The sequence below is a fragment of the Pagrus pagrus genome (genome assembly GCF_965226575.1).
Source record: "Pagrus pagrus genome assembly, chromosome: 3".
NCBI classification, from domain to species: Eukaryota; Metazoa; Chordata; class Actinopteri; order Spariformes; family Sparidae; genus Pagrus; species Pagrus pagrus.
Window position 1 is genome coordinate 29136929 of NC_140187.1, and position 121896 is coordinate 29258824.

Below are 121896 nucleotides of genomic sequence, written 5' to 3' on the forward strand. Positions count from 1 at the left end.
GATCTGGATCGGTCTCAGGACATTTTACCAATTACGTAATCTGTTGAATGATGCGATGCAATATGGAGAAGTATCTGCATCCTGCAAACACTCGCACCAATGACTGCAAACTGCAACTCCTGGTGCCTATTTTTGACAAATACACACTAACAACTTGCTGTAACACGTTGTCAAAGGGTAAAGGTTATACAAAATGGAGGACCCAAGTGCAGACTCTTGCTGTGTCCAAATTCAGGGGCTGCATCCTTCGAAGTGCGGATTTGAAGGCCAATTACATCACAACGCTGCGCGAAGGCTGTCCAAATTCGAAGGCTCCTCCAAATGCAGCCCACAAATGCAGCCTGCTTCTCCCGCTTTTTGGAGGACGGACCGCTACTATCCTTCGCGGCCTCCCATATCCCAAGATCCTTTGCGCGTCGCTGCTCAGTCCCGAAAAAGAAGAGGGAAAACTGAACAATGGCGACATCAAGTGGCGCGGACTTGACATTTAAATGTAAGTGGGGTTTATACTGTGGGGTTTATACTTGGTTTTTACTCATTTGATCATCCATTGCCAGATATGTTAAACTTCAGCGGACTTTCAGTTAAAATACGTGGACGACTTAAAATGCGACATCAAGTGGTGTAGATCGGCACTTTCGCGGGCCTGGGCAGGGAACATCTGGTGACGCAACCAGGAAATGCTCCGAAGGCTAGACTGTCCCATTTAACAACGGTTGACGCGGCTTTTGAAAGGTAACTCCGAAGGACTCGCCTTCATAGGCAGCAAATGCCATGTCCTTCGAAGGATGCAGACCCTGAATTGGAACACAGCCAGAAGGCAGGATAAGGGGAAACAAAAGCAAGCTTTAATTTTCAAAGCCGAAATACCAAAACACGAGAAATATAGACAAACCCAAAACGAGACAGGAGGACAAAAACAAAGTTGCAACAAAGCTTAAACAAAGTTCAACCAAAAGCAAAGTACAAATCAAATGAAAAAACAAGGAACCGAAATCCAAACATACCAAATGGGGAGACACTGGAAGAGACACTGGAGGAACAATGGAGGAACAGGAGACAACGGGGAACATCACAGAGGAATAACCGAACGAACTGACTAACACATGAGGGAGAACAAAGACGATATACACAGACACTAACCAGGGGATCAGGAACAGGTGGAGTGAGGAGGGTAGAGGAACAGGTGAGGAAACAAGTGGAAAAGCACTGGGAGGGAAAAACACACAGGAGGAACTGAAAAGCAAGAAGGGACACATGAGGGCATAATCACAAAATAAAACAGGAAAAACAAGAAGACATTGAATAATGACAGTGGGCATACTATCAAAATAAAAGAAAAGAACAAAACACTGAATCTTAGGTAAGTGACTTTACTCATGTCAAGTAGGTGACATCAGTTATGTCATATACATAAGGCTAACTTAGGTAGGTTAACTTACTTAAGTTACATAAATTAAAAACCAATTTCCCTTGAATCTTGGTAAGAAATGGGACTAAAAAAACATAGGTTGTTCACTTTTCTCACTCTTTAAACTGTGGGGCCATTTTAAGAAGTGAAGCTAGAGGGGTAACTGTAGCGTCAAATTTGAAGCATAGAGCCATGAACCAGGTGCCTGTATTTGATGTGTTAGGAGTGAGAACAGCATGTCTCAAAGGAATGCATCAGATCTGCAGCTAAGGCGCAAAAGCCCCTGGGTGTTAAGGATACATGGAGTGTGCAGTGTAAAGTTTTCGCATTTGGGCAGGTTGGTAAGCCACCTGGGAGGGTTTCAGCACTAAATAGGTGGGATTTTGTCATTGAGATGTGGCAGACAGCTGAAAAGCAGCCATGGTACCACAGACATAGCACGTCTGCCTGCGTCCCTTCCCAGACAACACAAGATGAAGAAAAATCAAGAAACTGAATGAACCAAAGAATTGTACTTTGAGGGGAAATATTTGAAAGTAAAAATAAACCAATAAGTTCTTTGTTATAAAAAGAATAAAAAAAGGATAGTGGTTCAGTAATGGATAATAATGATTATACTGTTTTCCCAGACAAAGAGGAGAAGAGATAAAATAAACAAAACTCAGAGAGCAGCGACAGCACAAAACAATGTGGGAAAGTTTTAAAATGGAAAACTTTGAAGGTGAATAAAGGAGCTGGAAGTGATACAGAGGTTGTCATCCCACTCACCCGAGTAAGTGCTTTCATATTTAGACACTTCTGCAGGAAACATTTTATGTCTAAGCCTAATAATCAGTGCCAAGGAAGCAATCAAAGAGAAAGTAAAGGTGTCACCCAAATGCACTTTCATGTTGTTAGATAGTGCTTGGGTGCGAGATGTCATTTTCAGCCATAGACACGCCGCCTCCCGGTGACTAATAGTCTGACACCAACATACTTCTCATCACCTTAACACCTTCTGATTCCATTTTAAACAGGTAATGAGACTGTTTTTTAATTGTATGGGAGGGGAAGGGAATTCTGAATAAATCATTTCATTAAAATATTAAACACAATCTTGTGTTATTGCTGCATTTAACACACCATAACATGTACACACAATCCTGTAAGAACACCCAAAGGTCCATTTTGTAAGAAACGCTCCACTGCATCGTGCCGTATGTTGCTCGTGATTGTGCCTCAGCTTTCGACATGATTTTTGAGTGCAGGCGTTTTGTTTTCTGACATGAGAAGCACGGGAATAATTACTACCATAAAAGCGTGGAAATACTTTGTGCTCCTAACTACAGTGGCTAATGTGTAAACAACAACCCAAGCACTATCATTATTATTTTAAAATGAATAAGTGGAAATTTCTTCAGAGGGTCTGAGATATTAACGTCAAACCGAGCAGCAGCCGTGCCCATTTTCTACAAGACATTGTGTTTAATCAATGTTTATAATGGTTTTTCAAACTTGTCCATTAAATGGCGTCTTGTTTACTTTCTATGACAAGCCTTTGCTCTAATATTGAATGTTGAAAACTTGTATGTGAAATGATTCATTAGATGCGATTGTGTCGTGACAGCGCTGCTGTCTATCTGTATTACCACCACATCTCATCTCATCTATCAGTTTTATTATTTTGATGTCCGTCTTTAGAGAGCAGAAATTTGAGTGACATTCCAATAAATGTTTACCACACACACACACACACACACACATGCGCACACACACACACATACACACACACACACACACTGAGAGACAAAGAAGCAATCATAGTCTGAGTTGGAACGGAAGGTGTACAATAAAGTTTAATCAGGGTTAATCAAGTGTCGTTAGTGTCAAGGTGAACCTTTTCAAACCAGTTAAACAATTGCAAGCCAATGTTGAGCGAAAAAACTTTTCAGTCTTTATTGCTCAGGTTTAGTAGAAAACTGAGAATGTCAGGAGTGTGAAGCAAACAACAGCGGATAGCTAAAATTAGCAATCATATTAAATCTGATGTGTGCAGTGGTGGAGTGCAAGAATTCAGTGCTCATTATTCTATGCTTTTAATTATGCTGATATAATCACCATTGTTGGCATACATACAGTATATATGTTTTCTTAATAAGCACTGATAGAAAAAGCCCTTTGTGTCAGAATTATTTGTTCTATGCCTCTGTACTTCTTCCTGAATTCATTGTTTTCATGCATTTCAAAGAATATTAGTTTGGCTAGATTTAGAAAATAAAACTGCTGGGTTAGGTTTTTAGAAAAGGATCATGGTCTGGATTTAAATGAAATAAGTCAGCATTCACTTTTGGTTTTCACGTTGTGCAGGAGCAGCAATGGAAAATGAAAACCATCTCTGTTTGAAGATTTCATACAATGAATTACATTTTACACAAATGTCTAATGATGAAGTTATGACATTTGATATCATATGCACTGTGACATCATGATATTCTGTTAAAAAAGTGAGTTTTGATATAGTATAATGTCAAATACAGTTTTAAAAACACTTAAAATAGGTCAATAAAATAAATAATAGATAAATAGTCTTTTTTATTTCAGCCCGTCCCCACACTGGATATTATGCATTAGATGTAACACTTTGTCTGGTAAGTTTTTATCAAAAAACCAGCAGATTCAACACTATAAGTGCTTATATAACAAATAATGTTGTTTTTGTAGTGATCATTTAAGCCTATACACAGGCTCATACGGAATGCCATTAGAATGTGTTGCATCAAGCGAAACTCACCTGCGGGGGTGAGCTGTGTGCTCGAGTTAAAACAGGTCTCTGCGTTCACATGCATCCTTTGTTTTTTCAACCCAATCAGCAGCAAATAAAGCATCATCATAATAACACGGGCTAAAAGCACCATACGGTCCCCCCACCAGACGGTCAGGTGTGCGGGTCCTCGCTGCGAGGGAAAGGTCAGCTAGCCTTTATTAAGGTGTCATCTGGATTTTTTATCAGGATGGAGAGCACTAAAGGCAGCCACGGTGAAAAGATTGAGTTGGATGGAGGGGCCATCAGTGGGCGGGCTGAAAAAATTGCGCAAAAGACACATCTTGTGAAAAGGATGGCCCTGGTCAAGGCTGCACTAAGGACACCTTCTATGTGGTGTGGGTAATACAATAGATATGATAATGACTGATATTGCCCTGTTAATTTTCTCCAACTGAACATACTGAGTTATAACATGACCGCATCTCTCCAGTCTCAATCAAGGACATCCACTGTCTCTGGATGTGAGGTTGCTCTGCCGAAATTGGCTCTGCTCTAAAGGATGACAGCTGTTATTATTCTCTGTAAACCTGAGATGGCACAAAAGGAAACAGGTGCCACAGAATTTGTCATCTGTAACATGAAGCCAGGATTTTAAAAAAAAGAGAGGTAGAGAGAGAGAGAGAGAGAGAGAGAGAGAGAGAGAGAGAGAGAGGAAGAGCGAACAGTCTGCTCTGAAACTCCAAAACAAAAAAAGCCCATATTGTTAGAATAACCTCACACGAGCTCCCGTCTGAAATGCACACGCTTGAATACCCTAAGTCACCATGAAAGCTGTATTATATTGAAGAGCTGAATGAATTCAAATCACAGCAGAGCTTCAAGCCTTTTTACCCTGCAACAAGTGCTTACTGCTGCACTGCGGCTATCGCTTCCTTGTTAGAGAGGAATGGCACGAGCCCTTGAGGTGAGCACGAATCCACAAAAGCTGCTGCCTAAAAGGACACACTGTAATGAAAAGTTTCAAACTCACACATTTTCCCTCTTCTCTCTGTTTTTTTCTCTTTAACTCGCCGTATGTGTTGTTCAAGTGGGTGTAAAGAAAAAGGCGGAGAGATCACGCTCCCTTTTAATCCTTGACATTCTTCGAGAGGATATTGTCACAGAAGACTTCTCCATAACACAAACGTGTCTTCACCCCTATCATAGCAAGATACTGTCTTGTTATGACACATTTTTCTCATTATTGAGACGTATTGTCTCATCATGAAAAGAAACTTTTTATAAAATGGCATGCAGTATCTGAGGTTGTATCATGACAACAATGTAAGTTGATATGCGGCCATAGCAAGAAGGTCTTGTAGCTTTATCTACAGTCTACAAAGGTTTGTAGGCTCCTGGATGGACAGAGAAATTAAATGTAAGCTTTGTTTTGTGTAATTTAATGCAATTTATAATTAAAATAATAAGATAACTAAGCAATCATTTCAAGGCTTTGTATGCCTACATGTAAAGACTAAAAGGTGAAACTGTAATGGGGGTTGTTGACACCTCTACATTATTTTTAATGTTTCATCTGGACAAAAGATTTTCTTTTGTGAAATTGTTAAATATAGTGCACAGTGTAACTGTAAAGATGTGTTCAGGTTAGATGCGTTGGCCACTATATGGCGGTATCATGATACAGTAAAGTGATTCCGCCATAACTGACAGTCAATACGTCACACAGACTGTGTAACTGAAAAGGCAAAAAGCAGGAACTATGTATATACACTGCATTGTGGTGTCTGTTGCATCTGATTTTCTGCAGTTTGTGCTTATTTCGTTGCAAACAGCAAGCTGTAGGCTGCAAGGGTTAAAGGATAAGTTCAGCCATTTTTGAAAATTCAGCCATTATCTACTCACTCCCATGCCGATGGAAAGTCGGAATATGTTTAGTCATCCACAAAATATTTGTGGAGCAGAATGGTGTTGCGGCATCCTCCTAAACAACTGAAGTAGATGAGGACTCGTTTTTAAACGTAAAAAAACCAACAACAACAAAAGAACATAAAATGGCTCCATACAGCTCATCCAGCGTAATCCAAGTCTCCACAAGCCCTGAGATCCCAAAGATGTTATTTATACCCTCAATGCCCGTGTACCCATGTTGGACAGGGTGCAAGCTAAGGCCTTTAGCTTAGCAGCAACAGTGAAGATTTCAACTTTAGAATGCTTGTAAATAATGTCTTTTCAAGTCAGTGTGGGATCTCAGGGCTTCCAGAGACTTGGACTGCACCGGACAAACTGTATGGAGCCATTTTATAATGACTACATTTCTCTTTTTGGGTGAACTTATCCTTTAATTGTACAGTAGCTTGCTAACTAGCAGCCTAGCAATCATGCCAAATGTGTGTATGTTTGTTTAACAGCTCTGTCTCTGACTGATCTCAAGACTAAAGAGGAACTCCATTCTCCTCTCCAGACCCCTCATTATCTCTTCTTGGTACATTGCTGATTTGGATTCTTGAAACCTTCTCAAATGTGGCTCCAGAACAGACAAGGAGGGTCAGTTTAGTTGTTTTTTGTTTGTTTTATTCAAACAATATGAACAAGAGGTCATTGGGTCATTAGCTAATATGACAGAAACCACTTCCCTCCAATATCTATTGCACGCTAACAGAAGAAAAATAGATAGAAACTATCACAAACCACCATTGCAACTGTTAATTTTAGTCATACAGTCACTGTACAAGTAAATAAATAATCAATCTTCAATCTTGCAATGTGATATTAAAACAAATACAGTTTTATTTATAGCTATTAAAACAAGACAAGAGCAGCGAAACCGCAGTTGACACCTTGATCCTGTGATATTAAACTCACTGCACAAATAAGCTGTAAGCTAATACAGATAGGAGAGATTCTGTTTTTATTGAAAGTAATATATTATGTGACACTTCACATTAAGTCTTTTCACATTTAAAATTAAAGTTGGTGCTCGCATTGCTTTATTTAAAGTCGCACTGCTTTACAGTAATCCAGAGTAATACATACAGGTAGATAATAGAGGATAGACCTGACCCTGAGCTTATTTAAACTTGTTAGAATTATTTATTGTAACATTTAAAATGAATATCCAAGTTATTACTGGGTAAGCAGCTGTGGCTGCCGTAGCACTGCAACAGTGAGGATGCCTGATGAATAGGCTAATGACTGTGTGTTATAACCTTTACGTGATTACAGTATGCATTACCCAATAGAGCCTGTTAACCCTCATAAACCACATGATTCTGCAAATGACTTTTTTATAAACAGCACTCAGCGACGGTGTGTACGCCGTGCACTCTGCGAGCTATAAATGGAAAATACTGTATGTTGAAGTATTTAAGCTCCGTCGGGGGGGGGGGCGCTGAGCCTCCGTGAGGTTTGTGTCGAGCTCTTAAAGAGATGTGATCTGACCTTATGGCTCAGGATTGATCTGTGGTAAAAGGATTTTTTATAGTGATCTCAAATTTGACTGAGTCAGGCGGTCTGTATCATATTTTCAAAATGACATTGCTGTACTTCTGCGTTAATACATATTCTGTTGTCCTCTTATTTCATTATTTCGACATCGTATTGACTGGCTGATATTTAAAGCTTGTGAGTGGCTCAGCCATCGCTGTATGCCAAGAAGGGACTCAATCACAGGCTTCAGAGGGATATCAGGTTTGTGTTCAATCTCTCTCCTTCTCTATGCACCAATAATGTCGTCCATCTGCCTGTCTCAAGATAGTTCTCTAGTTGATACTAATATCGCAGATCCCTCTTATTTATTGAAATGTTCTTTAAAACCTTTCCAACTTCATGCAGTTTTGGTAAACCCAAAGCAAAATAAAATATTCATGTTGTAGTATTAAGCCAGAAATACAGTCCTCCAAAGTATGTATGTGGGATGCTGATGCTTCTTTGCATCACACTCAGGCAGGCCTTGGGAGTACTTTATAACCATGCCAAGGGAATCTGGCGCTCCAATAAATCAAATGTGTTGGCCAGTAATTATTGCCTCTGCTCTCTCGCAGGGATCGAGGGATTTCACTCGTGAACTTCCTCTCATTGGGCTTTGGAGCACTAGCCCCTGTGTGTTTTGAAAGACAAGTGAGCAGAGAGCCGAATGTCAGTTTAATTGGTGCGTTTGTGGCTGCCGTTGCACGCTCCTCACCAGCCGCAAATTAGTTCCAGGGTGCAACTCAAGGACAAAGGGCCTGACACATTGATATGTGCACACAGCCGTGATCAGTTACTGTGCGAGCAGCGTCTGAAGAGCGATGAGTGCTGGGGGAGCGGCTATCCAGTGATACCCTGTAAGGACAGTTTTAATGATCCTGAGTTGCATGTTTTTGCATTTCAGTACGGGCTCTGTTGTATAGTATATACGGCCGTTTACATTATGTAACTTAGCCTGTGGTTTAGTAATAACAGATAGTAATGATGCAAATAATGCCGTTTGCATCAATAGTGAATCCTAAGACCTCGGCCGAGGGCATCGTGGGATGCTGATGCTGCTCCAGAGAAATATCCTGGTTCAGTGTGTACAGTGCAGTCTGATACCTCAGTCTCTTTGTTCACTGTACTGCAGCACGATGATGTAGGTGCGCTTTCACACCCCAGACTTAGCTTTGACAGCTATGGCTGGAAAACCTGGTTCAAACATCGATGTGCATCCATTTTTGTCTATTCTCTTTGTGTTTCCTGGACCGCTGAAACACAGCAAGGTGGAAGAGACTGCTGGACATGGAGGGACTTAAATCCAAGAGCACACATCCGTGGGAAATATGAGAGAAATCCTGTTTCTGTGCAGAGCTGAATCTGATATCATCCATCAGCACGTCAAGAAGCATGTTTCCCAGGTGATTCCACATACTCGGCTGACATCAGTGGCTACAAAACATGTCAACATGTTTTCACTCCCAACTCGTCAAATATGGCAGCTTGGTCAGTGGCCTTAAACGTCAGACTGTGATGCTCTACCTACCCCTCTAGTGTCAGTTTAGCATCTGAAGGGCTCCACAGTCAGAATAGCAATAATATGTAATATGCAACATCCAGTTTATTTATCCAACCACCCCGACTCAGACTTTCCTTGCTCTTTATACAACTGCACCAGATGGGTGCTTCAAGAGAGTCTCCTTCAGGATTAATAAAGTATTTATCTATCTATCTATCTATCTATCTAAGAGGTAACGCTAGAGGGGTAGCTACAGCGTCCAACTTAGAAGTGTACAGCCGTAGCAGGCAGTCAAGTGTTGATTGCTTTCAAGGAAACAGATAAGATAATATGTGACTGATTTGGTGATTGTGTTTTGGGGTAAAATCCACGCTAAAGTCACTTCATCAATACCAGCCCAATGTTGACTTTTTATTAAAGAACTGGATGAAATGTTATCCAAGCCTCAACAATAAGGAGTGCCGGTAAAATGCTATGTCGGGCCAGAAAATCTAGCCACTCACTGCCCTGATCAGGCCAGTGGTAAAGACCACTAAAAAAAACATTGTTTTTTTCAGAGCTAAGGATGGAAGAATCACAGGAGTGAGCCATCTTGCTTGCGTCAAATCTCTGTTGAGAGTAGTGCGGCACCAGTCAGGCACTGGCAAGCAAAATGGTTGCAAGTATGGATGTTTATAGTCTACACACAGATTCCAGGGGGCACCTCCGCTGCATCCAGGGTTGAATGCCGTTCAAGACGATTGTGTTTGGTTAACACATGCAAACAAGTCAGAGCATTTTTTCCCTCGATCTCAGAATAAGAAGTGTGGATCAGATCTGGCGACGCAGGTGAGCTAAAGTGTAAGCGAGCATTTCTATTATCCTGGAAACAAGAGTTTAGCTGGCATGTTGGCATTAGAGGCTGAATACCAACTATGTATAGTGTAGTTTGCTGCAGGTTTGAGACCAACAATTAACTTTAGTCAAGTAAAAAAGCCTTCAGGTTATCTCTCACCTCACTGGCCACATCCTGTAAAACCTAAACTTTAATTTGATTTTATTTGCATATTTTTGTTATTGACTTCATTTGCTCATATTCTTTGGCTATGTTCTCTTTATATTCTTCCTTTAAAGGGTTGATGTGTGTGTGTATACCATGGCTGGATTGAGCTACCAGGGGGGCCTGGGGCAAAAATGAGCTGCTGGACCCCTATTAACCTTCATCTGTATATTAATTTGTTTTAATTTGTTAGTTCATGAATATGCACTCTAAAGTACAAAAGTGTGATGGAGGTCTTAATAGCAAGAAGTAAAAGTGGGGACCTGTATCGTGGAGTAAATTCCCAAACAAGTTTTCCATTAAATGAGCACAAAGCAGTGGTGCAAATGTAATAGAATTCACAGTGGTTATCCAGCCTGCATGTAACCTATATTAATGTCCTCTATCATCAAACAGAGGTATACTGTGACTTACACTATAAAGGAAGAGCCAAAAGGTGCCCCCACAGGTAAAACCTTTTGAATTGTTGCATCAGAAGGAATTTTTGAGAAAGGTTGGGATGTCCTCAGCATCACGCTGCACAAATTGATTTTTTTTTTAGCCTCATGGGACAATGGAACCAGCTACACTGCAAACACAACATAACTTCATGTCGCCTGCTGTAGATGTGGCGTATTATAACATACTAGCAAAACATTGCCTTTTAACACATCCCGTAGACACATTAGCTTTCATTTAGGTTCATGTTTCTGGTGTCCTGACAAATGGAGGACTTATAGTCACTCTGTTTTAGAATGAAATTAGGTTGATGAGGATGGTGTTTGTTAAACTGGAACCAGATGAATCTACAAGCTTGTCATTTGCTCTGGCAGACACGTCTGGCCGCCCTCCCGTTCAGACAGACTGCGGCTTGGTTTGTGACGGGCCAATCACGACCGTAAATCTTGAATTTTGAATCTTGGTGAGATATGATGACAGACAAGTTTCAATACTCTGGTATCTGGGACTGGTTGTAGGTCTATTTAATCGCGTCCAGTCTGCATTTCAGTCCAGCACAGCTCACCAGGCTCCCCAAACTTAAATCAAACTGTCAAACCAGGCAGTGCTGTTAAAATATGAATCACAATTCTCTAACTTAGTGCACTGTTAAGGGCGGGTGCAGACATAAATATAAAAATGATGTCTGAGTTTGGGTCGGGTTCAGTCATGTCAGTGGATATGGTGCATTCAAGTTCTTTTAGTGAAAATAAAGTGTAAAAAATGGGCTAAAGTGACTGTTCTGTTTGAAGTTTTATGTATGCTAGGATGTCCACGTGTCTAATGTCGTAATGCTCATTCATGTTCATCTACACTGTACATGTCTGTAACCAGAGTATACAGGCAAGCAGGAACTATGGTAACAACTGCATGACAGGGAAAAACTACATTAAGGGATAATTCAGGTCTTTTGATGAGTGGTTGTATGAGGTACCCTGGTCAGTGAATTACCTGCTGTAGATGACGAAGAGAAGCAGCAGGCAGCACCAGCAGGAAGCAGGGCATCGTACTGCTGTTAAAGGGTACGCTATGTTCAAAACATTTTTGGCGCTTTAAGTTGCCGTCAAACAGTCTTTTTCTAGTGCCATAGGAGAAAAGCAGTTTGACGGCAACGTAAAGCACCAAAACGGTGGTACTTATTTTAGGTGTCTAAAATACATCTTGCTGCTGGTTTGGTACACAGCAGTACAATGCCCGGCTTCCTGCCGGCGCTACGTGCTGCTCCTCCACCCAAACTATCACTTGAACTGCTTCGGGCTTTAGTCAGGTTTGAATGTGAAAGAAAAAAAAAAAAAAAAAACAGATCTCCAGTCGGGCTCTGTTACTCTCCCGGACTCGGTTTGGTTCAGATAGAAAATTGCAGCCCAAGACTCATTCTAGCTCTGACTGGTTGGAGTTTATCCAATTACATCTAGAGACATTTTGGTCTGCAGCTTGTGAGGGAGAGCGAGGAACTAATCGCATTTGCGAATAAGTCTGGCGACCTGGTGTTTGTGGGCCAGAGCCAAAACAATGAGCTAAGAGAGGCTAAAACAGTGAAGTTAAGGGGGAACTGCAAAAAGCTGGATAATCATTTGTTTTGGTTTGTACCTGTCAGTGACCGCTTTTGTATTATACAGTCTGTTGACATAAAGAATATTGATGAGTGCAGCTTTAAAGATACTGGATGTGGTAGAGATTCAGCTTTCCACAGCCTCAACAGAATGCTACAAAGAATAATAAAGCAGTGTCATGATACATTTGGAAGAAAACAGATCATTAAAGTATTTATATCATATTCCACCTACACTGTTTATCTGTATGTGTGAGGAACTTGATTTATGTAACCTATTTTCCCTTAAATATGTTTCCAGTTTATACAGTTTCTCTGATATCTTGTTTATTTATTGATGTAGTCTATATTCCCTCATGAAAAACACAACACTCATAATTTAGAGCAAGTTGTAGCGTACATTGTATTTCATTACGGTTAATATTTGTCCTAATAATGTGCTTGTTCATATTATATACCTGTTCATGTAATGACACCAGCTGGAGTTTGTTGTTTCCATACACCTCTACATCACCGGCATGATGCTGTGCTGTCGGTGCAGCCGTGAGGAGGCTGTGGAGAGCAGTTTACTGTAATGCCACGCTGCCTCTGCATGTCGCCCCGCTCTGATAATTGCGCCTTGCGTTGCAATCACTTCAGCCCCAGATCCCATCGGCGAGTGACACGGGTTGTTTTTCAAGCTGCTTCTTGGGACAGAGCTGGGCTGTAAATAGTGTAATGTTTCTCTCTCCGGGGAGCGCTGAAGCATTGTTGTATTCACTCTTGCAATCTGGGAGCATCACAACACTATTTTTCACTTGGAATAAAAAAAAAAAAAAAAGAAAAAGAGTGAACGCCAAGGTTCTTTTTCGTTTTTACAGTACTGTTATCCTGCAACAGGTTTTTCACCGGTGATGTGTCTCCTCTCAGGTAAAGCTGCATTCATTTGTTTTGCTGCAGTTGAACCGAGGATATAAGGAAGGCATGGCTGATTCCAACCCATTTTATTGAAGTGTGCAATAAATAAGTACCCAAGTGCTGCTTTCACCTCCCCGTCTGCTCCTCGGGATGAACCTCGCTCCCTCCCATCGCAGCCATTTAGGGAGGGTAGAAATGTTATTGCTCTGTCAGTTTTATCTCACATTTACGGAAGCTGCAAGATGTCACTATTGGTGCAGAGTCTCAGCGCGGTTCTGGGACACTGGAGTCGGGCCAGTGTTCTAAACTACGGCTGCTGGTGTCTGCTATGCTCAGACACATTCACTTTTCATAAAAGGCTCCCTCAAACTGCCTTGCATCACTGCATGAATAATCGCGTGTTCTGCACTTGGCTGGTGAAGATACTGCCGCATTACGTACCGTAAACACAACTTGACAAATATGAAATAAAAATTCGGCAACCCTAAGGCGGGAAACGTCTTGGCAGGTAAATAGGAAAACACAAAATACAGATATAGGCAATGATGCTGACGTAGCACCGAAGCAAAAAATACTTCCAAGGAACATTTAAAATGAACATCGGAAATTAAAAGACACCACTACAGAGCAAGTTCTCAATGGCTGACTGTGAGCTCCCGCCTGCAGGCCATGGGAGGATAATTAATGTCAAAACAGTGCAGTGGTACAAACACACTTTGGCTCCGCTCTCGGCCTGACATGGCTACAATGCACCAGCAGGCTTCAGAGCCCTTCCAGCGTTTTGGTGGAGACACATTCCAGCAGGCTGCACTGCAACGAGCCGCCTATGACTAGCCCTCTAATGAGGTTGGTGACTGTCAACAGCCTTCCCCAGTGCTTCTCCAGCCAGCCGGGGTGCTTGCTCTCTACCCACTGCCCTGCTCCCTCTGGGCCTGCCACACACTTTACACTGGCTGCACCGATTAATCAAATAAAGCCTTCTGCTGCTCACTTTTGCATTTTTTTAAAGACTGTAGCCCTTGAGAAGTGCTCTTGACATGTATAATAATTGGGAACTCTGCTGGCCTTGTTAGCAAGGCTAAAGTAGGGTGGCGAATATGTTCCAATGCTATAATTAAATACTTGCAGCAGCAGCCATGTGTACGCACGTGCAGATTACGGACACATGTTCACGACACATGTTGTTTTACAAGGCCGGCTGAGCTGTCTTTCATTACGGACCACATCCTGCAGCCTACGGCCTCCTAGTTGTGTGCATGCTTAACACTCAGAGCTCAGAGTTAGTGAGTATTTTTATTGAATTCCAATACATTTGTTCCAGACACGACCAGAAGGTTCGTACAGCATGCTATTTGTATAGATTTGAATTTAAAGTTGACATAAGTGTTACTTTCTTATTAAAAGTGTGTTAAATAGCTCTGCATTCCAACAGCAATCACTGTTTTAGTGTTTGGTCAGTGACCTAATGTCTCTGTTTTCCTCCTGCTCGTGCAGTAAAAGAGAAAATACATTTTCTGGTATCCCTGCCGACCTTATCCAATCAGGAAAGAGAACTCCATAAAGAGGCGGTCCTGTCTGCGTGGGCAGCACAGTGCCGAGAAAAACAAGAAAGGAGCAGTGCCAGTGTGGTCACATAGAGAGAAGGGAGGGGATTTGCTAACTGCAGAACAGAATTTATCCCGTCTCAGCCCCACAGCATCAGCTGAGCAACAACCAATTCAATGTTTTCCAATAATGTGAAGTGTGTGGTTACACCACCACAAACATTTTAGCTGCCAGTCACTACTGTACAGATTTTACCAATAACCTTCCAACCAAACAAGCTGTTTTCAATTAGTCCAAAGAACAGATGCTTTCATTCTCACATGGCCGAGGCATTCAAGTACGCTAAGTAAATCTGGTAAAGGCAGAATACAGTACATGTCTAGTTTAAAAAATGATTCACCAGTCCAATTGGGATTCAACCCAGATGCTGAAATGTTTTATTTTTGCTTTTTTTATATATATAGCTGGTGTCTTTCCAGGGAAGAGTCCACTGGGACCATAAGATAATATTTTTTTATGTTTTCTGCAGCAGAAACTGTGCTTTATTTGTTATACGCACCACCAGCACAATCTCAGACTGCACCAACAGAATATAAATAAATAAAAAAAGACATTATTGTGCTGACAATTGATCTCTTAAGTGCAATGCAAAACATATCAACCTAAAAAGTGATGATGATTGATCTCTAAGTGCAATGCAAAACACAGCACGGCAGACAAACGCAGTTAGAGACAAGCTGATGAACATAATGGAGCCATATATTTCTCTCAGGACTCGGTGGAGACAGAGCTAAGAGAGAGGGAATATTGGACTTACATTCGCCAGGTGGCCACAAACATGACTCCAAATGAACGCTAATGTTACTAACTGCTGGATGTGTAAATGAGCATCTGTTTACTCCCAAGGTCTCCATATCAACTTCAAAAGATGATGATATGTCAGTGTTGTGTTTAACAACTTCTACTTAAAAAGGAGTACAGCGCACCTGCATTTTCTTCTTAGGATCATTAAAGATAAGTGCTCAAATTCAATTTCCAACAATGTTCAAACCAAAAGAAATCCTCAAGCCTGTCGCTATAACTTGTGGGATAGAGCCAGAGAGTGGAAGAAGGGAAGATAATTAGCATCACCTCGTCTGTGAACATCTGTGCCAGTCATGTCACGTACTGTAGATTTTCATCAGCGATGGTGTTTGTTTAATGGTCTATTCACCCTGAATGGGTGACCACAGGATCATTTGTGTTTATTCACGTTACTCGCCAGCAGGCTGACTGAACTCAGCACTCATCAGAGACTCCGGTTCTCTCTCTTCTTTCTCTCCGCTCCTCTGTGTAATGTTACGTTCATGGACCGGAGTAACATTTCCCCTCCAGCTCCAGTCGTCAGTCAACATTACACTGCATAAACACACGACAATGGAGGTCAGTTAAAAAGTCATCTGGGAGCTCTCCACCCATTGGTAAACTGCTCCGAATCAGGGCAGAATCCGAGTGTTTATTCCTCCAGAAGTTCCAGCTCTGTCCTTTGATTTGTTTTGATTGAGAGACCTCTAGTAGCAGCACTTACATATTATTATTAACTTTCACACCATGTCCCCCATCTGTAAGTCTCAGCTTGAACATCGTTAGCTGTTGTACTATTAAATGCTTCAAAAATCCACATTAAAAATCAATAGTAGCCAGACATTTTATTTTCTATGGATACCTGTGATAACTGGTAACAGCATGCTGAATAAATCCATTGTGTATTTACTATCATTAAAGCATTCGCTTGAAATCAAATTTAATTCACCTCCACTGTATAAATCCCCCACTGGTTGTGACTGTTTGTCACAGAGGAACTGAGGACTACAAACCGTTTATTAACACATTGGATCGAAACATATCAACAACAAAACGATTAAATAACTGGGCATACACAAATAACTACATACAAATAACTCAAGCTCTGTCACTAAAAGGACAGCGGCAATAACTCCTTCAAGCAAACGGTTGATGGTCCACAAGCACAGTGTCAGAGTGAGGACAGCATGGGCTGTTGGTCTGTTCTGACCACTTTGGTGTTAAGAGCAGCACAGTCTCTAGAGACGAGAGTGGGGGCCGGAGACTCTGCTTTGAGGAGGCACAACTACAAATAGAGAGGAATGGATCCGCTGGAGGAGAGGACCGCATCGCAAACCACAGACATTTTGTGATGAGACCATCTGCGACGCCCGTCACATGTTGGTCTGTCACATGTTGACCTTCCGACCCAAGACCACTCAGTCTTCATTATATTATTGCATGAGTACTCAGTAATCGTGGGTCGGACCACACCCATCTTCTATCTTGAGCCTTCATTTTGAACTCAGACGGACAGACAGACATATAAACCCCTGACAAATACTCAAGATTGCTTCTATCTACAATATGTGTTGCTGCAATGTACGATGCTGTCATGGCTGGTAACAGTAGAGTTTCTATCATATACTGCCTATATACAGGCTTTCTGTAAAAGAACATGGAACCTGTGCGGTTAAAATGTTTATCATATGACTGTTGGTGGCCACAAGAGCTTTAAATGCCATAGTCTGATGGTCCTATTGTAAGAAGTGAAGTCTGTGTCTTGGTTGATAACCTGCATGCTCCAGTCAGCGTCAGAAAACTGGTCAATATGTGCAGAGGCGTGAATTGCATGTTTGGTCTCTCCCCGCAGAGCAGCCAATGCCAAATTGGGGGGCTGGCGGCAGATGGTGTGGGGTGTGAGATTAGACTGGCATTGACACATGGCAGGAGGCTGTGCTGGTGTGAAGTTGCTGTGGGTGAGAGTGGAGTTCAGAGATCTCCTCCATGGGAATTAGCACTAGCGTTGAGGAGGAGTAAATTTACATACGTGTCTGTATCAGCAGCTCAGCTTCAGACAGTGTTTCTCCAGCAGCTCCGGGGAAGAATGTTAAATGTGATTTTTTTTTTTCTCTTAAAAGAATCCAAACAGTCAGCACAGAGTACTGTATGCTTTTTTATGCTCCATTTCTCCCTCTGGACTGAACTGTGTGCCAGAAGTTTATATATAACAGGATGAATTACTAAGTAATCACTGACCAGCCCTATTTTGCATACGGCTGCGCTGGGAAAAATAGACTTTTTTATGTTATTGCTACCATAAAGTAGGATGATACTGCTGCTGGAGTTCATTAATAACAATCCCAGCCTATAACTCTTTAAGAATTATGATGTGTTTTATACATTCAGGAGCACATTGCAACAACTGTGTTTTTACTGGGGCAATTTAGGACAAGAACCTTGCTCAAGGGCATGAATATGAGTGGCTCTTTAGATTCATCTCCCCGGTGTTAAATCACTCGGCTATTGACCCTGTGTAATACCCCCTGCTGACACAGTAAAAAAAAAAAAAAAAAAAAAAAAAAGGACGTTAATTATATATTCAAGAGGAAATGGTGGGGGAAAATAATGGGATACCCCAATGGCAAGGGGATCTCAAAGTCAAGGGGAGCTTAAAAAGAATATTGAATTAAAAACATCACTCTTTTTTTTGATGGTGAGATTTTGATGGTACCCTCAACCCCAGGTGTTAAATTATGATGCTTGATCATTTTCAGGGATTTGACCAGATTGACACTGGGTGATATACTTTTGCACAGTGAGACCTGGATGTCAGACAGAACTGTAAAACAGCCGGTTCAGCAATGTGCATACATATTGAATTAAATCCAGTGGGCTTTGAGGGAAGCTGTTTGTCCAGGAGGGATGGTTCCTACTGTGTAGGAACACATACAGCCAGAGGAGGGCAGCTGAGACAACAGAAAGGAAAAGAAAATAGGTTTTGGTTAAAAGTTGTACTTCTCGGTACAACCAACAGAGGGAAGCAGAGCACAACTTTTACCAGCAGGCTCATGCTTGGAAAAAAAGGGACGACAGTTTGAAACCTTTGATGGTTTCAGTGGATGTTAGTCCATGAATCAATTTGTGTCAGGCTCTGACCAGAGACGGGACATCTGAGGTTATCTTTTCTCTACAATTCATCTTTAAAATCCCATTATCTTCTGAGGATTAAGATGACGTTTGACAAAGTAGACCGCCAAACATTAATCCCTAGGCTCATCACTGATCTTACCACTGATGCAAGGTCACACTGTGACACAAATTATTAGCACAGGGCGGATACAAATCTTCTAATCAAAGGCCGTTTCTTGTTAGAGCAATCAACTACTAGAACGCACCAGAGCACGTATGGAAGTCAAAGAGGGACAAAAAGAAGATTCCCTGATTGCAAGGAAAAGTAATTTTTTCTCTGTTTTTTAAAATGACTCCCATTCCAAAGCAAAGTTGAACAATAAAGTAATTTTAAAAAAGACATCATAAAACACTGAAATGATATGAATGAATAAAAAGATGTAGATAGATGTGCCTCATTAGTAGAGTTGTACTGGAGTTCAGTTTAATTTGATTGTAGACTTTTTTATTTTAAAATGTTTGTTTTTATTTGATAATGGCATTTTCCCCAATGACACCTTTATTTCACGTCATGGTTCAGGCCATTGACAGTGATGTCACAGCCCACTTTCACCTGTCACAAAGTCACATACAATATAGCTAGCTTGCTCCTCTTAGCTAGAACAAGAACAAGACCAAAGTTATTAGCCTGTGAATGAAAATGATTTTACTTAACAAGGCTGCACGTGCCATTAGGCTAGCTGTCTACCTAGCTAGGTGGGCTGTGGGTTCAGTTTACCACTCAGCCTCAAAGTGAAGAGACACAACACACCACATTTTGAGTAGCCTTATGATCTAAACTCACAGTCCTGGCTAGCAAGTTAGCCTGCAAGGTTGTTAGCATGTCTATCCTTGTTAAGCTAAGTAAGGACTTTCCGTGTCTTTCCTGTTTACTGTAGCCTACTGTGTTTAAAGCAGCTGCTGAAGGTCAACTCAGAATTACTTTGACATTGTTGTAGCTTGAGCTAACAGGAGCTAACAGGCTACATTTGGTAGCAGCTGTTGATCTTGCTAATATTAAGAGGCAGGAGAGTATGATTGGCTGAAAGTTTGAGAAGCGGGACTTAATGGTGTGTAGCATCTATACAAAGGCCAACTGATGATCAAAATTGTTCTACTGACTGATAGAAACCTGTTAGTCACCTCCCTCCACTTGTGGATGAAATAAAGATTCTCTTTATTAATTAGCCTAGTTAAAATTTAAAATGAAGCTATTATTGGAAAACTTAGTTCCATCAGCATTACAATACAATGGTTCGAACTGCTAATTTCTGTGATAAATATTCATTACGTGCACTGAAGTGGGAAATAAGTAGACGCAAACACGGCGATGGGGGTGGTGCTCTGTACAGAGTAGGGGGAAAAGGTTTTGTGGAGGGGGGACTTCATCAGATCTTCATCTGAACACAAAGAAGCGAGACAGAAACTCGATTACTGGGAAATGGAAGTCTCCTGTCGTGTGACAGTGACAGTGTGGGGGGGCTGCGACTCCAAGATGATACCATCACAGTCCTCCTTTATTTTGCTTGATGAGGATGAGATGCCGCCTCCCCAGAGCTACCCGAGGGCATGCTGATGTCATCTGCCTGTCAGACACAATGACAGGAAAGCCTCGCCGCTGCCTGCAACCCGCACGTAAATGAACGAGTGAGTGACTGTGCTGGTGGATTCATCAGGTCCGACAATGAAACTGGTCAAGGCAGTGATAATAGACAGAGGCATTAGCATTTTCCGGGATACTCGAGACTTGATATGCGCTATGATATATCCGGTGCTGGAGATAAACTCTGCACCGCCTCTGGTGAATCCATATTGCTTTTCATTAGTGCTGGAGTGATGCTGTTTGGGATTCACATTGCAATATCAGAAGCTGCTCTCCGGTGCATCTGGGGGTTGTTTTCGTGGTGGTGGTGGTGGTGGTGCTGTTCATCGCTCATGCTCCACCCTTGATCCTCAGAGACACAAAGGCTCCCGCGAGACAGAAAAGCAAAGCAACTTCTTCAGAGTATTTTTGGAGGCTCATGCAAATCATGCCGTGCTAAGTGTGTGTGTGTGTGTGTGTGTGTGTGTGTGTGTGTGTGTGTGTGTGTGTTTGCGAGGACTTTGTTGCACAGACAGATTTATCAGTGGGGCCTTTTGTGACCGTCCCCAGCCTCCAGCACCCAGAATGGAGACAAACACGTGGTCTATCCAGATTATACCTCATTTGAGACCTACAATAGCCGCGTTAGAGCATTTAAATGGAGCCCTGGGTCGTCAAACCGTCTCACCGCTGACAGGTCACAGATGCACAGATTGTTAGCTGACCCGCTGCTCGTTCAAGCAAACCGCGGGATAAGACACCCATGAATGCTTATGAGAGTAATTCTCCGTGATAAAAATAAATCTCAATCTCCAAAACTCAACCACTCACCCACCGCTGCCAGACTGCGTTTAATGAGATGCAGCCAGATTGCTAATTGACTTCCTGAATTCCATGTAGCTTGTATCTCCATGGCAACAAAACCACCCATCTCCTTTCATACTCTGAGGAAAAGTAGAGAAGTTTTCTTTTCTTTTTTTTTTTTCAAATCCTCCATTCACTGCCTTCTCCTTTCTTGTCTGAATACTGCGCTGACGATTACCGTTCAACTCTGCACTCATTCCAAACTATTAGCCGCTAATGTTATTAGAGGAATAATGAGGTTTAATCAATGCAGCACATGATTACGCAGATTGTATCTGTTAGGAGCATGAGTATTAATGACTCAGATGTACAAAGCGAGATTGTGAGAGGAAGAGACTGTGAGGTAAGGTCATTAAACCAGAGACTGCAGCCGAGGGGAGAGGGAGGAGGAGCGGGGCTTGTCGGAGCGCCTGGCTCCCCGCTGACACCAACATGGCCCTCTCTGTTCTCTGTCAAAGTGACATCAACCAGTCCCGAATCAGCGCTGCCGGCCTCCTGACGGCGCCTCTGTGAATCCCTCTCCCGCACTGACACACTGACCCCCACATAGATCAGATCGTGTGTCCGCATCAGACGGGTAACAAGATCCAGGATGTCTCGTGCTGCTGCGGGGACACAGGAAATAAGCGTTTGCAGGAACACGCTGTAAATTGCACAAGAACATGCTGCAGACACCGGTTCCTCCAAACAAACTCTTGATTTGTATTTTTGTTTGCTAAGCTTGGCTTCCTCTGCTCAAGTTGGATTCTGACCTCAGTGTAAACATGTATAATTTAACATTACATGTGGCGTTTCATGTAGAGTTTACCTCAGCTCTGGTGTCAGGAGCCTATGGAAGGTCTAAACATATACGCAGCTGGGTTTGTAGGAGATTCCCTCTTACATTAAAGGGCTGCTTCAACAATTCAATGTTGCGCTCCATATAGTCTGGGGACTGATACAGAATGAAATACAAGGAAGAATGATTGGAATTGAGGCAAAGGTCAAGATATCCTGACTTTTAGTGTTGGATCCTAAATTTTCCCAGACTGATAATTGACAGCATTTTGTCGTTAGATGTCCACATCTTTCAAACCCACATCTCCAGTTTGTAACTCAGGCTTTCTGTTTAACATCTGAGGTCTCAAGCCCAAACCAAGATAACCCTGGTGACATAACAATGACATCATCAGGGTCATTTTCTCAGACTTGACAAAGCTCCTTCAGAGTCACTGAAGACATTGTACAACTGCTTTTACCAGTGTTCACCTCAACAAGGAAAAGAATGAAAACCAAAAGGACAATGAGACAAACTGTAATTCAGCAGACTGTATGCATCTGTAGAATCACAGTGTTTTCTCCTGATTGGCCACCTGAAATTGCCACAAATGTTTGTTAGTTACCAGTTCTCTAAAGGAAAAAAGTAAGGTCAATCTGAGAATGGTCAGCCATTCAGTCAGTCAGCTAATTCATGAAAAGGTAAGCTAACATTACTGTAGGACTGTAAAGTACTCTGTATGTGGATGTACTGTTAACATCGCTTTCAGCCAGCTCTCTTTGGTGTTTATATGCTAACAGTAAGAATGTTTCAGCAATCCACTGCAAGTTGGGAGTCAATATTTTCCAGTCAGTGGTCCCAACTTCAAATCTAAATGCGCCCCAGTGCATTTGCTCGTGAAAACATGGGCATCTGCAGTAAACGGATATTTGTATGGCAAGTCTGTGAACTTAACAAACAACTGCAGCAGCTGATTTTTACAGCTGGGGCACTTAAAAACAGACAGGAGGAGCAGGTTTGTACCGCATGCTTCTATCAAGCATTAATCAGCTGAACGGAAATGAAAATGGCGACTGCAGATTTGTTGTTGCGGCACGTTTCACAACACAAATACTGCATAAACTAAAAAGTGGGGTTTTTTTGCAGTTTTTGTTGGCTGGATGCAAACCAACGGTACCCAAGAGAATAAAACACGACTAAAACCAAATTAGGTGTCAAAATGAACACTGTATTCAACAAGCTGAGAAGTAGTCCCTAGGGCTAGTAAACTGCTTTAATAGGTTTACAGAATGGACCCATGCTAATAGACATTGTAATTAAGATCCCTCCATGCTCCTCTGAAAGGAGTGCACAATGTCATTCTTAAATTTCCTTGACAACCCTTCGGCTGTTGGGAATTCTGGGAATAAAAAAAAAAAACGGGGTCATGGTCCAGAAAAGGTGGAGAAACACTGATGCAGTGTCTTCTAATTGCTAAAATTGTTTAGCCACCGGCTGAAAATGTCACTTGTCACGCTTAATAATGTCACGATGATACAGAGATCATCGTGTCGGGTCGTGTCGTGCAATATCAAATGCAAATGTCTCCGCATACCATACAGACAGCTGCTTGTAATTAAAGATGGGGGAGGAGGAAATGCTTGAGCAAAGTGAACGTCTGGCAACACGTTCCATATTTAATTTTTTTTTTTTTATCTTAGCAGATAATCAGAGGTTGTGTAAATCTTCACTCTGATTAATGCTCCAGATATTAAAGGAAGAGTGTGAAGACACAGAAGCAAATGTGAAGGCTTATTTCTATTGATTTCCATTGTTTCTTTTTAATCAGCTCCAGGGCTTAAGTCTTGATTAGATGGGGTTGTGGATCTAAAGTCATTGATTTGTTGCTGGACTCCTTTAAAGCCACTCTGTTGGTTATTACCAATCCCCCCTCTGCTCCCCTGCGGGCAGCGTTTGCCCCTCTTCCAAACATGTTGTCGCCCCCTCCGATGGCTTCTCAAGACATTTAATTGAAACAGACAGAATAACACCCCTGTTATCCCGTGGGCCAGATTCTATTACCTTCTTCTGCAGCTCCCCTGAGAGCAGAGTGCAGCCGCAAAGCAAGTGTAACACCGGTGCATCGTTCACACCTTCAAATCTCATATTGGGAGGATCGTACAGCCTGCAGTTCCGGTCAGAGCATGAGAGCTGTTTTCCTTTTGTAATAAAGCAGCTGTATGACATCTTCCTTATCAGAAACCTGATGATGTTGTTTATCCCCAGCATCCATTCACACATTAATGAATTAATATACAAACATCGCTGTGTGTAAATGTGTGTCCCGGAGATCTGATACGGCCATGCTTGTCAACCTATCTGCCCAAGTACAAGCGGAAAGGCAATTATTTGCATGATCACACAGTCATTGTGTTGCATCCAACCACACAGAAATTTAATTATCTAATGGTAAATTCTTTCACACGAGAGGAGCCCTGACTCGGCCCCGTCTTTTCTTGCTGCAGTGCCTCGTTGCTTTCACAGCACAGCATGGTCAGCTGCGTCTTGAAGTCTTGTGAACAAAAATAAGCTGCTACACAAGTCCAGTCAACAGGATAAAAGGTTGGCTGCTAACGTTTCTGCTAAACCACTCATACGTTCACATTTGAACGTATCATAGGCTACGTACCATAAACAACATATTGATATTTCCATAAAATGTGTCATATCACGCACACATGACATGTTTATGACCTGACTCATGTCCGGAGGTGGAGGTATGATGGTGGAGTAACAGACAACAAGGCTGGCAAGCCAGTGACCACTGTTCAAGATAGGATTTCAAGATTTGTAAGTGTGAAACCACTGTAAACATTTTAGAATTTCCAACCAAAATCCAATATTTTGATGAAAGTTAGGACATGGCCAGCTGTCTTAAGGGGAACAAAAGCGGGTGTTTTTAACGAGGCCTCGAGACGATTTCCAGCCTCGTTTGTGGCAGCCGAAATCATATTTCTTTACGGGAAGTCAGGACATCTCGACTTGTGTTTGTGGCAGCAAAACCAGATATTATGACAGGTCATCAGGACATGTCCAAACTAGTTTGTGGCTTCAAAACCGTGTGGATTTAACGAGATGTCGGGACAATTTCCAGCCTCGTTTATGGCGACCAAAATCTGATATTTTGACAGGAAAGCAGGACGTCTCCACCTGTGTCTGTGGCAACAAAACTGGATGTTTTTCACAAGACCTCGAGATGATTTCCAGTCATGTATATGGTGACCAAAATAGATATTTTAATGGGAAAGTCAGGACATCGCCAGCTGTGTTTATAATAAGACCTTGGGGGCCACCTATGGCGACCAAAATAGGTATTTTAAGCCAAAACATATTGAGCATAAGCACAGCCCTGTCACAAGATAAAAACTGAAGATTGAACCTAAAGAAACATAAAGTTGCATCAGACAGAAATGTTACATTTCTACATATTTGTGGTTTTAGAGAAAAGTACATTACCAATATGTATTGTGGTGATTGTGCTGGGTCTGGAAACTTAGCTCTTAGCTTGATGCATAAATGGCGTTAATGTTCAGTACACAGCTGTGAAGTGCACAACTCCTCCTCTGCTCATTTCTCTCTGATTTTCAACAATAAACGATAATGCATTTGATAATAGGTTTTGAGGGTTGATCCTACACTACAGCGGAATCAATTGTCTCGTCTCAGTGGTCACACAACACGAAGCTGCAACAGAAAACCAAACTCATGCACGCTCATAAACACACACATGCTCACATCTAATGATAACACTCTGTCTTTATCAAGTGTTCCCGCAGTTATATTACTGTAGGAAGAGAGGCAAAGCTTATTCCCCATTTCCTCCTTTGTTAAATGATTGACGGCCCTTTGGCACCAGTCTCCTATCTCAGCTCAAATTTCATAGCTGCAATATTTGGATTGCTATGGAAACAGCTTTCATACTGCGAGCCCCCACCTCCCTCTGCCTCCACCCAGACACAACGGTATCTCCCAGCCTTTATTGGGTGAGAGGATGCTCCTTGTCGCTCTCATAAAGAGTAAGTGATTCCACGAAGGCATATGATGAAGCTCTACAGGCAGAGCAATGCAGCGTCTCTGGGGAGAGTGCCTACGCACAGAGCAATCTGCCACAGGAAAACGCCCTCTCCCAACCTGCTGCTGATATTAATTACGAATCGAAAAGCTACGGCTGTGCCTCCGGCTCTTCCTGTGTGATGCCAGGAGGGGCTGCGAGACTGGCTCGACAGGAGCCACAGGGAGGCTACAGATGCTGCTCACACATTCTTATAGTCGACAGTAGGAGAGGCTCTTGCTTTATTCCTGTCTCGTCGCAGCAAGTGGACTGGTAAGAGCCGAGCCACTGGAAGCCTGAGCAGAAAAGCCTTCATGCAGTAAATCACAGCTGCCCTCCATGATCAGACAGCATGTGATCAGCCAAAGATTCTCCCGTGTCGAGTCCCATGATGTATTCCTGTGATATAGCCTACAGCACACTGTAAATAAAAAATTTTGCCCAGAACCATCATCTGTTGTACAACTGGCTCCTATAGGAGCCTCTTTATGTGTGCTATAGCACTATTCCATTCAGCCTTTTTATGCCTACAAGGTGAAAAACGATACATTAATAAATAAACTATATTTGCAAGAGCATGCGCCAAAGCACTGTGATCTGTTCTCTGTATTCCCATCTGCTATGCAGGGACTCAGTGGTATTATGATGTTATATTCAGTATCTCCTAATTACTACAACTATCATTTTGGACTACAAAACAGGGGGAATACATGTTTTTGAGAGTGAGATGATAAAATGAAAACCACTGCCATGTGTGCATTAGTTATTTGTTGCAAGAGCTTAGCCTAGCTTAACATAAAGGCTGGTAGCATGGGAAAACAGCTGGATCCAAAGTTAAACAAAATACGCCAACAAACTGTCTCTAAAAGGTCTTGCAAAAAACATTAAACCCTTGAGCCGGTGTTTGGATTGTCTGTTCTGGGCTTCTGTAGAAACATGATACGGTTCTTTCAAAGCCAGTGATGTCATTTGTTTTAAAGTTTCCAGTAAAAATACGACAATAAAAACGTATCATTATTTTATTCTATTTCTGCCAAAAGATCCCCAGAAATCCTACCCACTGCACGTTTGATTCACAACAGTTTAACCATCTGCTCAGTACTTCTGCACAAATGATCAGAGAGCACAGGTTTTGGTTGTACTGGCACAATGGTGCCACACCCGCAACTGAAGGAGATGACAAGATTTTGGGAACTTTTACAGATAAATCGAACCAGACACAAACTGTTAATTAGTAAACGTTGAATGTGTTGTTAGACTAAATTTGGGGAAATCTAGGCTCGCTGGTTCCCCCTGTTTCCAGTCTTTATGCTAAATTAGACTTCTGCCCTGACTTCAGCTCTGCGCTAAAGGCAAAGACAGCAATTGCGCAATTTTTCAATAAATGTTAAACTCGTCATAGCAGAGAAAAACACAGGTAGAACACGCGGCATTGGGTTTGTTGTATTCAGGTGTCCCAGTAAACCCCGACTGATTGTTAGTAAGCCAACAAAAACAGTCAACCGTACATTTTTATTTAGGTTCAGTTTCCAGTTTTATGTTGTGCTTATGATCTGGTTCTCGTAAAGCGTTAGGAAAAGATCATGTCGAGACTTGCGTGGTTCGTCGGCACAGACACAGCTGGAAATTGTCCCGATGTCTCGTTAAAAACATCCAGTGGATTCACACTAACAGATGTTAATACACAGTCTCAAACAGTTGTCTCTCACATGGCAGCCGTCGCCACCTTTCCCTCCTCATCCTGACATGAGCCTCTCATACAACTTTTACTTAAATCTAATTAACCATTTTTAAACCCTTAATTATTTGTGATATCTCTGCGTTTATGTGATTGAACAAGTATATAATTTAGTTGTTTTGGTTTTTTTTATCAGTGCAGCATACACAGTATGTAGTGTTTGTGGACCTGAGGGTGAACTCGCAGCTCGGAACACACTCTCACATTTGATAACACACTCCTTCAGAAGGAGATTTTCTCCCCAGTGGCTGCAGAGCTGACAAGCAGCACTTTAATCCCTCCTGACAACTTATTGTTTGTTTACATCATGTTGCGGCTGAGTTTTTTTTTTTTGCCTGCGCTACAGTATGTCGCTGTGTTTTCATTTTTATGGAAGAAGCCGAGAATTTATCTTTTTGTTCGGAGTGAGACTAACAGAGGAACATCATAACTCTTTACCTTGATGGCATTCATGAATATTTCACACATGGGTTCTGTGTGTTGCATTTAGTGTAGTATTCCCTCCTCACACTGCCTTCTGAAGAGAAACTGATGACTCTCCTGTGTGGCCTGCATTACATATAATGAAGCCACCAACCGTGCTACAAGAGGCGGGGGGAGGAGCAACTGAAGGAGCGGGTTGATTCACGTCATTAGACCACTAGAGCTCCACAAGCTCTTCGTTGTGATAAAAAACACATGTTCACTGTTTGTTTGTCTGAGTGTGAAATGACACTGCAAATGCAATTTCACATATTGGATCGTCACCATCTTGTTCACTTAAAATAAATACCAGCAACGGGGATAGAAGCGAATAAACAAAATGTTCCTAATGGGAATGAATGTACGTGCTTAATCTTTTGAAATGGCCTTTGAAATTCTGCTTTAGATAAATAAAACACTGCGCGGCATTGTTATGGGCTTTTCCGCGACACAATCCATCTTAATTTTTGATGAAAGCCTATGGGCTGACTGGTATAGAGCAGCAAACAGCACACAGCCTGCATATTTACTTCCAGCTCATTTATTCTCATTATGCAGCCCCGGAGACGTCAATGAGGGGATTTCTGCCCCACAGTGATATTCCATGATACAGAAGGAGAGAGAGAGAGGTGGGGGAACACATCAGGAAAAACAAGACGGAAGCGGGACGATGGGGGGTGCATTCATTCATGCACTGCCCGTGAACTTTGACACCTTTGACAACGTAGGGTCTGTTTTCGGAGCCTATACGTTGACGGCACCAGCTCATTCTTTTCCCCTCGCTCAGTCTCCTTTGGAAATCTCACATTCGCTGTCACGTAATGAGGCCCTGCCCCGTCTGGCTGGGGAGTTGCCATGATTTCATATCTGGGGTTTACCTCCCTGCAGTAATTATGGTTTTTATGGCCAAAAACATGGCACCTGAGAAATTATTAAGTCTGAACATTAATTATTTATAAAGGGAGGAAAAGCTGTGCATACAGGATATATTATAACATGCGTTACTAAAGTGTGGGTTATAATCCAATGCTAATCTATGCATAACAGTCTTATAGATTGGTGAAGGTCTTTTAATTTATAGTTTTTCTTTAGGATAATTATTTTTCTTCAAAAATACTTAAAATAGCACTTAACAAAAAAAATACATTAGCTCACTGATCAAAAATTTTAAAAAAATGTTTGAATGTAGTTTGCATTACAGCCCCTAAAAACCTTTATACTCTTTAGTATTTCTCTGCTTATGGCGACACCTGCAATAACATTAAGTGCAGTTTAATACTAAAGCACGCAAGAAAGCATAACAGTCCTTGAGTTTCTACTTTGTCAGAAACACAACAGAGGAGTAGAAGCAGCAGGTGTATTTCTTTACATTGCAACTAAACAAACTCACATTGTTGAATTAAAGGAACAACTGCGATCTTGATTTCAGGCTGTGTGCAGCTCGAGTGGTTTTCCACACAACAGCAGGGCACAGTCAAGTCGGTTACCTTACCGAAGGGCTGGATGTCAGTCTGTCGCCTGCAGCTCTTCACCCAACAGCTCACTCTGGCTGCTCTTTGTGGCCGCTGACTTGTTCACTACAGTACAACCCAGATTCTAAAAAAAAAGTCTGGACGCTGTGTAAAATATAAATTAAACAGAATGTGAAAAGCAAATCCTTTTTGTCATTCACTCAATTTAAAACTGTACATTGACAATATAGATATATAATGTTTTGCCTCATCATCTTCATTGTTTCATTGAATATATGCTTATTCTGAATTTGATGCCAACAATACTTACAAAAGTTGTTGAATGCTCCAGAAACACCTGTTCTGAACGTTCCACAGGTGAACAGGTTCATTGGTAACAGGTGCTAGTATCATGATTGGGTGTGAAAGGAGCATCCTGCAGAGGCTCAGTCTTTCACGAGCAAGGATGGGAAGAGGTTCACCACTTTGTCAAACACATGATTGTATAAGGGAGATTACTACAGCACATGGGCTCAGGAACACTTTGTGAAACAGTTGTCACTGAAGACAGTTCATTTGCAAATGATCGCAGTTCAGTTTCTGTTCATGTTTTACACAGCATCCCAACTTTTTTTAATCAGAGTTGTGTATAAGATCTGGAAAGTACCTTGTGAAGTTGTCAGATGAACAAAGAGGAATAGTAGCATAAAGTGAAAGTACCTAAAAGTACAACTGAAACCGCAGACGGTAAACACAGTTTGTGCCTGCAAATGATTGCAAACTGTTTTTTTCTTTTTACATTTTACACAGCAATTACCAAACTTTTTCAAAACCTGGGTTGTAGACAGATTTGATGAACAATTGTTAATCTCTGTGACTAATGGATTCCATTTCCCGTAACTACTTCACAATAAAAGAGGTCCCTTGTTTCACCAGTTGGACACTTTAAATGCAAAGCAACAGCAGGTTGCATAGCTCTGAGAGTGAACAGTAAACTGTGACACTAACAACAATGAGAACTTACAGGCTCTGCTGGACTGTCGGCCTCAGTTCTTGTGAATCTCTTGTGTAGGTGAAAGCAATTTAAATGCAGCAAGGGAACGGCGCCCTCCGACAACAATGAAAACTACTATGTGGTTAAGAAATAACAGAATTTAGATGCACTCAATCGCTATTGCTTGAATGCTGATTAGAAAAAACTATACTTACAAGTTTAACTTGTTTAAAAAACACCCTTAGGCATTATTTATTTAGAGGTCAACATTCCAAACACTTAAATATAGAAATGTCTGATGTCTTGAGGCTCATAAATGTCCAATCAGACTAGGAGGCCGATTGAGAAGATACGTTTTCAGAGCCATAAGTTTTCAGGATGAACCCGTCTGTAAAACAGGAACATAGTGCATCCATCTTTTGACCTGGGCCTCTGCAGGGTCAGTCGAGAAGTGTTCCTAAGCTACTGTATCACATTTACCGCTTATGGGTGAGGCAGTTCCTACTGACAAAAAGGAAGCAGATGTTCCACCAAATCTAATTTGACTTGATAAGAGCACTCACTATAACAGGGCACACCTCACAAAGGTATCTTGTTACACTTATTGCTCAGTCAAGCCATTGTGTAATCCATTCAGTGTGATTATGATACCCTAAATCGGGTTATTTGGATTCGAGTCAATCTGTTCATTTCCCTTCTTTGTGTAACAGAGAGGTCTTAGTCTTCCCTTTGCGGTGCCAGTTGGATGGAGATGAATCCGCTGTGGACAGAGCGAGAAGTGGAGCTGGCTCAGAACTCTGTGTTGTCTAACTCTGGTACCTCTAGCCTCTTGTGACCTGCATGCGTGAACCAGTTAGCCACTGGAGAGTCTCTGTTGTTTTTTTGTTTTTGGCAGAAAGAAAGAAAACTTTCTTACCTGGGCTGCAATATATTCAGCGCCATGTGAAGTCATGGATTCAGGGCGATAGCAATCATTGAGGACAGTGAGTTCATGCCCTTAGCAACTTGGAGGGAGTTTACATCCTACAATTACAAAGAACTAGCCTAGTTTCCTAAGAAATACACTTATATACGTCCATATTTGATGAAAATTTAGGGCTATTTAACAGACGAGAGTTCTCTGTTTTGATTTAAAGGATAAGTACCGTTTTTTACAACCTGGACCTTATTTCTGGCAAAAGATATGGTCATTTACTCACCCAGATAACTTTGGTGTCATTCGGCATCGTTCGGACGAAATTAGATCCAGTGTAGCGGCGATATATCCATATAATGGGAGAGACGGGGCATCGACACACAGCCTCTATATAACACATTATCTGCCACGAAACTAGTTCATTTCATCAATATTTTGTTATGAAATGCTAGCGCTATTAGCCTCTGAGTCCGGGCTCGTCTATTGTCAACATCCGGGGTCTGTAGGCTGATCTACTACCTCTGACCTGGAAGATGTCGTCTCTGAGCTGCGCGCGCACCCGCGACAGCGCGCCTTGTTTACCTGTAGCTGCTGCTGCTAGTTTGACCCCGGATGTTGATAACGGACGAGCCCGGACTCAGAGGCTAATAGCGCTAGCATATCGTAACAAAATATTGATGAAATTAACTAGTTTCGTGGCAGATAATGCGTTATATAGAGGCTGTGTGTCGATGCCCCGTCTCTCCCATTATATGGATATATCGCCGCTACACTGGATCTAATTTCGTCCGAACGACGCCGAATGACACCAAAGTTATCTGGGTGAGTAAATGACCATATCTTTTGCCAGAAATAAGGTCCAGGTTGTAAAAAACGGTACTTATCCTTTAACAAGGTGGAATGTAAGGGTGTGCTGAGATCAGTTGGATGAGCAAGTAGTTCGCCCAATTTTCTCATTAAAATTTGCTTCTTTAAATCGTCATTTGCCTAACAGCCTAAACTAACCCTAACCATGTAATCAGTTTAATTTATCTTAAATAATATTTATCCTCAGCTTAACCATACCTTAGTTGCCATGAATGGATACTGTGCAAAGCGATATTTTTCAGTGTCAGTGTCTATGTAATGTTAGACAGATTGAAGCTTAATCAAAATCCTTGCAAAGTTGGTAGTCATAGACATTTTCCAGTATTTTTAGACACCATAAATTTGAATTTGACTTATTGTATGCCAGCAAATATCACAAGTTTTCTTCTTCACTGAATCATTATGAAGTAAATGTTGATTGGACAAAATAATGGATATAGAAATAGGAAACCATTGGTGTTTACTTTGTATCTCTATAAACGTTGCTATCACCACCGGCACATGGTCACCTGGGAAAAGTTGTGTTGTTATTCGTGACTCTGAGGAAAATGGAAACGATCCAGTTGCCTTTACAACAGCGGCGCCAACAATAATACCACTTGGGAACGCCAGGGGGAAAGTTGTCTGTTGCCACTTTAATAAAGGATTAGGTATTTTCTCTACCAAAAGTTTGTTCTTGGCAGTGCGGAAAGAATCACTGTTTCTAAAATCCTGGCCAGTACATTCAAATTAAGAACACCAGTGGAGGCAAACTAACAGAAATGGCCAATAACTAACAGTGGAATAAATTACACCACATAGTCGGTCCGGGGGAAGGAAACGAGGCTAACAGGTTCCATAACCCATCACAGACCACAGCACCGGTGACAGCTGTCTCCTGACTCTGACATATGAGTGGAGGAGATGGATGTGAGCAGAGACAGGTAGAAGCTCGACACTATATCTAGAGAAAAAAAAGAAAAGAGTCATAATTCCTGCATTCTGTCATTAAATACAACATCTTTTAATTTTTTACCTTAAAGCCAATCACTTGGTAGCTTTGTTGCCTGACAACAAACCGATATAAATTCACCCACTGAGTCAGAGAAGACAGAAAGTGAGCATCTCCACATGACTGGAAGTGGTGAGCGGCCCCTCCCTCCTCGTCATTTCCAGGTCGGAGATCCACTCCATTTCAGTCTGTGGGTCTGAGGTTATTGGATAAATTGATTTCTAGCCGACCTTTACTGCCCCGCTCCTCTGATGCAAAGAGTTCTTAATGATCTTGTGCTGTCAGAGGTGCTGAAATCACACATCCCTGCAGAGACTATTAGACTACTATACACAGGCTGGCATTATAATGAATGGAGTGAACACTGTTGCTAGACAGCAGGTTCACACAACAGTATGAACACTTGTTTATGAAACACAACCCTATACAACAGTTGTGCGATAAATGCAACGTTTGGGACCAGAAAGGTGTTCAAACTTATGGTAAGGTTTGAAGCTGTACTGGTGCAATGAGATTTCATTTAGGTTGTTTTTATTGTTCATGGACATCTTAATGGTATCTTATACAACATCACCATAAGCTCTGGCCCTTAAAATGACCATAGAGAGGAAGACACCAGAGAATACATCAGCTGAGCTACTATAGGCCAATTTCACTTCTCACGGATACTGTATATTGTTACGGTGAAAGAAACTGAGTTCATAATAACACAGGGCTCTGTACTTCATATAACCTTTATTGGTTCACTATAGTCTATTTTAGTTATTTTTTAAAGGGTTTCATATAAAGCATTTTTAAATGTTTAAGTCATAATTTTCTTTTTTAAACTTTAAGTATTTTAGTTTTATTTGCATTGTTTTAATTGAAATATCATTTCTACTTAACTCACAACTCTTCAAGGGGCACTATGTAGTTTCTGAAGACAAATTCAAACTCAGATTTTTTATATTTACAATATAAATGAGGTTATAACACAAACTCAGAAATATTTATTTTTTCCAAAACTGAATAAACAAGCAGTTCTCAGAGGAAAATAAGGTCCCAGAACACTGTTTGAAGCTAGAAAGGTGGCAGGGTCCGCCACATACGAACAAAGTAAAACAGTATGAAATTGTGTTGTCCTTATACAACAGTACATACAGTATATTGTTTATTTCAAAAGATAAACTACTGGACACAAGATGTCTCACTTCACTGAAAAGAGAAGAGGTTTTAGGTTTCATCGCCACACTTATGTTGCATATTGGACCACAGTGGGGCTTTTTCACAGCAGACATTTTGACATCGTTATGTCACGGTAGGAAATCACAGGTGTCATTAATAAAACTGATGATGTCTGAATTCCATGCAGCTGCTTCAGGTTTCAAGGTCCTGGTACTGTTCATTCTGGCTCACTGTCACACTGTCTGTACTGGGACATGTGAGTAGAAAGCCAGTGGGCAGGGATACCAGAAAACGTATTTTCTATTTTACTGCGTGAGCACGGGGGGAGACACGGGTCACTGACCAAACACTATAACTGTGATTACCGTTGGGATACAGAGCTATTCAACATGTATTTTAATAACAAAAATAAATGCTTACAGCAGCTTTAATAGTTTAAACTGCTTAAATGTCTCCTGTTGCAACCATAGTTAAGGCCGCTACATTATTAATTAAGAAGTACAGCATTTGGGCCCGTCTGTTATTAGGACACCGCTTTGGTCAACTTTTATTTGAAGAATAATTTAATAACTTTAATAAAATCTAAATATATACAATATACACAAGTGATATATAAGTAATAGAAATTAAAAATATAAATGCAACCCATACAAATGAATGAATGAATGAATGAATTAGCTACTGCACCATATGAGATAATGAACATCATGGAGTATCAAGTTCACTACTGAGAGTCAACACACTGGACCTTCACTACATTGCAATGTCTCATCTATGCTACAACAACATCCTCAGCAGCAGCAGCAGCAGCAGCAGTAGTAGCGGGGCAGTAGTTTGGTGCGCCCCTCTCCTCTCCTCCACCTCCTCCCATTAAAACCTGCTCATTCTGAAGCTTGGGAATAATGCCGCTGTCACTGTTTTGGGGGCTGGGGGCGCTTTAACCCGGTCACAACGCGGGGAAGTTGCTCACGGTTTTTCTGCGTTGCCATGGGGTTTTTGTAGAAAACCTATTGACTGCGATAGGGTCCCTTCTTTTCTTTGAGTCTGTCTTTGTGGAGGAGGAGGAGGAAAAAACCGCTATTAGTTTTTCTTTTTTTCTTCCAGAGGGGAGGTGGTGGTGTAGGTGGTGGTGGGTGGGGGAGCGATAGTAGCATCCAGGGGAGGAGGGAGGCGCTCCGCCTCAGACCAACAGCGAGGCGAGCCGGCGTCACGTCAAAGCTCCCTCTGCCCCTCTTCCAGCGGTGGGAGAGAATTCAACTTTCTGAACGGCTGCCGCTGCATGAGTTGCACCTGAAGGTAAGTTTCCACAATTTTCTGCCTTTTCTTCTCGTATGAGAAAAAAAAACAACGTCTATTTTCACAGTTTCCCCCTGTTGAGTGTTGTTAGTTGTTGCACTTGTGACAAATGTAAGCTAGCTTTGAACGCGGAGCTGTCAGTTGGTAGCGTGATGTGAGCACGCACCTGCACCTGACTGCATGCACCTCGCGGCAGGTGGTTGAAAAATTGAATTTTTGTTAAAAAATTGTCTTAAAAATGGGGGAAATTATGTACAAGGGGATGTAGTCACGACTCCTGCTGTAATATCTTCAGTTTTTACATGAGTGGAATATTAACTGGACTCACTGTTTCAATCATAAGGGCTAACCTAGCTTGACCAGGTTTACCACCCTGCAGAGGCAGAATTACCCCACTTTGTAGCAGAAAATGTGATCATGGAGCTTTCAGGGCGTTTTAAATGAACTACATGTTGCAAGGGGCAGTGGAGTTGATAAGTGTGAATTGATGCCATTCTGAATAGTTATTTTTTCCCCTTATTTATATGAGTGCCTGTAATGCATGATAGTAATCTCTGACTGGAGATCACACTGTGCCATCCTTTCTTATTTGCCACCACAGTGCCCATCACATTGTAATGATCTCAGCCTGCTTATCACTGACTCCCATGCTGAATGCTCAACCGCAGAACTGAATCATACCTTGTCATCCAGTGTGCTGAATAGCATTATCTCACTCTCTATTGGCATAAATTTCATCCTGCATGTGATGTGTCAGACACAGGGATAGTTATGTTCAGTGGGGGCGAAAAAAAATGCATGAGCGCACATCTGTGCAGAAGCCCTGCTGATGGTTGAAGTACAGATTATGACAGAAACTGCATATGCCATTTCAGCATATCTATTTTTCTAGTGTGAACGGGTAAGTGCTGTAACAGCGTTGAAAGTCTGTAAAAGGTTGTGTTACTCTCTCAGTTTTTCCTGTTCAGTTGACTCCTCTGACGAAGCACTAACATGCATTTTCAGAGCAAAAACAAAACTGTTGTTTTCACAGACAAACAACATCCTCTTTCTTTAATTCTTCGCCACGCTTAAGGAAATTGGTTGTCATTACATGCATTTCTGTTGCACAAGTGCAAAATACGCATGGCAGAAGATCAGGATGACTGATGAGGCTTCGACGAGTGCGATTAAAATCACATTATGGTGACATTTAAATAAGATTGGTGTTGTGGTTGTTACCTATGGCTCTGGTAATTGATGAGGATGTGGATGGAACAGTTGTGCGTTAAGCTTTTGTGCTTAACGTGTTGCACTTATAGACCGGATATATCTCTCATGAATAACATAGTGATTCCCTCAATATGAATATTTACAGGCTATGCAAATTTATCACACAGGGTGAGGAAGTGCTGCAAATTCAAATGTTTGTTTCCTCGGTGTTGTTGTGCCGCGTCTCAGTACAGATTATGCCTTTGAGGGAATCCCAGGAAACAGAAGTGTTTCACAGTTTATCCATAATTTGATATTTGTATTCCTTTTGATGCTTCTCTTTCATTGTTCACAACACAATCAGCTTGGCCTATATTGTTTGTAACACAGTTTGTGGTTCATTTTGAAAACTAAAGATTGCGGTAAACACAGTCCCACTACCACTTCTAATAGAACTAGAAGTGATGCTTGTCCTTATACTGATTCTGTTGCTGCTTAACGTTAACCACAAAGACCTACTGAAGGTCAGACTGCCATTAGTGAATGTAATCATCTCAAGCTGCTCTTCAAGAAGAGCAGATCCTAATTATGCTGTCCCCTGCCCATCCTATCAGGACAAGCCATAAGCACATATGTTCTCCAGTTTTCATAGCCAGAATTACCCCACATCAGGTAAGTTGTCTGAATTTAATTTCTAGGCCAAAGACAAGAGCCTCTAATGGTACTTGTCATCACACGTGGTCCCCAGCCTCTCTGTATTCAGGGCAGTGGTGCTTTGTGTCCAGAAGTAGGTCGAATGCTTCTCACCAAACAATTTGAGCGAGAGCCAGTAATTGGACAAGCAAAGTGTCGACCATCTCCCAGCCGGTCCATGTCAGCCAGCCCTCTCACCACTTAATATGCAGCTCCGACCTGATGCATTTCATGGACCTTTTTCATCCTTTTAATCATTTAGATTACAAAATGCAGGAAACAGAACATCCTTTGTAGCTGCGGGCCAACTCATTCTTTATATGTTAATGTCTGGCATCCTCAGCCACAAACAAATGTTTGCTCATATGTTGAGAAACACTCTGTTCCGGTAACTCTTAAGTCAAGTCTTTTTTTTTTTAGAAATAATATTCCACACATGTATCAAGGCGATTTACAATCTGCACAGCATATGCACCCTTCATTCTTTGACCCTCGATTTGGCTGAGGAATGACTCCCTAAAAAACCCTGGATAGACATGAAACAGATGTCGTGTATAGAGAATAGACCAACATAGTAAAACTACAATCAAGATGACAAAATTCTAGATATATGTAAATATGAAGAATATGAATCTGTTAGGAAGTCAGGCATCTTCCAGGTGCTACCAAACAGACCTGAGGTACATGACCTCTGGACAGACTACCTAAACACACAAGAGCCAAAGCTCAAACACACAGATAGGAGAATAGAGAGAAACAGCCAGAGACAAGGAGAGAGGCTGAATCTCCTGGAGGAAGAAGATCAAAATCCAAAAACATCCAGGCACTGACAGCCATGGTAGACAGAGAGGTCTCGGGATGGCCGATGGTCGAACACATGAAGCAAGAAGGAGAAAATCAGGAGAGAAAGAGAGCGAGATGGACACACAGCTGTGATGCACATGTACTTGTGGGACAAAAAACAAATAGAGAGTCAGACAGATGCTGTGAGAAACATGGAATAGAAGTTCTTGGCTTACAGTAGAGTAGATTCATTGAGAATGAGACTGACCCATTGGAGGGATAATGATTACAGGTACAAAAAGAAGCAGCTAACTGAAGGATAAGGTAGGACGTTGAGTTTTGAGTTTGGATTCAAAGCCTCAGGTTTGTTGATTTCGCAGCCTGCAGCCTGTAGACTTCATTTTAACTCTGGGTACAGACAGGAGCCCTGTATTCTGACAGCTGAGGGATAGTGTTGAAGAAGATTTGACAGGTGTGCTCATTCAGAAACAAAGGCGGTCTTTGTAAAGAGCCCTGAGGTTCGCCATATTACATATCAGAAATGATTGTTGTTTTATTGTAAGAAACGCAGTGTTCTTTCAGATATGTAAGGCTCAAAATATTTGAGAGACAGGCCAGAGACGACAGTGGTTTTTTCCAGTCAGTGTAAGAGTTTACAGTGATCTGTAGCGTTCAAAGCCGTATCTGGTCCAGAGTAAGCCGAAGATTATTCACCACTTCAGTGGAGTGACAAGCTGTGAAAGCAGAATTTAAAGGTTCAAAAACATTACTATAAGATCTATGAGCAAAATGTTGCTGAGACACTAAGAGCTTTTGAAAGAATGGAGGGTTAGAGACTGATCGATAACTATGCTGGATCAAAGCACGGTTTTCTCAAGTCGACGTGAAACCACAGCAGTCTTGAAGCTAGTGGGGCAGTGCCTGTTGTAAGTGAAACATTAACAATATTCAGCATTGTAGCATTTGCTGAATTTCAATGAGGCATTACGCAGTGTGGTATCTGGCTCTTTGCTGCACAGAGATTGAAACTCAGTCACATAGAAGAGTGATAAAAACACCGCCGCTTACACCTTACTGTGTTGTTTTTTATCCTCAGCACAAGCATCACAAATACATTTGGAGGCAGGAAGTGTATTGAATATGTGATAGATGGAGACAGGCTGTGATTTTGTCTTTAGCTGTTCATATAGGTGTGTTTGCCTTGCAGCAGACATTTTGGACAGTATGTTTGTGAACTCTATTATCCTGTAAGGGAGAGGTAGGGGTTGAGAGTGTAATGGAGAGACACAGAGAGCCCTTTCTTTCTACCCACAGTGTACACACCTGGCCTTTAACAGAGCAGACTGAAAGATGTATGTATCAAGATTCAGTGCGACTGAGGCGCCCAGCCTCAGTGAAACATGAGAGAAAGTTGAGCCATGAAACACTGGAACCTGAATTCTCATTATTTGATGTGAAGTAGTTTAGTATCTGATACATTCCGTCTACAAATTTCAAACCACTCTGAAATGTCAATCTGTGTCTTGTCTGTGCCCAGTCTATAGTGGATGCATCTCTTATCAGCATCAGCAATGTGATTTCAGGCTATAATTCAGTCTTTCAGGTGGAATCTGGAGTATCAGATGGCTATTACAGATTGGAAAAAGCAGCCTAACAACTGTGAGCACGAGTGAATTGCTGTATCAGACTAATATCCATTTAAGATGCCCTGTTATCACCTTGTCTAGAATGAGCTGCTGGTGGTGATGTATAAAAATAATTTCTAGGGATTTCTAAGTATGCTGGTCCAGCGATACAAAGTGTAAACTTAAACTGTGATAATGACAAACATTATACTGATACCTGGCTGTGTTGACACGTAAGAGAGTGCTTCCCGGAGTGGCTGGCAGGGGCGAGGAGAAGGTGTGAAGCCTAGCAAGTACCCAGGCCCTAATTGAGGTTCAGCTCAGGCTCCAGCACTACAAGCAATTACAGTGACGACTCGTGCTCCCTGTGCTGCAGGCAGAGTTGAGAGTGCTGCAGCGTCGCCGTACCTGAGCCCTCCTCTTTCATGTTTGTCACCGATGACAGCTTGGAAGGCACATTCTAGCCAGTATGTTCTGGAAATGTGTTTGGTTACATGAAATATTCATTCCCTTGCCTGCTCTCTGGCAGTGTGCATATTTATTTGCCAGATTTTTTTATGATACCTGTGACCGGTTCAGAGGAGAGGCAGAGGAGTGTCGGAAATAATTCCCACCATGTAGCCTCCGATGGGGGATGGAGGAAGAGAGGAGATGCAAGGATAAGAGGTGCTGATCATCAGAATCAAGGTTTATTTCTTATTTAACAGGCCACTGCATCATTGGGGCCACTGGGGGAACATGATCAATGGCTTCTCGCGCTGCATGGACAATTAATCAGTAAAGTTAATACTGAAGGACAAACGGGCAGTGAGGTCAGTGTTATCTCATATGTTCAGTTCTTCTTTTCCCAGCAGGAGGGTATAAGAGGTCAGTAGCCAACACTGGTGATGTGCTCTGCACACGTCTAAGCCTGAAGGGATAGTTTGGCTTGTAATTGTCCTATCTCTATGAAGCCCAGATTGTTTTCTTAAATTTTTATCATAAAACATTTTATCCAGACATATTGTTATTTGCTGCCAGCAGTCTTGTGTTTACACGTCATCATTCAGAAAAAATACGACTCGTTATTGTTCTGTCCAAGCAACAACATTTACCAACATCTTTCACTGGTTGTGTTGTTATCCTTTCCTCCAGGCTGTTTGTGAATGTGCTTTTCATGGGAATTTTCCGTCCTTTATTGGATTCACTGCACAGACAGTGATGTGTACTGTTATTCTCCCTCTTATGGCTTTAGTGTAGTCATTTTTACGTTTAATTAATCAATTTACATTATGCTCACATGAAAACCATAACCAATAAAGAGAACCAATAAGGCAGTGTTTTATGGGAAGAATTTTAATCCCACTGTGCATTGCTGTCAGCTTCAAACTCATTTTCCGTATCATATTGTCCTGATTCTTGCATGCCCCCTCAGATTTATAACGCCGCTGTTGAATCACAGGGTACATATCTTCTAAATTCAATGTTTATGTTAAAAACCTTGGTGAAAAGGGCAACACAGCCATAAGATTCTCCAAGGAACAACAAACATGACAGCTATGTCGCAAAGAGTAAGAAGTTATTGCCCTTAAGTCACTGGGATACAGGGATGATTTCCATTTCAATTGCTGGCGCAATTTGGGATAACTCATGCATACAGAGGTAAGACGAACAAAGAACGTAGGAATAAAAGTGACAATTGTAGAGAATTGGACAGAGGAGCGCGGTATCACTGGCTTTGTGTCCCATGAAGGGTATTGTGTGGGGCTGCATGGATAAGGTTGCAAGGGGACCCCAGGGACATGAAAGTGAAGGGCACCAAGGATGAGGGAGGACACATTTGACAGGCAAGGGGACACAGAGGACGTACCGGGGCAGAAGTAAAACACGCCTCACACTACGTTGCTGTGATGCTGGTGCCATTTACCAGTTAATTTGATGGAATTGTCTCCATTTCCCACACCCTGAATTGCTTGCTTTGTCCAAATAGCGGTCAAAAAACCCCAAAACTCATTAAATTTACAAGTCATATGGATAAGAGCAGCAGATTCTCATATTTGATAAACTGGAACCAAATGTTTTGCATTTTACCCAATCAATGGTAATCCATTCTCTAAATTCTTATTGTTTAGTGGTGTGTCAGTTGACTAATTTAATTAAACAGAATTATTAGGGCTGCAACTAATGATTATTTTCATTATCTATTAATCTGCTGATATTTTAACATAAAAAGTTTGCGAAAAAAAATTGTGAAAACATACAAAACCCAAAGACTCTTTCATTTTCTATTCTTTATTAGCAGCGTTAGCCTATTTTCAAAAATAGAAATAAAGGATTTTGTTAAAAACAAGCTACAGCCAGAGTTTCAACCAGAAAGCGTTGTTTTGAGCTAAACAGTGATACTGCTAACATGTTGATGTATTCCAGGTATAGCCTAATGTTTACCATGCTCACCATCCTAATTCATTTAGTGCTAATTAGTACGAAGCACAACAACGACAGTCACCGCCATCATTTGAGCTACACTGCTAGCAAGACTAAATTAGGTTTGTAAGGAAGGAATAGGTTTTGGATATTGGCACTGAAGGTTGGGTAACATTCTGACATGACGTCGCAGGGAAAGCACAGGTGAAACAAATTAAGTTTCCCTGTAAGATATGACGGATATGACTGGGAGCCAACATGTACAATACAGTCTTAGACTGCAGTCATTTGTAATGTTGCTAATCACACATGTGCTTGACATGCTGAAATGTCTGCTGTGAAAAAAGGTCATTTGAAGTTCACCAAAACCTCATCATAGTTTACAACCTTTGGAAGCTCACATGATTTAAAATTTCACACAGTTTTCTTTGCATAGTCAGAAAAAAATCACTGTCTAAAATGTGATGTATACAGACCTGCACTTGATCATTTGTACGAGATAATGTACCCCCTAAGTGCTGTCTGACTAGAAGCAGGTGAGTAATATATGTCAATGTGACAGTGTACACAGTGAGGACAGCTGTGCTCGATGTCCAGAGGCTTCCTCTGGGACCTCATTACATAGTGTTGGGCTCCACTGGGTGCTGTAAGTGGACTGCTGGGAGCCCCATGCCAGCACAGCTCCATGTATGATGATTTGGTGTGAACATGTGAGCCCGGTGCCTGCTCTGCATAGTAAGAGACTGTTTACTGGCCCATTGAGGCCTGGAGTCAAGCACAGCACTATCCTCCAAATGGAAGATTAGAGAGCAGATCAAGCATGATTAGAATCGTGAAACAAAAGGGGATGTGCTGCTGAGTGGTCAATGGGCTAAGTGGGCTAACACATGAGCAAGAGGTGTAATCCTTTTTTGTTTTCTGTTGGAGCAGGTGCATCGATTCATTTGTTGCAAATTGTCAGTTGGGTTTGATTGTAGCTGGAGAGGCCGGGAACATGGATTTCATGATATTTTAATCCTTTTGGGGATACAGGATTTATTGTTCATTGTTTATTATTCACATATAAAACTTACACATATAAAAAAGAGACCGCCTGGCCCTTCAGCATGTTCTGCTATTGGCCATTAGGTACACCAATGCAGTATTTTGCTGCAAGTACAGCCTGTAGAAGTCCTTTTATGTACAATAGCTTTACTGTCTTCCTTCTAACTAAAATTATCAGTAGTTTTTAATGTTGTGATGGTTTGTAAGTCTTTGCAGTCATCCTTTAGGGTCTTCTGTAAAGAGCCAGAACGCAGCATGTTTGTTTCTTAATGTACTCACCCCCACACAGAGCAAATGTTGAGTGAAAGAATCTTGCCAAGCTGGTAGAAATCCAAATTAATTCATCAGCTTGGGGGAGCTCCGCTCTCCATTTTTACAAGTGTGACCCACAGACCACCAGCTATGAACTGCAGACCTTCTTGACCTCATTATTTTTACAGCTCCAGATTTTTTGAGTTGAAACCAAGACTTCTCGCAGAGCTCGTTTTTATGGCCTCGTATCGGATTGCGAACGATCTCACCTTGTAACATTTTCTGCGGTTTACAGTGGAGTTCTAATGAGTGTCGTGGGATGGATTTTGCCCACAAAATGAGAGCAGTCAAGATGTCTCATTCAGGTTAGATAGAACATTATGATGTTGAGGCTTAAAGAATATAGCTTGGTGCTAAATTGCTGAACATTTTAGACACAATTTGAGTCATTCAGACACACAAGAGGGCAGTGGTTGGGGTAAATACTGTTTAATTGCATTAGCTAATCAGTGTGATACAGCCTTTTCCTGGAAACAACTACGGTCCTAGAGAATGGCTAATTCTGAGTGTAGTGCTCATTAGGAAATACCATCAAGTTTTGCGTCTACTATAATTGGAATTACTTTCCTTTTGGAAAATAGCATGCAAACACTGTTATGTAGCAGCTTGGAACACGTGATAGTACAGAAGGTAGATTAAAAAAGCTTTTACCTCAATAGTTTTTGTGAAAGTTGTATCTGCATTTGTTTGTTTGAACCTTGTTTCTCTTTTGTTGTACATTAGAAAATAGATTATAATCTTAAAATGCTTAGTTTAACAGTTTTATTCACAAAGTTCTTCCAAGCAGTCTTGAAATAGCATCGGAGCTGTATTTCATTGCAGAAATATAGCCGCAGGGTCTTTTTACAGGCCATGATCCCAAGAGTGTGAACAGATTGTATTTTTGTGCATTGTGTGAACTACTGTGTATCTCCAGAGCAGAAAGACAAATACAGAAACTAGTACAGTAAACTAAATGCGCAACGGAAAAGAAAATATGTTAAAGGGAGCACTGTAGGAAAATAATGATGACATTGTTCTGTCACAGAGGCAATGTATGATTAACAGCCAAATGCTAATTTACTGTGTTGGAGAATTGTAGATACTGTATGTTGTGGAAAGTAGCAGATGTTTGTTTCAGATTAACCCGGTTGATATTAAGAGGAACAAATACTTTAAAGATAAAAATAGTGCCCTGCAGGCTTGTCTGCATATGTTCATCAAAGTACAATCCTCTGATCTTGGGATGCACATGTATTGCATCATGTATTATTCTTTAATTCTTAATTTATTTTAGGCAGACTTTTAACATTATTTTATGCTTGAAGAACATTAAAAAGGAGCTTGATAAAAATATCAATTAGACAAACAAAAAAAGGATGGTCAGCTATTTCATCAGCAGAGAAAATAACATTGCCTCTGGTTCCTATAAAACAGCAGGCATCTGTACACTATTGTGAGAATCTGGGTTAAATCTGGTTTCAGTTCATTGCATTCTTCAGTATTTCAGGATCTGGTCAGATTCAAGCAGATCCACATGAGTCTCAGCCAGAATTGTTGAGCTCTATCAAAAATTCTTGAGTCTGTATGAACAAACCCTGCACCATTTCAGTGTGAGAGCTTTGCCAATTTGAAATGGCTTAAAGGCTTGAAGCGATGGCTTTGAGAAACAAAAACAGATCAATAGCTGTGATCCTACTTTGATATCCTGGGCTTCAGCCTGGAAATGCTCCCATCAGTCTTCCTGTGACATGTAACACAGGCTTTTCTTGTCTGGATGGATGCTCACTTCTCTGTGGCTTTCCGCTGACCCTTCTGGTTTCCTGTGGTGTGTCATAAGCCACAGGCAGTGTGTCATCTTCCCGGCAAGGGCGTAAGGGTGGTCTTCAACTTCAGCACCATAACTCTTGGAGATACGGTACTGTAGGCAGTTTGTTGTCTTAAACATTGACATTTGCATTTAAATTGACTTCATGCCGCTGTGATTTATTTTCTTGGAGAGAGTGACAGAGTTTTGTCGGCAGCTTTGCTTCTAATTCTCTTGCATCTGCCAGAAGTATGATAACGGAGGCAGGATTATTATTCGGTGAAATTGTAGTCTAACTTTGTTTCATAGTGTGCTACAGCCACACACCAGCCATAGACCACTTGTATCTCACAAATTCTCTCAAAACGACATATTAAATTCTAGTCAGTCATGCGTGATGGATTTTCTCATGAATTAATTGAGGTTAACAAAGAAAAAGTTTCTTCACTTTGGAGAGAAAATTAAACTCAAAGAAAGTACAAGAAAGATGTTCCAATGAATTCTGAACATGTAAGTAGTAACAAGTAAAGTAAAGACCACACTAGAACACACCTCTGTTACTACATAGTATGGGTTTATTTTGACACGTCATTGCAGATTGACTTGTAATGCTGTCTGACATGTGTTCTCGCACATTCTTACATGTGCGTCTAGACTAAAATCGGCCTCAATAACACCCTGTAGCTCGAGTGTCACTAAAAGGGGAATAACACCTGTTTAGCGTCTATCTCTGTTTGAAAAATGAATTTGAATTTGAAGTTCTTTCAAGTCGTGCTGATGTCACTTCTGTGATTTATCCACCTTACAAAAATAGAGGAACAAGAGACTGCCAGCTCTGCAGGGGTCATGATAATTTCGGGGGCCATGGTGCTCATGGGATGACAGTTTGACACAGGATGTTGGCAGAGATCACCTCAGAAAGCACGTATAATTGACACCATTAGCCTTGAGGTCTGTCAGTTTTCTGACAGCTGATGAATTCACGTGTGCCTTCCCTCCACTATAGATAACAAATTCATACCTCCTGTTTTTAACCCATTTTACACCTCAGTAATCCCCTTCTAACAGCTACTTGCAGCAGCTGAGGCACAGTTTGCACCCTGTGTCATGGATTTGTGGTTATCCTTTTTCGAGTGTGAAGTGGGTGAAGCACCGGCCAACATACCCTGGAGAAAGTCTGTCCACAAGTCTGATTCTCCCAGGGTGCGTATCCTTGTCTTCCTGTTGAACTGGTGCTGTATAGGCCCTTTGGCTCTGCTGTGTGGTGTAACTCACCTGCTGGTGAAACATTTGGCTCATATCCCTGAGCAGTGAGCAGTCCCTGGTTCACCATTTCCAGCCAAAGCAAAGTTACAGATGGCTTCGCTTCCTCCTGGGGTTCACCAGTGGAAGAGGTGTGGAGAGTTTGAAGGTTACAGGCAGGTCTTCCTCTCTTGGTCCGTGTCGAATGTCATTACTAACACACGGAGGCCTCTTTAATACTCAAGCCCTTCTTTTTCTTAACCACCTGCAGTGTGATGGGGCTTTAGCTGGGGTCGAAAGTGTGCCAGAAGCAGTGCTATTAACCCTGTGCATTGTGCCTTTCTATGAAGGGCAGTCCACTGGCAGACACTTCCTCTGTTCATAATAGACCAGACTGCATTCCTTCCAGTGAGCACGGACATACTTTGCTGGCTCTCAAAGAACCTTCATGCATATTTTGTAACAGTGGACACTCTTTTCTTCCATACACCACCCTCATTTTTCAGCCCTTTTAGGAGAAAAGCTGCTCCTCCTTTGGGTTGGTTTCAGCTGCCTCAGTCATGAAGGAAACGACATCCTTCGTCTCTTCGCTACACGATCACAGTGTAAAGAACTATTCAAACTGAGCGAAAAACAATGAGACTTCTTTAGGGTGTGTGGGAGTGTGTCTTAACTTCACAAAGAGAGACTGATGCTCAGTTTGTTAAGTTGACAGAGGCATGTTAGCGTCACAGTGAAGAGAGGAGGATTTTCTGGCAATCACCGCTGTGGTATTTTGATCTGCAGCTTCAGGGAGATGTAAAGTACAACAGGGACGCTGTTTGTACTGCTTGAGTGATAACATTTTATACACACTGTTAGTGATGAAATGTTGCAGAAAAATCTGTACTACTAAAATATATTACTCAAATATGTTGCTGTTGTCACTCAAAAATGTTAAACACTTCCAAATTGAATTTTCTAACATCTTTTCATAACTTGAGGCTTTTTATGCGCTTAGTTAATTGCTTTGAATGATATAAGTCTAATTTACGACTGCACAGTGTGGTACATATTGCAATTATTTTGGCAGATAATTTGATATGATTCATGATTAGTGGGTAAGATCATTTTTGCGTCACAATTTAATTTTCATTGAAAAACCTATTAAAATTCTAATGATGTGACATTTGTTAGGGTCTGAACTAAACAAACATGTTTTATTACACATGGAGAACAAGATTGGTAGGCCAGGACATCTCTGCAGCACTACAGTACTTGCAACAGCAATGCTGTTTTGTGACACATTCTACCTTTATCCAAAAAGTGCAGCTTCTGTTGAGATATTGCAATTGGCCAGAATGTGATTTTGCTAATATTTTGATTAATTGTGCAACCCTAGTCTAATTTATACACATTGGTACTGTCTGGTGTTTGAGCAGTTATGTACATGCTTTTCTAACACAGATGGTAAAACAGCTGTGATTGAAAGAATTAGGAGTAAACGGATACAATAATCTACCAGATCTGGACCCTGCTATGTCATTCCGTGAATGCATGCTGACTACCCCAGAGGGATGGAAAAACACTAAATATGTGGTGTGAGAAATAGACATAGTCATCTAATATGTAGACAGTCTGCGAGGTGATTCATATTGTATGTAGCTGGAGGAGCGTACTGTTGCTGGGAGTGCACATATTGCCAGTAGAGTCACGTCTGTGTGCCTGTCCCTTTTCTGTGAATTGTGAAATGGGGGCCAATACTGATCAAGCCAACCATAAGCATTGCTCTAGGTGGGGGTATCCATTATGTTGCTCTGACTGAAAAGGCCTCACACTGGTTCCAACAGGAACCAGAAGGGGATTTGTTTTGCTCAATAAGTGGTGAAAATGGTATCAAAATGGTTTTTCCCCCCACACAGCAGCTGATTTATAAGTCTGCATGTCTCCAGTTTCCTGCTGCTGCGTTAAAGCAGGAGGTGGGGTCATTAAACTGATGACATAGCTCTGCCTCTCTGTCACTGTCAGTAAACAGCACCCAGTTTGAAGGCTGGGGTTGGCCACTGGAGACTGCTGCTTGGTTCATTTGTAGATGCATTTTCTTTGGACAGACTGCCTAATTTTCAACACACTTCTCATATCTTAACACGACTGAATATGTTGATTGACAATGACTCCCAAAACTACATATATCACAGGACCCACAAAGACCTGACCGTTGCACGACCAGTGACTGGTGTATCAGACCTTCTTTGTATTGTTGAAGTTAGGTTTACGTAACAAACCTACTTGGTTAAGTAGGGGAAAAGATTGTGGTTTGGGGTAAAAACATTCACACGAATGAAAGAAACAGAAAAAAAGAACAGGTTTGATCACAGCTGTACGTGCTTCGGTGCAAAAAGGCGATGTTGTTTTGAGCCATTTGGTTCTTTTCGTGTAAATGCAGCAAGACTACTATCTACAGAAGAGCATGTTGGAGGATCGCTTCCCATCTGACCAGAGCCAGGAGCTCTGGTGCCCAGAATGCAGAGCACAGCAAGTCCTCAGCCATCATCATTAGAGCTCTACATCCGTGGACACTAATGGCTGTCCCTGTTCTGCTGCCTCTGCACATTCAGAGGGCTCATCTGAGACTTGAGGGTGTGAACACGTGAATTAATTCAAGGGAGATGAATTCACTATTCTTGTTCCCGCTTTAGAGCAGGATGCAGGCTGCAAAAACCTTTGGTAGCAAAGAGCCACTACGAGTGCATAAGTGGTGACGTCCTCTTTCAACCACCCTTGAATCATCAAAGGAGGCTAATTGGGGAGTTTGTCCTCGTTTATCTTCATTTAAAGGCTGGCTAAGATGGCGTTGTTTACTCGTTTCAATATTGAGAAAGGGGGAGCTGGGAGGAGAGACAAACAGTGGTGGCAGTGTTAAACTGGGGGATGGGGCTGATAAAATTGATGTGCTGTGGATGTGCTATCCCTGGACTCCTAATTGTGTTTTAAGATTTCAAATAACCACGTAAGAATCTTAGAAAGGAAAAGAATTCTAGCATCAAAAGGTCGGGTAGTAACATCTGCATGCATATATTTCAGTAGAATGAAGATTTATCACCTCTATTTCTCAAGAAAGTGTTAAATGCAATATTTGAAAATCAATACAGGGCCATGACAGGGCACATTCATCAAGTTTGTTTATTTCTTCTGTCATGGTGAGAAGCTTTACTTGGCCATCTTTTTCCAATTACATGCAAAGGCGGACATAGACTAACCCCCTTTGTTGTTTCTGTGGTGGCAGTATAGATTTTCAGCCGTCCAAATGAACTCTTTACAGAAGAGCCTGCAGTCATTGTGCTTGGCCTTTTCCCTGGTTTAAGGCACAATCATTCCCTCCTCCAAATGTACACTTTACAAATCAATAAACCTTCACAATAATTCCACTCTGTGTGCCCCTGAGAGCTTCACTGTATATCACAAGCAGAATTAAATCAGTGTGGTTCCCTGTTGCCTTTACCACTGAACAGGCTGGTTAATTGATGTCATGGCAGAGACCGTATGTTTTGGTATGACCTTATACAGCATATTTATTTTATTCTATGTCAGCCGGTTAACCAAATAGGATGCAGAAAGGTTTTACTCTGTTTTCTGCTGGGTTTGTCTGGATTCCGCAGGGATATCAGATGGTGCACGATTTAGGATTTGATTTCTGGATCCAGTGCGATCCTTGTAAATAGGGCGTCATTGATGATGATTAGCCCAATGGCTGTGCTCTGTACTACCTGATGCTGATCAATACCCGTATTGCAGGCGATCGATCCCCCCATATGGAGCAGAGGCTGGTATCCAAAGTGCAGCTTTCTGGAATCTGACCGAAACTGGCCTGGAGGGACAAAGACTTATAATGATTTCCAGGGAAAAATATTCTAAAGACAATGGATCAGCTAAAATGTGTTTAATTTTGATTATAAGAGAGGAGTGGTATAGACAGTTACAGAGCAGGGTTTACAGCTGAAGAATAAACTCATTCTTCATGTTCTCATCAGAAACATGCTACTCTGCTAAATAACATCTGTTGTGATACACATCTGTCTTTGTTAAGCCAATATCTGCCAATAATATCAGCCCTGTGATATATCAGCCTGGCTCCAATTTTTGTTTTAAATCATATTAGCTTTGATTCCTGACAATAAAGGCTAATCTGATTAGTTTTATGGGAATGGCAAAATGAAAAGCACATAATTGTGTATGCTGGCAGAAGACTACAGTCACTTTTCCAAGGCTGTGTAATTGTTGCTTAATCTCCTTAAATGTCCTTCAACAAACTTGTCCTCTGCTAGTATTGCTTTTTACAAGTGCAGCCTCAGAGCAGTTGCCAAGATACAGATTAGATGTGTTTTTTAGACATGCTTAGATTTGTTATCAGGGTATGGAAATAAAGGTAGAGGGTTGTTCTACAGGAACATTATTCAATTCTTGATGTCACTTTAACAAGCCTTCCATACCACTGCTGCTCTCAAGTAACCAGGCTTCTATCTCCATAAATCTTAAAAAAAAAGAAAAAGTATCAGTCATGAATGTGTTTTCAGTAAAATAGGGGGAAAAAACACACAAATTTCATCCTAACATAAAAAAATGTATCAGCATTTTTTACAGTTTACAGTTGTGTGTTAGAGAAGTATATTGTTTCCAGTTCACTTGCATTTGATAAATTCTGTTTCTCAATAACTACATTCTGGATCAGCAGCTCAGCACTCAGGCACTGCAGGCAACTGGTGATAGAGAATCAAATTAAGAGGTGTACGCTGCTAAGATGCAGTGTACCAACCATTGTTCATCATCATTAGGCATGGCTGGGGAGTATGCATTATGGATGATGTAGTCATTCCAAATGTAACACATAAACTGTTAAAGGCTTTGAGATGAAAGCTAGGATGTCAGACAGTGAAGAGCCTCCCCCGGACTGACCACAGACCCTGCTGCGACCACAGCATGAGATAGAATCAGAGATCAATCACAGGCTTCGTTAATGGAGCCAACAGCAGAGAGGAATTCTGCTTGATTCTATCACCAGCTTACTAAAAAGCAGCAAGGTGGAATCAGATAAGCACTTCTGTCTTTATGATATCTTACATCTGTAGATATATGAAGAAGACAGAGTGCGAATTGAAGTGTAAATTGCAGCTATTTAGGGTCTGTTAAGGACTTTTCTCTGTCGCAGCTAGAAAAGTTCATAAATGAGGCACAGTCTGCTGTTATTGACTTGTTCTATTTGTCACCCAGTAACCTTCTATTGAGGCAAACGTTATTAACCTACTGTACAGTATTTCTAGCTCTATTCCATGTTTCAAACTTTGACAGACCCTTGTGGCAAAGAGACATCGCTGTTTGTTTAAAAGACAGCATAGGGTGAATATATTGCTGTAGTTTTATTTTATCAGTGGCATTTTATTTGTCTAATTATAAAAGTCAAGAATTGTGCACAATAACTGAATAAAAACAGCATGTTTTCTAGGAAAATTTACTGTCAAAAACTCTCTGTGCTGTCCCAACTTCAATAAGTCCAAAACAGAGCAATTCCTAAACCTCCCTTTAATAGAGTCTTTCAGGGAGGCACAGGAAGAGGAACAAATGCCTCTATTCAGTAGCGTCCAAAATGCTAATGCCTCCGGCTCTTAACACGTTTATAAGGGTTCCCATGTCACGACATGGCATAGTCCTCCCTAATGGGGGCTGTGGCTGGGGACTGCATGAAAAAGCCAGACACATTACAGAACATGACAAATATGACAACAAGACCGCTGGTTTCCTGGGGAACGGTTCTTCCGAATCCCCTTTTTTCCTTCTTGAAGATGCACGCAAGCATGTTATGTCACACCGAACACTGAGGTTTCTTCACAATGACTGCAGTCTGTTCGGAGCCGAGCTTGGACAGTGACATTTAAAATATCTATATAAAGTTACTGGTGTTGTGTGGTGTGACTATTAAAGCCCACACATCATGTCGTCATGGACTTTGTGGGCTTGTAGAGGTGAAAAAAAAGTGGCAATAATGTGACCGATAACACAGGTGCTGTCACTGGAACTGTTGGCCATTCCAGTGAGTAATATTGAATTCCAGTAACTATCTGCTCCTTTATGTAAATGATGGCAACACAAGGTTCTGTATTGGAGAAACTTTCTACAAGCAAATAAATGAAAGGCAGGCAGGGTTTAGTGATTGCCTGGGAAAGTAATTACTCCTTATCTGTATTGGTGCTGGCAGGCAGTATGCAGTGCCAGGCCGTAGCCTCCAGCCCTTTTGGATTGATGTTATGTCAACTGCTCAAAAGGTATTTCTTGAGTGACATTCTGGTCAACCTGTGGAGCATGTCAATGTTGTATTGACCACTTTGAATGATTAAAGTCCATCAGACTTGTTTCTTAACTCCATTATCAATATGTCATTTCATAATCAAGAGAATACAGTTGTTTCAAAGAGACACAACATTGGATTTACATGTTTGAACTATTTACGGGATGAGATGGAATCTCTCAAGACTTTACTATCAATAGTGCTATTGATGTTCTAATGGAGAATACATGCTAAAGGTTAGAGGTGTGGAAATTTCTTGATTATAAGATGCATCATGATGTGGAAGATTCTGCATCGAGTATAATCGAGAGTCTGCAGCTTATGTTGATTGTACGGCCACAGCTGGACAATAAAGTTACGTTGTGACGTTGCTCCCTTTCTCTGAATTGTGGGTGGACATTAGGCTAACGTTACCTATGTAGGAGGTGTGTCAGAGAGAGGCAGAGATTATCTACGAGTGATAATAAAAACTCACTGAGTATTTTTTTAAACAAACATCTCGTGGCACATGTCGGATTTTATGACCTTGCTGGGAAGCACGGACTAGATGAGACCCACGCTGAGCGTGACTTCTGCCTCACAGCAATTACTAAACACGTTAGCCATTTTTACCTGAAGCTAATGTCTGCAGCCATAAATAATAACTGTTACAGCAAGCCCAGCTAATCAGCCAAGATTTGAGGAGGCGCTGTCAACTTTCAGAGGTGCACGGCCTCATCTTAAAGCTGCCATGTGAAAACAATATTATTGTAGATTACAACAAACGTGTAAGGCACTGCAGATGGATAAATGTTGTGTTTTTGTAATGTTTATGGATTTGAAAAGATGCAGCTTTTATTTTGTACACTGCTGTCGTCTGATTACTGGAAGGACTTTCTGAATTAAACAGGAATTTAAATGATGAAAAAGTAGCCATGTGCAGTAACATAGATCATTTAGGATGCCATACACTGAGATGCATCGCGATGCATCGATAATCGTTTTGCATTTGAATCATTGACAGCTGAATCGTAATCTAATCAAATCGTGAGGCCAGTGAAGATTCCCACCTCTACTAAACATTAGTGTAAATGGACTGAGCAATGCACGGACAACAGAGTGACAGGCTGTCATCAATGCCGCTTTTTGACAGGAGTGAGTCTTTTTGCCATGTAATTTCCAGAGCAGCCACTGTTGGATCATTTATGTGGTTCAAAACCCTTAATTACACACACCAGTCCACATTTGTGCTCAGGTGTGTCAAATTTCCACTATCAGTTACATTCATTCAGTCACAGCTGGTTGCCACTTTGTTTGTAGTGCCACAGTAATCCCTTGCCTCATGTTACCTTAAATAAATATGAGTCCAATGGGAGTAAGGTACACAGATTTAAAATTTAGGTAAAACAGCACTGGTATCGGATCAGTACTGAGTAAAGGCAGATACCATGAGTTGAGGTATTGGAAAAGGGGTTGAGATAGAAAAGGTTGGATAAAGGCAATTTTAGATTTATATACTTTTTATTCCTCATTCTGAACATATTTTTTCACTTTCAAACCTAGAAATGATGAGTTATAAGCACTGAATGTAAGTCAATAGTGTGCAAGTTTCCCACCATGTCTAAAGACATTCAAAGCACTCTTTAGAACAATTCAGTCAAATATTTACGCAAAAGGACTTCTATTGTGCCGTGACAAAACCCATTGCTTAATCAATGCTACATCCTTTTTGATGACCCACCTTTGCTTTCAATGTCCCACAGTTCTTTTCTTACACAATACACCACATCCTCACCATCACATCATTGACACTGCTTTTAATGTGTTGACATGTACGACAAAAGAAATGATAAGATTGAAGTTGCTGGTACCTTCTAGTCCAAAAGAGCCCTTCAGTCTTGTGTTGTTTGCTCTTGGATGGGCTGTCGTGGAGCTCACAATGCTGTGTGTTCAATCATCAGTTAACCTGATTACCCAGACACCACATGGAGCTATGGGGAGGTCAGCTGCATGCCTGGCTCACCATCAGCCACACTGTTACTAGGATTTTGTCCAAACCGCGAAATAAATCCATATTCCAGCAGTGTTTGAAGTAACATTCATGATTCCAACACACCTCTCTTTTTCACGTCTATAGATACAGATAGCATGCCAGCACTAATGACTTTTAGCCATTGTCTTGCCTCGGCCTGTCTCATTGTAGGTTCGATTTTATGATGAAGCAAATTAGATTTAATCCCACTGAGTGCAGACTGCAGCATGGCAGCTAAATGCTGCTCTGTCAGTACTCGAACATACACTCAGAATCTGCGGACACCAGTCCCCTTTTGCTCTAACCACTTGATACCTCTTGAGACCTGAATTAACTCCCTCTGTGCTCATTTGAAATGTAGAGCTTTTACCTCTCAACCTCCCACAGCGTAGCCCCTTTTGCAGCATGTAATATTGAAAACTAAATGCATATTTTGCTTGGCTTTACTCGAGGCTGCATAGCTTTTTGTATGCTTTGGATTTAAAGAACCTGCTTGAACAAAATGAATGTTTACTAAATGGGGACTGCAGCCAATGTCACCACCCATTACTAATGTAATCTGGACAAATTTTATTGATTGGCCTACAGAGGGCTGCTGTAATCGTCTCCTCCATAGCTGTTAGTTATTGAGCTATGACACGCAGTGTAGATATGTCGAATGGCTGATGTTGTGTGATAACAGGATGCTAATGTTATTTGCATTTATAATGAGGGTAAAACATTGTAAACTTTGCTAATAATGGTGTCCTAGACAGTTATTCTTGCCCCAAATTATGATCTGAGTTATTTAACATTGAGGAAACGGTACTTTTTTTGTTTTTGTTTTCTTTAAAAAAAAAACAATCTGGTGGTTTATCTGTATATATTTTCAATATAACAACGGACCAATGGAACAAAAAACCATTGCAAAAAACATCTGTATTATATTTTCTGAATTGCTTTGGCCTTTTTTTGCATCCTGATTGTTCTCTTCATTTCTATCATGTGAACAAATGTTTAAAACAAAGCTTTATATGGTAATAGGGCAACTGAATATAAAAAAATAGTTGTCAAGCTTAGTCAGAAACCGGCATAACAATAAATGGGGAAAAATACAGCAGTTAGTTCTCCTCTATGTGACTTTGAGTACAACAAACAGCAGACCTCAACCCACACACAGAAGACACAAAGCTATATTCTGTCTTCAGGCAGAGCTTTTGATGTTAGCCTGACAAAAGCGCCAACTCCAAAAGCCCCATTCACTGGATTTTTTTAATGCCCCATGTGTCCTTTCAAGTAGTGAAAAGATAACTTTCTGGGTGTGCCTCGTGTTTCAGTTTGAGACAGGCATTTGTTTCATTTGTTCGAGCATCCTTTCAAGTGGCACTAGCTCTTAGAAACACTGAGAGCTTTAGACTCTTGATTTGGTGAGACAACCCACATCTGTCATGATGGTTTAATGTTGGGTAGATATTTCAGTACACATATGATGTCCTGTGGTAACAGTTCTCTTTTTATGAAATTCCACAGTAATATCATTCTACTTCAAAATTTGTGTACATAAACAATAAAATAATGATGGAAACCAGCAACATTTCTTTATTAGCCTGAATAGGAAAACTGTACCTATTGGCCCATAGTCACCAGGTGCTGCTTTATGCTCATTCATTAAATTCTTCAGGTACTTTGTAATTTATTGAGCTGTCCATGTCATTCATGAGGTTGTAGGCAAATGTCAGGTGCACTTCCTCAACAGGCCCCTCCAGACAGAGTGAGTAGTTTGTATTGATTTAAAGTTTTATAAGCCACTGCTACCCTGAGCCCCAAGTATCCTGTGCTGCATTTGATTTTCCTTGGACATATGTAGCATAAAAAGGTAACCAGACACTGATAAGCACAACCCTTCAAGTGGGGCCAGAAGGGATATTTGCATTGTAGCATGGTTCTTGGTGTACTTTATAGAATTGTGCCCGTGGGCTACTACACCTGACATGGGCTAATTGGCTATCAAGAGAGGCTCTGAGAATAATAGGGCTATGGGTTTCCCACCACTGCGTGCTTCCCAGGTTCCAAAGTAAAGACAACAAAGAAATGTGTGGTGCTGTTGCATGGCACATTCTCCAAAACAGAGACATTTTAAGGGTAAATATTGGAGAATCAAGGATTTCCCATGTTGCTAAGGCAAAGCAACATATTCGGCCCACACACACACTGAAGTAGACTAGCCAGTGTTCTTTTTATGTGCTCAGTGAATGGCCATGAGGATGAAGCTTGAAAAGTTGTGCAGCCAGCCTATTGACGAGCACGTCTGTGTAAAAACACACACAGACAAGGCCTTGCGCTCAACACCCCCAACCCTCCACACACATGCACTTTTAATTCGTCTCAAATATTGGTCTGCCTCCTCATCTCTTGCTGTGCGTCCATGTGAGACGGATCCCACCGACATTTTCCACCGCAGGATTAACTGTGTAGCGCGACGGGCTGCTCTGCCTCAGTGCTCCTAAAGGGCTGACCCCGACATGTGTGTGTGAAGGGGTGGCCAGCAGGCCACTCCTTAAAAGGCTATTAGATCCTTACAGCTTATTATGAGTGGGCGTGCAACTGAATTATCCATCCTGCTTTCCCTTGTCACAGGGCTATAGGTGATAAAAAGCTTGTTTTCCGGAAATAATTAATCCTACTTGTTGTCATAATAATATTGAGGAGAGCACATTGCTTGTGTCTGGTTTGTTTCCTGATGAACCCTTTTCTCTGACAGGTGGGCTGATACTGATGGAGATGATCATCTTCTCATTTAGCTTCCTGCCTGCAGAACCTTTTCTATTACATTACAACTGAGCCAACCTCTCCAGAGAAGGGGATTTGATTCAGGTTAGAGTGAGACTAGGTCTGTGCATGTGTGTGCCCATGTGTGTGTGCTGATCGTTCCAACCATTTGGAAGGCTGTGTGTCTATCCAGGGTGTATCTCAAAGCAGAGCCAAGTCTGGTTACCATGCCTACACATTTTAATAAGAGACACTGCATTTATCTTAATGAATTCATTTTCAAGCTTATGTTTGCCTCTGTAGTCTCTGTCAGCTGTGTACACACTCTAAATAGCTGTAGAGTAGAGGCCTTTTCCATTGCTAAAAGTGACCTGAGGGAAATAGCTTATTGATTCTTTTGGGAAACATGATTAAATTGAGGTCTAAGTGGACACTTCATCTGAACTTGTCTACAGAAGAGAAGATAAGAAAGTAGAAAGGAGCCAGTCTGCTTTTGTCCAGGTTCTGATCTAATATTTCCTCTTTGATGGAGCTGAATTCAGTGCTTCTTTCTACTTTTTCAGAAAGAGGTTTACACAATTATTTTGACTTAAAGTCTAAATAAAAAAACAAAATGGTGCTACACTGTTTTGGTTAAACATATAGGACCCTATTAAAACCACTCATGGCATCCTCAAGTCCATGGTGCAAGTACATCTAGGATGTGTCCATGTCCTTTTTGCTAGTTAAACTGGCCTCAAAGTGAGGCGCAAGATTCAAAAGGGTTGTATTTAGACTGTTATTGGTCAAAAGTGTGTTTTGCACTTATTACAAATGAAGTGTCCAAGCCCACCTGGCGCACCTGGCATATTGCTATTTAAAGTTCTTTCTCTGTCTCTCTATAACATTACTCCAAAAATGTGCTCTCAAGTATCGAAATTTGGCAACGATTGATTTAATGTAAATAAGTGTTCGGTAGCACCCTTGAAAGTCCTGAGTTCGGTACCCAACCCTAGCTAGAAGATAACTATGCACCAGCAATGTGCCTGACCACACCTCATTTTAAAACCTACATGGCGGTGGGTGCACAGGTGGTGCAAGTACACACAACAGTTTACACAACATGGACGCTGTGTTGGTCTCAAACTAGCAATGACACTTGCACTGCTCCGTGTGCTGCTTTGCACTGGGCATAAGATAGAGCCCATAATCTTGAAGCTCCTGTCACAGTGAAGATTTTTTTGAAGATTAAAATGATTCAAAAGCACTTTTCCTGCAACATTCTGAGCTTGGATTTTGAGGACATAATTTTACTGACATGCTGCCAATATCAATCGTTGCAGTTCAATCTATAACATTTAACATGATGAGTATATCCTTGTAAAAGTGGCGTTTGCTTGCTTACTGTAGGCGTTGTGCAGCCAGAGATGGAACAGACGTTGTTGTGCACATTGTGTTCAGTAGGTGTGCTAATCAGGACTAGAGATCCCCTGATCGCTGCCATGATCACTGAGTGCACCATCTGTGAGGCTCGGATGGCCGGCAGTCTGGCTGAGAGAGCTGGATGACAGTCTGATCCGGTCCTTGTCCTCACAGGTCGGCAGTCAGCTCTGCCTTCACTCCACTATGAGTGAGCTGTTTCACTAGTCTTGAAAGACCTGGAAGCATTTAACACTTGCTTTCAAACACTTTATAAGCTACACCACTATTACAATTTTAAACATTTTGTAGCTCAGATTGACCACAGAATGTGTGCCGTCCCACTCTGATGTTTTTGATGTCCTTGATTTATGTGTTGTTAGATAACTGTTGTTTGATCAGTTTGCCTGTAGTGTGCTGCGCTGAATAAATCAGCTGTCACCGCAGATCTGGAAATAATTGTGGGGACTGTTAAAGTGCCACGGATAATGGAGAATTACACATAAATGTGGGCAATTTCCTTGCTGGAATTTTGTCTGTTTTTCGTTTACAGTCACAGGTCAGAAACAGTACCAGTCACATCTCTGGCAGTAAACTGTGGGCTCCAGCTGAGTTCAAATAGAGTTTGTGATGGAATTCTCCGACCTGAAATAAACACATAAACACACACATGTAGCCTGCTGCAGTAAACAGCTGCACAATGCATCAACCCAGGACAACTTTTCATCAGTGCCTAAGTGATCTGTGTGAAGATAGGGACACCTGTTACCATGACAACTCGTAAGAAAACCATTGAGAAATGCATTGGTTTCCATACTGATCTAGAGTGCAGACAATACAGCACTCTGTATCAGCCAAAGGCAGGTCTGCTTCTTCTATCTGCAAGTGCCAGGTTAGAGGCTTATTGACCGTTTTTGACAGACTGACTAACAGACGACTTTTTGGTGAAATGGGCCGTATGCCCAAAGTTCAATTAAAAGCCTCACACTGTGTGTAGCCAGCATATTTGCCAAATGGTGGAAAAAGTGTAAATCAGTCTTTATGCCACCTCAGCAATCTGGCCGTCCTTGAGGGATATTGATGGCTCTGCCTTAACACATTTTCTAACATTTTCGTTTAATGCTTTAACATTTATCTCATCTGAACAGGTTGAAGGAGATTTTCAGGTGTCACTTGAGCACATGCTGTGGAAAAACAGCGCTACATTTTGGGATTTTAGTGGGGCCATGAACTCACTGAGTAGCCACCTGCATTTTTCTTTCTCGGCTCTCAAAGCTGAGAGTGGGGGAGCAACATGGCTTTAGTTTCAAATGAGCCTGGTGCTGTTTGTGCTTTCCTCTCATTCGACCTGCTCTTGCCCAACGGGGGCAGCGGGTCAAGAGAGCATTATTTTAATTCCACTGACACGATACGGCTGCAGCCCTCCATCTTGTAGTGGTCAGATAACATTTAGTGATTGCTGCTTGAGGCAGATAAGAGATGTGTCATAAATTAGAGACGCTGTAAACATTTGCCGTGAGAGCGCAGCAGATTATCTCATTTTAAATTGAATATCTGAATGAGTCCTAGCCAAGTGAAGTCAGAGTGTACGCTCCCAAACCATATCTGAATGGGAAATGAGGCAAATGACACATCAGGTGTTGGTGAAATATGGTGACAGTAGAAATAAGCAGGTTGATTTATGGGAGTTGTATGATCTGCTTATACTTTCTCCCTGACTTCTTTTATGGCATTTTAACAATCGGTTCAAAGTGTGAATAAACGTTTGCCTTCTTGCCTCTGTTGGTCATGTCCAAATCAGTGAATCAACTGGGCTGGAAGTGTGAATGAGCCTGAGTGGCCGGAGAGAAAGGGGAAGAGGCTTTCCCCGGGGCAGTGCCCAGGACAATGTCAGGTTTGTCTGGCCCGAGTGCATGAACACTAAGCTTTTCGGAACTGGCAGGCCGCCCCGGTACCTACCCATCTCCCCCGGCTTCCAGAGCTGTCCAGCCCCGGAGCACTAAGCATTTGTGCAAAGTTCATAAGGCTTCCCTCTGTTTGTGTGGCCATAATGGCAGCTCCATCCTGTTGTAGCTCAAAGAGTGCTTATGGGCTCTGAGGGCCTCGCGCTGGCGCTGCAGAGGCGTGTGAGTGTTCTCAGTTACTGACTTTGGCTGAATGCTCTCATTATGAAAAGACCAGTGTCCCCCCCACCGACAGCTCAGAATCTGAGCCTCCAGTATCAGCACTTTTTAATCATGTTCTCCTTCTGCTTTTTAAACCCAATTTGCCAAATGAAACCCTCAAGTTAGATAAAATTAAAAGCCGGTGTGTTCACTTCAATCCGTTCATTTGCTGAAATAATGAGTAAAGAAAGCTACGTCTGCAAGTTAAATCAAGATGATTTATATGAAACATAACAGAAAAGGCAGGCAATTTACTTGAAATGGTTGTAGTCCGTTGAAATCAATGCTTTTTTCCAGTAAAATGAATCAGTCTAAATTGTTCATAACAAGCTGCTAAATGACTTAACATATCCAACCAGTCATATATCCTCGGTACACAATCTCACCTCCACCATTTCCCGACTGTCAGCATTCGTGAGGCCCGAGTGATAATAACCTTATTTGTGGCTGCAAGTTCCATCTAAGCAGCCATGCTTTTGGTTGGTTTTTCACTGCGGTTACGACCCACATCAGCATAATTCAAGCATGACCCTCCTCCCCCCTTTCATTTTCTGCCTTTCTCCCGGTTAAAGCCCGAGTCTCAGACTAGGGTCCACACCATACATCATCCAGAGTGGGGGCGCTTCCTCCCTTCCCCCTCATGTGTCGTGGGAGAGGGACTGCGGGTTTTTTTGCCGGGCTGGTGGAAGGCTCTTATCGACAGTCTCAGCACTCTCTGTGCACTGAGCTTTCCCCTGACATGTCACCCAGCCTCCACTCAAGTCCATATGTATAGTCCTGAAGTCATGTCCCTGTTCACCAGCATGGAACAGCCAGGTCCACTGGAATCCAGTGGCATACTAAGAAAGAAATCAAACGTTTTCCTTCAAATATCTTTTTACAGTCAGAGGAGAGGCGTGAGCTTCAAAGCTCTGACAGCGCTGGACTAATGCTGGGCGACAATCTTCAGCAGTATTAGCAATTAAGGAGATTTTCACTGGCTGACAGAGGAAGATTGCAGCAGGAGTAAAACTTAACAGATTTTCACTCAGCAGGTGATCTGCGCTCCCCCCTACTACACTGTCCATATTTTTTCTTCAATTGATCATTGCAAATGAGTACTTTTCATTGAGCCTTCAGGTGCAGCATCTTTCATGACGTTGAAGGGAGGGGGGCGAGATGGAACTTGCATTCCTCCACTCTCCTTTGTACACACCCGGTGAATAGCCTTTAGATTGGGCTTTGTGGGAATGATTGTCAGTGGCTTAATGAGCGTCTTTGCCAAGCTAGAGGCTTTGGCAACATATGTGACTACAGTGCCTCTGTTCCTCTCTGTCTGTATGACACAACACACAACGGGCTCAGCACTCTCCATTTCTCTGCAAATCTGAGTTTACCTAACTCATGGTTTACTCTTCTTGTGGATGTTATTACCTGGATTGGAAAAGTTTCACCTCTCATGGGGACCAGAGCTAAGAATGAAGTAAAATCAAGTAAGTATCCCGCAATATCTAGGGATGTGTATAAAGCTGTGGCAGTAGATTTGGGTTAAGCATGTTTTGGTCTTCTCATGTGCAGGAGACACTCTGGGAAACATTCAGTAGATTTTCTTTCTAGAAAAGCCAAGACGGGAATCATCGGCTTATGATTCACATTGTGAATTAGTTGAATTGTCAGTTACATAAGGTTGTTTTGTGGCTTTTTGTAAGTGAAACAACAGCTGTGGTATATAGGAGAAGCATCCGCCAAAACAGTTTATTATGGGTAAATAATTATTCTCTTATTTTTAGTGAAAATGTTGTAATGTTTGCCTTGTTTGTATAAGACCACAACAGTCAGGGTCATTTTAGAGAGTTTTGATCAACCAAGCCAGAGCCAACTCAGCTCTGTGACTAAACAAAGTACTCTTCAGAACGTTACAAATCCAAGTACTTGTCACAGAAAAATCAACAGTTAATAACAATGAAAATGCTTTCTTCATAAGATGTCTGATACACATCTCAGTGGGGTGATATTTGTGATTTCATGTGACAAGTTACAAAGACAGTCTGTAGTATTTGCAGTCATACCTTTAGAACTGGGCCAATAAGATAAGATTTAATATTAAATGAGTGTCCAAAACAACAAATAATAGTTCCTTTAGTCAGTGTAAGTTATTATTCTGTTATTGACTAAATAAAGACACACTTGAGGTTTTAAATATTACAAAGGAGACCACAAAAAATGAATACATAATTAGACCAGCTGGCTTCTGTCTAGATTAAAGCTCATCTTTTGTTTCACAACATGAATCAGGGTTTAATGAGATTCTAAAAGAATCTGCAGTCATATGTTCAGGACAAGAAGCCTTTAACTTGATAAGGTTTAAAATGGATTAGGTGTATTTTACTGTACAACAGACAAAACATAAAATACAGCGTGTCAAGATCAATTCTTGAACCCTCACTAAATAAATCCAGACGGTATCTTCGTGCCCTGAATTACATTTAGCCTAAACAAATTTACATCAAATTGGCACTGAACAGTTACAGTGATGATCTCTCACTGAAGCCCTCCAAATTGTTTTATTTGCATTTATTATAGACTGAATGAATGATTGGAACGATGAAGAGATTACTTAGGTTAAAACTGTTAACATTGAACTTATATCTATTCTACAGGGTAAAATATTTATGTATATTTTTTTTCTTGAAATGATTTCCAGTAATTTATAATGTTGAACAAGTGGATGATTGTGTTTCGAGGCTCTAGTGTGGTGTGTGTTGTGAACCCAACTCGTTGAAGTGAAGTGAAAGCATCTTGCTTCTTGTTTTACTGCCTGAAGAGATGATGTTAAAGGCAGTACAAAGCGGCAGTAGAAAGCTTGTCTCATTTGGTAACAAAAACTGTGTTAAGATCAAAAAGTTTATTCAACTTTGCGGCCATTTAGGAGGCTGCATTCTTGACTCTTGTTGCGTTAAATAGAGAGGTACTTCTGTTTGTTAGCCTACCCACACTGATATAAATGGGTGAACAAAATAATAGTAACACCTGTTAGTATAACACATTACAATTCAACAGCACTACTAAGCTCTCTGAAACAGATTCAACCCAAACTGAACAGTATAACCTTCATTGCAGGACTGTTTGACTGCATTAGTTAAAGCTAGGTGTAATAAACTGGTACTGCAACTTGATAACTTTGAGTCATTGGCACTTATTTCTAGAAATGACTCTAAACAATAACCTTAACAATGCTGTTATCGAGAGATGGATCACATTTTGAAGAACTCGTTGGTAGATCATGTCTGTAGAGATCCTGCCTTGTCATATTGAAAATATCAAGCTCCTTCCAATCGATTCGTCTCAACACAAGCTCAGCTCAACCCCGTTAAGTGATGGAGAGCCACAGGAACTGGGCCACACATCCGACAGCTTTGTCAAACAGCTTAGCTAGAGCAACGCTGTCCAGATGCTCGGCTCGAGCACGGAACAGGAAATTCAAATGCGGAGAACCTCTCATTTCACAAGCTGAAATTATGATTTTGGCTGCATGTATATTGAACACCTGAAGGGATTAAAAATGGATGAAGCAGGAAAGGTATTTCTGTAAAAATGTAGGTCTGCTGCTGCTCCGTGTGTGCTGTAGGGACATCAGAAATCCTTGGTTGTTGGCAGAAATAAATTGCTTCGGGGTCTGATGGAGGTAAGGATTTGGGATATAAGAGCCATCGATCATGTCTTGCTGTGGCACAGTTTCGTCTGGGGAAATTGCCAGCATCAGTCAGACGAAGTGAATGAATGTGGAGAGGGGCATGCTGTGTTAGTTCTCACAAAATAATATTCCAGTCCCTGCAGTCAAACTTGTGAATTCATCTCTCTGCCGGCTACTCAGCGAGGATCACACACTAATGTGATTATTGTCCTGGGCAAGGGCCACTCCTGTGAGACTTCAAAGAGCACATCAGAGGAAAAAATGAAAAAAAAAACTGTAAGCTGTGATGCACACAGGTGCAGAGCACCTTCTGAAACATTTTCTCTGGCTTTAAACATATTAACAGGTTCAAAGTGAGGACTCTGACAGCATCTGTTATGTAGTTTTATTCTACACAGCACATGCGCTCACATACTGTACATGATTTATTATCATGCCATGTGACATGCCCTGATGATCAGTTTAAGTGGTTTTATTCAGCGTATAAATTATTCAAAAGATTAGAATTAAAAGTCATAATCCGAAGCAGGAATGGAGATGCTACTGTAGATTTATTCAGTTCAGTTTTCATTCCTGTTGAGCCTGAATATTTCAAGTAGAACTTCATATTTTACAGAGAGAAACAGCTTTCAGACACACAAAAGAGCAGCTAATTAGCAGCAGGGAAAAGCCTTCATGCTCTTTGCTATGACAAAAAGTGGAAAGCTTTTAGTAAAATGCACAACGCTGACAAGATGAAACCACTTGAGCTGTTTGTTCTCTCCTTTTTTGTAAATGAACTACATCATATATTCACTCGCTCCAGGATGTCCATTCGCAGCTGGTGACATGATCATCCTGCTGTAGTGCTGTATGTACTGTAGTTTCATGAGGCTCTGCAGGTTCACTGTAGATTATACTACACTCTCTCTCCCTGGTGAAGAGAGTTCATGTAGGGTTATGAGGGTTGTTTTTCATTAGTTCATGTAGAATGCAAAAACCCTGCAGTTCATCAGAGCAGCCGCTCTATATCTTTGTTTAATCGAGCATCATTCCTCCACACCTGAGAGCCTCTCCTCATTCCTCCATCCTCCTCCTCCTCCTGTCACTCCTCTGCCCGGCTGTAGTCTCCAGTCCCCTCGTCCTGCTAAAGCTACAGACCCCTGAAATATTAATGGTGCGATAATTGAACTGTCATGCCTTCTGAAGTGCGGTAAAATCGAGCCAAATCTCAATTAGACAAGCATATTATCTAATATTGCTCCCACTGCCTAATCTCATTTAGCATCCTGTTTCTGTTTTTTCTCATGCTATTAATATTTTAATAATAGATGAATTGCATGGCTAAGCATGTAGTAGAATACTGATCATGCAAATCATTGCCAAAGGTCAGAAAATAGTCTCATGCAAATTCTGAAGAGCAAAGTGGAAAAACAAAACCTCTGAACACAGAGGGAAATTAACGTCTTCAAATAAACGTTTAACATCTTCTACATCTTGTTTTTCAACTGAGATGTAGACAGAGCGTCACATTTGCAAACTAAATGAGCAAATGATTGGACAAAAAAGAACAAAATGAGGGGCCAAAAAACTGCATTACACATATCAGATGTAACGTGAGTCAGTTGGCGCTTAGTGTTAATCAGCTCGGCCGCTGTTTTAATTGTTCTTGAATGATCAAATGCGAATCAGTGTGGAGGCATTATCAGGACTGTGAGAGGGGCGTGTGGAGCTGCTGTCTTCCCGTCTCAGGTCTTTAGCAAAGAGAATATTTTAATCCAGCCTGACAAGACGAGGATCTGCTTAATCCTATTACAAGCTCTCACATTAAACTACAGTAGGCCCACACTTCTCTGCCTGTTGTCTTTGTGTGAGAAAGAAGCAGATGGTGCCAGCTCAAGAGCCTACTGTAGTGAACTCTGAATGGCTGCGCTTGGACCCCACCCCGTTACTAAACAACACATCCACAAGTGTGGAGAATGCTCAAGGAAAGACACTTGTTGTTTTTTTCCCTTTATTTTCCTTTATTTGTGTATTTATTTATGTTTCCTTTATATTTATTATTTTCTTTCCTTTTGTAAATGTGTGTCTGGGTCTGAGTTAAGGTGTAATGCTAGAGCAGATGGCTGAACTGTAAGAGTCAAGAAACACACAGACCTTGCCAACTTTACTGCAGAAGTGTGCCAAAGTCAGTGGAAGCTGCACATTGATCAGGGATACAATATACAGTTTAAGGAGAGCTGAGAGACTCTTGGACCAAAAACACTAACAAGAGAACTGAACAGAAATAGAGCTTGGTGATATAAAAAGTATAAAGTCTGGTCGCTGGTGAGAATTTTCTTTATAAGAAAATTGTAAATATACTGTTGACATGTCAACATGCCATTATTAACAACCTCAGAAACAAAGCTATTACTTGGCAATTACATGGCATTTTCTTTTTAAAATAAGCACAGGGGGGTTGGTTTGGCATCAAATCAGACCTAGTAGAGATGAGAGCTTTCTGAATACATTTCCTCAGAGGAAACCAACAGCTCTAAAATGCAAAGAACTGTGAAATACAAGGTAACTAACAAGATAATACTTCATGACTTATAGCCCCAGTAGTAATAACGATACACTCAGTAGACACGACTGTTACAAACAGGGCTAAGCTACAAAGGTCCCATATGAAAAGACACTAGCAGTCCACACCAACGGGAAATACCACAAACTTTATCCCCTGAAGCATCGGCATCCAGTAAAGCACTGGTTTTAAAACTCATGGTCAGGACTCCCAGGGGGGTCATGAGGTTACTTTCCAGGGGTCACCAGATGGGTGTGGCAAAAAAATAAAGTAACTTATTTTAGACTGGGGAGTAGTTTTTGCATTACATTTCCTGTACCACTGATGTTATTTGCATTAAGATATTTTTTTTTTTGTGTATGTTTGTGAGAGTCAAAGTGTGCATGCACGCGTTCTGATAGCAGGACAAGAGTAACACCCCTGAGACTATTGACTGTATGCTTTCACCTCTTTAATAGACACATGACATATATTTTTACTATTATAATGGAAAATGACATGGTGCAGATCGATGCCATCAAAAATTTGGGATTTAATAAAAAACAGACCCAAGATATTAGCGGTAAACATTGTACACTGCAGTATTTAAGTAAATGTTGTAGTTTAAGAATCTTTAAAGTCAACATGATAAAGTTTTTTCATTTATGTGATATGTATGGACTGCTTTAAAAGACATTATGATGATCAGTCAGGATTTGGGAAAGTTGAAAGTTTGGAATCTGTCTGGGTTTGCTTTTTATGTTGACAAAGACATTAATTATGATGAGAAAAATTAGGTTAAGATGTCTTTGCATCCAATTGGTCTACATTCAAAGTCATTTGGTGTTGTTGACAAGGAAAAAGTTGTCACAGAGTGCTCTACATCTGTCACTCAGAGGGAGCTTTAAAGTGTGGAGGCAGATTTTTCTTGGCCCACATCGCTTAATTTCCCTCTCTGTGCCCCCTCTGCCGCAGAGCTTCTGTCCCCTCTGAGCCTTGGATAAGTCAGGTTAGGGTTCATATTGGCCTTCCCACAGTGAGCAGCTTTTAACCTCCTGCCAGCTACATCAATCTCAGGCCAGTGTGATCGCTGCTGAGAGGGGCGGGGATTAAGAACAGCCCGCGGTCTGTAAATCAGGGGAGCCTGTGGGGGCCTCACTTTTGTTCATCATATAGGTCCAATAGGCACTGTACCCTATGACTTCAATGTAGACATCACTGCTCGCAGCAGTTAAACCCTTAGAGCGGACCTCCCTCAAGCAGATGGCCGACTTGGTTCTCAATAAATGTTTAACGAGGGGAGAACAAATTAAATCAGAAGGCCCATAATCAAGTGTGAATAAAGTGTAATCCATCTAAGGTGGTGTTAGGTTGGTAAAGGATTTTGACCAGCACAATAGGACAATGAGAACACAATGTCTTGTGGGGATTGTAACCCCCCTCACTCTGCTCTTAACCAGGCCAATCTTACCAACAAAGCACAAGCCAATTAGCACAAAGCCCTTACCTTTTGATTTTAATCTGAGTTTAGCAACATAAATCACCATGTCTGGGAACGGCTGAAACAAAGCAAAGCCAGAGGCATTTTCTAGATGACTTATGAGTCTGAGACACCAATCTTGAGTTGGAAATAAAGTCAATAGGCCTGAATTGTGATCGAGTGGGGCTGATGTGTATTATGTATAGCACACTCACAGAGTCTGGGGTCGCGTTGGTGATGCTGTAGGTGGGTGGGGTAGGGGTCATAAGTTGCTTCAGAAAGGCCAGCATTGAGTCACAGACGGAGTTAATACCATTAACATGAGACACGGTTGAAAAGTTCAGAGTGCACGTTTGTCTGAAAACAGACCTGCACCGAATGAGTGAAATCGACTCTTTTGTTCCCTGGTCAATTATTCAATTACATCTCTTGAGCAGGAGTTTGACCTCAGTGTTTCCTATTGAATTTGTAAAAGACAGAGAGAAGATTAGAAAATAGTCTGAGTTGGAGTCAAACACCAGTGAGCAGGGAACAGGGAGCTCTGCTCTAGTCACTGCACAGCTGGTTAAGCATGCGCTAGTTACAGTACGACTCATGTCTTGGGCACTACTTTGAATAACACACACGACTAATTCAGCCCTATTCGCACAGTATTGGGGACCTCATGTGATTTGGAAATTATCACCCCACAATTGTGTTTCATGAGGAGCATTTGTACCGGATAAGTGAAGTCTGTATTGAGTTAGATTTACTGACATTATCTCCAGGCTCTGACAACTTTCACAAGCTAATCATCTGTTCCTCAGCAGCCACATTATTAATATAGTTTAGAGATGATTTGGCCACTCTGCATGTGTTACAAACAAAAACACACATTTGGAGCTTGATAAGATCAAGTAACAGATTCTTTGTGGCTGTACTTGAATACGACAACCTTTTGCTGTTCCTAACCTTCTCTGTCATCACTTTTAAACATCATAAAGCCGATCTAACAGCACAGCTGTTGACTGCTGTTCAACATATTATGAGCCCCGATCAAATTTCTTACTTGTTCAGTTGTCTGAGAACAGAAAACAGATGTTTTAAAATGAAATACAACCCCAAATTACTGACATGCCAATTCACACTGGACTAATATTATCACATGACCTCTGTGTTTGGTGAAATATGGTAGGTATTATCGATGGAATTTTTACTATACAAATTCTGGACATGTCAGATTCACACAGGATTAAGATCACAGACGTCTTCTGCAATTATTACAAATTACTAGAAGTCTCCATGTAATACCAGTCCTGTGCAGATAGAGCATTGACATCAATAGAGAGGCAAAGTCCCTTCCTTGCCACTTTCCCTCATGGGATCTTGTTTAAGAAAAATACAGTAATCAATACAGTATTAACTACTGTATTTATATGCTATAAATTACAGATATGATGTTTGGCAATTTAAAAGATAATTCAAGTCAAAAAGGTTTGTTGTAAAGACAGTAAAAAAAATTTTTGCTCGTGATCCCTGCGTGCTCTTTAGAAACAAACAGAGGTGATTGTAATACAGCACTGATCCCCTAAGTTTGAAAAAAATCATCCCTCTCTATTGGAGTGACTCAGTCAATCAGTGAAGGTGCAGCACTGTCTTTTATAACTTAGTTCTGACTGAAATTTAAGATGAAATCATGGCTAAAATCAACCCAATCATGTACCCATCATGCATAAATGCAAACACTTGATCTCAGGAAATCTGGTTGTTATTGTTGTAGTGTTTTAATGATTTAATATCTTGTTGTTGTTGGGATTGCTGATTTTGTTGTTGTGTAGTGAATATGCATTGTCTTCTTTGTTTTCTATAGTGTTCATTTTCTTAGTAGAGCTCTTATCCCTGTATCCTTCCCAGGGAGTGCTGATGTAAATGAGTTTTTAGCAAACTATAGTACAGCTAAGAAGCTGTGTTCTGTCCCTGTCAAAAAACAAAAAAACAAAAATAAATGTAGGTATGTGTGTAACCGCTCAGCGAACTGCATCATCTTGAACAATAATAATCACCCATGCCAACATGGCCATCGCCGTGGCTCAGAGAAAGTGTGACCATATTGACAGCCGCAGTGAGCTAACTGTTAGATGTATGGTCTTACTAATGTATTTTTCTTCAGCAGTCTTATGATAAACCAACTTTCTTAACTTTCTCAAGTTCACTTGTCTCTTGCCAGTTACTTCTATTCATATTTTTTCTGGAATAAAGTCCCATGGTGGACTTGGCCTCTCTATCGGAGGCCCCCTCAACACTGATACAGTAATTACAGTTACTGGACTTAATCAGTGTGATGCTCCTTGCATGTTAAACAAGTTCTGTTTGTTATGAACACCAGAAACTCTCTGTATACTGATAGCCTCATGATTTCACATTTCTCTAAAGCTCTAATGTTTCTATATTATTTCTCTTTTTGTTATTACGGTGTGTGTTAGCTGCTTCAGTTAATTACCCCAGCATGACCCACCAAGCTGGGTCACAGCCAACACGAGCAAGACTAATGAACTGACACCCCAGAGGGTTTACAGAGCCCTGCTAGAGACACTAAGATTCCCATACATCGCTCTCTTCTATCCTCCTCCTCCTGCACTCTGGACCGATCATGTGCTCATTAGGGTCCAGACTCTGGTCTGTTAGCTGGAAAATGATCCAGCGCTCTGTACTCTGCAGCCTGTCAGTGTGTAAGTGCAGACGGCTTACTCTCTCTGACTGTTAACTATGTATGCTATTTATGCCTAACACCCCTCAGGCAGCGATATTTTCTGCAATAATAGATAAATGTGTAGCTGCATTGTTAATCTCTTTTAGTCATTGTTATCAGGAGCATGCAGGAACAGATTCAAACAGCATTGTGATTAAATCGGCTCAATAGGATCGGAACTTTGATGGTAATTTTGATTTAAATCTTGGCTTGCTTTTGGAGTAAAAGCCTTTTCTTTCTGTAATGCTGAACATCTGCCATGCATTAATAAATCCACAGGCGCTGTCATTTGTTTATTTATTTATTTCTGTTGTCGCATAAAAAATATGCTTTCTGCAACAGACTCCCACCGACATCATACTTCAAAACAATTTGAGTCCCAGGGGAAGGGGGTGATAGGAAGCTTTAATGTGACTATTTCTTTGTCACAGCAAAATTTAAACTAGCAGAGAACAGAGTCCCTGTTGATGCAAATGAAAAACGTGCGGTGTGCCTGGTTATGCCTGGCTGAGCAGAGAGCAGTCGGGCTCCCAGTCATGGGGGATTTGTTGTGTTTGGGGTTTGCCTTTTCTGTCTGCCAGTGCGTGGGTGGATTCATGGGGCCTTCTCCGTCTGTGCTGCTCTCACAGGTACCGCATCTTCAGTGCACCAGAGAAATGAACTGAGGACGCAGGAGAGAGAACACTCGTTTCTTGAGGACATCCAAGATTCACCGTGAAAACATGAGGTTGCAGAGGAGCCTGGGATTGGTCGCCGCACTGGGCGTGATCACCTGTATTTGTGCCTTTCATACGACTGCAGCCATCGACATCCCACTGGAGGGTGAGTGCTCATTTGTCTTTGTTTTAGTGAGTGTTAGAGTTAAAGGGGCGGTTCACTTGAATAACAAAAAACATAGTTTCTTCTATCAAATAAATGGAAAATGACTTTCTCACCAGACAAATAGGGCTATTGTTTCTGGGAAGACCACTTTTCTGTTAAGTTTTTAAATGCAATTTTTCAACGCTGTTAGCGACACAAACAAAAGTCCATTCACTTCTATTATGTTGCAGTCGAGGCATAACTCTCAGTTGAAAATACTTCAGACTCATCATAAAGAAACCAAACCTATCTGGTTAGATCAAAAGAAACCTTAAGAGACCTTCTGTTTGTTTGTATATTGGTTGGACCGACCCTTTAAATCTTTGCTTGTACACAGTAAAACTTTGCAACGTGGTTCAGCCGTCTTCAAAATGTGAGCTGACTGAATCAACTTGAATAATTTGTTCACTCCGCTCATTCGCTGAACTTGAGAAAAAAAAGAGATATTAATTTAACATGTCTTTGAGTACGTATACTGTACTTAGGGGTGGGTGAACCGGCCAAAAAATTAATATCATTATCTATTTAATCTCAATAACGATCCACAATCTAAATTGCAATCTTTTTCTCAAGTTTGAAATGCCCTGTAGACTATGATCAGACATGAAATAGCCTATGAATATCTACATTTGCACAATTAAAACAAAATATTCCATTAAATATTGTTTTGCATTGGAGACCTTTAGATTGTGGATGCGTTCAAGATCGATCACAATCTGAAATTGTCATATCAACCAACCCTACATGTACTTAATATCCATTAAAAGACACAGTAAGTTTCCATCATGTACTGAATGTTTCCTTTCAACTACAAGAGAAATAAAAGGGTTTCTAGAGAGTCTTAACCTGCAAACAATGAATGCTTGAAACTACATGCTGGGTAGTGAACACTGGTAATAGTACATACAGTTCTGAAACAGCTCTGAAAATTAAAATTTTAAAGTTGAATGAATTTGAAATTATTAACACAACTTTTATATGAGGTTAATGATAAAAGATTAGTTCCTTACACTAAATTGCTGTTTGATATTTTACACTGTAACATTTCAGGTCAGTTGATTGCTGATATAATAGGCACTTAACTGTACTTCAAAACACATTATGAGCCTCAAGACAGTCATTGAATAAGCAAGAAGATACAGTCAAGTGTATAAACAAGAAAAGGTTACGTACAAGGAGTCTCGTCTACAGACAACTTGTCCTTGGTTTAACTTGAAGTGCTTTTATCAGAGAAGCACTTCTGAATAATTTAGAAGAGAAGAAATCGCACCATAGAGAACTGTTACACTCATCAAGTATTCTGTGAATGGAATATATTTACAGCTATTATCTTGTTTGAATCAGGTTTCTTGTTTCCATTGTGTTGAGCTGCATGCATCCCAGTTTCCTTGGAAACACATATCAAACCTCTCCCTCTAAATTATTCAGAAGTATCTCTTAGGGGCTTGATAAAAAACAGTTCAAACAGGTTTTCTGAAAATGCAAGAGCATTTTGGGGCTCACTGATGTCAGAATATCTTTTTAATTCAGTCTTGTGTTTTGCATTCCTCATGTGTGTGTGTGTGTGTGTGTGTGTGTGTGTGTGTGTGTGTGTTTAAAAGGGTTCATACAGAGAATGCTTTTGATATGAAGGGATTATTCCCAAACTGCTGACTGTTTTTGTTTTGTTTATTCCCCCCGGCTGCCGTGGATTTTGTAGTTTTAGGTCATGTAAACAGTAAGTTCACTCTGCCATAATGTAGCTGGTATTAGTGACATCCTCGGTTCTGTTCTGTTAATCTCCTGGATCACTGTTGAGCACAGCAGCAGCTTTACTTACAGCCATATGTGTTTGGATCTGCATCTCATGTGTCATCAGTCATGACTCTGTAATGCTGCTTCTCTAGCTTCTAGGACTCATGGCATGTCGTCATTTCCTTTACACTTGGTCACACTGTTCTGTTAACATTCATTGTGTTTATGCAGTGCTTATCCCAGCTCAGTCATCATAAGATCATAACACACAAAATGGGAAAGAGTTTTATGCCAAAATAAGATGAATGATTCATTTAAGTGGCAAACCATCATCTCTGTTGACACAATTATACATGTTTTAGTTATTTTGAGTAAAGTTATTGTAAACTATTGTGACTTATAATGTTTTGGTATAAAACTCTGCATATAGAGACATAAAACAATTAACATCATTGTACAGTGGTTCCAAACCTGAAGGTCAAGATCCTCAAAGGGTCCCTAGACTAATCTAAGTGGTCACAAGATGATTTCTGACAGACAAAATGTATTTATTTGTAGTTATTTTTCCTCACTTATTTATTGTAGTGACATATTGGAGACTTTGACTACTTTAACCTTCTTAAAATCCTTTAATTTGAACAATCTGACAATTAAAAACTATGACACTTTATATTAAAGTACACATACAGTATCCAGTATACCATTAAGTAGTTAGCATGCTTATTGGTGGCATCTTGGCTCTTAGTTATTACAAAGCACTTAATGCCTTATATTGCATTACCATATGCTACAAGTACTTAGCCATTAACAAAGACTTTTCCCTAAATCACATCCTAATTACTGCTTGTTGACCGTAAGGAAGGAAGTCGTTGTACATGAATTACGATCATGCTTTTCTCAGAATCGGCCTTTAAATGGTTGTAATGAGAATTGTCATTCTCCCTTAATAACACTTAGTAAATATGGCCTCTTCTTATGTAACAAAGCACAAAACTCCAAGTGTTAATACTGTCCGAATCACTATAAATGAAATCTTTCTACCTCAGATTATGTTCCCAATTCTAAAGTGAAGTCTTGGGTTGATAAGTGTCAAACTACTAGTGAATTAGTTATGAGTGAGACTTCACTTTCGAATCTGGAACAGGTTCTGAGTAAGCCAGACTTATTTTAGTGTTGTTTGGACACTATTAATACTTGACCTTCGATTTTAACGTCAAGACTTTATTACATTTTTGATTGCAACTTTTATTTTTTCAGCACTGACAACAATGTTGTTAGACAATCACACCTGGATTTGTAAAGATCAACAGATCGTTGCTAGTTTAACAAACTGAGAGCATTGCTAATCCTGCTTTGATTTCAGTAATTGAAATTAAAAGCTAAGAACTGGAATCATCACAGCCCTTGTTATTAAAACCCCTTTCCAACCAGTGTTTCTTCCTGTTTAATGGTTAATGTTCTTTCCCAAACAGAGATTTGGTGTGTGGTGAATAATCTGACATAATCCATTACGATTGCCGTTCTAGCTAGATCAACATAATTAGCATGGCTAGTGATAGTATGGATATTAGCATGGATATAAGCGGGGGTAGCGATAGCCGTCACTCTAACATAAGTTCTTCTCGGCTTGAAAACTCAATAAAAAACAATTTGAAAAAAAAAAAAAAAGTTCTTCTCGGCTACAGAGTATATTCATGGCCAAACTGTAACCTGTACTGTGCATTTACTGCCACTAGAAGACTTCCCTACTAAACTTTCCGTCTGCTCCGATCACAAATACCTGTCTGCTCTGAGCACAGCGAATGCCGCTGTCTCTCTCGCGCTCAACCACAGACGCTACACACTGCCCATTCCTTAAAGGAGCCACGCTGTCTTTTCTACAGTCATATGTCATCCTTCCATTCTAGACACAGGTTGGAGTAAAAATGTATGTTGTTTGTCAAAACATATTTGGCGACGAATGTGGCTAATCACATTGTCAGTAAATTTGAAATACCATAAAAAAGGTCAAAGAACACTGGAATGGGGCTTTAATGGCCTAGAGGTTGTAGAATATGGCCATGCAGAATGAGGGATAAATAAGTGCTTTATTATTAGTAATAAAAAATCTATATATTACTAATATGCATGCTAATAAGCAACTAGTTAATGGTGAAAAGATGTAACCTAAAATAACGTGTTAATATAAAAAAAAATAACTGTTAAGTTGAAACCACAGATATATCATAGGGGCCATTTGACCCACAATGAGGGGTCACAAGAAGACATTGCTTTGTTTAAAGCCAAAACGTTTGGAAGCCACTCCCTTAGTACCATGTTACATTTGATATACTTCTGAATACAGATCTGTATTGAAGCCCGTGTTGTGTCTCTCACATTTTCATGCTTGTTTGTTTGTCGCCCAGTTGAGCAGCTGCCCACCATCACAGCTCAGTCGCCCAGCTCTCTCATTGCCTTCCCTTTTGACGAGAGCTTCCCCATGACGTGTGAAGCCAAAGGGAATCCCGGGCCAGAGTGAGTACAGAGCCTCGCTTCACATCGGATTGGAGGAGGAGAGAAGAGTTTGTTTGCAGCCAGACAGACACAGATAACAAACAACAACAGTTTACCGTCAACATGTGTTTGGGTGCTCTGGTTTGGAACTTTGAAAAATGAGCGTGCTGTAGTCGTAACTGAAGACTTGACATTTCCATTGCTTTTCTTTATGTAGATTCAGATGGACGAAGAATGGCCAGGAATTTGACCCTTTTCTAGACCCCCGGCTGATGAAAGAGGAGGATTCTGGGACCTTTGTGATACCCAATAATGGGAACCTCACAGAGTACCAGGGAATCTATCGCTGTTACGCCTCAAACAAACTGGGGACGGCCATATCGAAGGAGATTGAGTTCATTGTGCCCCGTGAGTAACATACATCTGTGAATGTGTGTATGTGGGGTGCTCTGTTACAGTTCTTTCAGAGTGATTCAGGGCCAGCAGCCATGTGTAATGACTGCACCTCTCTATTGAGAGCTTTTCATTGTATTGAACGTGGCAGAAAGTCATTGAGGCTCCCGAGTGCCCCACCCCTCGCAGCACCTCATCTACAGCTCTGTATTGGAGAAAACACTGAATGTGATCCAGCCTCTCCATCATTTCCTTTGCTACATTTTTTCATTTTGTTCCCAAGCACAGAACATACATTCTCAAAGAAAATTCACTCCAAAGGGCGACTTTGACTAAATTTGGCTGGGCTTCAAGCACTCAGCAGTGGTGACAAGCCACACACAATAGTAGTAGTGATGTCTGTTTTGTTTCTGCAGGCCAAGAACTGAAAAAAACACCCCCATAGAATTTAATCTGGTGAATGATACAGAGCTCAGAGATGCTTTGCCTCACACTACATTCAAGAATGATATTACTGCCATCTTGTGGAGAGGAAGAGATATGCAAAGTGTATTTTATTCATTCATGTCTGTCTTCATTCACTCACTGTAGGTTCTGTCTTTTTTCTAGATGTTCCAAAGTTTCCTAAAGAGACACTTGATCCTGTTGAGGTGGAGGAAGGCCAGCCCTTTGTTTTACAATGTAACCCACCGCAAGGAATACCTCCTCTGCAGATTTACTGGATGACTATCAGTAAGTGGTCCTTCATTAATTATGATCAGTTAATAGTGGTGTGTTTAGTTCAAAATGCTTAATGATACAGCTTTTGTTATCACCCATTATATGCTTTAATTAGGCATATTTAGACAGCAATAGTCTTGTAACTGATCTGAAATGGTAAGCCCCTTAAACCTCCCCGATCTAAATGTTTCCACAGATACAAAATAAGTTGATATGCCGAATTAGGCGGAAATGTGTATAAATGATTTTAAAATTCCTCATGCAGCATCTTCCTTAAAAGGAAGAGCATGAAGCCTTGAATATTTCACTCTTGGACAGCATATTGCTTAAATGAAGAGCTGGAAAAATGTTTCCATATATATGATACCAGATCTATCTGACATTATTAAATTCATACTGATGCATCGATGTCTAACCAGCGTTTTAGGTTTCAGGTTCAAGGTTGAGTGATTCATTTGTCATTTTATAACACGGGGTTGCATAACAAAATGAACTTTTGTACACAAACATAGAACACAAATACAATTAAAACTGCGAGCAGTGATGTACGGGCCCTCGCAGTCCACGCGTGTCGGGGCATGCTGCCGTCGGGGCTTGTTCATGCAACAACTTCCGTTGAGTAATGAAAAGTGAAGGCAGTCAAGGGAAAAACGGTTTTGTCTTGATAACAGCGCCACCTAGTGGTAATTTTTGGTGTGTGAGGTACAGGGGCCAGTGTGTACCACCCCAATGAATTTCATATCCATAAGTATTGTGGTGTGGGCACAGTGCCAAAAACAAAATGAATCTGCCGCCAGAGCGCCACCTAGTGTCGGAGCGGTAAGACCTTGGTCAGCCATCCTCAGGAGGGCATTTGCAATAAGTGTACCAAGTTTCATGTCAATCAGACAAACGGATGTGGAGATATAAATTACTTCAATTTAAAGAGCGCCACCTAGTGGTGGTCGTCCAAAATTTGGCACAGAGCCTTAGGGGCTCATGGGGAAGTATTATCCTGAGTTTCATGTCATTCGGACACACCAATGTGGAGATATGCAACACTTCCTGTTTTGACCGAAATCTGCAGGAAATTGTTATTTAATAACTTGAGTATTCTTTGGAATATCAAAATTCTTTTAATAACTTTTTGTCAGGAGGGTCCACAGATGCTGTGTGCAAAGTTTCGTGCAAATCGGTCGAACTGCCTGGGAGGAGTTCGAAAAAGTAGGTTTGCGACATTTTGCGAGCTAGCGAAAAAAAACGGTAGGCGGATATGGGCGTGGCCTATACCCAGAGATTCAGGAGGATTCACTGAACGTGTGGATATAAGGTTTTTGAATGTGCGACAAAGTATGTGGGAGTTATAAGGCGAAACGCACTTTCCTTGATAATAGCGCCACCTAGTGGTGAAAATTCACAACGACAACAGATTATAAAATTTTTCGCCAGGTGTGACGTATATTCCAAGTTTGGTGAGTTTTGGGGTATGTTCAGGCAGTGAAAAATGCGATCATTTTGGCCTAAAAATAATAAAAAAAAAAATAATAATAATCACTACAAAAACAATAGGGTCCTTGCAGGTTCCCTGCTCGGGCCCTAATTAGATATACACATATACGTTAACATAAACACGTAGTGTATTTTTTAAATTTGCGTTGGGGTGAATGTTAACAGCAGCAACAAGCTGGTGATGATCATACGGTCAGCATCTTCATGATCAAAGTTCATCATCAGGTAAACACAGGCAGGAGCAACCTTAAGTCCAAGTACTTAGTACTTGACTAAATGTCTATTATACCACTGCTTAACAGGGGAAAAACTGCATGTGAAGTGTTAAAACAGAGGTCATGCTCTGGTTTGAAGTGAAGACAAATGACTAGAAATATAACATAAAAGCCATCATCCTCTATGTGTGCTCAGGTCTTCAGCACATTGAGCAGGATGAGCGGGTGTCGATGGGCTTGAATGGAGACCTCTATTTTTCTCACGCGGTGGAGAAGGACAGCAGGAGAGACTACTGCTGCTTCGCCGCCTTCCCTAGAATACGAACCATTGTTCAGAAGACTGCCATGTCTGTCATTGTCAAGACAAGTAGGTGTCAGTCAAAGTTGTCTGTCTTCACTCGAGTGCTGTCTTCCTCTCGAAGCAGCATGATGCAATCTTTGATTTGTTTTCAGAGCACTGATCATTCCCAACGTGTTCACTGATGTCCATATTCATAGCTGCACTTCAAAAGCCATCCAAGTGTCATATGTCTTGTTTATGTGCATCTCCTTGGTTTTATGTTGTGAATTTGATCCTGGTGGTGTTTGTCATGATGTTTCCACGCTGTTCTCATGTTCACTGTATTTTGGTTTTTTTTGTGTGTGTGTGTGTCTCATCCACCTCCATCTCAGAAAAAACAGACATGAGTCCTGAAACTGGTAAGTTAGAAGCTTTTAGAGTAAAACACCCTTCTTCTGTGCTTCCTCTCTAAACATGTGTGTGCACAAAGCAGGTGTGTGAATAGAAATATAGACATGTAGCCTTTGTGAAACTGCATCAAATGTCTGATTTTTATTATATGGCCTAATTCTCTGCTGTGCTTCTTTAGCTAATGCAATCCTTCAGAGAAGACCCTCTCTTCTGATGCCCTCTGGTGTCAAAACAGAGACACTGCTGGTCAAAGGAGAGGATTTGAAATTGGAGTGTATTGCTGAAGGATTGTAAGTAATACTGCCATTAAGTTTTTTTTAGACATTTTAGGAATTTGTTTTTGTTTTTAGAACTGATTCTGATATAAAACGGATTTGATTCAACATTGTCGATCTTAGACTTACTGTATTCGAACATCATCACATGTTTATGTGTCTTTTTCTGTCATGCATAGGCAATATCTAACCCTCTGTCCCCTTTCCATTAGTCCAACTCCACAGGTTGAGTGGGTGAAGATGGGTCATCAACTTCCCAGTAAAGCAAAACTGGAGAATCATGGGAAGTTGCTGATTGTGCCAAGAGTTGAACAGGAAGACAGTGGAAAGTACATGTGCAAAGCGAAGAACACACTTGGAGAAGCTGTCCATTACTTCCCAGTGACAGTAGAAGGTAACTGCAGCGTGCTGTGAATTTATGGTGGTGTTGGTGTAGTAGCTCTAATAAAACAGTGTTTGATGGTCCCTTAAAGGAGCAAGATTAAGTTGAGTGGTGAAAAAAGTACTCAGATCCTAAGTAAATATACAACACTGTAAATGTAATGAAAACATGATATTTTTTTTATGTTTTTTAGGGGGATGTCTCTATTCAACAACTCATAGACACTTATTCAACATATTAAGAATTAAGATTAAGAATATTTTTTTTTATGTAATGAATATCTGTGTTGAATACATTCAAACTGTTACAAAAGGAGCGCACCAGTGAGGAGTGTTATATAAGAGCTGTAATTGCTTGTAAGTTAACATAAAACGCTGTTGCTTCATACTATTCCTAACAGATTTTCAGCTCAGGAGCTGTCTTATGGGCTAAGATGTTTGTGAGACCCCTCATCGTGAGTGCTAATGATGTAGATAAGAGTGAAGCATTGTCTCCTGACTAAACTTGAACTCATTGTGCAGGTGTTAACTTGTTTATTAGAAATCTCAGAAATAACCACAGTCTTATATAGATGTGTACAGAGGGCTAACAAATATTGTGGTGAGGCGGAAAGCAGCCTAAGTGTCTCCTGTCTGTCTGTCAAGGATAACCCTGTAAATGTAGCATTTATGGACTTTTGTATCAAATAACATAAATTGCATAACTGTTCCTGTGAATGTGTAAATGCTCAGCCTCGTTCTTGTAATGACACTCATTAGTTGGATGATATCGTGTTCTTTGTGTGTTCCCAGAGCCTCCAGAGTGGGTGTCTGAGCCTGAGAGTCAGCTCAGTATGATTGCCGAAAATGTGTTCATCAAGTGCTCTGCCAGTGGGACTCCTCAGCCGACTATAACATGGAGGGTGAATGGTGAACCTCTGCAGGGTCAGTCCCACAACAGCCTCACTTCGGATTCACTTCATTATTTAAAACCCTTTTGAACTGAGGGCTTGTCCTGATGACTCAGCTATTTTAACAAAAAGGTTAACTGTTGATGTTGTCTTACCTGTCCTCCTTTTTAAACACAACATATTATATAATATAAAACATGGGGAGAGAGTGTTTAACAGTTGGCAGGAGAGATCGCCTTAGCTTGTTGGACTAGGGGTATGATTCTTCAGCTGTGAGAGGTCCTTGATTCAAATTCTGGAGGAGGCGTGTGAATTCTCCCACTAGTGATACATTTTATCTTACAAGTAGATTTTTATGTAAAATTATGAAAGAAAAAGTACTCCAGCATGTTTTACGGCTGCACATGAAAACAAAAAAGTTGTATAAATCCTTTTGTGGCTCCAGAAAAATGTCCTTAAGTGAGCACTGGTTAGGGCTGAAGAATACAAGTCTGGATATGAAACAAATCTGTGTGAAGTTACAAAGGAGTGATCGGCCAGACCTCTGCTTCTCATCTCTGCTTGAGGCCAGCAGTTCCTGGATTTGCTGCTACCAGCATAACATACCTGAATCTCTGACCAAAATGTCTGTGCCTGACGTGCATTATGGGTAATGTAGGTGTCAGCTTTTGTCAAAGACGATGAAAATGCTTTTTCAGTAAGGTGAAACACTCTTAATCGACTTCTTAAACCACTAACAGGATAAATAATCAGACTGTTTAAAATGTTTGAAAACAACAAGGTATTAATTTAATCAGTGTTGTCACAATACATGAATTTGTAACTTTGATACAATACTTTAATATGAATATTCAATAATACCTTGTTTGATACCATGAGGGAAAAACTGAATATTGAGGGCATTAAATTTGTAGTATTTTCCTATGAACTGAAACTCAGCTGATGAGATGCCTGATAGCTCTCAGGGGGATTAGCTTGGCTTTGAGAGTTACAAATGGCTGTTGGGCCAACAACAGGACATCACACTTATCAACAACAGTTTACTGGGCCTGCTTAATACAGTACTTCTGTGATGTTGAATGGGAGCTGTCACCAACCCCGAAAATCTTTATAGAAGTTGGTGCGACGGTTCTTCAGGTGCTTTGCTGAATTTGTTGTGTTAGCACCTTTCCTTAGCATTTTGTTTTTATCCTCTGACTTTCCTTGTTCATTTGCCTAAAATGTAATGTGTTTCCTAACAGCACTCCTGCGGTCGTGGAGACTCTGAACTTGCCAACTTGAACGAGCAATAACATCAAAACAATACAGAGCAAATGAGACAATGAGCCAGAAAGCAAAGCTGGTACCTGTGTATCCATACTGCAGAACATGAGTGTTGAAACTATTTAAAGTATTCAGAATCTATATGTATCAATAAATCAACATTTCTGACAACACTAAAATTAACCATAATATACTATAGCAACAACACGAACAGTTGCTTTTATTATGTGTGTTAAGAAATTATTTATGGTTCAACTTCACTACAGACAAAAGTCTTTAGAGGTTAGGAGAGTTCAGAAACCCAGACATTTTGCAGTCCTGCCTGAGTCACAACGATCGTTCCACCATGTCTGTGACAGGAGGGAGAAGAGTCAGTGCTGGGCAGAGAGGTGGCCGGTTTAATGCAGGAAAGGAAGTGGCAGTTAACCCACCACTGGTAGCCAGTGAAGTGTAAATATAAAAGAGGGGAAATTAAGCTGAGGTTTTCAGGCAAGTTACCCTCAATTATTACCTGTGTTAAATCTACATTCTGTGTTGCAATATCAGTGGTGATCATCCAAATCTTTTGTGTTTACTGAATGTATCTTTGGTCTTTTACAGAAGCCCCTGCAGGCAACAGGAGGGTGTTAGATGACACCATACTTATATCCAACGCCAAATCATCTGACAGTGCAGTCTATCAGTGTGAGGCCTCCAACAGACATGGAACCCTTCTGTCCAATGCAAACATTATGATAATGAGTAAGTCCGACAGCTTTTAGTTCACATTTTTCATCACTTCTGTTGCACCATCATGTTTTTTATCAAGTACAAGTTCCTGACTAAGTGTCAGACTGTGCAGTGAGTCACTTAGAGGCTGCTGACTGATGTGTCAAGCGAGAGAGCTGGTGCTGATGTTGGCATATGCCCATAAAGCAGCGAGGAGCCCAGGGACGGAGGGCTGTCTACAAGCTGTACTCCTTCATTCAGGCTAGCGGATCTCCCTGTGGAGCAACAAGCCCAGTTTCCTGCCATTTATATGCTAACAAGTTCCCCCTCAATTCCATATTGATACCAGGGCCATAAGACAAACATGTGCTGCTTTACAAGCACAGATAAAAAAATATAAAAGACAAAATGTTGCTTTCCGTCACTCTGCACAAACTTGGGGGGTTTGTTCTCGGTGACACAGGAGTTAATACAGCTGGACAGTCTCTGAATGCTAAGTCCCAGTTGCTGCCTTTGTAAACAATTAGGAAAGACAGGCCATTTTAATGGGAGGCTTTGGCGACAACCGATAAGGTGCTCGTGCTCGGCTAACTCATTAATCCATTGTATTCTTCTTTGATTTCATTTTCACATTGACGCATTTCTGACAACCTGACAGCTGAATTATTTCTTGACACAAAGGAGCGACAATTAATGCACGGGGAAGGCAACAGTGTTGTCGCCTTACTTGGTCCACCATTATCTGCCACTGTCCTTCCTGTTTTAAAAACTGCTATACTACAAATCTGATCTTGCTAATTTTTATCTCCTAAAAGTCCTGAGAGTACAGTAGTCAAGGGCCACACCTAGGTTCATCCATGGTGGAATACCTGCACTCTGTTTTTCCTATAAGCTAAGATTGATGATTGGATTCTCCTGCCTGGTGTTTACAGATCTGCCCCCTGTGGTTCTGACCTCTGAGGGGGAGGAATACTCTGCTGTGGAGGGGAAGGCAGTGATGATGCACTGCAAGGTCTTCAGCTCTCCTCCTCCTGTTATCACTTGGTAAGTCTGCAGTTTGTTCCTGTCTCTCACACACCAGCAGAGAGCAGTAGATCTCAGCTGGTTGATGCATACACTCCCTCTTTATACTGTTTGTATCTTTATCGGTGACCTGCAGTTTCTTTAAAACACACTAAAGTAACCCTGTCGCTCAACACTAATGTTCTGGTCAGCAACTTTTATTTCTTCCTTGCTTCCCCTCTGTAGTGTTTAACCGTTTAAACCGCCGCTGTGTTCATGTTTAATTTGACCTGAGGGAAGTTTGACGCGATTGTTCTGAATGTTTTCCAGGAGCAAAGATGACTCCTCTGAATCGGTGGAGGGGCCGAGGGTTACTGTTCATGAAAACGGCTCGCTGGAGATTTACAGAGTAGAGAAAGATGACACGGGGCAGTACACATGTTTGGCTAAAAACACAGAAGGATTGGCCGCCATCAATGCCATGCTGAATGTGAAAGGTAAACAGCTTTACCTGTAAAAGTGTTTGCAGTGGCTCCCACGTCTTTGCAATTTAACTAATACAGTTGTGCCTATGGAAGATCCCACTAGAATAGCCGTGCCTCCGGAGAACCTGCAGATCCTAATAGGTACCACAGCCCAGCTCTCATGCCTCGCAGAGTACGACAAGTCCTTCAGCAACGACTTTGAGCTCCTGTGGGAAAAAGATGATATGGAGATATCCCTCAACTATACTGAGAATTCAAGGTATTTTATTTTATGTTTTACAGCATTGCAAACTTAATCTGAGCAGGAAACTCATTTTACTTTTCAGTTTTGTCAATCAATAATGTGTCTCTATCTCTCTGTCAACAGATACTTTGTGGAGGATGGTATTCTTCAGATCATCAATGTAAGCCATAGGGACCAGGGTGTGTACACATGTGTGGCAAGAACTCCAGTGGACCGAGACACGGCCTCAGCACTGCTCATTGTCCTAGGTGAGCTAACATATGAGCAAAATTTCTGCTCTGAGCCAAAGGATCAGAGACCCCTGGTGCTACATTAATGTATGACACATTTACAAATGGATCAATATGTCAGGAAACAAAAGCAGAGCATGAACACGCAGACCATGATTTTATTAGCGCAGCACCATGCCTGACAATCACCCTTTTGAGATATTTTTGACATTTTAAAGTATAAAAGAAATAGTGGCAGCCTTATTCAGCGATGCAGCTCGTTCCACATCCTCTGGCACTCTGGATGATGTGATTGAACATTTGTTCCCTTGGCCTTTTTTGCTGAAGAGATTGATGTGTCTGTGATTTTCCAAAGCCATGTTGTTGTGATGGTTTTCAGACGTCCCAGATGCACCTGAGTACTTGGTACTGTCTGAACACAAGACCAAAAGTGTGAAACTGAAATGGATCCCAGGGGACGATCACAACAGCACAACCACAGGTAAAAGGAGCATCTGTGTGTGCAGGTGTCAGTACATACAGTATAGTACTCACTGAATCTCTCAGTGACTGGTATCAATATGATATACACATTTTTGGGCATCATTCTGCATGTTAATAGATTTGTCTGATACCAACTTGTACAATATGAATCTATTATTGATTCATCCAAGCATGAATTATGATTAGTCTCCCTGAGGAATATACAAGCCCAGAGCAGGGTTTGAGGAGTTTTCTGCACAGCTGGTGGTTAGATAAGCAATCCTTTGGCAAGAACCATAGCAGCGAGGGATCGCTCTGATTGTCTTTCTGCCTGTCAACAGAGTTTATTATCGAGTACGAGGAAAGCCAGTGGGAGCCAGGAAACTGGAAGGAGCTGCTCCGAGTTCCCGGCAACCACAACTCGGCCGTCCTCAAGCTCCAAGGCCACGTCAACTATCGTTTCCGTGTGTCCGGTGTCAACACTGTAGGGAGGGGTCCTTCCAGCGAACCCACAGAGAGATACAAAACCCCCGCGGCAGGTCTGAGGCATCTTCCTTTCATTGTTTATTGTACTTTTTGATAAGGTCCTCCAGGCCACTTGAGCTGCCAACACTGCTGTTGTGTGAACTATGAAACACTCAGACCTGCCACATAATTGATTCCATTTTTGTTGAAAATCTGCTCTCTTGTGTGTCTATTCACCGGAGATTTCTTCCACTAACAATGTCGACAAAATCTATATTCCTTCTTTTGTACAGCTCCTGACAAGAACCCTGAAAATATCAAAATCGAAGGTCATTTGCCAGATGAAATGGATATCAACTGGGAGGTAAGAAATAGGGTTTGGTCTTTTATTATCCTCTTACTGTGAATTCTGTAAAGTCAGCCACCTTTACATAGTTAATTAATCACATCTGCTGTAGTTTTTGGAAGTCAAATAATTTCTCTAAGAGAGCTGAAATGAGGTTTTATCAATGTTTCATAGGCAATTACCAACAGAAATAGGAAATAGAAAAGGTCCACTTCTGATATTTCATTCTGTGGTTCAGATCTATAGAAACACCTTTTTCTGGGGTCACTCTGATTGAGTTTTCCATTGAAAGTCGCTCCTTTTCTTTGATTAGAAAGAGAAAGAGAGCTGTGAAAGGGAAATTTTTCCTTTAATGCGTACAGTAATATATTCAGGTTTATTGTAAAAAGATAAATCTTTCCTTCACTTATTATCTGGTCGCCCTGTCATAGTAGCACAGGCCTCCGAATCCTAGATTCATGAGCTCTCCCACTGTTAATGATTTGCTTTTGTGGATAATGGTATCTCATTCTATTTCTCACGGCCCAACTTCTGTGAGGAGATAAATCTTTTCATCTATGATGTCCTAGCAAGCCCTGTATCAAAGGAGAGCCATGCTGCTAGGCCAGGTCAATTGTTCCATTGTTTTATTAGATAGCGGGATAAAACACTGCCAGCATTCCAAGCACAGTTCACTGGGCTAGCTTGTCATTTTAATCCCACAGAGGCAGTGACATTGAGCGGTGAAATACAAGAAACGTCTTGTGCAACTGTGAAAGTCTCTATGAAACTATTCACACTGTTGTTCTTCCTTTTCATCTGTGCTTTCTTTTCTTGACATTATTCAGCCTTTGTTACCCATTGAGCACAATGGCCCTGGTCTGGAGTATAAGGTGAGTTACAGGAGGCAGAACGTGGAGGAGGACTGGAAAGAACACATGGTGAAGAGACACTCATTCCTGGTGAAGAACACTCCCACCTTCGTGCCCTATGAGATCAAGATCCAAGCCAGGAACCATCAGGGCTGGGCCCCCGAACCCAAAATAGTCATTGGCTACTCAGGAGAGGACGGTAAGAAGTCGGCATTGTACTTAATAATGTTTTTGATATTAGATCACATGACTATTTAATGTAAAAGTCGTCGCTCGTAGTGATTAAGCCACAAGGAAATATAACCCAACTCTGCACTTTCCCGTAGGTCTAAAGAGCCTTTCAGCTTCTTCTAACTTGTTTTGTTTTCCCATCTGCAACTCTTCTCTCATCAGCCTTTCTTCCAGCCAAAGCAGGCAGCTATTTTCAGCAAAAAAAGCTCTGATAAACCCACTACCTGGCAAATTTAGCAACTAGCTGGTGAACATAGTGCAGCATTTAGCTGCCAAGTAGCCAGATATTTCCCTTTGGAGAAGAAACAGTCCTCAATGGAGAGTGAATGATGAACTTACACTCATCAGATGCCAAGAAAAACAGCGGTAGTGAAACCTTTTCACTTAAAGGATAACTACCGTTTTTTACAACCTGGACCGTGTTTCTAGCATAAAATACGATGCTTTACTCACCCAGATAACTTTGGTGTCATTTGGCGTCGTTCGGACGAAATTAGATCCAGTGTAGCGCCGATATATCCATATAATGCGAGTGACGGGGCACCGAAGCGCAGCCTCTATGAGCATTGTCTGCCACGAAACTAGTTCATTTCACCAATATTTTGTTACGATATGCTAGTGCTATTCCCCTCTGAGTCCGGGCTCGTCTGCTGTCAACATCCGGGGTCTGTAGGTTGATCTACTACCTCTGACCTGGAAGATGTCGTCTCTGAGCTGCGCGCACAAACACGACAGCCCGGCTTGTTTACCTGTAGCTGCTACTGCTAGTTTGACCCCGGATGTTAATAACGGACGAGTCCGGACTCAGAGGGGAATAGCACTAGCGTATCATGACAAAATATTGGTGAAATGAACTAGTTTCGTGACAGATAATGCGTTATATAGAGGCTGTGTGTCGATGCCCCGTTACTCGCATTATATGGATATACCGGCGTTACACTGGATCTAATTTCGTCTGAACGACTTCAAATGACACCAAAGTTATCTGGGTAAATGATAATATTTTTTTGCTAGAAATAAGGTCCAGGTTGTAAAAAACGGTAGTTATCCTTTAACTAAGAAAAAAACAAAAAAAAAAACAGCACAATTTTCTAATAAAACATTTAGTTTTGATATATGATATTATGTCAAACACTAATTTGGATATCACTGAGTTACTATTTCCATATAAGCAGGATTAAAAAACAATAAATCAAGATAACTGACACTTACTTGTTTCACCATTAGGTGTAATTATTGTTCAAGTTACTGCCATTTGATAAATATACATCGAAATCTACCTCTAACTTGAGTTGTAATGCCAGCTTTTATGTAGTGTCATACATAGAGAGAATTCAATCATTCTTGTGAACCTTCTTTATTTTGAGAAAAAAATGTAACTTGACGTCTGTCGCAAAAGTCAGGTGCTATAAAAAAAAGCTTCTGAACTTTAAGGTTAAGAATCTAGCCAGAAAGTTTTCTGGTCACGAATCAAATTGAAAATATTTCCTGACAAAAAGACGGCATCCAGAGAAAGTCAGACCTTTTTAATATTCGCATCCGTTTTCTTGTTGCTAGTTTCCGTGAAAAGCGATGGCAGATTATGAAAAAATTATAAAAAAATTGATTATGCGTCTGGAGTTCACTGACTTAAACTTGTATGGTTTCTGGGTATTAAAGTTCACAACACTTCCACTTACCTCTTGCTGCTATTTGGATCTGCCAAGTGCAAAGCAGCCAGTGTAGCTTTAGGATATGTGATTTTATGGAGAAAGATGTGGTTTAATTAAAAACATCTTTCACCCCTTTCTGCTCAACTCTGATATTTTCAGCTGCAGTATTCAGGTGGACTTTGTGAAATGATTTATTTATAAGTTTTGTGATTTTGTTGAAATATTCTACACTTGGGGTTTGACTTAGACTTTCAGTTTCAAGGTTGTGTATCTCAGCAGTTAGAGCTTCTCAAGTTAGTACAGAAGTTTACTGTATTTCCTGTGTTTAGCTTTCTTCTGGACTTGCCCCCAGGAAGTCACTTCAGGTCATGACTCTTCCCCTTGTTGTGTCTTAACTCCAATGTGGTGTTGTCAAATGCAGTATTTACACCCCTTAGGTCAACGGTTTTATCTTTTTTGTTAGCGTCTGTCACTGTATTACAGTGATATTAGTCCCTAATAGGTGTTACGGTAAATAGATGGTCACAATGTAGTTAGTTGTGTAGTATTTCAGGTATTTTTGTCTTTTTGTTCATTTGTTTATTTCTGATGTAGCTTTAATATGAAATCATTTGAGTTGTTTTCAGGATAACTCAAACTGGTTTATCCTTGTCTTGTCTCTTGTTTTTCCTTGACTTACTTTCAGCTTACTGTAGATTCTTATGTGTGTTTGCCTTTGCAGTTCCCTCTGCTGCACCCGATGATGTAGCTGTGGAGGTGATGAACAGCTCAGTGGTCAAGGTTAGCTGGACGCGTGTACACAAGGACAAGTTACATGGACATCTGGGAGGCTACAGGGTAATACCTCAAAAACAGACCTTTGCTTTTAGACAGAGCTTAAAAGGAATGGCCCTGACCTTGCTCTAAACGTTTGCTTCTCTCACCCCATGCTGTCTCCTTTACTCAGCCAGCTCAATGCACTGACCACCAGAAAAAAACACAATAACTTATTCAGCATTCTCTCACACATATACAAATGTACGAAGTTTGATGTCTTGCGGCTGCTACTGAGGACGCCGCTCTGTATTTCTTTCTGAATGTAGATAAGCTGGTGGCGTCTGCGCAGTCTGGTGAACTCAAAGAAAAGCCACGGAGACAAACACACGCTAACGTTCCCCGGGTACCGGAACCATGCTGTGATACCGGGTCTGACGCCCTTCTCCGAGTACAACCTCATCGTCATGACCTTCAACGGGCGGGGCAACGGCCCGGGCAGCCATCCCGTCAACTTCAAAACCCCAGAGGGAGGTAGGATTGTGGAAAAACAGCATGGAGTGTATTGATTCACAACTACTGAAGGGAAAATCTAATAATAGCCAAGAAAACTGGGTTGCAGAATTCGACTGTTTACACTGTGTGTATTACCGTCTTTGCCCCCACAGTCCCAGAGAAAAATCCTGTTTTCAGGGTCGCAGAGGTACAGAAGCACAGTGTCTCTCTGGTCTGGGCCCCGCCATTGGAGCCTAATGGGATTCTCACCGGGTATCTCCTCGAGTATCAGCTCAGTACGTATCCTCACGCCACATGCTTGCACTTAACTAACTCAGATATAATAGCTATGCCCCCACTGGGAGATTATGTTTTTTCTCTTGTGTTTGATGGCGTTTACATTCCTCTGTTTGCAGTATATACAACAACACACAGGCCATATGTTTCAATTTGGAAACAGTGACTCTCTATCAGAGACTTGAACAGCCTCACTGCTTTAAATTCAAAGCCTCGACCTCCATATTAAATTGTATTGTGTTGATACAGACAAGTGCATACAGTGCAGGAGTATATTGGTAAAAGAAAGGTGAGGATCTTTGGCATGCTGGTGATTGTCTAACCCATGATCCTCAGCAAGGAAAGGAAAATCATTGTGCTACTCTAATAGGGCCGGGGTCATGGTGAGATCAGAGTGTGTGTATAGGAAACATGTCAGGGTGATGTCTGATGGCCTGTGTGTCACGATCGTGGCTCAGCCAGTGCTGACCAAGGCCGCTGTGTCACAGTCTGTTAAGGTCCAGCTTTACTGACCCGATCCTGTCCACAGGGGACATCCTTACCATAGCTCAAAGTCGTGGGGGATACCATCACTGAACACATCCAATGTGTGCACACTTTGCTGTCCTTAAACAAAAGTCATAACCGAGCTAATGACTAACTTCCAACAACGTCTTAGCGCCGCATTTCCCGGCTAATTGAGTTTGATTTGGCGGCTGCACAAGAGGGCCAAGTGTCATACAGTCTTTCAGGAGAGGACATTTTCATTGGGCCACAGCAATAAAAAGCTGATGGACCCTATGAAGTGTGACTTTTTTTGAAGTCCCCTTGAAGGAAGTCATGTGTGAAATGTTGAGGATAATGTAGCCAGCTGTCAGTGGATCATCAGTGGCACAAGTGAAATCTCAAGCTGCAACGCAGCTGTTTAAGGACTACGCCCATCTTCACAGCAGCCTTTTATAGCTTCACATCTCACAGGTTTCACAGGATTGTAACAACACACTGAGCATGCAGGAATACCAGCATGTTTAAACTCTTTAACCTACCTGCTTTTTTTTGTTGTTCAAGTTGTTGAGAAAAGATCAATGACTCTGTCAATACAATGGCCTGCTCATAGAAGTTAGGCAATATGTCCAGTAGATGTGGACATGATAGAGGATTTTCTTCTACCAGTACACTTTTTTAGTGATATTTACAGCTGTTCACTGACCGTGTACAGAAAGTTTTGGTCTGTATTCTTTCCCAAACAAATTCCTGAATGTAAAGGCTGAACGTTCCCCTCAACATTGAGTGGGTGGTATGGTCACACTGCCTTAAAGAGCTGCCACCCACTCCAAAGCCTGGGGCAGAGGAGGCCAGTGCAGACTAAACAACTATTCGACTGCCTCTCAAGAAGCTAGTCACACCACTTGACAAGGAAAAGATAAGTGTGTCACAAAGGTGAAGCTGAGAACTCACACTCGATCATTTCTGTCAAAATATGTCTCCTATTTCGGCATTCTATGTGGCATAGTAGCTACAGTTTACATTTACACTGCAAATGTATTTATGTTGCAAATATTTCAACACTTCTTTATTTGAGTTACTGTAGAGCGACTTATCAGCTCCTACAAGAGTGGGAGTTACAAATGACCTTTGCTTCAGTTAATTCTGTTTTTCTTCCAATTTGAGTTCAACTCGTACTTAGAGTCGGGTCATTCTCAGATTTCAGTGCTGCTGAGTCTTGGTCTGTTTGCCACTCCACAAGGCCAACCATATTTGGCCCAGCAGGGCTGAAGAATATTTGGAGATGTTATTGTCTGAAGTCAGCAGCCTTCGGCCAGTTCACGCTATAAGATCATGTGCACCAGCTGTCAGGCCTAAGTGTCTCCGGATTAGTCAGAAAGTGCCCATCCATTGGGTACAAACATGACTCTTGTGGATTCTTCTCTGTAGCAGCCTGGATTGCATAATTTACCAAAAATTGACCGTTTTTGTCTGTAGGGACAAAGCAAAACAAAACAAAAGGAAGTCGTGATGTCTGATAACAGTGGGTGGTGTCCAGGCAAAGAGAGAAGCAGGCGAATACATTCTCGCCATTGTTTCTGTTACCTCCTACCAGAGAGACGTGGCACCTCTTTCACAGCAAAGGTCACTTCAACACCTGCTGTGTTTGTTTTTGTTACAAAGAATATAAATGCCACCTCCCTGCCTACTGGGCTGCTTTACGTAGTGAAAAATGAGATCCCATCACAATGTAGACAGAGACAACACCAACAAGTTCAAGTTGTGAATGTGCAGGACACAATCTTTTTGTTGTTGTAATATGCAAAATAACAACTTAATGGGGTATTAAGCCAAACAAGCAAATGACAAGTTATCTTTCGCTGAAGCCAAAAATCTAAAATCGAAGCCAAAATGAAAATTGACATTTGCTTTCTTTGGCATTGCTGAAAATGTCTTGTGATTGTCAGCTGGAAGTATTGTGAAATGTCAGTGGCTGGTGACAGTGCAGGCTGCAACTTTAACATGTGTGGGTAAAGGAACTACAAGGATCACTCAGTGACTAGTAAAATATAAATTGACACCTTGTGGTTTTTCTCTACTTTTATTCACTTTTTAGAAAGCATGCATGAGTAATTCCAGCTGAGCTTAAAGAGCTGAGCAACAGTACAATACCATCAGGATAAATAATAATAATAATAATAATAATTTTATTTATATGGCGCCTTTCATACATAAAATGCATCTCAAGGTGCTTTACACAAATCATCAAACAATTAAAAACAGTATTAATCAACAGTCAGGCAGTAAAAATACACAGTGACAACAAAACAATAGCAGTGATAAAACAAAAACAATCATACAAATAAAATTAGGCCAAGTTAAAAACAAATCAATTTGAGGAAAAAAATAAAAAGATAAAAGATACCATACTCAGATCCCTAATTATATGCTCTATTAAAAAGGAATGTTTTAAGTCGATTTTTGAAAATAGAGAGAGTATCTGCCCCACGAATTTGAATTGGGAGTTGATTCCAGAGAAGTGGGGCCCGGTAGCAAAAAGCCCTGCCTCCCATACTACTTTTTAATACTCTAGGCACAGCCAGCAAGCCTGCATTTTGGGATCGCAGAGTCTTATTTGGGTGGTAGGGAACTATAAGGTCCTCAAGATATGAGGGTGCCTGACCATGTAGTGCTTTATATGTAAGGAGGAGAACTTTAAAATCTATTCTAGCAGATACTGGGAGCCAGTGTAGAGAAGCCAAGACAGGCGAGATATGGTCTCTTTTTCTCGTCCCAGTCAGGACACGGGCAGCAGTGTTTTGAACTAATTGGAGTGTCCTTCGTGACTTACTCGAACAACCCGTCAGTAAAGAGTTACAGTAGTCAAGTCGTGAAGTCACAAATGCATGAATTAATTTTTCAGCGTCCTTAAGGGGATAGAAGGGATCTGATTTTGGAAATGTTACGCAGATGAAAAAAGACAGTTCTTGAGATTTCTTTAATGTGAGAGTCAAATGATAAATTCTGATCAAAAATAACACCAAGATTTCTGACCGTGAGGGCTGAAGTTAAAGAGATGTCATTTAAAATAACAGTATCATTGACTAGATGTTTTCTAAGATGTTTAGGACCCAGTACAATAACTTCAGTCTTATCTGAGTTGAGCAGCAGAAAGTTACGAGTCATCCATATTTTAATATCCTGCAGACAAGCTTGAAGTTTAGAAATTGAAAAACATGGGAGAAAGCTCCCTTATTCAAATGTAAGTAGAGGGTGTGAAGGCTGTAAAATATAAAAGGCATTTGGTCACCACATTGTCACTGAAATTACAATGTAGTTAGAGGGGTAGGAGCTAACAGGCACTCCGGAACAGGAGTACAACACCGTCAAGACAAAGAATTGGAAATGAGCAAGAAGGCTCCCTTATTAACTTTATTATTAATTAATAAATAGTGTATACAGACAGTTAAATGGTTGTTGTTTACCTACTTTTTCAGTGTAATTACCGCGTAATCTCTAGGACCCTCCTGAATGTTCATTTGTTTGCCTCGTATGCCCTTGCACATCTTCCTTTACCTACTAGTAGATTCCCAGGATGAAACCCAGCAGATAATCTAAAGCATTAACTTTTATATTTTTTTGCATATTTTTTACATCCAGTCAACGACACAGAGGAAGTGGGGTCACTGCAGACAGTAGACATCAGCAACCCCGACACCACCAAGTGGATCCTGCGTGACTTGGAGCCCGTGAGCAAATACAAGCTCTACCTGCGCTCCTGCACCACGATGGGCTGCGGGCCTGTTGTCAGCGAGGAGAGCATCACTACCCTAGAAACAAGTGAGTGACAGAGGGTGTAGAAAGCACTCGTACTAGGCTGTGTATATGTGCATACGCTTGTGGGTGTGGGTGGGTGGGATGAGTACATCGCTTCCTGGTGGAGACAATGAGAAGGCAGATGAGCAGAACTGGCCGGGCAGAAGTGAAGTGGGTGACAAAGCCTTTTCACTATTTCAAAATGGCATTGAACTAGTAGAATATGATATATGCCTGGGCAGCCAAGCTTTTCATATCTCCATGTAAGTAATTTTTGTGGATAAACAATTTCATATGGGTGTAGTGGAGGTTTTCATTTGTCACTGTCATGAGAGAGCAAGTGCTTATTGATTGGACAGAGAGTGTGAGCTATGAAACAATCAGAGAAGAAAGAAAATTGCTTTGAGCAGGAGGGAAACTGAAGGTTTTGATATTGAAATTGTGTAATCATGAAAGAGTTGATGGGTAAGTAATCATAATGAGCCAGCTTGTAGCATGTAATCTTTTCTTTTCAATTACATATCATTTGTTGAGGACTGCACGCCATACTTCAGCTGGCTCAGACTCAAGTCAAGCTTCTGTGAGATTGCGGTCGGTGTTATGAATGATTGGATGGGAAATGAAACAGGAAAGTGTGTGTGGATTCACCTAGGTGTCAGTGAAATGAACTGCAGCAACAGATACTGTCAGCAGCATAAATAATTGGGTGGCGCGTTTAATACAAATGCACCCTGAAGGAATTTAGCATGTCATTCAAGTTGTGTTTTGCAAGAACAACAAGCTCAACTTAATGTTGGAACACACTGCAGGTGTTGAATATGCGAGCGATTACTTAGTGTTTACTGGAAGAATCCTTACAATCACAGAAAGAAACTTAATTGGCTCTTAGGGGTTGTTTATTTGCATGCTGAAAAGCCAGCGAAAATGATTACAGGGAGAAGGACTCATTTCTTATTTTGAATTACAATTTTGTGGAGCTCTTACATGTGTGTGGGACACTCTTAAGATTTGAGCATTTAAGTTATTCATGACAGCTGTACTATGTGTGTGTGTCAGTGTTGTTCTGTTAATTGTCGTCTGCCTGCTTTCTCATGCGCCACTAAAACGTGTACTGCTTTGAGCATTACCTTTGATCATACAGTGTGTATTGGTAATGCATGTGTAAATGTCTGCTTAGCAATGCATTGTTTGTCTGTCTTTTTCTTTCTTGCTATTCTTTTTTTTTTTTTCCACAGCTTCCATTTTGGCTTCCACTGTCGGCCTCAGTATGTAGATTTGTTCTCATGTAGACACTGTGGCATGTCATACCTACACATATAATCTCAAATTACCCTGAAAAAATGTTGATAACACATGGAATGGAATTATTTATCTCTAAATTTGCTGTATGTTGGTATGGCATGTTTAACAGTCACGATTATTGTTAAAGGTAGTGCATGCATCCTTTAGATTTAGAAATGTGGACAGGTGTAGATGCTACAGGCCTGAATAAATTATCAGGGTTTCCATTGTCAAGCAGTTCAACACATTTTATTTTGTCTGCACTGAATTAAAAAGCTCCAAACACTCAGCTCCTCTGCAGATAATTGACCTTGTCTGCTGTTTGCCCTTGCCATCAGCAGAGAGCACTCTGATGCCTCCTTTCATTAGAAAAATGTCAACTTCTTCTAAGATAAAGTTTGTGGCTTCCTCTCGAATAGCAATGATAATGAGTAACCCAATTATAAATTCATATTAATCTTGGCTCATTAGTGACTGTAAACGAATATTGACTTTTATCCTAGCAACAGCAGACTCAGTGCAGCTTGTCTAACTCAAGCTGAGGAAATAAATGGTGCTTTAAGAGCCAAACCCAGGAAGAACATCAGACACGCCACACACATCTGCCCTTCTTCCTTTTAATGACGTGTAAAAAGAAAACTGATTCGAGATCAAGTGAAATGAATTACCACATCTCACCTTGTGTTTAAACAAAATGCAGTTTTTGTTTTTTAGATTGTTTCATGTAGACATGTAGTCCTCATGATTAGTTACTAATTTAGTTGAGTGTGAGTTTAGCTGAAAACAGCATGTGTTCTAACAGTAGAATGTAGTGCCCCAAGCTCTATTCCAATTGATAACCACAAGGTCTGTCTTTCTTTTTTAGGAAAGTCAGCTTCCCCCTCACCTCCAAGCACTCCAAAGTCCCCAGTGACCAAACCTACTCGTTCCACCATAGGTAGAGCTGCAGCACATTCTGACACATCGAGCATCAAACCAGAGACAAACAGAAACAATGAAAAGACTATGAATGTAGCTAGGTGGCATGATGACCGGCCAAAAAAGATCTAAATATTATGTAGGCTAAACTCTCGTCCATGTATTATTTTAAAAAAAGAATCTCCAATGGAAACACGGGTGTGAATGTAAAGTAACAGCTCAATTTTATTGTTTGACAAGTGCATACTCATGAAAATCTGGTTTTAATTTCTCTGCTGCACCACGGGGGAAATCTAGGATACGAGATCTATATCCCGAGCCGACAGCGTAGCTGCAGAGTGCAGTCACTGGAAGGGGACAAATATGTCTAATTGTCAGTGATTGATTTGTTGGGCCCCGGTCCCCCTGTACACGTCAGTATATTGACCTAACAGTCACCTGACATTTCCATGTAATCTTCAACTGGGTAAACAGCAACACCACTCTGGGACAAGTGGTTGTCTGGGGCAGCAGAGAAAATATAGAGAGGAGGAACATCCTCCTGGACCATGCCGGGGACGTGTGAGCTCATACTGGGAGGGTGATATTTACAGAACACTGAGATAAGTGGATAAGTGGAAGCTTCTGAAAGCTCCTATATGAGAATATTTCCTTGCCTCTCCTTATGAAAAAGCCTCCTGACTTTGAAGGGGCGTCTTCCAGGGCATCAGCTTCCTGCTGGGTGAGCAGCTGCTTTCTACAGCATTTAATAGCAAGCTGAGGAGCACGGCCGGTGACAAACCACGGCAGCCAGCCTTGGGATATTTTTAGTTCTCAGGCCCATGTCAGTGGAAGTCATCATACAGTTCCAATGATTGGAATTACCGTAGTTGCAGACTAATCCATCAACATTAGTCAGAGAGTGTCATTTGCAGTGGTTGGGATGGGCAGCGCAGACGCAGGTGTCCTTGTGTGCTGAAATTATCACCTGAGCAAATAATGCACCTGAGCTGGGACACAGCAGAAGATTTGCATGTTTGCCATGGGGAAATGAAGTGGATTGTGCTTTGTTGACTGGCCTAGACAGCTGCTGTCAAAGCTTACTTTTCCCATACTAATGATGCACATCATTCACCACATTATTGGATTTTTCTTTTTCCCCAGTTGGGTCTCAGAACGCTTTATTATAGTCTGAGGTATTTGAAGCTTAGCACAGATGAAATTTACTCTTGTTTCAGAGAGAATAACTTAAAAATAGGATTATTAAAGCCCACTAATAATTGGATACATAAGAGAAGGAAAGAGAGCATAATCAGGGCTGTGGCTACATTGAGTCACTTTCAGTTCATCCACCAACGAGGTTCTGTTTCCACCCATGTCTGTTGGTCGGCTGGTTGGTTTGTCAGCAGGATAACAGAAAATCTACCTCACAGATTTCCACAGAACTTGGATGGATGATGGGTCTCAGCCCAGAATAGACCCCATTAACTTTTGGTGCAGCATTTTTTTTTCAAAAATTTGCAAACATTTTTGTCAATTTCTCAGGAATAATGCACGGACCTTAATGAAATAAAGCAGGCATATTTAGGTGGCTGGTATGAATGACTACAAAAGGGGACTGTTGGGCCTCTAGTTCACTAAATCATTAACTAATTCAAAAATGACAATAGATTAATAATGAAAATAAAAATGAGTATATTATTCATTTAAAGAATTTAGAATATTAAACATAAATATGTGGTATATTCATGGAGGAAGATAAACATTTTATGAAACACAATTGAACAGTAAATTTAATGAAACTTATAAGAAAATCAGAAGTAATCTGAATGTTTTCATAGGGTCTCCTCTGGCCAACAGAAACTCTGTAGGGGTAATGTGACTTCACTACTGTTTTTCTAAAATCCCTAGACCTGAGTTTTACTGACAGAATCTGAACTAGTGTTGACCAGTGTGGATGTGTAAAACATCTTTCTATGATGTGATGACATCATAAACTGTATAGCGCATTCAGGACTCTTCACACAATTTTGACGACACATCTCCCATAAGATCTCTGTAGATCTCCATTTAGCTTTGCAGGCTCCACATAGTGATTTCATTTCCATATCCACATTACTCTTGTCATTTGTATTGTGGAGGTGTCCCCCTCCTTCAGACATAATTGATGCCTCCTTAAACTAGTGTTAGGAAACAAAAAAGCATGCTCGCCTCTTCTATAGAACGTGAAGAGCGACATCCTTCATCGCATGACAACACTCCAAACCTCTCCATGATGGCTTTGATCTGCTTTGTCCGTTACTAACCCATCTCCTCCATTTCTGTTCTCTATCATCTTCTCTCATTTCTCCGTCAGTCCCAGTCCTGTTGAATGTTAGCTCAGCTGTCAGTGACAGGTTTGCGAATATCAGCTGGATATCTGGAGGAGGGCACACAGAGTTTTATATTGCATATATGAACAAGCGTAAGCTCATATTTTTTGCTGTTATTTTATGTAGAATGTGTAGGTGAAACAGCTAACTACTTTAGATGTTTTGTGTCTGAAATGGCCCCTCGTGTGTCTTCATTCATATCTGCACTAGAATTAGCAGTATAGTGTTCTCATCCTGATCATTCACCCTCTGCACAGGTGAGGGTCTCTGGAAGATATCAGAGGCCTTAAACACCTCTAAGACTTTCCACATCATTGACGGGCTGGAACCTGGGACAGAGTACACTGTGCGCCTTATTCCTAACAGCCGGGTTGATAATTCTAGTATATTTGAAGACGTTATCTCGACCAGGTCCGCAGGTGAGGACGGCAACCCAAAATAGCTGCAGTTAAAACAAGAAAAAAAGAAAGAAAAGCAGGCAAAACTAATTGACCTCTCATTGAACAGAGTTCAGGTGCACCCAGCGTGTCCTTGAGCAGTGACTCAAGCCGCGGTGTGTGGTGCTTTGCGGTGTCACTAGGATTTAATTTAGCCACGCAGACTCGCTAGCAGGAATTACATTTGTACAGCGTTCCTTACTTGATTAATTAGACAAGCAGGATTAGCTGTTTAATATTAATATTGGAGCGTTTCCAGCAGCAGCGCGCCCTGCCACCTCCTGCCTTTGCATCAGATAGGCTTTGTCGATTGTAAACATTCAATCAAGTGTCCTGATGAAAAGGCCACTGCGTGTCAAAGTCACAGGGTTTTGTTCTCCTCAGGTCTGGCCAGCATCCACGGAGGGATATCCACCCAGGGCTGGTTCATCGGCCTGATGTGTGCCATCGCTCTCCTCACACTCATTGTGTTGATCGCCTGCTTTGTCAACAGAAATAAAGGAGGGAAATATTCTGGTAGGCGCACACTCGGAAACACACACACATCTAACCTGCGTGAATACTAATAGCTGCTCCGATCACTTCATTATATTTCCATTTTTCTGTTTGTTGCTATGAAAGAAATTATCAGTCACCCTTAGAAGCCATTACAGGAGTATGTAAGCTGATATGTTTTTTTTTATTTCAGGCCACAGAATTATATTAATGCAAATGTACATAAAAAAAGGCTTGTGTATTGATAGGAAAATAAGCGTTTCTCGTGTATGTCCAGCATTTGAATTTTACATTATTTAGACACGCAGCTTTTTCCAGCAGCAATCTAAACGAAGTGCAGCCCACAGCGAGACAAAATGCAAATGCTGCACACGGGGCCGCTGCACAGGGAATGATGACATAAGCTCCGTGGTATCTCAATGTTATTCCTGCTATTGGGGACATGAGAGTCCTTATCGGCTTTATTATTCACAGCTAATGGCCATCAGGTTGTCGTCTGGGCAGCGATCGCTCCGCTCGTCAGCAGAAAAAAGAGCGAGACGCAGCTCTGTCCTTTGTTTTCTCATTAAGTTCTCATTATCACCCGGAGCTCCAACAACCTTTTCTTTCATTTGCCTGAGCAATTTTTTTTTCTTTCTTTTTTTTTCTGTTACATCACATATAGAATGGTATATTTTCAAGTGCTCTATATTAAATCTTTTTGACATTAATTTAACATTTATATAAAAAGAATATGCAAATAAAAGCTTGATTTAATATAAACTTCGATTTAGATTTCAAAAAATCACATGAAAATGTATTTGAACATCATTTATTTGACATATCGCAATCTTTCTTAAAGCTTTCACTGATCTTCCATTCATTGAGTAAGTGCAGGGAATCAGGGACTGACACTCAAACGTATTCAAACAACGCAACAGTCAGGGGATAAAATGATCTTCATTGGCTGCCGTCTCTTGTGGAAATCACTGATATCTTCTCCTCATTTTGTGAGCAGTAAAAGAAAAAGAGGACCTTCACCCAGACGTGGAGTCCCAGGGCATGAATGATGACACATTTTGTGAATACAGGTAAGCATAACCCTCTGAGCAGTATTTCAACACCTCACTGCAATTCACGCGCAATATTGTATGAATTTTTCTTGTGCTAGCGGTCGTTTCCATCTTCTTCTCTCAGTAATTCTTTCTGCTTTCCTCCTCTTGCTGGAACCCAGCATGCGCGAGGTTCACGTGGAGCCTTGCACTTCATCTGTTCAAGACATTTGATGGACCGAGTAACTGTAAAGTATGTGATAAACAGCAGTAGCATCCCTGAGCTGTTTACACATGAGTGTAGTCGGAGTGGTAGCATCCCTTTATAGGACACTGTGAGCTTAGATAGCGTTGTGTTGGTGTTTGTGATAGACACTGCATCATAAAGGGAGCCGCAGGGCCGTTCAGATGTGGCATTTTCTGTCCGGGTGGAGCTAAATGTAGGCTGCCCAGCGCACAGCAGGGGGCTAAAACCAATCAGTGTAATTGAAAGCAGCTCATCTCCAGGGCAGTAATATCTGGGCACGTTTCATTAATCCTTTAGTGGTCCAATTCATAACAGTCTACCGCAGTATGAGTCCCAGTGTAATTCTCCAATCAGTGGGATCTGCACAGCACAACAAATGCTGATGCGATGAAGTCAAAAGTGGCTCAGTGTGACAGGATTTAGACTCATGTTGTCTCCAAGAGCTGTTTATACTAGCTATTAATAAATCACAAAGTTTTGTGAAAAGAACTTCCGAAGTTTTTTGGTGCACCATACAACTTTAACCTGTTGCTAGGAAACATCTGTAGTCCAAAATAGTCAGTAACATAAACAGGAAGTCACTATAGCTTGTGACATAATTTCCAAAAATATTAGTTTTAAGGGGTAACAGTATGACTGCTAACTGTGCTGTTAGCTCTGAATTAGCGTCTCACTAAGGCTCTGCTATAAAGATTTAGTCCTTGAAATGTCAGGAAAGACAACAAACTCTGAGCCAGTACCACACTGAAAATGACTTCAACAGTCCTTTTAATATGAAACTCTCTAAATGAACTAACATTTCTAAACACTGTGACACTGTTACACTGGAAGTGCTTAAGATGTCACCCAGTCTGTCAAAGCACTAAAAGGGCTCTGTGTATCAATTTGAAATAATTTTACACCTATTAATCACTTTTTTATCGGCCATATTTGAATGGATTGTGATGAGACCTTCCCCATCTGCCTATACAAACCTGTGGAGGATTTGCCCAAAGGTGCAATATGTAAGAATTTTAGTGAAAAACATTCAAAAATGAAAATGAATGAAATGGCTCAATAATTCTGAAATTATGAACAGAATGTGAAGGAATAACAGATTTGATATTATGTCGAAGATGTCTATGTATTGTGCTGCAGAGATATCTATTGAAGTTAGCATGCTAACCAGTTAGCTCATAGCCAGTTTGTAACTCAAAAGGTGATAGTCCGATAGTAAACAATGCCAACGCTCCCCTGGTGCTCAGAACCAGTCCAGGCAGAGCCAGCTAATACGACTGCCAGCTGCACAGTTAACTGAGCTTACTAGCTAACGGCAGCTAAAATTAGCAGCAGTTAGTGGTTACTCTGGTGATATGCTGCACCCTGTTTGTTGTGAGCATGAATTTGACAGGTGGCTAATTCTTACATATTGCACTTTTAAGTTGTTTAATGCTGCTGGACTGTGGATTTTTTTATGATGGAATCAGGTCGGATTTTCCCCGACAGTTCCTTGTCTCCGTGCCTCTCTCCGCTCACTAACAGAGAGCAACAGTTGCTAACGTCGGAGTCTGCAAAGATAAACTACGACCAGTTTCCAGCACAACATAGAACTTCCACAGAGTCCCTTTAATTCAGATTGGGCTAGCCAACGTTACTGGCATAGTGTTCTGTAATTTGACGTGTAATGTGTTATTTTTGTCATTTTAAAAAGTTTACAGGAATATATATTGGCAAACTAACCTTGGCTCTCTCAATTTCATCACAGTGACTGATGCCTAAATCTCCAATTAGCAAATACTTGATGATCTAACCAGACAGATTGGACTTGGTGCATGTGGCTTCAGGGTTAGGGTCCACAGAGTTACTTATGAAGCTCATCATTTAAAAGCACTTAATGTTTAGTAGTGTGGCAGTTAAAATGTGTTACAGGACCACAGCATGAGCAGCCTCAATAATCAACACCAGTTTAATGTCCCCTCAATTACTAATTTTTTATCCAGTCATTACTTTGCCTATGCATTGATGCACTTGGTTATTATTGTCTCAACATATGCATCTCTGTGATTATGTCCCATTGGTCAGCCAGAGGTAAATGCTAATGTAAGTCACAGGCTCATCGTAGAGGCAGTGATAGCTGGAGCCTGCACCCTTCCCTCCTCTCCAGTAAGCCATAGAGTGAAGCCATGGGTGAAATGAGGTGATTCTAAATCCACTGTTCCTCTTTTGCAGCGACAACGATGAGAAGCCACTGAAGGGCAGCCAACACTCGCTGAGCAGAGAGATCAAAGCGGGGGACAGTGGGGACAGTCTGGTGGACTACGGCGACGAGGATGTTCAGTTCAACGAGGACGGTTCTTTTATCGGCGAGTACGCCGGGCGAAAGGAGAAGAGGGTGTCCGCTGAGATCAAAGCCACCGTTCAGACCCCAGCGTGAGGAGCAGAACCGTCAACCCTTGTCCCCTGGACACCGTTTTCATTAAAACCCGCTGGGAGGAACAAATGAAAGAGGAAACAGACATTATCCATACCGAGCACAAGTTTTGTGTCAAATGTAATGCGTCATTGCCAACTGCACACTGCCACTCTCATTTTATAAAGCTCTGTTTTGTCAAGTTGCAACAGAATGACCATTACTAAATACTGTGTATATATAGTGTATATTGTATGTGCGGAGTGTCTTTTTTTTATAATTATTATTACACAAAAAATTTAGAGGGCTTGGATTTTCTTTTTTTGTATCTCCATTTCTTCAGCTGCAGTACTGTTTATACAAATGTTTCACTCTCCATTGCACATCATTACATGCAGCATTGCCTCCGATGTCATCTTGTAGAAGACCACAGATAAGTGGAGATATCAAGTTGATATTTTTCAATTGGAGCAAATATTACTGACCTTTTATATTTGAAATGGATTCATTAAATATGATGTAAGATGTGTATAAAAGTTGCCTATTAACTTATTTTTTTCAGTGGTTTTATACCTGACAAAATAACAAGGACATATCCTGACATATCATAAACACTGATCACTGAGTCATGAATCTCCCTGTAATGTTATGAGAAAATATAATTTAGTTATGTCTTGTTTAGCCTTTACATTCTCTGAACAGTATAAATCACAGTCCTCAGTGTGTGCTTACTGTAACAGCCCCATTACACATCGCTGCTGTATAAGATCTGGAAGAGATTTTTAAAAACAGATTATGATTAGAACCTGTGTAAATCATTCAGTTTTTTACCTGAATTTGTAAAACTACAAGTAAAATTACAATTGAATCCAGTTTATAGATGACATTTTTACCAACAGCTGTTATATAACTAAATGAATTTCTGTAAAAAAAAAAACATTTAAGTCACACAAGTAGCTACATGGTCTTTAAAGGAACAGTTTGACATTTTGGGAAAAGTGTATTTGCTTCACTTCCGAGCGACAGATTAGAAGATTGATACCACTTTCATGTTTGTATATGAAACTTTGGCCAGCAGCTGGTTTGCATAGCTTAGCACGAAGACAGGGAACTGGTAAATAGCTAGTCTAGCTCTGTCAAAAGGTAACAAAATATGTCTAACAGTACCTCTAAAGCTTGCTAATTAGCCAAATATATCTCATCTGTTTATTCTCTATAAATAAATGAAGTATAAAAACCTTTGTAAAATGGAGTAATGTTGTTACAACACTTCAGTTTTGTAACAAGCTGGTCGGCGCATGTTGTTACCTGTGAACAGTGAAAGACTTTCCGTTTCCCTGCTTCCATGCAAGGCTAAGCTACCTGACTGCTAGCTGTGGTTTATATTAAGTTGATGGACGGTCTTATAAGTAATTAAGCACATTTCCCAAAACTTCAAACTATTCCTTTAAAGCAGTTCTCCAGTGATTTAGTGTTGTATATCCATCATGTTAGAGGACTGCCATTGACACAGAAAATAATGGTAAAAAACCGGACTGTCCATCGCAAAAATGCTAACTAGACATCACACTTCCCATAATTCATCTTTCTTTCATTAGAAAGATACTACAAGGTAAATGCCCAAGTTTTAAAATTCCACGCCCCCTGTTTGTAACTTGTAATCTCAAAATCCAAATTGAGATAACCCCTGTGACATCACTATGGTATCATCAGGGGTTTTTTTCTCCAGACTTGACAATGCACCTGAGACACAGAACATTAGCCTATACAACAGTATTTGTACACTGAACAGTACTTTCCATGGTCAATAAACATAATAACTTTCATGTGTAAAGTGGTGGACTGCCCCTTTTCAGAAGGAAGTGTGTAGAACCTGTAATCAGATTAATGTAATCTGGTTGCATGGCATTTGACATCTTCCTACCCTGCTGGGATACTATTTACTGTAGTCACTGTTCCATCAGTCCTAACAAGCCTTACTCTGTTACTTTCAATATACTGCCATTCAAAACACAACCACTATGTTGTTCTGCATTAACGTTAGCACCATATTCAGAAAAATTGCAATGTTTTGTAAAAAAAAAAAAAAATCAGTCATTGCATGTTAAGAATGTTAATTGGTGTTTTTTGATGTCATTAAATTGCTTTACTTTCTTACCTTCTGGTTAAAGGTCTGACTGCCTGTTTGGTCACAACCATCACATTATTTATGTCTTGATATCCACAGAACTGTTTGTATTGCCCCCATAGCTGAATACATGACTGAATAAATCTCTGTCTTTACCTCCAGTCAGCAGTAAAGTATGACTTGAGAGAAAGCACTTCCTGTTGAAACATCCTCATTCCCTCTGAATAACACTGAAGATGTTTGGCAAATAGTTCCCAGTCGCGGTGAGACTTTAACAAATGTCACACCAGGGTCAAGTCCGTGTCTGAGTTGAGCGTCTTGTTTGATTACCTCGGCTGCAGGAGAGAATCATGAGAAATCAAAGGAGTGGGCTCAGGCAGGCACTGGATCATTGAGCGAGAGCTGTAATCATGTCTGATGGTTGATGGCAGGGAGTGGAAAGTGTCAGCGTGAGGGTTCTCACTGCATGGGTCACATGTGCCTCAGATACTCTGTCATCACTCGGCCAGGGTTTTGCCTTCGCTGCAGCAGATCGAGGCTTCAGATTTCACAAAAATGACCTTCAGGTGTTGATAACAGACCCTCTGGTAGCCATAGTGAAGGTCCTCAGCTCTTTTGCAACAATATCAACAGCTGGATGTGTCGCTGTACATGCAATTAGTGGTGCGGGAAGCTACTTAGAGCTTAATTCTGCAATATAACAATTACTGCTCTCTGGAGAGAAGCTGAATTACAACACAGCTGGAGAAAAGCAGTTTGGACAAAGCCTCTTAGAATAAATACTTTGAAAAAAGACAATGATACAACACATACATGTGTTGGATTTGAAAGTCGATCTTAAAGTAATACAGCGCTCACATTGCCATATGTGTACTTTGAAAGAGTTATTGGTCGCTGTAATAATTCCTGTCATCCACACTGCCCATTAAGTGCTTGCTTCGTTGTACGACTCGAGCTAGAGGACAAAATCCTCAGTCTTTCTTTAATAAAATGAATTTGAACATTCAACTGAAACTATGAGGCTTCAGCTGGTTGAGTTAGCAAAATGAAATTGTGACAGTGTCCTCCAGATTTGCAGTCTTCTATCAACCAGTAAGCCATTCAACATTCACATGGCCTCGAAGTGCAATTTCAATCAAATCAAAACCTGTTCTACTCTGTTACATTTGCTTAGATTTTGAATGATTACTTAGGCCAGAATGCCTGGCAAATTTTAGAGGCCATGTGATTGCATATAAGGTCAACGGAAATATGTGATTAAATGTGAATTTGCATGGGTTGGCGTTAATTGACACAATGTCAACAATCTGTGTGTATCCCAGAGAAAAAGTGAGAGACAGGAGATAACAAAGAGCCTCTAGTGACTACTGAGCTCAGTCAGAGGCTGAGCTGAACACAAAACTGACACACTGGCACCTTACACGTTTGGTGTTTTTTTTTGTTTGTTTTTTAGCTGGTTAACACAGCAAAAGGGAGGATTTTAGAGGCAGCTCAACTGCATACAAAGTCACAATTGGGTACAAAAATTTGCTGGGGTGGGGTGACTCGTCATGAAGACGATGAATCCGCTTCGTAAGCATACAGAGACTAGAGGAAAAAGGAAACGGACTGGAGGTAAACAGCAAAGAAGTGAGTCTCTGGTGGCTCCTGAGTTGAGTCGGAGGCTGAGCTGCTATGAATCCAGGATGGACATAATGACTTTGATTTATGACAAGTTAACTGTTTATGGATATGTATGTGGATACCTGCAAGGAATGTTAGCTTGATTTTAAATGTAGTCGCCATCATTCCAACTGTGCTCCAGAATCTACTAGTCCAGTTGGGGATATAGCACCAAGCAACTAGATACATTTTATAAAAAGCAGCAGGCTAGTAATTGGGGATACATTTAAGTTAGTTGAATATATGACTGATATAATACGTTGCTGCTTCATTTTTCTGTTTTCTGTGTTGGTTTGCATGCTCTCCCTGTTTTTGCGTGGGTTTCTTCTAGGTGCTCTGCTTCCCCCACCATGAAAAACATGTAGGTTAATTATCCTGTAATTGCCCCTCATTCAGAATCAGGCGTTGTGCGGTGATTAGCTGGAGAGTTGTGCAGCGGCTTGGGCCTGTCAGTCTGCTATATTGCTCTGCCAGTCGCGCGCTGGTCCTACTGTAGTGACTGTTTTTTCCACATCGACAGATTAGAAATAATAGTAAACAAGCAGGATGTGATGGATGGATGTCAAATTGAGCTAATACACGTGAAACATTACATTACACTCTATTGTGTTTTTGATTATTCATGCTGCTAGGCTTACAACTTTATTCGGCATCCGGAGCACCACAGCCTGAACGCACGACCCCCATTCAAATTTGAATAGGAGGATCACTTGATTCTGTCTGAACGGGCCCTTACAACCAAAGTTGGTCCCTGGGGCTGCAGTATATGAAAATGAACTTGAATTGATTTGATATTCAAGATCAGCACTAAACATTGTGTACTGCAACTACTGTGCAGACAGAAAAATAAATAGATGTAGAATGTGGTTTTGTCAATGGAACGCTTAAAAACTTAGAAACGCTGCACGGCCGTGGGGATTCTTCCTAAAGTGATCAGGGAGGTCAGGGCATCATTTACACAGGAGGTCACACGGTGCTCCTCCATTAGCAGCAATCTTCACATGTAAAATTTCACCTCATGCATGCTCATGACGCTTGTTGAGGGTTGTGGGAACATGCAAAGGTTCTCAGGGGTAGTTGAAATTAGTTCAGGTCCACCTCTGTCTTTAAGTTATTCTCCATCTGCAAAGTCACCAAAACATTGTTCAATATCCAGGATTCACCCTTTGTAGGCCTCCTGTTAAAATGTGTCAGTACGATGTTGGTAGCTAATCGATACATAGAGAACAGCTGCAGCGGATTCAAGCAGCAATAAGATTTCACAGAGAAGCAACAGGTTTTAAAACCACTCCTGCAGCACAATCTTCTCTGCTATCCACCACATGTTCCAAACACTCACATTTTCAACCATATATTGCTTCCGTTTATAGCTTCGACTTCTTTAATTGCAGGCTCCTTTTTTTTCTTTTTTCCTTTTAACGTTAATGTGAAGCACACTGAGTTCTCTCTGATGTATAAAACGTGCTATACGATTTATGTTCATGCTTTTTGAGCACTTAACACCAACCTTTCAAGGCTACAGAAGATATTTATGTACATGGGGAACACCTTAGTTTTGTGTCTTAGCACTACAGAAGTACTGCACACATCGTAATGATTCGACCAGTCCCTTTGCTATTGATATTTATTAATGCATTTACACTGCATACATTTTGAATCAAGTTGAAATGATCTACTTTTCTCCTTCTCTTTCTTAAACGTACCTGCTTTCTCCCCGCTTTAAAGCATTTAGTCTTTTACAACTCTAAACATATTGAAACTAGGTTTGATGAATGTTAGGTAATGCTCGGGGCGGGGGGGGCAAACATGGAAGAGGCAGCTCTAAAAGGTGAAGTAAAGCTATTCTGAGCTGAGCAACAACAACACAGAGTTGAGCAGGCCTCTACCACTCTCACCTTGCTTCAGCATTAAGAGGACTTAATAAGCAGTATAGAACAAAAAACTCAAATGAAACACTAACGGCTGCGGTGCAATAATGAGTCTTTGGTGAACATAACTTCTCCTGCACTTATTATTATAGCATTAAGCTGTGTGTGTGTGTGTGTGTGTGTGTGTGTGTGTGTGTGTGTGTGTGTGTGTTAGTGTGTGTATGTGTGTGAGACAGGCTGTGCCAGTGGAGCTGCACGGGTTACATGCATTTTTGGACCAAACCTTTTTTTCTGTTAATGTTATGACTGAGCAAGTGACATCGCACTACATATCAGACAATGAAAATATTTCTCTGACAAGATAGGAATCCCAAAAAATAAAGAAAGGGACAAGAACGCAAGGTGCTTTTGCTTTAACAGCAGAAAAAATATTGAAAACAGGCGCCTTTGGATTTTCAGTCTAAAACTAAAAGCTGAAGCAGTACGGCCAAAAAAGAAAAAGTATCATTTTGTGGTTTGATAACACATTACATTTGAATAAGGGATTGATAAGGTATCACATTAAAATAATCCTCTGATTAGACTAATGTAATGACCGGTAAAAATACGGCCAAAGAACTCCCTTAGCAATCTATATGCCAGTTGATCCGTGACTTACTTATTAGGGAACTATTCAGCCTGGCTCTCCAAATACAGCTGTCGTAACTCTTATTTCAGTATATATTTATGTTATTATGTGCAACTATCCGATTAACAATGAAATGTGTGTGTATATAAGTGGTGCGGGAACTTCTCATATCTCAGAATCATGTCAAGCAAAATCAGCACTGAGAAATTCTTTAGTTATGTATGGGGAAGCTTTATATCCCCCTTTTCCCAAACCTCTAATCAATGAACTGAAACATACCAACATGCCAGTAGCAAAATCAAAACCAACAAATCAACCATGAGCTAAGCGAAATTATCAATGCCACAAAACCAAATCACAGAGAAGTGAATCTCAGTCATAAGCTCAAGCACATGGTTTCAACAACAACAAGAAATCATCACGACTTCATCAATATCAAACAACATCTTTTATCAACCAGCTTTAGTATACATATATTCTTAATCAACTTTACATCATCATCCAGTAATTAGCTTTAGCAAATTTCAATACCACTACCGTCAGCCTATCACAGGAGTCAAAAACTCTCTATTACCTGAGAAGACTGGTCAGATGACCTTATGCTGTTTTCCCATCACATCTGCCGGCCTGGCTCTACTTGGTTTGAATCGGCTTGGCAGCCCAGAGCAGATTTGCATTTCCATCACAACTGGGCTACCTGCTCGAAGGTGTGTCTTAAACCAGTGACGCACTTGTCCCGATCCCCGCAGTACTGTCGAAGAACATTTACAAAGTGGCTCCACTAATTCATAATTGCTTATAACTTCTTCACAATAAAAGTCCCCCGTTATTTACCGGTAGTCATTTAAAAGCTTTTATTATGAAGCAGCATCACAGGAAACGTGTTTTCAACAGCAGTAACTAACCATGACTCCCAAAACAGCTGAAAGTGAACATGATGAAACAGTAAAACACAGATGTTTGAAAGAACAAACAAGACGAGAGAAACTAAAGACATTCAGTTAGAAGCTACAAAAAGTACCGAGAGCTGACCACACTGACTTTAAAAAACCTCTTTCTCTCAGGTTTCCTGCAAAGACATACGTTGAGTATCAATTTTAGGGGGAGACGGGTGCTTGTACTTGGCCGCAGTCGGGAGACGTCACCGCAGCCCGCTTGGAGGCAGGGTGGGCCTGGCTTGGCCCTACTCCAAAAGGTTGCATTGCTGGCGCAGGTCATCTCAACTCGTCTGGACATAGAACTCAGAGCACCAGCTGAGTGGTGGTATTTACACTGCTAGCATAAGACCGTTGAACTGTGAAGGGCAGGTGCTAGCTGGTTAGGATTTTAAATATGTTTGCAACAAAATACAACATCGCCATGGCAACAAAACTGTAATTCCTTGACATTCTGTCAATAATTATGTTTTTTTCATACTTAAATTTTTGCCAATTGTGGCAAGTCAATTGCCAAGTGCGGCACATCCACCTTTTAAAATGGTTCAAAAGTCAGCAGTCACAAAGGCATCCAATTTGTAAAATATTGCCAACATCCAAGCTAGGCGGCTGTTCCATTGCATGACATTTTTACAGTCCCTCAAGAACGTGTCGTTGCTTCGCACAGCGTAGGTGGGCTTTGCCGAAACCCGGGATCGAACCAGGGACCTTTAGATCTTCAGTCTAACGCTCTCCCAGCTGAGCTATTTCAGCAAACACAGCTGTACAAATGTGCACTTTTCACCGCTCCATTACATGATGAACGTGCCCTGAAAAGAAAGTCTTAATACGTTGCATTTGGTAGTCTCCCCTTGAAGCCTTTGAGTTTGTCCAGTGTCAGCCAAAGTCCAGGATTCCCTGAGCCAATTGTTGGCTGATTAAGGGCTTGCAGAAATCATGTTTCAGCCTAAATTCTAATGGACCTCATTAGAGAAAGTCAACAATTCAAGAATAGGCACTAATCTCAATGTTGGTTCATGAATGTTCAGCAGTTGGGCTGAAGGTTGAATCTGCAAGAGCATCGGTGTGTGCTGTGCCTTGGTGAAAGGCTAAACAGTGGAACCATTGCAAGTATCCTTGTTGCGCCTGAACAGGGACTTGAACCCTGGACCCTCAGATTAAAAGTCTGATGCTCTACCGTCTGAGCTATCCAGGCTCTTCCAACGCAGCTTAGGTGTTTTTAGCAAGACCAACACGGTTCCACAGTTAACTGATGAAGATTTCCATTAGGCTTCATGTCTTACTATCGAGTACATGTTACAAGTGGAGCCAGGATCCCACATTGTGGTTGCTCCAAAAAGAGAAGGGGGATTGCTTTTTGTCGCTTTCATACCTCAAGTTTTTTCAAAAGCATGATCTTGGCCAGTTGCTGTGTGGCGCCACATCCACCTTTTAAAATGGTTCAATAGTCAGCAGTCAAACACGCATCCAACGACAAGCAATTTGTAAAACGTGGACCAAAATCAGCCACATCCAGGCCGCCTAGATGGCTGTTCCATTGCTGGGCGAGAGGCCTTCATGATGGCATTGAATGCTCTATCACGTCATTTTTACAGTCCCTCAAGAACGTGTCGTTGCTTCGCACAGCGTAGGTGGGCTTTGCCGAAACCCGGGATCGAACCAGGGACCTTTAGATCTTCAGTCTAACGCTCTCCCAGCTGAGCTATTTCGGCAAACACAGCCGTACAAATGTGCACTTTTCACCGCTCCATTACATGATGAACGTGCCCTGAAAAGAAAGTCTTAATACGTTGCATTTGGTAGTCTCCCCTTGAAGCCTTTGAGTTTGTCCAGTGTCAGCCAAAGTCCAGGATTCCCTGAGCCAATTGTTGGCTGATTAAGGGCTTGCAGAAATCATGTTTCAGCCTAAATTCTAATGGACCTCATTAGAGAAAGTCAACAATTCAAGAATATGCACTAATCTCAATGGCCGCGTTTCCCAGATTCGATCGTTCTTAAGGACTTAAGAAGGCTCTTAAGAAGGGTTTGGCTAAGAAGGAGCGCTAAGATGCGGGTGTTTCCCAGATGCGTTCTTAACTGCCTTCTTAGGAGAACCTGAAGATCAAGCCAAAGAAGCTTCTTAAGAAGCTCTTAGTGGGAGCTGTCCACCGCGGTGCTGCTGTGCTGAATCAATCGATGCCAGGCAAATCGATCACCCACCACTTTATCAGCGCATAAGTCACACACAGCGCTCCGTGGTCCCCCTACAGGTGCAATTAGGCTACGCATGTATCGTGTGTGTGTGTGTGTGTGTGTGTGTGTGGGGGGTGGGGTGTTGATGGCCGCGTAGTGCTTTCTACCGATCCAGCACGGATCCACCAGGGAGGGATTGTGGATTGGAATGAGGGTGCCATCCACCACACCGATCACCCGGGGGGTCCCAGCCACTGCGTGGAACCCTTGGTGGACCTGGCGGACCTCGTCCAGTGTGGTGGGCAGCTTTATGTGGGTCCGAGCATGGCGCAGGAGAATCGGTGTCACAGCTGCCACACTCCGTGACACCGATGCCTCGCTGAGGCCGGTGCAATCCCCGACCACATCCAGGAAGCTCCCCACTGCGTAGAAACGCAGCGCAGCCAGGAGCTGCACCTCCGGGCTGAGGCCAAAATTGCAGCGGGTTGCTCTCTGGACGTGTGGAGACACCGAGTGATCAGCCGTTGGATCTCCGCACGGGGCAGCCGGTACTTTGCCTGACAGCACGTCCGGTGCTGAGAAGTGCTGACGCACGTATGCATTTATGTAAACCGTCTGGCTTCGCGCACGGCGACGCTGTTGGTTCGCAGCGAGAATGTGCTGTATTGCAGCCATGGTTTATCACACGCGCGGACTTTGGCAACGCATATATAGCCTATAGAGTAGCAGGTGAAGCCTCTCTGGATGAGGTTCAGCTGAGTTTAATAACATCTGTTTCCTTGATATCTGTGAAATGCCACAGGGTTGTTGTTTTTTTAATGTGTAGTACTATAAACTCATATATGCAGATGTTGTGGAAAACTTAAACGTGTAATTCAATAAAAAGGTTTTTTGTTCATCTACCATTTTCTATTTTTTTTTCTTGCGCCAGTGGTCCGCAGCTATGAGCGCATTTCAACATTCAGCATTGTTTTATTATTTCGAAAAGTGGAGGATGTAAATTTCCCTGACGCGTCTTGATCACTGAGCATTCAGTCACTAAGAAGGCTGTTAAGAGTGGGTCAGCTCGATCTTACATTTTCTTCTTAGCGAAAGATCTTCTTAAACTAAGAGCGACTCTGGGAAACACATCCTTCTTTCACAGCGTTCTTAAGAGCGCTCCTAAGAAGATCTTAACACTTAAGAGCTTCTTAACGAATCTGGGAAACGCCGCCAATGTTGGTTCATGAATGTTCAGCAGTTGGGCTGAAGGTTGAATCTGCAAGAGCATCGGTGTGTGCTGTGCCTTGGTGAAAGGCTAAACGGTGGAACCATTGCAAGTATCCTTGTTGCGCCTGAACAGGGACTTGAACCCTGGACCCTCAGATTAAAAGTCTGATGCTCTACCGTCTGAGCTATCCAGGCTCTTCCAACGCAGCTTAGGTGTTTTTAGCAAGACCAACACGGTTCCACAGTTAATTGATGAAGATTTCCATTAGGCTTCATGTCTTACTATCGAGTACATGTTACAAGTGGAGCCAGGATCCCACATTGTGGTTGCTCCAAAAAGAGAAGGGGGATTGCTTTTTGTCGCTTTCATACCTCAAGTTTTTTCAAAAGCATGATCTTGGCCAGTTGCTGTGTGGCGCCACATCCACCTTTTAAAATGGTTCAATAGTCAGCAGTCAAACACGCATCCAACGACAAGCAATTTGTAAAACGTGGACCAAAATCAGCCACATCCAGGCCGCCTAGATGGCTGTTCCATTGCTGGGCGAGAGGCCTTCATGATGGCTTTGAATGCTCTATCACGTCATTTTTACAGTCCCTCAAGAACGTGTCGTTGCTTCGCATAGCGTAGGTGGGCTTTGCCGAAACCCGGGATCGAACCAGGGACCTTTAGATCTTCAGTCTAACGCTCTCCCAGCTGAGCTATTCCGGCAAACACAGCTGTACAAATGTGCACTTTTCACCGCTCCATTACATTATGAACGTGCCCTGAAAAGAAAGTCTTAATACGTTGCATTTGGTAGTCTACCTTGAAGCCTTTGAGTTTGTCCAGTGTCAGCCAAAGTCCAGGATTCCCTGAGCCAATTGTTGGCTGATTAAGGGTTTGCAGAAATCATGTTTCAGCCTAAACTCTAATGGACCTCATTAGAGAAAGTCAACAATTCAAGAATATGCACTAATCTCAATGTTGGTTCACGAATGTTCAGCAGTTGGGCTGAAGGTTGAATCTGCAAGAGCAACGGTGTTTGCTGTGCCTTGGTGAAAGGCTAAATGGTGGAACCATTGCAAGGATCCTTGTTGCGCCTGAACAGGGACTTGAACCCTGGACCCTCAGATTAAAAGTCTGATGCTCTACCGTCTGAGCTATCCAGGCTCTTCCAATGCAGCTTAGGTGTTTTTAGCAAGACCAACACGGTTCCACAGTTAACTGATGAAGATTTCCATTAGGCTTCATGTCTTACTATCGAGTACATGTTACAAGTGGAGCCAGGATCCCACATTGTGGTTGCTCCAAAAAGAGAAGGGGGATTGCTTTTTGTCGCTTTCATACTTCAAGTTTTTTCAAAAGCATGATCTTGGCCAGTTGCTGTGTGGCGCCACATCCACCTTTTAAAATGGTTCAATAGTCAGCAGTCAAACACGCATCCAATTTGTAAAACGTGGACCAAAATGAGCCACATCCAGGCCGCCTAGATGGCTGTTCCATTGCTGGGCGAGAGGCCTTCATGATGGCATTGAATGCTCTATCACGTCATTTTTACAGTCCCTCAAGAACGTGTCGTTGCTTCGCATAGCGTAGGTGGGCTTTGCCGAAACCCGGGATCGAACCAGGGACCTTTAGATCTTCAGTCTAACGCTCTCCCAGCTGAGCTATTTCGGCAAACACAGCGGTACAAATGTGCACTTTTCACCGCTCCATTACATGATGAACGTGCCCTGAAAAGAAAGTCTTAATACGTTGCATTTGGTAGTCTACCCTTGAAGCCTTTGAGTTTGTCCAGTGTCAGCCAAAGTCCAGGATTCCCTGAGCCAGTTGTTGGCTGATTAAGGGTTTGCAGAAATCCTGTTTCAGCCTAAACTCTAATGGACCTCATTAGAGAAAGTCAACAATTCAAGAATATGCACTAATCTCAATGTTGGTTCACGAATGTTCAGCAGTTGGGCTGAAGGTTGAATCTGCAAGAGCATCGGTGTGTGCTGTGCCTTGGTGAAAGGCTAAACGGTGGAATCATTGCAAGGATCCTTGTTGCGCCTGAACAGGGACTTGAACCCTGGACCCTCAGATTAAAAGTCTGATGCTCTACCGTCTGAGCTATCCAGGCTCTTCCAATGCAGCTTAGGTGTTTTTAGCAAGACCAACACGGTTCCACAGTTAACTGATGAAGATTTCCATTAGGCTTCATGTCTTACTATCGAGTACATGTTACAAGTAGAGCCAGGATCCCACATTGTGGTTGCTCCAAAAAGAGAAGGGGGATTGCTTTTTGTCGCTTTCATACTTCAAGTTTTTTCAAAAGCATGATCTTGGCCAGTTGCTGTGTGGCGCCACATCCACCTTTTAAAATGGTTCAATAGTCAGCAGTCAAACACGCATCCAACGACAAGCAATTTGTAAAACGTGGACCAAAATCAGCCACATCCAGGCCGCCTAGATGGCTGTTCCATTGCTGGGCGAGAGGCCTTCATGATGGCATTGAATGCTCTATCACGTCATTTTTACAGTCCCTCAAGAACGTGTCGTTGCTTCGCATAGCGTAGGTGGGCTTTGCCGAAACCCGGGATCGAACCAGGGACCTTTAGATCTTCAGTCTAACGCTCTCCCAGCTGAGCTATTTCGGCAAACACAGGGGTACAAATGTGCACTTTTCACCGCTCCATTACATGATGAACGTGCCCTGAAAAGAAAGTCTTAATACGTCGCATTTGGTAGTCTACCCTTGAAGCCTTTGAGTTTGTCCAGTGTCAGCCAAAGTCCAGGATTCCCTGAGCCAGTTGTTGGCTGATTAAGGGTTTGCAGAAATCCTGTTTCAGCCTAAACTCTAATGGACCTCATTAGAGAAAGTCAACAATTCAAGAATATGCACTAATCTCAATGTTGGTTCACGAATGTTCAGCAGTTGGGCTGAAGGTTGAATCTGCAAGAGCATCGGTGTGTGCTGTGCCTTGGTGAAAGGCTAAACGGTGGAATCATTGCAAGGATCCTTGTTGCGCCTGAACAGGGACTTGAACCCTGGACCCTCAGATTAAAAGTCTGATGCTCTACCGTCTGAGCTATCCAGGCTCTTCCAATGCAGCTTAGGTGTTTTTAGCAAGACCAACACGGTTCCACAGTTAACTGATGAAGATTTCCATTAGGCTTCATGTCTTACTATCGAGTACATGTTACAAGTAGAGCCAGGATCCCACATTGTGGTTGCTCCAAAAAGAGAAGGGGGATTGCTTTTTGTCGCTTTCATACTTCAAGTTTTTTCAAAAGCATGATCTTGGCCAGTTGCTGTGTGGCGCCACATCCACCTTTTAAAATGGTTCAATAGTCAGCAGTCAAACACGCATCCAATTTGTAAAACGTGGACCAAAATGAGCCACATCCAGGCCGCCTAGATGGCTGTTCCATTGCTGGGCGAGAGGCCTTCATGATGGCATTGAATGCTCTATCACGTCATTTTTACAGTCCCTCAAGAACGTGTCGTTGCTTCGCATAGCGTAGGTGGGCTTTGCCGAAACCCGGGATCGAACCAGGGACCTTTAGATCTTCAGTCTAACGCTCTCCCAGCTGAGCTATTTCGGCAAACACAGCGGTACAAATGTGCACTTTTCACCGCTCCATTACATGATGAACGTGCCCTGAAAAGAAAGTCTTAATACGTCGCATTTGGTAGTCTACCCTTGAAGCCTTTGAGTTTGTCCAGTGTCAGCCAAAGTCCAGGATTCCCTGAGCCAGTTGTTGGCTGATTAAGGGTTTGCAGAAATCCTGTTTCAGCCTAAACTCTAATGGACCTCATTAGAGAAAGTCAACAATTCAAGAATATGCACTAATCTCAATGTTGGTTCACGAATGTTCAGCAGTTGGGCTGAAGGTTGAATCTGCAAGAGCATCGGTGTGTGCTGTGCCTTGGTGAAAGGCTAAACGGTGGAATCATTGCAAGGATCCTTGTTGCGCCTGAACAGGGACTTGAACCCTGGACCCTCAGATTAAAAGTCTGATGCTCTACCGTCTGAGCTATCCAGGCTCTTCCAATGCAGCTTAGGTGTTTTTAGCAAGACCAACACGGTTCCACAGTTAACTGATGAAGATTTCCATTAGGCTTCATGTCTTACTATCGAGTACATGTTACAAGTAGAGCCAGGATCCCACATTGTGGTTGCTCCAAAAAGAGAAGGGGGATTGCTTTTTGTCGCTTTCATACTTCAAGTTTTTTCAAAAGCATGATCTTGGCCAGTTGCTGTGTGGCGCCACATCCACCTTTTAAAATGGTTCAATAGTCAGCAGTCAAACACGCATCCAACGACAAGCAATTTGTAAAACGTGGACCAAAATCAGCCACATCCAGGCCGCCTAGATTGCTGTTCCATTGCTGGGCGAGAGGCCTTCATGATGGCATTGAATGCTCTATCACGTCATTTTTACAGTCCCTCAAGAACGTGTCGTTGCTTCGCATAGCGTAGGTGGGCTTTGCCGAAACCCGGGATCGAACCAGGGACCTTTAGATCTTCAGTCTAACGCTCTCCCAGCTGAGCTATTTCGGCAAACACAGCAGTACAAATGTGCACTTTTCACCGCTCCATTACATGATGAACGTGCCCTGAAAAGAAAGTCTTAACCCTCTAGGCGCCAGAGTTTATTTAGCAATATATTCCGTTTGGACTTTAAGATTTCAAAAGGCTGTAGCTTGGAAGTGGTGAGAGATAAATCCATACTGTAAATGAGAAAAATATTCATAATGACCTTAAGTTTGTGATGGGAGTAAATTTACTCATCTAATTTGCATATTGTGACGTCACCAGGTGACTGGATGTAACTTTCAGTAAAACTCATTTTTGAACATATTTACACAGAAAAAAAATATTTATATTGTCATCTCATCCTCAAAATAAAGGAACAGAAGTTTGAGTGGAGTAAATTTACTAATCTAATTTGTATATCACCAGGTAAAATTCAGTAAAACGGAATTCTGAACATATTTACACAGTAGATTTTTTTTCATTTCATTTCATTTCATTTTTTCATCCTCTCATTCTCAGAGTAAATGAACAGGAATCTGATAGTAGTCAATTTCCTAATCACTCACTCTCGCCATGATCAGTGTGTGTTGCTTGTGTGACAGTGTGTGCAGCTGCAGCATGATCAGAGTCACTCGTCTCTGACGAGCGATCGTCATCAGAGGGCAGATCGTCCCTTTCTGAATCGCGATCAGCAAAGATCTGTGCAAGCACCTCATCCGCACTGTAAAGTCTTTGGGGCATTTTGTTTTTTATTACAAAAATCGCTATCTGTGTCTCTATCTGTCCAGCACACTTCTGCCACCGCTCCGCGGCTCTCTCCTCTCCCACTCTGCCGCTTAGCCGGTGCCGCTCTGACAGCCGGTGTCGGGTTTCAAACTTTTTTTTCTCAGGTATTTTGCATAGAAACACACCCACAAATGACGTCAGGATTGAAGCTGAATCTAGTGGCCATCTAGTGGTAGCAAGCAGTAACAGCACAGGGCAGTAGATTTAAAGATATGGGCTGTTTTATTCAGCAATGCTGCCTGTCGCAATAATGCGACTTTGGCGCCTAGAGGGTTAATACGTCGCATTTGGTAGTCTACCCTTGAAGCCTTTGAGTTTGTCCAGTGTCAGCCAAAGTCCAGGATTCCCTGAGCCAGTTGTTGGCTGATTAAGGGTTTGCAGAAATCATGTTTCAGCCTAAACTCTAATGGATCTCATTAGAGAAAGTCAACAATTCAAGAATATGCACTAATCTCAATGTTGGTTCACGAATGTTCAGCAGTTGGGCTGAAGGTTGAATCTGCAAGAGCATTGGTGTGTGCTGTGCCTTGGTGAAAGGCTAAACGGTGGAACCATTGCAAGGATCCTTGTTGCGCCTGAACAGGGACTTGAACCCTGGACCCTCAGATTAAAAGTCTGATGCTCTACCGTCTGAGCTATCCAGGCTCTTCCAACGCAGCTTAGGTGTTTTTAGCAACACCAACACGGTTCCACAGTTAACTGATGAAGATTTCCATTAGGCTTCATGTCTTACTATCGAGTACATGTTACAAGTAGAGCCAGGATCCCACATTGTGGTTGCTCCAAAAAGAGAAGGGGGATTGCTTTTTGTCGCTTTCATACTTCAAGTTTTTTCAAAAGCATGATCTTGGCCAGTTGCTGTGTGGCGCCACATCCACCTTTTAAAATGGTTCAATAGTCAGCAGTCAAACACGCATCCAACGACAAGCAATTTGTAAAACGTGGACCAAAATCAGCCACATCCAGGCCGCCTAGATTGCTGTTCCTTTGCTGGGCGAGAGGCCTTCATGATGGCATTGAATGCTCTATC

General features: G+C 41.4%; 1 protein-coding gene across 4 annotated transcripts; it reads left to right on the forward strand.

Moving 5' to 3' along the window:
* Positions 1-35675: 35675 nt before the first annotated feature.
* chl1b (cell adhesion molecule L1-like b) lies at positions 35676-107132 on the forward strand. Of its 4 annotated transcripts, none has more exons than XM_084349329.1 (27): positions 35676-35795; positions 72550-72742; positions 74481-74498; positions 76921-77029; positions 77226-77416; positions 78011-78133; positions 80021-80191; positions 80497-80523; positions 80694-80805; positions 81003-81184; positions 81964-82095; positions 83925-84065; positions 84965-85076; positions 85365-85531; positions 85613-85778; positions 85887-86011; positions 86373-86474; positions 86797-86994; positions 87214-87284; positions 88094-88316; positions 90722-90837; positions 91083-91287; positions 91422-91544; positions 95671-95850; positions 101198-101329; positions 102306-102378; positions 104795-107132. In XM_084349329.1, exons 2-27 carry the CDS (start codon positions 72643-72645, stop codon positions 104997-104999), a joined length of 3504 nt encoding a protein of 1167 aa, XP_084205455.1. In that variant the 5' UTR covers positions 35676-35795; positions 72550-72642; the 3' UTR covers positions 105000-107132. The 4 variants fall into 4 exon arrangements, with proteins under 4 accessions (XP_084205455.1, XP_084205456.1, XP_084205454.1 ...); XM_084349328.1 differs by lacking the exon at positions 35676-35795 and adding an exon at positions 62626-62987; XM_084349330.1 differs by lacking the exons at positions 35676-35795; positions 74481-74498 and adding an exon at positions 62625-62987.
* The last annotated feature ends 14764 nt before the right edge of the window (positions 107133-121896 follow it).

Excerpts from the sequence above, each read along its gene's own strand:
- chl1b (XM_084349329.1), top strand. The coding sequence starts at position 72,643 with ATGAGGTTGCAGAGGAGCCTGGGATTGGTCGCCGCACTGGGCGTGATC. Across the intron at positions 85,077-85,364 it reads CCTCCTCCTGTTATCACTTG|GAGCAAAGATGACTCCTCTG; the intron begins GTAAGTCTGCAG and ends AATGTTTTCCAG. Across the intron at positions 91,545-95,670 it reads TCTCCTCGAGTATCAGCTCA|TCAACGACACAGAGGAAGTG; the intron begins GTACGTATCCTC and ends TTTTACATCCAG.